At 36.1% G+C, this 136,041-nt stretch overlaps 1 protein-coding gene and 1 pseudogene across 1 annotated transcript; one reads left to right on the top strand and one right to left on the bottom strand.

The window, feature by feature from the left end:
- Positions 1 to 45,986: 45,986 nt before the first annotated feature.
- Positions 45,987 to 107,080, bottom strand: SLCO4C1 (solute carrier organic anion transporter family member 4C1). Its single transcript, XM_067730089.1, has 13 exons — positions 106,735 to 107,080; positions 103,394 to 103,657; positions 72,755 to 72,937; positions 66,841 to 66,937; positions 64,964 to 65,085; positions 63,682 to 63,794; positions 61,490 to 61,634; positions 60,881 to 61,076; positions 55,288 to 55,441; positions 51,436 to 51,626; positions 50,093 to 50,157; positions 48,545 to 48,682; positions 45,987 to 46,592 (listed from the first exon to the last, which is right to left on the bottom strand). Exons 1-13 carry the CDS (start codon positions 107,078 to 107,080, stop codon positions 46,483 to 46,485), a joined length of 2,124 nt encoding a protein of 707 aa, XP_067586190.1. The 3' UTR covers positions 45,987 to 46,482.
- Positions 107,081 to 118,425: 11,345 nt separating this feature from the next.
- Positions 118,426 to 119,513, top strand: LOC137221530 (AN1-type zinc finger protein 1 pseudogene; annotated as a pseudogene).
- Positions 119,514 to 136,041: the final 16,528 nt, after the last annotated feature.

A 136,041-nucleotide genomic window follows, 5' to 3' on the forward strand; every position in this document is an offset into this window, starting at 1 on the left:
TTACCAAAACAGGAAAGATATGGACACTAACTTGAATAAGGCTCAGAATAACATGAGTATATACATCTACATTTGCCCTGAACAACAACGAGCAGGAAGCTGCTGGTGTTCTGGCTCCATCTGGGGCCTTGTTACTGATGACTAACACTCTTCAAGTCACAAGATACACAGATCTGAAAAAACAGTTTGTAAACTCTCAGCTACCCAAGAAAATTCTCAAAGTACATGAAAGTCTAGTTTTAATCCGGGTGTCTTGCTTGTCTTCTCATGTTGCCTTTCCCTCAGCAGAAGCCTGAATTGGGTGGGTGAGAAAAGCACTAAGTATAGGATGAAGAATAGAGTTAAAACTGTAAGACACTGATGAAAGAAACTGATGACACAAACGGAAAGATACACTGTGCTCATAGATTGGAAGAATTAATATCGTTAAAATGACCATACTACCCAAAGTAACCTACAGCTTCAACGCAATCCCTACTTAAATACCAATGGCATTGTTCACAGAACTAAAACAAATAATTTTAAAATTTGTATGGAAACACAAAAGACCCCAAATAGCCAAACCAATCTTAAGAAGAACAAAGCTGGAGGTATCACGCTCCCTGATTTCAAACTGTGCTACAGAGCTACAGTCATCAAAAAGTATGGTACTGGCACAGAAACAGACACATGAATCAATAGAACAGAATAGAGAACCCAGAGGTGAATCCACCTTTACTTGGGTAATTAATCTATGACAAAGAAGGCAAGAATATTCAATGGAGAAAAGGCAATCTCTTCAATAAACGGTGACAGGAAAGCTGGACAGCTACATGCAAAACAATCAAAATGGACTACTTTCTCACACCATATACAAAAATACATTCAAAATGAATTAAAGACTTAAATATAAGACTTGAAATTATAAAACTTCTAGAAGAAAACATAGGCAGTATGCTCTTTGACATCTTAATAATTTTTTTTTTTTGGATATGTCTCCTCAGGCAAGGGAAACAAAGCAAAAATAAAAAAACGGAACTACATCAAACTAAAAAGCTTTTGTAGTGTGAAGGAAACTATCAACAAAACAAGAAGGCCACCCACTGAATGAGAGAAGACATTTGCCAATGATATATCCAATAACGGTTAATATCCAAAATATACAAAGGACTCATAAAACTCAACATCAAACAACCCAATTAAAAAACAGACAGAGGAACTGAAGAGACATTTTTCCAAAGAAGACAGATGGCCAGCAGGCACATGAAAAGATGTTCAACATCACTAATCATCAGGGAAATGGAAATCAAAACCACAAGGTATCTCCTTACACCAGTCAGAATGGCTATTATCAGAAAGACAAGAAATAACAAGTGTTGGAGAAGGATGTGGAGAAAAGGGAACCCTCATGTACCACTGGTGGGAATGTCAATTGGTGCAGCCAGTATGGAAAACAATACAGAAGTTCCTCAAATAACTGAAGGTAAAACTACCATACAATCCAGTAATTTCACTCCTGGGTATTTATCCAAAGAAAATGAAAACACTAATTAGAAAAGATATGTGCACCCTGATGTCCATTGCAGCATTATTTACAATAGCCAAAATATGGAAGCAACATAAGTGCCTGTTAATAGATGAATAAAGATGTTGTGTATATATACAATGAAATAATTCTCAGCCATAAAAAAGAATGAAATATTGTATTTGTGACAACATGGATGGATCTAGAGGATATTATGCTTAGTGAAATCAGTCAGACAAAGACAAATACTGTATGATTTCATTTACATGTGGAATCTAAAAAACAAAAATAATGAACAAACATAACAAAACAGAAACGAAGTCATAAATACAGAGGACAAACAGATGGCTGCCAGAGGGGAGGGAAGTAGGGGGAGGAGAGAAATAGGTAAGGGAGATTAAGAGGTACAAACTTCTAGTTGAAATAAAAAAGTGTCACAGGTACAAAATGTATAGTGTGGAGAATATAGTCAATAATTATGTAATATCTTTGCATGGAGACATCGCTAAATAGACTTATTGCTCTTTTTGAAACGTATAGAAATATCAAATCACTATATTGTGTAACAGGAGCTAACGTATGTTGCAGGTCAATTATACTTCAAAAACAAGCAAACGAATGCCTAGAAAAAGACATCAGCTTTATGGTTACCAAAGACAGTGAGTGGGGGAGGAGGAATTGGATGAAGGCAGTAAAAAGGTACAAACTTCTGGTTATAGGATAAGTATACTAGGGATGTAAAGTACAACATGATAAATATAATTAACACTCCTGTATGTTACATATGAGAGTTGTTAAGAATAAATCTTGAGTTCTCATCACAAGGAAAAAATTTTTTTCTTCTACATCTTTAATTTTTATATATATGAGATGATGGATGTTCACTACATGTACTGTGGTAATCATTTCATGATATATTTAAGTCTAATAATTATGCTGTACACCTTAAACTTATACAGTGATGTATGTCAATTACATCTCAATAAAACTGAAAGAAAAAAAAAAGAATAAAGCCAAGACTGGGCAGGATGACAACCTAAGCAAGTTGGAGAAATTTGACTTTGACCACAGATAACCACTAAAATGACATGCAAAGGCAGGTATGATTGAAGGTTAAGAGTGAATTTACCTACCCCAGCAGGAAACTACAGAAACCTATCTTGCTATGATTCTCAACTCCTGACTGAAACAACAGTCTGCTTCTCACCTCTCCCCTCTCCCCCACCCAAGCTCAAAAGGCCATCCCAGTTTTGCAAATTCCACATAGACTAGGCAACCACTTTTTCAAATTTTACTCAAGACATATTATATTTAAATATGAACCATTCAACCAAATAATTCAGGGAAGTCAGAAAAAAAATATAAGCTCTAAATTGTTTTATGCTATGTCTAAATGCATAGACTAAAATAAGTCAAAATTGTATTCCACGATTATGAAAAAAACAGAAAAATTCTCATCCCCACCTAATATTAGAAACTATTCCTTTTCCAATTAGATTTTTCTGATCTTTTTAATAATACATTTCCCCTTGTTATTGATAATCGACCTCACAATCATAGTCATTTGTAGTTTAGGAGACATAGAGTCACTGAAATTGATTAAAACTACATGTTTCTTTTCATTCTATGGCAGTATCCCTCCTCATCGCTGCTTTGTCTAAGATTTTCTTCGTAAAAATCACAATTTCACTTCCCACCTGCAAAAGTGTACTTAACTGAGCTCTAAAGACACAAATTTGTTTTTGCTTTTTATTGTGTTTCATTAAAAAATTAGAGATTTTATATAAATTTCCATCAAAAAATCTTCATTGCAGTTTAGTTTCTTTAATTATTAGTGATGGAAAGTGGTGCCTTCACACTATTATCAAAAATATATTTTGATTAATGCTGGCCATCTGGAATGATCTTGGAAAATATTAAAGTAAGGAATAGGATTCCTTTAATCAGCTCCATCATCTTTCCCCATGTGTTTACGAGAGTTTCTCAATTTTTCTGGTTCATATTTTACTTCAATATTTCCTAATCATTTATTGAACTTTTCTTTGAGGCCTAGTATGTAACATTTGGCATTTAGGGAAAATATTCCATGAATACATGAAATTTGTATTGATTACACCACATAAAATACAACATACAACTAGTGGTTCTGCTTATTTACTGAATTATTTATATCAAATTAATTACATAAAGATTATTTTGGTGCTTATTATATGGCAGTTTCTCATTTAAATTTTATCTACATGACCAGTCACAGATTCAATTTTTTTAGTCTCCAAATACAATTATATACCTGTATAAATTCTTTGTTTCCTTATAGAAATTTTCATCTTCTATATTTTTATTTTATATTATTCCACATTAGTACTTCTGTTTGTTATTACATAATGATTATTGTTATTGTACTTTATTATTTCTTTAATTTTAGTCCAATTGAATTCAGTTCACTATATCTTTCATTGGTATTTAATGTTTTTGTCAAGATCTCTGGCTTGCAAATGTCATGCTGTTGAAATACACTGGTTTTAAACAGTCAAATCTGAGATTCTCTACCATCAAGGAAAAAAGTCTGGACCACTTATACTCTCATTACTATAATAATTACATTAAAATTGATTCCAGTTTTCCCATTTGATGCTTTTCCCTTCCATGTTGACACTTTAAAAATTTTGTTCTCATTGTATGCACTAGAATATATATTTGTTTTTACTTTTCACAAATATTCTAGATTTCTTTACTAGTGATAATTTCAAAACACATAATTCACAAATATTTTAATAAGTTGTATATTTGTGAAAATCTAATAAGAAAAATGACTTTAAATTTACTTTTATAAAGGGCCACTATAAAGAAATGTCTTGACTAAACGTGAAGATGGTGGAGTAGAAGGATGTGCTCTCACTCCCTCTTGCGAGAGCACTGGAATCACAACTAACTGCTGAACAATCATCGACAGGAAGACATTGGAACTGACCAAAAAAGAAACCCCACATCCAAAGACAAAGGAGAAGCCACAGTGAGACGGTAAGAGGGGCACAATCACAATAAAATCAAATCCCATAACTGCTGGGTGGGTGACTCACAAACTGGAGAACACTTATACCACAGAAGTCCACCCACTGGAGTGAAGGTTCTGAGCCCCACGTCAGGCTTCCCAACCTGGGGGTCTGGCAACGGGAGGGGGAATTCCCAGAGAATCAGACTTTGAAGGCTAGCGGGATATGATTGCAGGACTTCGACAGGACTGGGGGAAACAGAGACTCCGCTCTTGAAGGGCACACACAAAGTAGTGTGCATATTGGGACACAGGGAAAGGAGCAGTGACCCTGTAGGAGACTAAACCAGACCTACCTGCTAGTGTTGGAGGGTCTCCTGCAGAGGTGGGGGGTAGCTGTGTCTCACCATGAGGACAAGGACACTGGCAGCAGAAGTTCTGGGAAGTACTCCTTGGCGTGATGCCTCCCAGAGTCTGCCATTAGCCCCAACAAAGAGCCCGGACAGGATCCAGTGTTGGGTTGCCTCAGGCTAAACAACCAATAGGGAGGAAACCCAGCCCCAACCAACAGAAGACAAGTGGATTAAAGTCTTACTGAGCTCTGCCCACCAGAGCAACATTCAGCTCTACCCACCACCAGTCCCCTCCCATCAGGAAATAAGCCTGTTAGATAGCCACATCCACCAGAGGGCAGACAGCAGAAGCAAGAAGAACTACAATACTGCAGCCTGTGGAACAAAAACCACAATCACAGAAAGACAGACAAGATGAAAACGCACAGAGGTATGTACCAGATGTAGGAACAAGATAAAACACCAGGAAAAAAACTAAATGAAGTACAGATAGGCAATCTTCCAGAAAAAGAATTCAGAATAAAGATAGTGAAGATGATCCAGGACCGCAGAAAAAGAATGGAGAGAAAGATCAAGAACATGCAAGAAATGTTTAACAAAGACCTAGAAGAATTAAAGAACAAACAAACAGAGATGAACAATACAAAAACTGAAACGAAAAATACACTACAAGGAATCAATAGCAGAGTAACTGAGGCAGAAGAATGGATAAGTGACCTGGAGGACAGAATGGTGCAATTCACTTCTGCGGAACAGAATAAAGAAAAAAGAATGAAAAGAAATGAAGACAGCCTAAGAGACATCTGGGACAACATTAAACGCAACAACATTCGCATTTTAGGGGTCCAAGAAGGAGGAGAGAGAGAGAGAAAGGACCCGAGAAAATAGTTGAATAGATTATAGTCAAAAATTTCCCTAACATGGGAAAGGAAACAGTCACCCAAGTCCAGGAAGCACAGAGAGTCCCATACAGGATAAATCCAAGGAGAAACATGCCAAGACACATAGTAATCAAATGGGCAAAAATTAAAGACAAAGAAAAATTATTGAAAGCAGCAAGGGAAAAATGACAAATAACATAGAAGGGAACTCCCATAAGGTTAACAGCTGATTTCTCAGCAGAAACTCTACAAGCCAGAAGGGAGTGGCATGACATATTTAAAGGGATGAAAGGGAAGAACCTACAACCAAGATTACTCTACCCAAGGATCTCATTCAGATTCGATGGAGAAATCAAAAGCTTTACAGACAAGCAAAAGCTAAGAGAATTCAGCACCACCAAGCCAGCTCTACAACAAATGCTAAAGGAACTGCTCTAAGTGGGAAACACAAGAGAAGAAAAGGACCTATAAAAACAAACCCAAAACAATTAAGAAAATGGTAATAGGAACATACATATCAAAAATTACCTTAAACGTGAATGGATTAAATGCTCCAACTAAAAGACACAGGCTCGGTGAATGGATACAAAAACAAGACCCATCTATATGCTGTCTACAAGAGACCCACTTCAGACCTAGGGACACATATAGACTGAAAGTGAGGGGATAGAAAAAGATATTCCATGCAAATGGAAATCAAAAGAAAGCTGGAGTAGCTATACTCATACCAGATAAAATAGATGTGAAAATAAAGAATGCTACAAGAGACAAGGAAGGACACTACATAATGATCAAGGGATCAATCCAAGAAGAAGATATAATAATTATAAATATTTATGCACCCAACATAGGAACACCTCAATACATAAGGCAACTACTAACAGCTATAAAAGAGGAAATCGACAGTAACACAATAATAATGGGGGACTTTAAAACCTCACTTACACCAATGGACAGATCATCCAAACAGAAAATTAATAGGGAAACACAAGCTTTAAATGACACAATAGACCAGATAGATTTAATTGATATTTATAGGAAATTCCATCCAAAAACAGCAGATTATACTTTCTTCTCAAGTGCGCATGGAATATTCTCCAGGATAGATCACATCTTGGGTCACAAATAAAGCCTCAGTAAATTTAAGAAAGTTGAAATCATATGAAGCATCTTTTCTGACCACAATGCTATGAGATTAGAAATCAATGACAGGGAAAAAAACGTAAAAACAGAAACACATGGAGGCTAAACAATACGTTAAATAACCAAGAGATCACTGAAGAAATCAAACAGGAAATCAAAAAATACCTAGACACAAATGACAGTGAAAACATGGTGATCCAAAACCTATGAGATGCAGCAAAAGCAGTTCTAGTAGGAAGTTTATAGCAATACAATCCTACCTCAAGAAACAACAAAAATCTCAAATAAACAATCTAAACTTACACCTAAAGGAACTAGAGAAAGATAAACAAACACAACCCAAAGTTAGCAGAAGGAAAGAAATAAAGATCAGAGCAAAATAAATGAAATAGAAACAAAGAAAACAATAGCAAAGATCAATAAAACTAAAAGCTGGTTCTTTGAGAAGATAAACAAAATTAATAAACCATTAGCCAGACTCATCAGGAAAAAGAGGGAGAAGACTCAAATCAATAAAAGTAGAAATTAAAAAGGAGAAGTTACAACAGACACCACAGAAATACAAAGCATCCTAAGAGACTACTACAAGCAACTCTATGCCAATAAAATGGACAACCTGGAAGAAATGGACAAATTCTTAGAAAGGTATAACCTTCCATGACTGAACCAGGAAGAAACAGAAAATATGAACAGACCAATCACAAGTAATGAAATTGAAACTGTGATTAAAAATCTTCCAACAAACAAAAGTCCAGGACCAGATGGCTTCACAGGTGAATTCTATCAAACATTTAGAGAAGAGCTAACACCCATCTTTCTCAAACTCTTCCAAAAACTTGCAGAGGAAGGAAAACTCACAAACTCATGCTATGAGGCCACCATCACCCTGATACCAAAACCAGACAAAGATACTACAAAGAAAATTACAGGCCAATATCACTGATAAATATAGATGCACAAATCCTCAACAAAATATTAACAAACTGAATCCAACAACACATTAAAAGGACCATACACCATGATCAAGTGGGGTTTATTCCAGGAATGCAAGGATTCTTCAATATATGCAAATCAATCAACATGACACACCATGTTAATAAACTGAAGAATAAAAAGCAAATGATCATCTCAATAGATGCAGAAAAACCTTTTGACAAAATTCAACATCCATTTACGACCAAAACTCTCCAGAAAGTGAGCACAGAGGGAAACTACCTCAACATAATAAAGGCCATATACAACAAACCCACAGCCAACATCATTCACAATGGTGAAAAACTGAAAGCATTTCCTCCAAGATTAGGAACAAGACAAGGATGCCCACTCTCATGACTATTATTCAACATAGTATTGGAAGTCCTAGCTGCGGCAATCAGAGAAGAAAAAGAAATAAAAGGAATACAAATTTGAAAAGAAGAAGTAAAACTGTCACTGTTTGCAGATGACATGACACTATAGATAGAGAATCCTAAAGATGCCACCAGAAAACTACTAGAGCTAATCAATGAATCTGGTAAAGTTGCAGGATACAACATTAATGCACAGAAATCTCTTGCATTCCTATACACTAATGATGAAAAATCTGCAAGAGAAATTAAGAAAACACTTCCATTTACCGTTGCAACAAAAAGAATAAAATACCTAGGAATAAACCTACCTAAGGAGACAAAAGACCTGTATGCAGAAAACTATAAGACACTGATGAAAGAAATTAAAGATGATATCAACAGATGGAGAGATATACCATGTTCTTGGATTGGAAGAATCAACATTGTGAAAATGACTCTATTACCCAAAGCAATCGACAGATTCAATGCAATCCCTATCAAACTACCACTGGCATTTTTCACAGAACTAGAACAAAAAATTTCACAATTTGTATGGAAACACAAAAGACCCTGAATAGCCAAAGCAGTCTTGAGAGAAAAAAGCGGAGTGGAGGAATCAGACTCCCTGACTTCAGACTATAGTACAAAGGTACAGTAATTAAGACAATATGGTACTGGCACAAAACAGAAACGTAGATCAATGGAACAGGATAGGAAGCCCAGAGATAAACCCACACACCTACGGTCAACTGCTCTATGACAAAGGAGGCAAGGATATACAATGGAGAAATGACAGTCTCTTCAATAAGTGGTGCTGGGAAAACTGGACAGCTACATGTAAAGGAGTGAAATTAGAACACTCCCTAACACCATACACAAAAATAAACTCAAAATGGATTAGAGACCTAAATGTAAGACTGGACGCTATAAAGCTGTTAGAGGAAAACATAGGAAGAACACTCTTTGACATAAATCACAGCAAGATCTTTTTTGATCCACCACCTAGAATAATGGAAATTTAAAAAAAAAAAAACAATGAAACTTAAAAGCTTTTGCAAAGCAAAGGAAACTACAAACAAGACAAAAAGCAAGCCTCAGAATGGGAGAAAATATTTGCAAACTAATCAAGGGACAAAGGATTAATCTCCAAAATATATAAACAGCTCATGCAGCTCAATATTAAAAAAGCAAACAACCCAATCCAAGAATGGGCAGAAGACCTAAATAGACATTTCTCCAAAGAAGACATACAGATGGCCAAGAAGCACATGAAAAGCTGCTCAACATCACTAATTATTAGAGAAATGCAAATCAAAACTACAATGAGGTGTCACCTCACACCAGTTAGAATGGGCATCATTCTCTTGCACTGTTGCACTGTTGGTGGGAATGTAAATGGATACAGCCACTATGGAGAACAGTATGGAGGTTCCTTAAAAAACTAAAAATAGAATTACCATATGACCCAGCAATCCCACTACTGGGCATATACCCAGAGAAAACCATAATTCAAAAAGACACATGCACCCCAATGTTCATTGCAGCACTATTTACAATAGCCAGGACCTGGAAGCAACCTAAATGCCCATTGACAGGTGAATGGATAAAGAAGATGTGGTATATATATACAATGGAATATTACTCAGCCATAAAAAGGAACGAAATTGGGTCATTTGTAGAGACATGGATGGATCTAGAGACTGTCATACAGAGTGAAGTAAGTCAGAAAGAGAAAAACAAATATTATATATTAACGCATATATGTGGATCCTAGAAAAATGGTACAGATGAACCGGTTTGCAGGGCAGAAATTGAGACACAGAACAAACATATGGACACCAAGAGGGGAAGCGGCGAGGGGCAGTGGTAGTGGTGGGATGAACTGGGAGATTGGGATTGACATATATACACTAATATGTATAAAATGGATACCTAATAAGAACCTGCTGTATAAAAAAATAAAATAAAATTCAAAAATTCAAAAAAACAACTGTTTTGTCACATATTATAAAAAAATGTCATCAGAAATATAGTGTTGAATTCAGGCTGACTAAATTTAAGACTGTGTGATATGCATTGTCATTGATCTTTACCCTTAGAAAACAATTCCATTTCAATAGCAAAAAACATGTGCATTAGCATTACAAAGAACTCTACCTCCCCCTTGTGTTTATCATGTTTTTTGATGGGTAAGTTTATTTACTTAGTCATGATGCTGGACACAGATCTATGGCTTCATCGTGATTCCCCATGTATACTTATTTCTCTTTCACAACAATGGTTGCCACATCCTTGTTACTTCTATTTCTATCTTGATTAGGCAGCTGTTGCTAAATTATCTTAATTCTCACTGTCATCTTACACAAAGGAAATCAACAGTGCTCTGAACTTTACTTCAAGCAGTTTATATCATTTACAGTCTTATGATGTAGATGGCTACCTTTTCCACAAGTGCAAATAATCTTTCCACTGCTAAAATCGAAAACAAATGAGACCAGCCTCGAAAATTCCCTGAGCAGACAAAACGAGTTTAGTCATATAAACAGCTTAATTTAGCTTATTTTGCAAGAGTACCTTGAACTGAGTCATTACTTGTTTGTCCCTCTGGAAATCATAAGCAAAACTTTAAACAGTTTCCCAAGATTGATATGAGGTAACCACTAACCAATTCCCTGTCATTTAAGATTCTATTATCATAACCAATCACTGTGAATAATCAAAGTCACAGCCTTCTCACTGTGCTGTTTTATAACAATATACCCTTCAGCCTCATTCCATTTTTTAGCTTGCTCCTGATTCACAAACTGCCTTTCGGTGTGTGCAAAATAAGCTTTGATTAATTACTACTTCGTTGATTCGCTGGTTTTACTGTTGTTTTTTCTGAACTTTTGACACCACCTCCTCCAAAATTCATGCTTTAAAAATATCGTTGTAGGACTTCCACCTCTAACTACAGAGGATTAAGTTGTATCAGGTCAACCTTCCTATGAGTAAAACATTTCTGACAACATCAAAGACCTACAATTGCGGGCAAGATGGCGTTCTAAGATATTTGTGGCAGACCGATGTCAAAAAGGCCCCCAGTTTTCCACTCTTCCCGTGTGCACCCACTCCCTTTGCATTTGGACTTTGCAGACCCTCCCATTAAAGGTGGAATCGTGTCCCACACCCTTGGGTACAGAGGTGGATTTGGGACTTGCTTTTGGCCAAGAGAATGCAACTGAAGACGTGCTGTGCCAGTTCCAAGGCTGATCCTCCAGAAGCTTTTGAAATTTTCTCATGGGTGCCCACCACTGCCACGTTAACGTCTTTAATGAATGACACACACGTAAGATGAGACACGCGGAGAACAGCCAAAGCGCCCAGGCTCTCAGCCAACCAACCTTCAGAAGCACAACTGTCTAGTTACTTGTAACTGTTTAAGATAAACGAGGAAACCCAGCTCAAAGAAAAGAAGTCCTCGGCAGAGTCCAGCCTAAACTGCAAGCCTACAGAATCATCGTTAAATAAATGTTTGGTATTTTAAGCTGCTAATTTGTGGTGTGGCTTGTTTCACAGCAGTTGCTACTAGTGTGATCCTGGAAGAAAGGAAATTACAAAAACGGAGGTCTAGTGAAACTATCCTTCAACCAGAAAGGAGAAATAAAGATATTCTCAGACAAAGGAAAATTAAAAGAATTTATCACTAGAAGACCGACCACTGAAGAACGGCGAGGCCTCCCAGGCGCCCAGGAGCGACCCTGAGCCCCGCGCCCCGCGCTCCCGCCCCAGCGCCGCCACCCGCCTCGCCCATCTCCCACCTGTCCTTGCGCCTCTCCGCCTCTCCGGGGCCAACGGCGTGGTCGCAGTCGCTGTCCCGCTGCAACGTGGCCTCGTCTTTCGGCCTGGCCCGGCCTGCCGCCGGCGTCCATCAGGCTGGATCTGAGCTCTCCATGCCGTGCGCCGACGGGAACAAGACCATCCACCGCAACAAGGAACAGCTGCGGGGCCTCCGCCTCCCTTCGCCCGGAGAAGCTGCACCACCTGGAGATGCTGAACGTTAAAAGTTGCCTCTGAGAAAACCTCCCAGAAAAGGGGAAAGTTTTGAAGACGTATGTACTTAGTACATCTTAGTATGTACTAAGAAAACCGAGAAATCAAATATAGAAGAAAGCACCATTTCAAGTCAAAAAAAAAAAAAAAATAGAATTCTCTTGCTTAAAACAAGTTAATGCTTGAGATGGAATGATAGGCATTTGACTTGTTAAACAGCCTGTTCCTGAACCAAAACACCTGTCACCACTATGTCTTAAAAGTTTCAAAGTTAGCATTGAATACTTACTTTCTCTAGTAAGAAAACCACACCTTAGATTGGAGCAAACTGCAGTTCTCGGGCAATCAGAGAAGTTACCTAAGGATTCAGCTCTCTCCTCTAAAGCTCAGCTTCCTATCAATAGATGATTCAGGTACAGGGGAAGTGCGAACTAAGGTGCTTAATCTGTGCTGATCATCATTTGCTGTGAATTAAAATTAAAATCTATATTCATGCACTAGACCCAACCCTTACTCAGCTGTATAATCTCACAACCGAGGATAAACCAATCATCCACGACTGACGCTGTTACTGACCAGGGTTCTTGGCCTCCTTAATCAATAGAAATTGACCGAGGCTGGGCAAGAAATTCAGGCAAAGCTTTATTGGGGCCCCTGCTGCAGCAGGGGGGAGCAGAATAAGAAACAGTTTCCCTTGCTGCCTGGCTCCCCTGGGGAGTGGGGGAGCTTATTCCTTATATGGGGTGAGGGTTGGGGTGTGTCTATCAGCCGGAAGGGTGGCTTAGGTGGTCTGCCCACCCCTTAAGTGGTGTTGTGTGCAGGGGGCATGCGCAGTACCCACAGGGGGCATGTCACTTTCAGTCAGTCAACATCACCAGAAAATATAAAAAAGAAATCTTTCTTTTTAATATCCTGTAATAAACCATAATGGAAAAGAATATAAAAAAGAATATATATGTGTATATGTATAACTGAATCACTTTTCTGTACACCAGAAACTAACACAACGTTGTAAATCAACTATACTTCAATACAAAATAAGAAATCTTTCTCTTTTCTAAGAGTCTAGCCCAACAGTTTTCTCATTGCTACAAAGTTGGTGGAGTGTCTCTTTTCTGCTGGAGAGGAAGAGATACACATGCTCCTACTTGCATGCTAGGAAGTAGATTCTGGACAGCTGACTTTTCCTCTGCCCAGCTGTGTAGCAGCTGCAGTGCCCAGTGTTCCAAGTATGCCAAGTTGACGCAGGATTAATTCTGTCAGAGTCACTTCTACCTGAACTAAAGAGTTGCCATGTCTCTGTTGCACATCTCTATTAAAAGCTCTGTGGTGATAAGGTCGTGATGCTTTTATTGAACTTTCTTACCCTAGCACATGCTTCAATAGTTCAAGGAACTTGAAAGATACTTTTCACTTCTTCCTTTCCCTTACTCCATTCCCATCTTTACTCCCCACACTTATGTAAAACATTAGTATAATAAGAATTAAAAGTCACAAGAATCCCCCCCACACACAAAAGAATGGCTATAACAGTTCTTCAAAGACAAAGCAAATGATAAAAGAAAGAATCTTGGAGCATCAGGAAAGAAAGAATAGTGGAAAGTGCAGAAAAATGGGTAAGTGCAATAGACTATCTTTCTTCTCATGAGTTTTCTAAATCATATGTGATAACTAAGATACAAATTTTAGCACCAACTGATACTCAGGACAGTGATGCTTAAAAATTGAAAGAGTAAGCATCCTCAGTGGAAGTACGTTTTCCACCCTTCACTTGAAATGGTAGAGCCTTGATACTGGTAAACTCTGATAAGTCAGACATGCATACTGTAACACTCAGCATAACCCCTAAGAAAACTATACAAACTATACACTCAAAAACACTATAAATTAATCAAGATGGAATCCTAAAAAATGTTCAGTTAACTCACAAGAAGGAATGAAAAGAGTAATAGAAGAATGGGAAAAGGAAAACAAATAAATAAATGGCAAACTTAAACCCTAACATATCAATAATTATCTTAAGTGTAAATGACTTAAATACACCATTTAAAAGATAGAGATTAGCAGAGTGCATTAAAAATAAAACAAAGAGAAATGTGACAAATAACATTAAGGTAACATCAACTGTAATGTTATCTTGATAAGATGTGAAGTAAATGTCACATTACTTCAGTGGTATTTCTCCCCCAAACCCATAACCCCAGTCTTATCTTGATTTAAAAAAAATAAACATACCCCAACTGAGAGACATTCTACAAAATATTTGGCCACTAATTCTCAAACCTGTCAAAGTCATCAAAGGAAGGAAATTCTGAAAAATTCTGAGAAAATATCACAATCAAGAGGATCCTGCCAACAAACACATGAAAGAATGCTCAACATCATTAATCATTAGAGAAATGCAAATCAAAACTACAATGAGATATCATCTCACACCAGTCAGAATGGCCATCATCAAAAAATCTACAAACAATAAATGCTGGAGAGGGTGTGGAGAAAAGGGAACCCTCTTGCAGTGTTGGTGGGAATGTAAATTGATACAGCCACTATGGAGAACAGTATGAAGTTTCTTTAAAAAACTAAAAATAAAAAAAAAAATTAAAAAAAAAATTAAAAAAAAAAAAAACTAAAAATAGAACTACCATAAAACCCAGCAATCCCACTACTGGGCATATACCCTGAGAAAACCATAATTCAAAAAGAGTCATGTACTGCGATATTCATTGCAACTCTACTTACAATAGCCAGGACATGGAAGCAACCTAAGTGTCCATCGACAGATGAATGGATAAAGAAGATGTGGCACATATATACAATGGCATATTACTCAGCCATAAAAAGAAATGAAATTGAGTTATTTGTAGTGAGGTGGAAGGACCTAGAGTCTGTCATAAACAGTGAAGTAAGTCAGACAGAAAAACAAATACTGTATGTTAACACATATATATGGAATCTAAAAAAAAAAAAAAGGTCATGAAGAACCTAGGGGCAAGACAGGAATAAAGAGGCAGACCTACTAGAGAATGGACTTGAGGACACGGGGAGGGGGAAGGGTAAGCTGGGACAAAGTGAGAGACTGGTAGTGTATATATGGACATATATACACTACCAAATGTAAAATAGATAGCTAGTGGGAAGTAGTCGTATAGCACAGGGAGATCAGCTTGGTGCTTTGTGACCAGCTAAAAGGGTGGGATAGGTAGGGTGGGAGGGAGATGAAAGGGGGAGGAGATATGGGGATATATGTATATGTATAACTGGTTCACTTTGCTATAAAGCAGAAACTAACACACATTGTAAAGCAATTATACTCCAATAAAAATGTTAAAAAAAAAAAAAAAGAGGATCCTCAGGAAACATGACTACTGGATGATCCTGGTAAAGAAAACAACATTAGGAGAAAACTGAGGAATTCTGAGTAAAATATAGATTTTAGTAAATAATAATGTCACAATATTAGTTCATTAATTTTGACAAATGTACCTTAATAGTTTCAAATACTAATAGGAAAGAGTGAATGGAGGCTCTATGGGAGCCCTCTGGTTTACTTGTAAATTTTTTGTGCAAAATACTGTAAATCTAAAACTGTCCTGAAATTTAAAAATTTTAATAATTGAATGATCAAATGATAATCTATTGAAATGACTGTATTATACGCTTCCTCCTTCATATCCTAGATGTGACTGTTTTATAGCAGTCCTAAACTAAGCAGTGCTCATGTGTCACAGCAGAATGTTGTAATGCAAACTTCATTGTAAGCTTCAGCCTGATATTTAGAAAGGAACACTCTGCCAAAAATCTTACTGCAATATGTTTCACAGTACATTTGTACATCATATGTCATTGTCAATATGTCAATAAAGCCAAATACCATACAACTCCCAGACTCCCTTCTATGAGGCAACACATGTACAGTTATCGAAACTGAGTTCATATTAACCACCAGATAAGTATGTGTCTACTAGCTTCTCAAAGAACCCACTAATAGGTGGAATGAAGTCAATTAAGTGATGCCTGGCCTCAACCCCTTTGAATGGTTTTGTTGATTTTACAGTTGGGTTAAATTTGAGCGGGATAATTGATTTATATGTTGTCATGTCATATGTATCAGATCTGCAGACCATTTCTTCCTCTTTCTTTGTGGTTTTAAAACCAACAGCACAAAGTGCACTTGGGGCTTTGCTTTTCATAGCTAAGAGAGGTATAAGACTGAGCTGAAGGGGTGGAGTTCATGGCTCATTTCACTACACATTATGAAACACTTATAGGATAATAACCATTTTCAATTACACCCAGTCAAGCAGCAATATTCAAAAATGATTTTAGTAAAATCTCATTCTTATTCTTCCAAATAAGCAATGCTTTTAATCTAAAGTCATATTTTTCAAAATAGAATCAAAACTTCCAGGGACATCTAAGTTTTTGCCAAGGTACAGAGCTCTGAGGCAGGCCTATATCTTTTTTAATTTATTTATTCACTTATTTATTTTATTTTTGGCTGCATTGGGTCTTCATTGCTGCATGCAGTCTTTCTCTAGTTGCGGCGAGCGGGGGCTACTCTTCGTTGCAGTGGGCGGGCTTCTCATTGAGGGAGCTTCTCTTGTTGTGGAGCACAGGCTCTAGGCACATGGGCTTCAGTAGTTGTAGCATGCAGGCTCAGTAGTTGTGGCGCACGGGCTTAGTTGCTCCATGGCATGTGGGATCTTCCTGGACCAAGGCTCGAACTCATGTTTCCTGCATTGGCAGGCGGATTCTTAACCACTGTGCCACCAGGGAAGCCCGGGGCCTATATCTTGAATCTGTCAACAATTCCTATTTTTTCTCTCTCCATCATTTCTTTCTTTGCTGCCATAGCGATCCTTATTGCTTTATCAGTTCATTGGTGTTGCCATACTGTCTTTTCTCTCTTTCTTCCTCCTTGCTCTTCTCTCTTCCTCCCCCTACCCCTCAAACACACCCACAGGCATCCTTTACTTTCTCTCCTTCTAAACTATAGCACATAAAGAAACCAAAGCTGAACTTCAAGAAGAAGTTTGTTCCGCTTACACAGGGTGACCTTAGGGGCAAAGGAAGCTACTCATAAACACATAATGACACTTGTGCAGCAGCAGGAGTTCTTATCGTGCAGATGGTCTGTGGAGGACAGATATGAGCAAGGCACCTTACCCTGCAGTTCACACACAGCCAGGAGTTGGGCAAGGAGCATAAACCAGGTTAAATGGAATCACTCCCCGGTGAATTTTCTGTTGCTGTTGATGGAAAAAAGCTTCTTCCTCTCAGGACCTGTACTAAAAGGACACAACCCCAGGCATGCTTGAGGCCAGGCCTCTCATCCAAGGAAGAAGCCTGAGGGCGTGAAGGTGGCACTCTGAGAAAAGAAGTGATGAGATGCAAAGAGAGAACCTTTGTTACATACATTTCTTAATTTGTGTCTATGAAGACAAAAGAGCTTTGACCTTGCACAGTTCTGGGCAGGAATAACCTGAGACCATGAAAACCTGCAAAAGACAACATGAGAGGCTCCATGGGAGCTAAAGAATTAAAAATACAGATCATGAGGACCCAAAATAAAACAACTAAAGAAAAAGATCACTAAAGGAAAATGAACATTACTGTTCCATTTTAGGGATGATTTAATGATTGAAAACCTTTCATGGTCTTTACCACTATGCTAAGCTCTAAATAATAAAATCTGAATTCACCAAATAGGGTTATTTATATTTTTCTAAAGACTTCTGCACTTCCATTATAAATTATGATTGAATTACTTTAACAGTGAAATTTTCTTGTGTGTTGAATGATATAAAGCAAAATATTAAAGTGAAATAAAATAATGTATAAGTAAGTACTTACTGGACAAATGAAGAGTACAGTACTTTACTACACAGAGGATGATTATAAGCAGCTTCTTAATTGGAAATAATATTAAGATATGAGGTTAAAGTAGTTACTTTTTATAGTACATACGGTAATAGCCACAGGGATGAGCTATTACAATAATGAAATTTCCTCCTCTTTAGTTTTTAGAGCAAAATATGTACTCATTTTTCACAATGTTGGAGATACTGTTTTGTTACCTGCAATTCAGTTCTCAACAGATACTTTGTTTTTCAGTTTTATTTCTTTCATGCTGCTTGCCTCCCACTTTCTAGTCTAAGGAAGTCAAGGAGAAATATATGAGAAGTGAAATAGTTTTAAATGAGTCACATCATTTAAGATTATAGGAGGAAAGAAAGTCAAGAAAGAAAGTCAGAGTTGTTAGCTCGTTGCTCTCAGAGTAGACCATATACCTGGAAGGGATTGAGAGTCTTCAGGACATTCTCAGAAGTTCTCCTTCATTGATTTCCCCACCTCTGCCTGGGGCCAGACATCAGGATGATTCACCTCAACAACCCAAAACCTCATCAGAGATCTAACAAAGAGGGCTTTGGGTTTCTCATTATCTTGACTCATTTCCAGCAGAGAGACGGATCATCCAGAATAAACTGACAAGTGTAAAATTATGAGAATGTAAGTAGATTGGATCAGAACCATTACTGTCATCAGAGTGAGGGGGTAGCCTAGTATATCAGAGCTTTTCATAAAATGCAGGTGTTACACACTGGGTGTAATTGTGTGAAGCTATTCTTTATAGTGGGAAAGTTATCCTAAAAAAGTAGAAATTTATTCATTAAATGCATAGATTGATGGCCCACAATTCACACAAACTTTAAAGTGATAGCCCACTGTTGCATCTTACTTGTTATATTTAGGTCTAGAGGTCTTATCTTCCCCAATGTAATATAGATGAAGTAGTATTTCTTCCCTTCAACTCTACAACTTAAATCACTTAGAACACAGAAAAATATTATTGCATGGAATTGTGGTCTGAAATCCTACTAGGGTTTGTGGTAATATCCAAAAGTTTTCAATCTATAGTCACCAAGTCATAAAAACAATCTTGTTTGGTGGGTTCTCATATGTATAACATCAGAAGTTAATAAATGTCATCACAGGGCTTCCCTGGTGGCGCAGTGGTTGAGGGTCCACCTGCCGATGCAGGGGACATGGGTTCGTGCCCCGGTCCAGGAAGATCCCACATGCCGCGGAGCGCCTGGGCCCGTGAGCCATGGCCGCTGAGTCTGCACGTCCGGACCTTGTGCTCCGCAACGGGAGAGGCCACAACAGTGAGAGGCCCGCGTACCACTAAAAAAAAAAAAAAAAGTCATCACAAATGACTGTCCCTTCCAAGTTTATTTTCCTGCTTTCACCTCACTCTTTACTCCTCAGCTAGCAGATTTACTTGAAGTTTTTGTAGTGAATTAACCAAATTGAGCTGAAATACTGCTCCAGGTGAGAAGCTCTGTTGTGTGGGCCAGGGTGGCAGTAATGGAAGACTTGAGAGTTAATCAACTTCAAGGTATATTTTTGAAGATTAAGAGGACAGTATTGCTCGTGGTTTGGACATGGTTTGTTTGTGATGTGGAAGGTGTCATTTACTGAGACTGAGTGACTATCAAGTTTGTGGGAAAAAAGGGGTTTAGGATAATGAAGTTTGATACAGAGGCCTATTAAACATTCAAGTACAGAAGTCAAGAAGGCATTTATAGTTATTGAAGCTTGAGTTCAGCAACACAATGAGTGCCTGAAATATAAAGTGGGGAATTACAGGTATAGAGATGGTATTTGAATGTATGAGATGAGATCAGGTCATCCAGGACCTGAGTGTAAATTTAAAAAATAAAAAAGTGCAAGAATGAGTACCAGGTGCTCCAATATTTAATGATTCAGGAGAGGAAGAAATCAGAAAAGGAGTCTGAAAAGGAGCTACTAGTGGGTAAGAAGAAAAGTGTGCAGGGTTCTGAAGAATGTTGCAGCCCAGAAGTCAAGGAAAGAAAATATTTCAAAAAGGTGACATAGATCAACAGTGTTAAATGTTATTAAGAGGTCTAGTAAGAGAATGCTGTGGATGGTGCACTGGGCTTCAAAGACGGAGATCACAGAGCACTTACATAAGAGCAATTTCAGTGGAAAAATGGAAGTGAAACTCTGATTGGAGGGGACTGAGGAGGGAATAGGAAGTGAGTAAAGGGAGAGAATGAGAATATATAATGTCTTAGGGGGGACTTTTGCTATAAATGGATGAAGCAAAAGTAGCTAGAGGGCCATGTAGATTTAGGAGGATTATTTTTAATGGGAAATAATATATTACATATATATATACATATATATATATGCATACGTATAATTACTGTATAATATATAGCTAATATTTACCCACTAGAGAAGAAGAAATCAAAAATGCTGAGGAGTTATGGGATAATTACAGAAGGTTCTTGATGTTAGAGTGCATAGTAGCCACTGGTCACATCACGGGCAGACTTAGTTAGGAGCTCGGACTAGTCAACCAAAGTAACAAGAGAGAAAGCAGAGTAAATACATAGTGACACAAATAGGTGTGCAGATTTGCAGGTGGAAGATAAGACAGTTTTCTTTGGATTGCTCAGATTTTTTTCAGGGAAATAAGAGATTAAATTAGCTGAGATTAGGAATGGGGAGAGTGAGTAGAGGTTTGGAGTGAGATGAGAATAGGGGAAACAGTTTTCTTGGAAGTAAGAGACAGCATGGATACCCTACCTATGAATATGGTTGAGGAATCCATGCTCCTGCCCACATCTTGCCCATCACATGACCAATGGATACCATCTACTCTAATATCAAGAACCTCTACCAATTATACCACAGTTCCTCAACATCTTCAACTTCTCTTTCCCTACTAGGTAATAGTTTTGTTTGTTTTGTCTTGTTTTGTTTTTTTGTAGTACGCGGGCCTCTCACTGTTGTGGCCTCTCCCATTGCGGAGCACAGGCTCCAGACGCGCAGGCTCAGCGGCCACGGCTCACGGGCCCAGCCGGTCCGCGGCACGTGGGATCTTCCTGGACCGGGGCACGAACCCGTGTCCCCTGCATCGGCAGGCGGACTCTCAACCACTGTGCCACCAGGGAAGCCCCACAGTATTATTCTTAACATGTCTTTCTGATTTATTTTTCGCTTATCTAGATCATTCATAATCATAATGTTTTACTTAATTTGAGAAAAAGAGAAATAATTCATGTCAATATTAGCATTACTAGGAAAAACAATGTAACGCTCGACTCTTCAAATGCCTATGTACTGTCATTTATTTATACAAATAGGAAAAGTGAGCCGCGTGAAACAAGTACAATATTTGTTGAATACCTCCTGATTTACACTCTCCTGTTTGTAAGCCTATTTCTCCCTCCCAAGGCCAACCTGCCAGTAGGATTTCAAGAAAGGAAACAGAATTAAATACGATTACAGAAAGAAGAGACTGATTTAAGAGAATACCTAGAAGACAAGATGAGAATGGGAAGTGCCCCCAAGTCCCCTGAGTCCCTTGAGATAAAAACAGGAGACATGAAGGTGGTAAGAAAGGTCAACCTATGCCCTCATTTTTCCTTTCTGGAAAATTCCTGCTGGGAATGGTAGATCCTGAGAGTAGGAGAGGGGGAGAGGATGGTGACATGTTTACCCAGGATACTCAGAGAAAGGCTGCAAGGCTGTAGGGCATGAGTCAACAAATCTTTTCTGTAAAGGTCCAGATATTAAATAGTTTAAGCTTTGTGGCCTATATCATCTCTGCTGCAATTACTCAACTCTGCCCTTGTAACATGCAGGTAGCCATGGACAGCACATAAATGAATAAGTGTCGTGGACCAATATAAGTTTCTTTACAGTATCAGGTGGCAGGTGGATTAGACCTAAGGCTGTAGTCTGGATATATCTGCTCGAGGGAAGCTTTGCATGTGGCCAAGTTCAACCTGGCATGTCTGGAATCCTATGTCAGTATTGGCAGAGAGAAGCAGTTAGAGAGATAGCCTAAGGTAGCCCCCTTCTGGATCGCCTCCAGCTGGGGTGCTGTGGAGGGACGTCAGTTTTGTTACACCCTGGTAAAGAGATAGACACAGGGTACCATCAGAAGCATGTGGGACTGGGATCAAAAGAATGCTATGTGTAGGGACTTCATGGGACCGTGCACTCCAATAGGAAGTTTCAGCACAATGCCGTGTTAAATTAATTAAACAAGGAGGCCATTAGACTGAGGTGGCTCTAATGCCCTGGCCGCCTATGTAAGCAAACCAAAATTTAAGCCTATAAATGCCTCAAGGTTACAAAATTGAAACTTAAGGACAACCAATCACAAAGAGACAATGGGCTTTAAGCTACAGATAATCAATAATTTCCTTTCTTTGTGTCCACCTTTACTCCATAAGAATCTTTCCCCAAGCTCCTGTCAGTAGAGCACTCCTAACCACTTCTAGTTTGGATCTGCCCAGCTGGAATCAATTTTTGCTCAAATAAACTCTGAAAAATTGTATTATGCCTCAGTTTATCTTTTAACAGTCCAAACATTCATGGATCCACCACAGCGATCACTAACTCAAGGAATATATAGGACTAGTCACTCCACAGCAGAGACCAGAGAAAATCAAGAGAAGAATCACTTGTTTCCACAGACCTTGTCTCCTGACATCACCATAAGGTCACATAAGCCCCACATCGCATGTACCAGAAGGCATCTTGGCAAACAGCTGGGGATGACAAAAATATTTTTTTTTAATGTCGAATCATCTCTAAGAGAATGTTACCAAATTATGTAGAGAAACTGTTAAATTGCTGAATTTGAATGAGTTTACTGTATTGTAAATTAATAATAGTAAGGGAGGAGAGGGAGGACGTGAGACTTGTGTTCTACCCTACAGTCAAGGCATTGCAAGGAAAGCCAGACAAATTATAGGAAGAAAAGAGACACTTTAAGTTGAGCAGATCATTATCAAAAATAAATATTCCACCCTATTATACAATTTCACACAGGGTATTTCTTATTCCTTGAAAATTTATTTTGTGAAAAAAGGATGTTAGTCCAATGCCTAATCCTCACAATTCTGCATCCTGCCTACGTATCAACATAGAAAAATAATCCCTATGCAACTTTTCATCTTTAGATCAAAGACTGATACAAGGCTTATATGGATACAGGGCTTTTTTCCCTCTAATAGGAGTAGAAAAATTGAACAAACAATGTGAGCCACAGAAGAAGAAAAAATATTCAAATAGCTCGATTTATTTACACGCTTAGGAATTTACTTTCTCTTAATACTAGCTTCTCCATTCTAAATTTCAAATGATAAAATGCAAACTTAGGAATACTAGGGAAGATCAAAAGGATTTTTAAAGTACATGACTCTAATCAAAGCTAGATGATACATTAAACTGAAAGCCAAAGTTTGATTTGGTGAAAGTAGCTTTTCCATTTCTCAGCAGGCTTGGCCTTGCTTTTATGACACTGACGTACTGCCTGCTGCACTAAGAAGGCACTTGGCCTTTGCTTTAGATTAAGCGAGTCTGGTCCTCACTCCTGATGGCTCTCCCATGTCATCTTTGTACCATCGTGATGTTATGGAAGAAAATACAAAGTCGGTTCATATCATTCTAAAGGCAATCTTTCTTTAATTATTCATCGATGGGCCAGTTTCTAAAATATAGCTGAAGATAGAAATTAAGATCCATTTTCCCAGATGACTTGTAAAATATCAATGACAGAGATAAGCAACAAGAAACTGGAAGTATGGCAATGCTTTAGAGCTAGAATTTTGTTTTATTTTTCCATTATTTCTAAAGTTTCTCTATTAAGATGTACCTTTAAAGGCTTAGTCAATGATGTCAAGAACTTCCCAGAAACCCCATGTCCTGTAATTTTATGACTATAATAAACTTTTTGCAAAGACCCCTGCTATTTATTTACTTATTGATTTTTTTTTTTTTTTTTTTTGGCCACAGAAGAGACGACTCATTCCTGAAAGCAGAGATTCTGACTTGATTTTTCTAAGCCATCAGAATATTATGAAAAATAAAAGTAACAGATCCCTGGATCCCTAAACTTACAGGTAACTAACAGTATATGAAAGAACAGGACTAAATATTCAAAACAAAAAATAAATACCGTATTATTATGGTAATTATTATTACAAGCAAAAATTTATACTATATTGTTATGATAATACCACATTTAGTTATAAAAATCCATATCTCTTCTCATAATTTCAGCCTAATTGAAGGGTGAGTGGCATGCAAGAATCTAGGTTCTGATCTATGGCTACTCTTAACAAATGCTTTAAATCTCACCATTAAATCAAGAATGATGACTGCATTTAAGAATTCCTTTTAGGGACTTCCCTGGTGGCACAAGTGGTTAAGAACCCACCTGCCAATGCAGAGGACACAGGTTTGATCCCTGGTCCGGGAAGATCCCACATGCAGCAGAGCAACTAAGCCCATGCACCACAACTACTGAGCCTGTGCTCTACAGCCTGCAAGCCACAACTACTGAACCTGTGTGCTGCAACTACTGAAGCCTGCGCGCCTAGACCCCGTGCTTCACAACAAGAGAAGGCACCGCAACGAGAAGCCCGTGCACTGCAACGAAGAGTAGCCCCTGCTCGCCGCAACTAGAGAAAGTCTGCATGCAGCAACGAAGACCCAATGCAGCCAAAAATAAAAAATTAAAATAAAAAAAAAGAATTCCTTTTATTTAAGGGCATAGCTAATTAAAAATAAAAGAGTACCCTTAATCAAGATCTCCATTTCCTCATATTTATTCCTCTTAACTACATAATTCCACAGAGTATAATGTGTCTAATCATGAGAAAAGAAAGACAAATCATCAGACCTTTCTTTTCCAGTTTTAAATTTGGAATTTTCAAGCAATTTTGTTTTCAGGGATAAGGAAAAACAGATGCTTCTCCAATTTCAAGACTGTAGCCAGATCTTTAGTATTTTCTTGCTAAGAGAGTTTTGCAGGGTAGGAAGACAAAATCTTGTTGAAGCCAAGACTTTCCTCTTTCCTTTGAAAAATGTTAGTCTCATAAAGAGACTATTTTAGTGTGATGAGGTAGGGAGAGAAAAAGCCAGATCTTCCAGAGGGTTACAACCCTCAATATTGGGAAGTAGTATAATGAGAAGGAAAAAGAAGTCAAAGTAATGGAATTTTCTTCTCTCTGAGAAGACAACAGTCCTACAGAGTACCTCTAAGAATGTTCAACACTTTCCAGCCCTTCACATTTGTCATATGAAGCAATAAAAGCCAAGAGAATGGATTGAGAGGGTAGGGAAAAGGTCACTTGGAGATTAGGGGAAGATGAAAAGGCTTCTAGCAGAGAAAGCATCATTCCTATTTCCATTCTAAATTCCCTGTGTGTGGCAATGGCTGGGTTAGTTATCTTTGATGTAATACAACTTCATTTTGGATTAATTTTGTGAAGAGAAGTGAAAGTCATAAAAGGTAAATAGTGATTACAATCGATGTACCTCATATTGCTATTTCTTTCAGTTTATCAGGAAAAAAAATGTCAAATGTTGTGAAATAACCTAAATGATTTCCTATGGTCTTCTACTTACCCAGGGTCTCTGTTAGTATGCAGTAAATTTTACGATGGATGCTACTAGTTCTAAGTATTGAAACTCATTTCCTGAACTATGCTTAGTTACAGAGCTGTTCAGAACAATTATTTACTAGATTTAAGGCTGCCCCATAAAAGATACCTTTCATGTGTGTTGTGTGCAGGGAAGAGAAAGTGAGGTCTTCATGTTACTGTGCCGACACAGCTCTAAAGTGTATTCATTCATTCATTTTATAGTGGTTAGTTTGAATAATAGTCATTTAACCTTCTCAAATCTCTGTTTCTTCATTTATTAAACCCATCTCAGGGGCTTCCCTGGTGGCGCAGTGGTTGAGAGTCCGCCTGCCGATGCAGGGGACACGGGTTCGTGCCCCGGTCCGGGAAGATCCCACATGCCGCGAAGCCTTTAGGCCCGTGAGCCATGGCGGCTGAGCCTGTGCGTCCGGAGCCTGTGCTCCGCAACGGGAGAGGCCACAAGAGTGAGAGGCCCGCGTACCGCAAAAAAAACCAAACATCTCAAAAGGTTCTGTGGACCAAAGGAGTTAATATACGTGAAGACACTTGGATTAGTTTCAGGAACGTACAGGTTTTGAATTTTTCTAAACTTTACTGATTCATTAAGTAGCAACTATGAGACAAGTGATTTGAATGCACGCAAAGAAATATATGACGCGTTCCCTGCCCTAAATTTCTGAGGCACATTCATGACTGGGTCAGTCACAGAACTTAAAACATGACCAATAACCTTGGCACATACTAGCATTCTGTCCCTGACAATGATTTATGAGGGGTCCCTTACATACTTCCTGCCTTGGCCATGGGGAGACTTTCCACCAGGAGCCCAGAACTGTTTCAGCACTGACTGGCCAGCAACAGCAGTGTTCTTTCAGTACAGGAAGACTCAAAGTCACCTGGGCTAGAAGACTATGTAAGGCACCTGCATCAAGTTCCACCATGCTTCCCTTCTCTCAGCGCAGGGTGTTCCATCATCATTCTAGTCATGACCTTGCTTTATTGCTTAGGGAAAGATTACTAACAGATCATGGATAAGCTGTATAGAAAATAGCAAGCTCATAATAAATATGCCGTGGAACAAAATCACTGGCAGACAATGCCCTGGTATAGGAAGTAGGTGGATAGGGGACCCATTCACTAGATCTCTGTGACAAGAAATGTAATTTTTATGATTTAAGGCAGGGATTTTCACACCTTGTTTAAAAGAATGAACAGTATGATCAAAGAAATGCATGTTTTATGCTAGCACTATGAGCACACTTTGACATTTCTTTTCATTTCCTGACAAATGTTTTGCAAATTTCTCTCTAATATTTCCATAAATCAGTAGCTGAGTATATAAAATTGTGATTACATAGTCTCTGCAAAATCGGAGAAAAACTTCTTTAGGTGACTAACTTCAGGATTTTCAAAAGTCTGTATATTTTACACATTTTAGTTTAAATTATAAGCAATCAACTTCCTGGCACTTCCATCCTGCTCCATACCTGGGTCAAACTTGCTTCCATGACCAGAGAATTCCCTCAGGATGCCAGCAAGTAAGACAACGGACTGTGTGTAAGCTCCTCGGGGTAGGCTGAGGGAGGTGGCTGGGCACTGACAGTATCCTGGTACAGTAAGGATGGTAAAGAGTCCAAAGTATTTAGGATGGTTTGAATTTGTGTGACTTGAGGCAAGTAATAGAATAAGTATAGTCAGAAAAAGAGCAGTGTGTAGACTCTAAACCCAGTTTTGGTAGCACTGGGTTTGTGATGCTAATGAAACAATTGAAAACGTGTGTCTGGGACTTGAGAACTGATTTGGGTCAGTATTATACAGCATAAACAAGAAGACAGGCTGCGGGGGAACTCCCTGGCGGTCCAGTGGTTAGAACTCCACATTTTCACTGCCGAGGGCCCAGGTTCAATCCCTGCTCGGGGAACTAAAATCCCATAAGCTGCGTGGTGCAGCCAGGAAAAAAAAAAAGGCTAGGAACAGGAGAAAAATTGGCATCTAGGAGACAAAACGAGCTGCCCCTTAAAAAAGAACAAGCTTAAAGGTTGAGGAGGAACCAGATATTAATGAATTGGGTTTTATTGGCATAAAACTATTGGCATAAAACATAATAGTATTATGCCAGTTTTGCTATATTAGAATTTTTTATCCAAGATAATTTGTTTCTAATATTAATTTGGAGATGTAACAAAAGTTTATGGAATATTTGGTTTTGCAATATTAAGTTTCATCCATCACTGATGCGTAGGATTGGCTATAAGAGGAAATGTTCAGACTAATTTTTACGAAAGTAGACATTGTTTCCTGAGACTTGAGTTTTCAGATTGCTGAAGAAATATTTCTTCAACTTTCAGAAGAAATACCCTCTGGAAAGCCTGAGAACAAATGTGAAAAAGTTATGTCAAAACTAGGTTTTGTTTTAGTTAATTCCAAGTGATTGAAAATAATTATTTTGTTGAAAGCTAGTTTGTAAACTTAGTTATTGTATTCATTATCACATACCCCATAGTAACAGTCATTTGGTCCAAATGACTTTCCCTTGCCTTTGTTTAATAAAAATGCTGTTCCAATTGTTCCTTCTTCAAAAATAACCTGTAATAACATTGCCACTGCAAAGTTGGCCACTGTTGGGATTGCAAGGGTTGCTCTCCTGATCAGGATCAAACTTCAAGTCCAGATGCCTCGCATTTCTGTGACTAGAGAAAATATGATGCAATCAAAGCATGTCAGAAATGTACCAGCAGGAGGAAAGAGAAAAAAGACTATGAGGTCCTTTTGGAGAGATTCTTTAGGCATATTATCTCACATGATAGTATCTTAGAAGCATAATGAACAGTTTTCTTTTTATTAGTTTAATGATACATCTTCTGATATCTAGACATTACGTGAATTCAGTGATGATTTTAGTAGATTCTCATTTTCTCACCTTAGAGCTTAAGGCTGCTTATCAGTAATGAAGAATAATGATTACTTTGATTTTCAATTTTAATGTTACTTACACACTTTTTTAATTAACAAAGTTGTGGAGCACATAACTTTAATGCACACATTGAGCTAAAATTTATCGCATGTGAAAAAAATCACAAAACTTGCCTTTCTCACCAACTCCTGATTATTTTCCTGCCATAAGCTGTGAGTATTCAATCAAATAAATTTCAGGTTGTGCTTCTGAGCATAAAAATGAAGTATTCTATTTCCATGTATTTCTATTACTGTGGTCAAGAAATTTTTTAAAACTAAGGATTTGAATTCTATGAGGGAAAGAAAAAAAGTGTGTGTGTGTACGTGTGTGTGTGTGTGTGCGTGCAAAAGTTTGGAGGTCTATTTAACCATTCCATAGCAAATGCATTTAAAACTCAGTAGCATAAATGCTAGAAAGCACTGAATTTGTATCTATACAAGATGGAAAAAACTTGGCAAAGAGTCAAAAGCCTTTTTGCATTCCCTTGACTGACTAAATTCTTCCCTTTTTAGCTGATTATTCTGGCATCCCATGCAGACATAATGTATCTATTCCAAATTTTTAGACAAATAACAAATTTCAGAAAATCTTCAAACTGTGTGTTTTACCTTGAGATCCATCAGTCTCTGTGCATCCTTTTCATAAACACATAGGAGAAGCAGAATGAGAGGACAGAGTATGAAAGTTCTAGCAAAGTTCAGGCAATTGTACTGAAGGAAAATTTTAGACATTCCACTGAAAAACCCACAAAACTCTTTGTAGGTCAACTTTTTTGCAAAAACAATCTGTTTTCCTGTATGAATCAAGAGGTTTTTAACTTTAATCTTTGTATACATAATATATACACAGAGTTTGAAAGGTCAAATAGTGCTGAAAGCTAAATGAAAACAAGAGTTTTTGTGAAATGTCAGAGAAAGACAGAAACTGTATGATTTCAGTTATATGTGGAATCTAAAAAACAAAACAAATGAACAAACATAACAAAACAGAAACAGAGTCATAGATACAGAGAACAAACAGGAGGCTGCCAGAGGGGAGGAAGCTGGGAGGAGGAGAGAAATAGATGAGGGAGATTAAGAGGTACAAACTTCCAGTGACAAAATAAATGAGTCATGGGTAGGAAATGTACAGTTGGGGAATACAGTCAGTAGCTATGTAATATCTTTATATGGTGACAGATGATAACTAGACTTATCATGGTGATCATTTTGAAATGTACAGAAATACCAAACCACTGTGTGTAACAGGAACGAACACAGTGTTGTAGGGCAATTATACTTCAAAAACAAACAGGCAAACAAACTCAGAAAAAGAGATCAGATTTGTGGTTACCAAAGGCATGGGGTTAGGGGAGAGGGAATTGGAGGAAGGTGGTCAAAAGGTACAAACTTCCAGTTGTAAGATACATAAGTACTGGGGATGTAATGTACAACACGATAAATATAATTAACACAACTGTTACATTTGAATGTTGTTAAGAGAGTGAATTCTAAGAGTTCTTAACACGCAAACTTTTTTCCTATTTCTTTATTTCTGTTTCTATATGAGATGATGGATGTTCGCTAAACTTTTTGTGATAATCACTTCATGATGTATGTAAGCAAAATCATTATGGGGCTCCACCTGTGTTATGTTTTTGAAAATGCTCTGTGGTCAGTTCTTGGCAAACACTGTCCTGCAAGGCAGAGTATCTTTCATGCTTTTTAAAAATTAGTATGTTCTTCCGTGATTACTACTGGATGATTTTTAATGCCACTATTTAGTCTTTGTTCCAATATAATCTTGTCCCCTTAAGGTTCTGCTCAAAATTTGTTATTCCTTAGGAATTTTTCTAAGATTTCAATCTCAGGTCTATGAAGTTGGATGACATGGTTTCAAAAATATTGGCAAAGAAAGCTTTTAATTTTCTTTTGATTTCTTTCATTTTTATGTTCTAAAATCACTTTATGTCCTACATAAAGTACCACATCTACCAGATGTGGTACTTTAAGTACCACATAAGTACCACATCTACCAGAAAGGCTGTATTGCATACCACAATTGTTTATCTCTTGGTAACTGATAGACTCATCAAATTTACCTCCTATGTCTGATGCAACTTCTACTGCATTCAAACCCATTTAAAGATATTGGCCTGTCATATTATTTTTCATAATATGGAAAGAAAGAGTAAATTAATCATGATAGTCATACATTAGAAATCTATGAGGTTGTTTAAAAACTAGGTTAGATCTATCTAGAGAGGCACTGATGTTGCCCATGATATAGTAAATGAAAGGGGGGAAAAATAGTGCAAGATTCGTTTTACAGTTTTATAAAATTAAATAGACAAATAAATAAGAAAACCCTTGTGAATGTGTGTGTGTGTGTGTGTGTGTGTGTGTGTGTGTGTGTGCCTACATGTAGGAAAAAATTAGAAAGCCTATGCCCTATTACACTAATTAATTAGGGGAGTTAGAATGTGAGGGGTGGGAAAATCGAGAAAAGAATGGTGAAGGGATGGAAAGATTATTTGATTTGTGTCCATAGCCATATAAAAACGTTATAATTTAAACCAGAACAGAAAATATCAATAAAGTATAGTCTCCTGAAAGAAAAGTTCCAGGACCTTACTTGAATGTGATTTCTAATGTCTTACAAATTTTAACATGCAGGAAGATTTTTTTTTCTCATAATTTAAGCATATTTCTTCTTTGTTAGTCTTTTTTTTTTTTTCCTGGCTGGGTTAGAGCTTTATTTATTTATTTATTTAACATCTTTATTGGAGTATAATTGCTTTACAATGGTGTGTTAGTTTCTGCTGTATAACAAAGTGAATCAGTTATACATATACATATATTCCTGTATCTCCTCCCTCTTGCGTCTCCCTCCCACCCTCCCTATCCCATTCCTCTAGGTGGTCACAAAGCACCGAGCTGATGTCCCTGTGCCATGTGGCTGCTTCCCACTAGCTATCTATTTTACATTTGGTAGTGTATATATGTCCATGCCACTCTCTCACTTCATTCCAACCTACCCTTCCCTCTCCATATCCTCAAGTCCATTCTCTACATCTGTGTCTTTATTCCTGTCCTGCCCCTAGGTTCTTCAGAACCATTTTTTTTTTAAGATTCCACATATATGTGTTAGCATACGGTATTTGTTTTTCTCTTTCTGACTTACTTCACTCTGTATGACAGACTGTAGGTCCATCCACCTCACTACAAATAACTCAATTTCATTTCTTTTTATGGCTGAGTAATATTCCATTATATATATGTGCCACATCTTCTTTATCCATTCATCTGTTGATGGACACTTAGGTTGTTTCCATGTCCTGGCTATTGTAAATAGAACTGCAATGAACATTGCGGTACATGTGTTAGTCATTTTTTTAAAAAAAACCCTTCTTTCATGAAGTTGTGGAAAGTGTGATGAGATACTGAAATTTGGGTGCTGAATTAGACTCTCAGGCAAACTATATACAATGAGTTTTTTAAAATAATGTAAAAGAATAGCTGTCATACCCATTCTAGATACTAACCTTGTCCTTTTCCTGGCAACACACATAATCCTTGTTAGATTCTTCTTTGTCTCTAAAATCAGTTTTTAAAAAGGAGTGTGATATCTGCCTTCTAACTTGTAGAAGGTTGTGGTAATGTTATGGGATACAAATGATCTCTTCAACATATAAAAAAGTGAAAATGTCTATAAGTATAAATCTATGATAATCGTAACTTCTTTGTAATATTTGAACCAGGTAAAAACATGGAAGACTACAAACTTTGCATCTAGGATCATATTCTGAAACTAAGCCCAAGATCTTAGAGAAATATAATTAAAAATCTCCTCCCTACAGGAGAAGACAGAAGGAAGCTACAAGTAAAAGTTTTCTAAAGATTAAATGCTCTTAGAAAAGGGAGGGAAAAGAAGTCTCTTTCCTTATTCCCACAGGGAGAATTAAGCATCTAATTTTTAATTTTTATTTGCTCTTTACATCCCAGTATGCCACAGCAAACTCATAAAGGCCCAGTGGGATATTTAAAGTTTTTAAGAAAACAGCACTACTCAGTATCTGTTGTACTCTGTACAAGCTGCCAGCTTGAGAAATTCAAAGTCTTAATATTTGATTGTACTATATTCCTTTAGATGATGTTATTTGCAAAGATGGGTTTTCAGCAATCACTATGATAATAAAAGCAAGTACCTGTGAATATCAGTGTAGGAAAGGAAACAAGGATAACAGTGTCCAATCCAATTCCAAGCTTTGAGAAGGTATGCAGTGTCCAACAGGTGCACACATTAGTAATTGTGATTACTGAAGAATGAAATAAAGATATAATTGTTCTTTAAATTTATGTGTGTTGTGTTTTTCAAATAAGTATTAAACTTTTAGGAAATAAATAGTTATTAAATTTTGGACCTATCTTCCTATCTAGTTAATAAACACAGTTGTTAGCTGTTTCTTTGGGTCTAGATGTGCCATGAAAAAAATTACTGAGATGCTAAGTTTGTTGTGAACTAAGAAAGTTTGGGAACCTCTGGATCAGTACCTAATCTCTGCAAAATTACTGTGTAACACAGGAGTACAGTAAACTCACCTCAGTCTATGCCTCTTTTCCTCATAACTTAAATGATAGAAAGGAAGATATTTGCTCCCTCCCACTCTCTGAGAGTTAAGTCCATATTCATTAAAATGGGAATAATTCTAAGACAATCTTAATTTTTTTATCTAGGACAGATCAGAGATGGCACCAAATTTAAGTTTTATTTCCCCTCACTAATGACAGGATCCACTGCTATCTTTTTTTCTTTTCCTTTTTTTAAATGAATTCTTTATATATATATATATATATATATATATATATATATATCCTTTTTTTTTTTTTTTTTTTTTGGCCACACTGTGCATGTAGCATAGGCATACAGGATCTTAGTTCCCTGACCAGGGATGGAACCTGTGCCCCCTGCAGTGGAAGCACAGAGTCCTAACCACTGGACCATCAGGGAAGTCCCACTGCTATCTTGTCATAGGAATAATAAAGCATATTATTCACATTTATATATGCATGAGAATGAATTAATGAAAAAATTACTTTCCACCAAAATGGAGACATCCACCCGACAGAGGGCCAGACTTCTTGGGCCTAACAATTCACTGAAAATTGAGAAAAAGCCCTGACAACGCATTATTTCATCAATTAAACAGTTATTAATGTGTAAATCCAGCAGTGTTTTGATTGGTGAAGAGGATATAACATTGGAAAAGTCTGTCTTCACCTGGATAAGCATAGCCTAGTGCTTTAAGGTTTCACGTGTACATTTTGTAAACTTGCAATGTAATTAATTATCTAAGTATTAAAGAAAAAAAAGGAAAAGGAAAGAAACAGAGAAAGACCAAAAAAAAAAAAAAAAAAAAGACTAACCTGTATATCACTGATGTGTCTGTGTTCTCTTATAATACTGGATTCATGAACTATTGCCAACCAAGGTCATTCACTTCAACTGGAATGAAACACGATAGCAATGTAATTTTCGTAATCTCCTATGTGACTTTCCTTCCATGTGTTACATTTTCATCCCTCGTTTCTTTTGTCTCATTTCATGTCTTCTATTATAAGGGGCTTTAATATGCTTACTCCCCAGTCTCTTACTGGCCCCCATTCAAACCACTTACTGTAAGTAATTAGCTTAGTGTGTCTGAGCCTGTGTTATCTATGCCTGCTCTGTTCACAGCAGTCTTTTATGTGTATTCTTCTTATATCAGAATTTTAAAGAGTCAAAATAAGCCACAGTGTCCTCAGCAGACATGGGTCCTATTTTTTTCAGTTCCTAGCAACTAACTGCTCTGTTACACTCTTTGAGTAAAAACACAAATCCATCGACAGATGTATTGTTTAATTAAAAACTAAAAGGTTAAGTCAGACTAAAATGTATGAAGGGCTACTATATTACAGAGTCCCTAAGTCCAAAATGAAATACTAAGCAACTATAAAAATATGCTATATAAAATGTGCTCAGAGAGGATTTAAGGAAGATTGAAATGAAGTCAAAGAATCTGTATCCTTTTGACAAATACATCCTCAGCATTTCCCTCAGCTTGACTGATCTTAAAAAAGCTTCTTCCTGACTCTAGACCCTGACTTCCCTTTTCTTAGAATATTTACTTTTAGAAAACTGATGAGCGTAAATTTTCTCTGCCCCTTTGAGATGTAAACTTTTTAAAAAGGTTCTTGCCTATTTTACAACCTAGGGGTGTCTTTTTCGAGGATTTAGGAGCCTTTCCTTTGAAATGCATTATCAAGGAAGATAACATCCCTATTCATCCCTCCCTCACCCATTTCTGTGTAAGGATAGGAGATTAACTTCAGTGGGCTCCTTGCTCTGAGTTGTAAAACTATCTCACTCATGAAGAGAAAGTTTATTTTTCCTTGGGTTAAATAAAGCCCATTGGCAAACACAGGTGGCCTATATCTTCCCCTCACCCCACCTCTTACAAACCACACCACCTTTTCTTTCTGCAGAGCTGAGTTCAGACTGAATTTGGTGTTTGTCTGTCTCTCCCCTATTGCAACAATCTTGAATAAAGTCTTCCTTTCCTGTTTAACTTTGCTAGAGCAATTTTTGCTTTGATACCCTAATGCCTGATAAAATTATTAAAAAAATATTCAAAATCATTGATTTTATTTCATAGTTTTTTCCCACCTCTGGCCAATCAGCTGAGTACTGTGGAGCTGGGAAATAAGAATTTAAGAGAATAAGCATTTCCACTGACAGTTTATATCATCAAGTAATTCATATTTCAGATTATTAACTTATCATACATTCATAAAACAATGTTTGAAAATAAAAATTAAGCCAAGAAATTAAATTTAGTGTATTATCGTTCTTGATTGTTTAAAATTCAATTGTCTCTTGACAATACATATAGATAATGAAGAAATAAAAATTTACTCTAGATGTAGACATGGCATTTTGTTTATTCTACTTTCACATAGTATGACCCAATACATATTTATTGAAGAAATTTAAAACTGTGTTTGTATGTTATTTTTTTTCCCTTGAAATTATAGTCATATGCACTATTTGTTGCTAGTTTATAATCAGTTGTAGAGATAGGGATTGTTTATGGATTTAGAAAAGGATGCTGACAGGTTTACAATGCAAAGGCAGGTGTCTGGGATTCAGCTGGATCCAGTCATCAATCAAAATAGAGAAAAGGAGAGAGGTAAGAAAAGAGGGAGGGGCAGGGCAGATGGTGAGTTCAGCTGCTGACAAATTGAGTTTATGATGCCTGTGATTTAGCCCGAGAGCTGTCCACTAAAACCCTAAATATTTAATGGCTGATCAGGGCTGGACTTGGGCATTTGGAAAGCAGGAGGGAGAAAGATAATGTCCTACAGAAGGGGAAACTCTGAACTCTTTAGATGTGAAAGAAATGGAACAGAGAGAGATTAATATATTCCACAGAACAGAGGAAAATTGAGCAATGTCCTAAGAAGATCAGGGGGCCTTCAGAATAGAATGAAGGGACTAGGTTGGTAGATAACTGTTAAAAACGACCTCTTTTCCACTGAAATGGAATGAAAAATAAACGTTGATTTGTAAACAGGGTGTAACGAGACCCTGAGACCCTGAGAATAGTCCTATTTAATAGTCTCTGTCTTCTCTGAAAAGCAAAAACACTATCACCTGTGGAAAATGAGGTTAGGATGCATAATCAGGGCTTTGAAATGTATGTTCCTTTATGGAGACAGCTCTAACTGAACCAGTTGGGGCACAGAGCAGTGCAAATCATTTGTGATCAGGCATTGCTTTGTAACGTTACATCAATCCATCACCTTCTGAATCACTAACACAGCTGTCACTGCCCTGCATGACTTGTTGTGTCGCTCCCATTGTGTGTTCTGGTAACAATTTGTAACACCATATTACACTCCCATATATTTATTAACTGTAAGCACTGGCTTGCGAATGGGGGGTGAGAGGGGAGGGGATCTATTTCCATTGTTATCTGTGTTATGCTTGACATCAATCTCCTCTACAAAAAATGCCTGGTAATAACATTGAACTGTATTTTAATATAATTGATTAAATACAGTTCTATTTACTAAAGTCCACAAGCCCCTAAGGAATACAGACAGATGGCCTCTCTCTCAATCTCTTTCTCTTTCTCATTCCACCCCAACCCCCAATTTTTAGGGTTCCTGGCATTAAGTAAACTGTCAATAAATGTTTCTGGAAGCTGAATGTTCTGACTTTTTGTTTAAACATTTAATTGCTTTACTTTTTTTTTTTTTTTTTTGTACTTGGGCCTCTCACTGTTGTGGCCTCTCCCGTTGCGGAGCACAGGCTCCGGACGCGCATGCTCAGCGGCCATGGCTCACGGGCCCAGCCGCTCCGCGGCATGTAGGATCTTCGCGGACCGACGCACGAACCCGTGTCCCCTGCATCGGCAGGCGGACTCTCTACTACGGCGCCACCAGGGAAGCCCTAATTGCTTTACTTTTGAGGAGAGTAACTTTAGTCACAAAACTGCATACTAAAGCCCCTATTGGCTTAAAAAGAAAACCTTAAGAGGCAGTTTTGTAAGAAAACTACATATAACATAATGCATTTCTTGGCTAGCCAAAAAGCGTTTGAGCATTATAAACACAACTGGTATCTCCTTTTAATAGCAAGTATAAAGTATGAGAGCATATTATTTATGTTCTCATCTCAGACTTGTTCTTTTTAACTCGATTTTAAGAAGGTCTTACAGATACTGATGGGATGAAATGCCAGCCTAACAGTAAAAGAATGTTAATAATTTCAGGATGTACAGAATTCATGCTTACCCATGGAAAGACAATCTGAACAAAATTTTGAAATTTATTATTTTGGGGTTTTTTTCCTATGCTTTTTAAGGATGAAATTCTTTTTATGAAAGATAATTTAAATAGCTTTTTGGTATTTTAAAATAAAATATAGAATAATATGAAAAATTCACTCTTGGTCAATATCTGGAGACAAAACCCATGAAATCAGAAATATGTGCCGTCGTATTTCTAACCGGGTAAAGTCAGCATAGTGAAAACCGTTCTGCTGCATTTGCCAAATAATTCTCGTTAGTTACTGAATAGTGTCACTTCTAACTGGAAATATTTCCAATGATCTGCATGAGAAAAGAATTCTGGCAAAATTACTAAAAGGATAGGAAATGAATAAATGAAAATGTAATTTTTACCAAAGAGCCAGAAAGAATCCTCCATCAAGAAAACGTTCACCTCTTGCACTGTTGGTGGGAATGTGAGTTGGTACAGCCACTATGGAAACAGTATGGAGGTTCCTTAAAAAACTACAAATAAAACTACCATACGACCCAGCAATCCCACTACTGGGCATATACCCTGAGAAAACCATAATTCCAAAAGAGTCATGTACCAAAATGTTCATTGCAGCTCTATTTACAATAGCCAGGACATGGAAGCAACCTAAGTGTCCATCGACAGATGAATGGATAAAGAAGATGTGGCACATATGTACAATGGAATATTACTCAGCCATAAAAAGAAACAAAATTGAGTTATTTGTAGTGAGGTGGATGGACCTAGAGTCTGTCATACAGAGTAAGTCAGAAAGAGAAAAACAAATACCATATGCTAACACATGTATATGGAATCTAAAAAAAAAAAAAAAAAGGTTATGAAGAACCTAGGGGCAGGATGGGAATAAAGACGCAGACCTACTAGAGAATGGACTTGAGAACACAGGGAGGGGGAAGGGTAAGCTGCGACAAAGTGAGAGTGTGGCATGGACATATATACACTACCAAATGTAAAATAGCTAGCTAGTGGGAAACAGCTGCACAGCACAGGGAGATGAGGTAGGTGCTTTGTGACCACCTAGAGGGGTGGGATAGGGAGGGTGAGAGGAGGGAGATGCAAGAGGGAAGAGATATGGGGATATATGTATATGTATAGCTGATTCACTTTGTTATAAAGCAGAAACTAACACACCATTGTAAAGCAATTATATTCCAATAAAGATGTTAAAAAAAGAAAATTAAGAAAAGGTTCAAAAAGCAAACCACCTTTACTGTGGTAGCCAGGCCAACACTACCACCTGCTGGTAAAAATATAAATTGCAAGCCTGGAAAGGCTATGAAAGGATTTTAACACTTTTTCTGGAGGCCAGCTTATTTTCATGTCTAAGTGCCTTAAATTTGCTTACCGACTATAACTTCATAAAATATAATTTTAGAATTATTATTCTATTATTATATTGGGTAATCACCTAACTAAAATATGTGTTTGAGGTTTTTTGTTTGTTTGTTTGTTTAAATCTAAGTTAACCTCAGCATGTTCCATTGAAAAAGAAAAAGCCTGAGCTTTGGAGCCAAAGATACCTGGATTCAAGTTCTAGCTCTGACACTTATTAGCTTTGTGGCCCTGAAAACTTAATTTCCCTGGGCTTTAGTTGTCTCACATGTGAAACAATTTATAGGACTGTAGTGAGTATAAAATGTGTAACATGTCCAGCTCATTTCCTCATACCCAAGAGATAAACAAAACTGATATTTTCAATAAGCAAGAGCAGCCTCACTTTCACTAGAATTTACCTGACCTTTGCTATATTTTTTAAAAGTGTTTTCATGAGTAGTGTTACCCAACAGGTTTGCTGCTTATAATTTTCAGAACGTCAAATTCCTTGTCAAAGACCTATGGTAATTATCATTACACCACTTACTTATAGAAAGAAAGCCAACAATAACCTGATTTAGTCTAACCAAGGCAAAAGCAGGATGTATATAAAGCAAGGGAAAGAGAGAGGAGAAGGAAAAAAATTCAGATACATTTGAATCAGTGATGTATTTTTCCTTTCCGTGGGCAAGCTTCTGCTTTGCTGACAAGTAGCAAAGACCAGCCAGTGTCCTGTCATTGGGAAACCAGATGGATCAGTTTTTTCCATATTCTTTAAAGGATCTCAGGAATATTGCTGAGGAGCATGTGCCAGGATGTCTTTGTTTTATGTCTGTCAGTGTCTTGCGCCTCTCCACTTAGTTATGTCAGATCTGCTCTGTTTTACTTTATTTATCAGAATTTCTCATGTCCCATCACCACATGATGCCATGCACTCAACCCCACTATTCTTGGATCCCTCCATGAAACAGGCTGTAGTAAATGTTCGGTCCACATTATTACTGAAGTACCTCGCTAATACAAGAAAAGGAATTCATCAAGTGCTGTCTCTAATTTTTTATTTCTGAAAGGAATAGCCCTGGGAAAAATTTAGAACAGGTAATTTCTCTCCATTGCTTTCCAACTTACTGGTACCCTTTCTTCCTCAACTCACTTTACTGCATCCCAGAGAACACATGCTTCTGTGTGTTTTTGGTTTTTGCGGTACGTGGGCCTCTCACTGTTGTGGCCTCTCCCGTTGTGGAGCACAGGCTCCGGACACGCAGGCTCAGCGGCCATGGCTCACGGGCCCAGCCGCTTGGCGTCATGTGGGATCCTCCCGGACCGGGGCACGAACCCACGTCCCCTACATCAGCAGGCAGACTCTCAACCACTGCGCCACCAGGGAAGTCCCTGCTTCTGTGTTTTGAGAAGAAAGCCCCAGCAGCAAAATTACCCAATTATTTCTTCTCTCTCCTTTACTTTCAAACCAAACTTGTATTTTCTTAGAGACCAAAATTAGAAATAAGAAAACATAATTAAATCACTGACCACAAAATGCGATTCATGCCCTTCCCCCATCTTCCTCAATGTGTTAGTTCATATTCAGAAGTTTCCAGCCCTGATTTCACTTTAACAATCACCTAGGAAATTTTTAACGAATTTAATGGGTCCTGGATGGGGCTTGAACATTGTGTTAATGTTCCACAGGTGACTTCAATTATAGTCATCTTAGCCAACAACTCAATCCAAACACTAGTTAATGAATTTCAAAAAGTTAAGAAATAAATATTTTCACAGGTTAGAGAGGAAGAAATATACTAAACCCATAATGTTTATTTCCTTTGAATAAGTAAAAGGATACAAAAATAGTACAGTAATTCAAAAAGGTGAAACTCATGAAAAACATTTTAATCCCATTGTTACTTTCAAGTACATTCTGCAGGATCTGCTAGCTCTACCCCTTGAAAACATTCTTGGATAGATTCCATAGCTATGTGGCCATTTTTAGGTATCAGAAAGGTTCCATTTCTCTCTGGCCCCCGAATTAGAACTGACTTGTGGAAAAGAGTCCTAATAAGAGCAGTAGGTTAAATTCCCCACTACAGACGGGCCCCAACTTACGATGGTTCCACTTACCATTTTTTCAAGTTTAGGACTGAGGTAGGAGATAGATGGGCCCCTGGGCTGGACAGCTGGTGTCTGTCAGGTGGAGTAAAACTGAAGCTCTGTTCTCACCCAGACACTCCAAGACAAAGCTAGTGGCAGAAGCTGAGCTCTGCTCAAGTAAAGAGATAAGATGACCACTCCTGAGGTCAAGGAAACTTCCCTGTCTGCACATGCGCAGGAAGGCTCCCTGGGGGTCAAAAAGGGAGGGGCCGCCACCCCATAATAAGTGTGGATATGCACCCACAGGCCTCTGCGGTGGGATCCATCTTAGCAAAAATTTGCGCATGCACGTTGGGGAGGATCCTAGAACAGGTCACACGTGGGAAAAAAACAAACAATTGGCCAAAGTAAACAAAGACCCGGAAGGACTGTCCTATGTAAGTGATTTAAATCACCTCTTTCCTGCGCTCCTCATTTAGGACGCCCACGCTCCTCTCCGCGTGTGTATCTCTGCCAAGTTTCTGACTTACTGAGCTCCTCCTCAGTAGAGAGGACCCCCACACGCTTTCTCTCCGGGTGTGTATCTCTGCCTAGCTTCAGTCCTAAACTGTTTCTCTGTGTGCTCTCCCATACATTGTGCTGTATCTATAATAATAAACTTTGTACCTGTTTTTACAGTTTTTGCCTCCTTGAAACATTCTTGCTTTCAAATAGGGGAAAGAGCCAGGGCCACTTTGCTTCTAGCCTCCAGCCCCTGGTGGTCTAGTGACTAGGATTCCTGGTTTTCATCCAGGCTACCCAGGTTCAATTCCTGGGCAGGGAACTAAGATCTCTTTTCAGGACCACTCACTGCCGTCTCTCTGAGATCAGGATGGTGGGAAAGTGATACTAATTCAGTAGAAATTGTACTTCGACTTTTGAATTTTGATCTTTTCCCAGGCCAGCGATATGTTGTAGATACTCTGCTGCCACGTGGGCAGCAGCCGCCACAGCTCCCAGTCACGTGGTCACTGAGGTAAACGATACAACCATTTTGTACTCATACAACCATTCTGTTTTCACTTTGTGGAATTCAGAATTCAATAAAATCAACACTTTATTATAAAATAGGCTTCGTGTACAGGATGTTGCCCAACTGTAGGCTAAGATGTGTTCTGAGTGCCTTTAAGATAGGCTAAGTCATGATGTTTGATAGATAGGTGTATTAAACATATTTTTGACTTACAATACTTTCAACTTACAGTGGGTTTATCAGGACATAACCCTGTTGTAAGTCAAGGGAGATCTTGACTTTTCATCTTCTGTATTCTTGTGCACTGAGGAAGGGGTGGAAGGAATAGAGGAAGAGAGGCGAAAACCTGACACCACCAGGACCTACATAATTTTCTCTTGACTAGCCCTGGCTGACCTCCATGCCCTCCATTATGGCAAGTCTATAAAAGCTGGTTTAACAATGGGGTGCAATTGTGGGTCAATACTGACATCTGAAATTATCAATTCCCAGGCAGGCTGACGCTCCCTTGAGTTGATTTCTTACAGACCTACCCACCTTACTTTCTTCCTATAGTAGGCCCTCATAGCAGGCAGCTCTTTTGGGCAGAGTCCCATCAGGGCTGCTCGAGAATGTCACATTTCATGGCATCTCATGATCTCATGGCACATGGGAAATTCTCATTTTCAGATGTTATGAGTGCATCTAACCCTCTGAGGCTTCCTCTCTTTGCATTGTGATCCCTCAGCTTAAGCCAGGAACCCAGTTCTGTGTTCCTGTCCTGCCTTAACATGTTGGGGTACATACTCCATTCTGACGGGAGGGACTGAACTCAGCAAACATCCAAGTAAGGAGGAGATACCAGCCTCCTTTCTTAGAAATACCCTCATCACTAGCGTGATTCTCTTAGGCTTTCTCATTTGACTTCGAAACACCCAGCAATAGTTGTTTTTTTAACATTGTTTCTAATATCATTTCTTCTTTGCAAATCAACTCTTTGGGGGCATAATTTACATATAGCAAAATGTACCATTTTAATGTGCATAGTTCAACAATTCAAAAATAAAACTACCATCATAGTAAATAGTTCTGCCACGCCCTTTTGCAGATGTGGTATTAACTGATTTCCTGGTTTAGGTCATTGTTCTATGGATATGTAAAATGTCAATATTAGGGGAAGCTGAGTAAAGCTTATAGGGGAATTGTATTATTTTTACAACTTTTTAAGAGTCTAAAATACTACAAAATAAAATTTTAAAAATAGACAAGTTAAATCTAAAAAGAAAAAACTAGAATGTCAATTCTTGATCATCTTTATAAGCTATATTCATTTTAGTTAAAATTCTAAATGTTTTGATCCAATTTACCAGATCTGTTTTTGATTTCTTAGTTATTTTTCATCACTCACATGTAACATATGTTAATGTTTATTGTTTGGGGTACATACAAAAAAGGCTAAAGGAACCTGAATGTGCTATAGTGAGGGGAAAAGAATATTACATCTCAAATTAATGTCCAATTTGATTTCTTTAAAGATATTGTACTGAGAATTTTGATAACCCAAGATGAATTAAATATAACCTTTCCAAGACACATTACTTTTGGTGTAAGATACTTCACAATAAACCATCTGTAACACATATCCTACTCATATAAATCCTATATATTCATCTGTCTTACATGGAAAATGTTATATGAAAGAATTTTAGACTATATTTCATAATGAATGGCTTATATTGAATTAAATACATCGATTGAGATAGGAGAAATCACTGGATTAATTAAATTACATTCACCGACTTCAAAAGTACACTGATTTTCCCTCTCCCAACCATCAAATGTATGTGTATACATAAACAGAGACAAATCATATTTCAAAATCTGTGACATTTAATAAGGTTAAACACTTAAAACAAACTAATACAAACATTTTGATATTTTAAAAATATATATATACATTTTACTAATTATTTATAATAAAGAAAATCTTGAAAAAAATAAGAGCCAAAATTTTGCTTGTATTTTCTGTCACTTTACATAGCTAAACAATTATATACTGTTATTTCCATGTATAAGAGCTTTACATTTGTATTTCCTACAATTAAGAAAATCCAAATGTTAAATTTTAAGACATATATCCAATTATGTACAAAAATCACCATAGTCAACTTACAGATTCAAACTTACTTAAAAATCATTATAAACTGTGAAAAATACATATTATGAAAAATTATGTTCTAAAAGTAGCATAATACCAACTCATATAATCTAGGTAAATCCAAAAGTATAAACAATGTTTATAAATTACAGTAGTGTCTATACTGCCCTATCATAAGAGGAGGTATTCTTTGTAAATATGTATGTTATAAATAAAAGTCTGACTTCTTTCAAGTGCCAAAATTATTTTCACTTTAATCATTTTCATTTAAAGCTTTGTAAAAATGTTTATCATCTTTAAAATTGAGTATGCTGAATACAGTGAAACCCTTGGTAACTGAAAATCATTATGAATGCCAATTATTTAGTGACTTATTCATCGAACTATATCTATGAGTGGGGTGATTTTTTTTCTCTTCTCTAAATTAAGTGGCTTTAGACTACTATGTTTTATAATTATTGTTTCCTCTCTTTCTGTTGTTTCACATCTCTAATAATGAGTTCCTGAGGATTTGCCATTATTTTACAGCTAGAAAATGTTTCAATTCCCTGCTTTCACGTATAGGATATAGAAAGCCTAAAATCTCCTTTTAGCCTTGGCTCGAAGAGGAATTTAAAATGTGTCCGTCTGGGTGGGAGGGAGACTGCTTCTGAATTGAGGTATCACGTGTTTGCTCCCCTGCCTACCTTGAACTGTCTCTTTGGTTGTTATGAATTTCCTGCTTCTCAAATACCTGGGTTTTTGACCACCCATCTGGCTTCAACCTCTGGTGTTTATATGTTCCTGGTTTAAGTAGGTCTGTCCCTCTGATTCCTGACCCACTGCTCCTGTAATTCTCTAATATTCAAGTGTGCTTGCTTGCCTAACTCTAATGCATTCCTTCTTGCATTTCAATTTATAAATGCTACTCATTTCTTGAATCATCACTGGCCACTAATTACCACCAAACATAATCTCCTAAACTCTGTGAAGTACTAATGCTTCTGATCCTGGTCTCCTATCAGGCCTTTACTCTGTTTGTTATTCTGATCACAGTGTATATAAAACACTACTTGTAAAAAGCTAACCTAGGAAAAAGCTGATAATGAATCTTATTAAATTAGTAGCCGTATTTTATGAAATTTCAAATGGGTATGAACTTCAGCACTTCTTTTAATCAGTAAAATTCTTGACCAGGTAGCAGTTATTTTTACTGATGTTCACTGATCTATCTCCTCCACATTCTGAGTAGACAAAGTTGGCCTAAGTCTGATCTGAAAAAATGGAATTATAATGTTATCATATATGTGAAATACTTAATCTTTAAATAAGTGGATCAGTTAAAGAGTAGAGTTCAATGTTTTAATCAAACAACAATAATACATGCCTACTATGAGCAAAGCACTACTGAAGTGCTATAAGGAATGTACTAGGTGATCAGTTTTTAAAATGAGAAAAGTTAAAGGTGATCAGTTTTGAAAATGAGAAAAGTTAAAGTACTGAGTATACAAACATTGATCAGTAGTTCATTAAGAAATCTTTTCAAAGAATATCAATAAAATGCATGTAAGCCATTTAAAAAAAAGCGATCTTTTCCTGTCTAATTGGCACTTTTCTTTACTGAAGCTGGCACATTCCTCTGGAAGACATGTAATTGAATAAAACTATCATAGAGTAATAAGAGGTAAGTGTTAAAAATCAGCAATATCAACAAATCACTTTCTGGAATTCTTGAGTTAAAGTGAAGATATGTGCATACAATGCTAATATTTCTGAATTCACTATGTACTGGGACACAAAGAAGGTAATTAACCAATATTCTAATAGTTCAGTAACTTTCTGTAATAAATCCAGGACAGATTAGTATATGTATATTTAAAATCAAATAATATTATTTAGATGGTTTTAAATTCATGGTCTTTCAATAACAGTTCTTGAAACTTCGAACATAAACTTGATGAATTTAAATTTTTACACCATAAATTTTCTAAAAAAGCCCAAACTATTGGCAATGATAATTAAGATAAGACAAGTTGTAAGAGGGATAGAAACATCACTTTGTTTTTAAAATGTAAACTTTTAACTAATCATTGGTTTTATGTTTCTAGTATAGTTTATTAGTTGGGGATTTCGTACCTAGATGTATCTCTGTGTGTATATGTGTGTGTGTGTGTGTGTGTGTTTTGAGGCTTCTGATGGGCCTTGAAGGCACAGGTCTGTTTCTTATATTAAAACAAAACCAAATTAAGAGTCCATACATATACAGAAAACACATTTAATTATAAAATATCAATTTTTAAAATATGATTATCCATATTGTATAGTTAATGCTGCAGTGACAATGTGTATTCTTACAGATGGAGGCCAATTTTCAATCTTCTTTTTTGCTGTTTTACCCATCATTCCCTGCTTTGCTGAGATCACATTCTAATGAAACCGTAGTCACACTGAATTCTGATTTTGATATGGCACATCCGTGCCTAATGGTGGCGGTTTATACAAAAAGACTGCAAGCCCATTGAAGAAAATGGTGATAATTTTACAAGTAACACCTAAATATAGAAACAAATATTAATCATGCATTTGGGCCTTTAATTATTACAAAAATTAATTCTCATTGAAAAATTCTTCATGAGTAGAAACTCACTACTGAAAGAGAAGTATATAAGCAATTAGTTTTATGTTTTAAATTTTTAAAACTTTAGTGAGAAGGTTGATATTCTTCAATAGAACATCTGTCCATAATTCAATGAACTAGTCCTTATTTTCTTTCTAAACAATGAAAATGTACAATAATTCTTCTATTTTTGGTTACAATAATACATTCTTAACCAAGGAAAAATAGCTTATGACATCCTTGAACCTGAATAATAAGTTGCAACATTTTCATGTCCATGATGAAAAGTAATTCTAAAAATAAAAAAGGCTTTGGAGTTCTTAAAAGAAAGCCTCTATGGGAATATATAACATTCAATACTCTTCACAGGCTTCAATTTGTCTTCAAAGAACTCTGATTTTAAGCTCAGTTATTTGAAGAAAAACTAGTTCTGGTCACAGTACAAGCATCAAAGTGCCAGCCAAATAAATTAAATGACCTCACAATATGGTTTTTGCAGTAGCTAATTTGTGTTAATCATTAATATTTTACTCAAACTGTGTATTTGAAAAACAGGCATACTCACTGCGCTAAGCATTTCTAGATTTATAAGAAGAACAATTACATAGGTACTACAGTTACAATGTTCTTGGAATATTTAAAGGTATGTATGTTTTGGGGAAAAAAATTCTCATATTCACTACAGAGTAGGTAAAGGAACAATTCATTATCTATATTTTTTGGTCAAAAAGTACAAACATAACCAATTAAATAAATTTTTAAGCATAAAAATACACTGAATAAAAAATGTTTTTTAACTGGTAAAAGTGATGGGAAGATTAATTTTGCCTATTCTAGTCAATATTTATCTTCTCATTATTTTGCTAGATTTATATATTTATTTCTTCAGTGGATAATTTATTATTCTGTCATTATAAATTCAGACAGCATACTATGGATTTAAACACATGTAGGAGAAACAAGCTATCTTGATACATGTGTGAAAATAATCACACCACAATCACACATTATTTTAAATACACACATACACACACACACACAGTTGACTCTTGAATAACTCAGGGGTTAGGGGCACCGGCAACCCATACAGTCAAAAATCCTCATATAACTTTACAGACTGCCCTTTATTTGCGGTTCCACATGGCGGATTCAACCAACTTGAAGACTGTGCAGAACTGTAGTACATATTTATTGAAAAAAATCTGCTTATAAATTGACCTGAGCAGTTCAAACCCATGTTGTTCAAGGGTCAACTCTGTATGTGTGTGTATTTATACCTAGAATTTCTCTATTTTTAAATACTCTAATTTCTTAGGTTGTTTTTTTAAATTTTAAATTTTATCATACTCTTTCAAACTAGATGCATTGATCTATTTCCTTATTCTTAATTTTCATTGATTGCTTAACCAAGACTATGGAAGACAGACTACCAAAGGCAAAAAGGGTTAAACGTCATGGCTAACCTTGTAAACCATAAAAAGGTTTCTTACAACGTGCCTTAGAGCCAGAAAATACTTCCCTACCGCAGCTCTGTGTGCTTTCCAAAGCCCAGGTGCCTAAATGACAATCGTTTCAGTTTCTTAGAATTCTCTTTTAGCTTTTTGTTATACTTTCCAAAAAAAGTTTGAAAGAAGTTGTTAAAAGAAAATTATATGATATGTGATATGATGAAAGCTAAATGTTACTCTCTTCTATTTTAGACTGAGCCTTGCAGACTCCAGTTAAGACCTTTTATAATATGCTATGATAAATGATCTTGGCTTCAGGACCATAGGATAATCCAAAAGCATGGACTGAATATTTCAAAACCTAAGTAAGTAACAATAAGATTTTTTTTCTCTTGACATAATCCATTTACTCTAAAGATATCAATAAGTCACCACTTACTTATGGCCACTAGCATATAGGCCATCTTGATGTTATTATAAATCCAGCAAGCTCCTTTAATTCCACATTCGTTGATATCCCAGAGAATACATGTGCTGTCTATTGTGATGCCAAATATAATAGGCCCAGGTATTGTGCCTAGAAGAATTACATGTGAAGATTATATATAAGTGATTATATATATATATATACACATAAGTGAATATTATAGTTTATAATTACAATTTTATATATGATTATGTATATATTTTATATAAATATAGGTATTAATCTGCCCATATGCAAATCAATCCGTTCATGTACAAGTAATAGGAATATAAAGAAACGCAGATAAAACATTCTAAAATAATTATACATATTATATATTTCTAATCAATTCAAGAAATTATTTTAATAAACGTCTCTGTCATGTATTGGGTTAATATTTAGTTAAGTAAATATTCTAATTCACTGCTTTTCTAATTTAATAAATGTCTTTGAAATTAGCTATTATACTTTAAAAAAATAAAAATAAATTATTGATGCACAGAATAAGTCTCCTAAACTACAGCATATATATTATGCGTGTGTGTGCGGGTGTGTGTGCATGTGCATGTAAACTAATGTGGGTGTGTATATATATTTATATATATATATACATACATTCGGTGACATAGATATGCATGGGAATGTACATATGTACATGCACACAAACGTTCACACTAACATGCCTAGTTCACCATTAATTGTGCAACTATGGGCAAATCCCTGAATCTCTCAGGTCCTTAATTTACTCATCTAAAAAACTGAAAACTTGGTCTAGGGGATCTCTTAATATTTCCTGCTTTTGATTTTTATTTTTATAAATAATCTTAATATTATTCATAATGTTATTCATTAATATTATTCATAATATTATTCATAAAATTATACACACATATAATTACGCGTAAGACATGTTTCTGCCTTATTATTCTTCCTACATCTGGAACCTTAAAAATTTTCTGGCATAAATTATTTCTTCCATCAATTCTTAACTAGATACAATATTCACAGCACAGTTTTTATTGAAACATATAAATTCATCATTTTTCAATGCTAATGTAACATAATTATGTCCTAAATGGAGTTAAATACAGAGAGGAAAAGGAATTACAATAGTTAAAATAAGATTTTATCATAATTTATGTTGGTGATGGGTTTTATATGAATAGAAAAAAAATTATGTCTTTTACTTGCTCTATTAGAAATGTGCTGATGATAATATGTTATATTTTAAATAAATATAATATACTCTTTAGGGTTATATTTGCTACAGAATTGGAAACAACAGTTAACCAATCAGGTAGGTGAAAAGTAAAGTCATTATTTTCCTATGTGATATATAAATAATACTACATCTTGAATAGTGAAAAACAGCTCTCTTCAATGACAATTGCAGAAACTAATTGCAGTTCCACTGCAGTTAAACTAATTGTTTTCTTGGCACATACTGTAAGTGAATAAATCAATAACAGTAATGAATAAAAATAACCAACAGTTACCAATGCATTAAGAAAAATGGCATACCTAATAATCGAAGCAACACACACTGTATTCCCAATGCTAGAGACCGCTGCTTTTGATCAACACACCTGGATATATTAAATGCATATAAGACAAAAAATGGTTGTATAGTGTATTTACTCTTTGAGCAAATTCATTTTTGTAACAGCTTAGCATTTCTAGATTAAAGCAAATACTACACACATGAAATAAACAAATTATTTATAACAGCTTATATACAGTTCAACCTTTCTGGAATTATAAGAGAAGAAAAATGTTATCTCAACTAAAATACTGCAAATAATACCAAAAAGGAGTCAAATGAGTTTTAACAAATGTATTGAATATGTATGAATTTTAGCAAATGTAAAGAAGAAAGGACATTCATTAACAAGACTTCTATTTGACTATCCCATAAGTTACAAGTCATATGGCTTAAGTTGCAAGCAAATAATTCTTATTCTCTTATTAACTTTGAGATAGAAATCATACCTGTGAGTTACGGTTACAAATTTGAGGTAGTATAAAACAATTTCTGATGCTCAATTTGATTCAACAATATTTCTTTAAGTAATAACTCTCAGAGATGAATGAGACATGATGTTGGCACACAAGAGAGTTAGATGGGAGATAGAAGAGAACAAGTAGTCTTTAAAAAAATATATATGTAGGTAAAAAGTGACATAGATGTAATAGGTGTTATGTTAACAGACTACTTAATGTTTTTAGACAAAATCTCTGAAGCTTCTGTTTGTCAAAAAGTATGTGAAAAAGCAGTGAGCATCAAGGAACAAAAATTGAAGACGGAAAAACCTAGTTTGTTAGGAAAGATATCGAAAGGCTGATGAGCTTACGGAAGGGCAAATAGGAAATATTTTTACAAAGTGGTGTGGAAGGAAGAAGAGCCAATGAAAGCACAAAACACTGAAGAGCCAGGGGACAGCCAGCATATTTTACTGTTTACAGGAAGGTTTAATATCACAGCACCTACTGTATAAGACAGAATGCACATCATTCTGATTCTGACACATGTGGAATGCACTGCCATTTCCATCATACTCAAATGCAAATGATTATAACTCCAGCTTACAACCGAAGCCTCATGAAAGAAGCAGAGAAACTAGCATCGAGTACACGCCAAGTAGGCAATGTTAAGACACTTTCACAACCATGATCTTGTTAAAGCCTCAAACATCTTGGGTTCAATGAGGTAGTATTCCCAATGCCACAGAACTAATGATCTTGTAAGGGCTGAATTAGTATTGGAACCAACAGTCAATATAAACCCCAAATAAATCCCTAAGTCCATTTTTTTTTCATTCAACATGTTGGCTTAGGGATGGCAAATTTCACAATATAACACATACCTTAGGATAGACACAGTTATAGGAGTACCAGCCATGAAGGTAAAAACAATTGCAGCAAAGAAAATGCCAAGGAATACAGGCAAGTTTTTACATTGACTCGAACACTTCCCAGCTTGAGCTTCAAAACTAAAACTTGATGGAGTAGGTGTTGCTTCTGTTTTTCTTTCAATACATGAACAGTTATAATATACCTGGAAATATTAGACATAAACATACTAAAAGTGCTTATCTTCAAAACATATTTTATCATTGCAAATTATATGACTTTTAGACATGGCAAACACACAGTCTTAATTCATACACATCAAATAGTGATAAGAAACAGTAATAACCCTTAAGAAATCAAGCAAGTGAAAACAAGGGGCCAAGGTTACAAAGCAGAATAATCTGTATTTGACTTTTGTGTCCATTATTTTAACTTGTAACCTGTTATTGATTCATGTCTTATAAAACAAATTGACAAGAATATAACAATTAGATGATCTCACACATTCTAGGCTGCTTTCAATAGATCACAATTGTTCAAATAGTTTTCCTAATTTTCTTCTTTTCCATTATTAGGACACAAAGAAAAGCATGCATAGTGACAATCTCACTATTTATGCTAGTTTGAAAGAACTAACACTCTAATTTTAACAATTGCCACAGTAAATTAACTAATACATTACAAGAGTTTGAGGAAAAAAAAACTACTTTCAACTAAACCTTTTTACTATAATTTTCTGAACTTTTTGAATTGTTTTACCAAAAGCAAACTGGATCCTTCTTAAGATGGCATATTTATGATAATCAAAAACTAGAAGTTATTATGTTATCCTGAAGGCTATTTTTATTAACATATTAACTATTTAATATATATACACACATATATATGCACATATATGTATACATATAAATAATATGAAATGTTGGAAAGTAACATGTTTAAAAATCACAAGTATTACTTTTGCAGGAAAAGAGTTCAGGTATTTGAAAAGTTAGGCATAATCATTTTTAAAGGCTTTTTACATCTCAAGCCCACCCTTACTACAAATCTTTTTATATGTTTAAGGCCTCAATAAAGTCAGAGCAGTGCTAGAGAAGTCAAAGTGAAGTGGTGCTTTTACTGTCCCAAAGGCCAGAGACCACTGGTACTGATCCAGGAAAATCAAATATGCAGGTGACATTCCTAAAATGAAATATTACATACTCAGCAATCCGATATGTCAAATAATGAAATAAAGTAGCCTTTAAAATTTTTAAGAAGGAAAACTGAAAACAGTATTTTGTATCTTAATGAAGCTTTACAACTCTCTTACATAAAAAAGTATATATTTGCCTATAATATAGCTAGCTGCTAGTCAACATCTGTTTTTGTAGTTCAGATCACTGGTAGGAAATATATTCTATTTCTGTGAACAAATGTGCATAGATATTTATTACATTATTATCAATGCATTTTGCCTATCTGATATATTTCATAAAAAGATCCTGTGAAAAAATGAGTTGTTACATGGACTAGTTGGACATAAAAAAGCCAGGTCAAAAAGAAAATTTGGAAGTCAAAATAACTTGCTTTTCTGAAACAATCCCTAGAAGACAATTTATTGTTTAAATTGGTGATGATAATATTTGGTGACAAATATAAATATCGAATTAACCATGTCAAAATAACCAATACCATTTCAAGTGTGCTCTGGGTATTAGATTTTTTATTTATTTACTTATTTATTCATTTATTTTGGTTTCCTTGTGCAGGACGGTATTTGTGTCTATACATTTTGCTATGTGAGTAAAACCCTTCCATTAATTTAATTCCTTGTCATAATCTTCTAATTAGAGTTAGTCAATAGCACTTATTGATTGATGATATTTTATATACAAGAAAATGCTACCTACTTATCTGCCTCTCAAAGGAATAGTTTACCTTCACCTATGATATGTATTATGCTCACTTGTGGAATCTGATTCCTTATAACTGACACAAACACCTAATTTTCTCAACCTGTTTTGAAACTAAAGCAACCCCAGATGTCCACTGGTTTGAAGGCATGGTAATCTTTCATTAAATTTTCACAGGAACTTTATGGTAGTTATTTAGTTAGTTTTACTCCAAGGATTAAAACTGCATGTCAACCAAGTCTATTAAGTCTGCTATGATTCACCACATTTTTTCTGGCATATTTTTCAATGTTCTTAGACAACTATTTTTAAGTCTATAAGCTAGGTAATATGAAAAAAAATGTATACTGTTTCTCACATTCTGGTTTACCCCTAGCAGAAAGATGAAATCCTACATCTCTGTTGAGATAAATGTTCGACGTATTTATTACACACAAAATCATTAAAGATATGTACACATATGTACAGACATATATTTATGTGCATATATATGAACATATAAATGTGTATAACCACACACACACATACAGACATCTGTGTTAGTTCTAAAATAAATCTGAAGTACTGTTACAGATTATTTCAATTAATGATTTCTATTTATTTATGTAAAAATCTTTTCTTGCAATCTTAAAGTTATCTTTATATAGGAAAAGGAATGCCATTTCACTAATACATATTTCAAATATCCAAGATTGTGCTGTTTTGTCATATAATTCTTACATACCTTATTCATTGTAGTCTCTTATATCATATTATATATTTCCCTCAGGTCTTTTTAAAGTTATCACATTATCTATTAATGCATAACATTACCTATTATATACTACTAGTAATGTGAATATTATTTCTTCCCAGGCTATTAAATTTAACGAAGATAAAATCTTTAGAGTGTAGATGTAATACAACAAAATTCTATTGGATTTTCTTAAACCATTTAATTGTATTAAAAAGAAATCATATTTAGGTAAACTGATATGCATTCTTTTTTTTAATTTTATTTATTTTTTGGCTGTGTTGGGTCTTCATTGCTGCACGCAGGCTTTCTCTAGTTGCAGCGAGCGGGGGCTACTCTTCATTGCGGTGCACATGCTTCTCATTGCGGTGGCTTCTCATATGTGGAGCACGGGCCCTAGAGTGCGCAGGCTTCAGTATTTGCAGTGCGTGGGCTCAGTAGTTGTGGCATGCGGGCTCTAGAGCACATGGGCTTCAGTAGTTGTGACACACAGGCTTAGTTGCTCCGCGGCATGTGGGATCTTCCCGGACCACGGATAGAACCCGTGTCCCCTGCATTGGCAGGCGGATTCTTAACCACTGCACCACTAGGGAAGTCCTGATATGCATTCTAATCCACAGCTAAAAGTAAACTTGCATTTGAGAACAGATTAGTGATCTGTATATATTTTTAATGTGTCCATGGTGTATCAATTAAAAGCAACAAATATTTATGTGTTTTTATTATATACACTGTACTCAGTAAGAATAAGAGAAGTTCCCTGACTTCCAGCGACATAAAGTATAGTTGAGAAAAAATAAAACAATGTAAAAAGGTAAATAATATTTCACTTCTATAACAGAAGTGATGTTATAAAGATGTAATGTGAAGAACTGCTAAATTGATTTTTCAACAGTAATTGAATGTGAGGTATAAAGGAAGAAGAATCTTTTTCATATGGAGTGGTCAGGGGCCTTTTTTTTTTTTTTAATTAAGGTAAGAACACAACAAATTTTAAGTGTACGATGCATTATTGTTCACACAGGTACAATGTTGTATAGCAGATCTCTCGAACTTACTCATTTTACTTGACTGAAACTTTATGCCTGGCTTCTGAATGGAGGAGGTGGGCCAGGAAGGAAAGACTAGGCACAGCATAACACCACTAGAGGGATAAGGAAGGGCATCAGAAATACACAAACATACTGCCTCATTGAGGTAAAAGAAGTAAGGTAAAGTAAGGTAAAGACACAAGTTACCTTTGGATGTCTTTTGGAAACAGAATTTGTACAACCTGCATAGCAGGGAGAAAAATATTGGATTCCATTTCCTCCACAGATAGGATAATAATATGATCGCAGGCAGTTACAATTGGCATTACAAGGAGCGATCAAGTTTCCCAGTTCTCCTGTCCTGTCAACAAGAAATAAAAGATGGGTAAATTATCTGTTATAACTTTTAATGAACAGTTCAGAAGCATTGTTATATCTTGCCATTCAATCATTTATTCACTTACTCAACACTTCATTTAATTACTGAACAAATAAAACAAACAGAATGTCTGCCTTTTCACATACAGCTTAATTAACTTCTTGTGGAAGAGACAGGCAGTAGAAACAATAGCTATATAATATAATGTCTGTCAATGATTTAAAAAACATAGGCAGAGTAAGCAAATAAAGCAGTTTCTCATTTGGTACCAGATAATTCTTTTTTTTTCTTTCTTTCTTTTTTTGGTGCGGGGTGAGGGAGGGCTGGTTCTGTGGGTTGTAGTACATTTAGCAGCATCCCTGGCCTCTACCCACTGGATGCCAGTAGCATCCCCTTAGTTGTGACAACCAAAATGTATCCACACACTGCCTAATTTCCCTGGGATGTGAGTGAAATTTTAAACCTGGAAGGATGAATACAATTGTAATCTTCAGCATACTCACTTTATCAATGGGAAAACTAAGTCCCAGAGAAATTAATTTACTTTTCTTTCTTTTCCAAATATAATACTCCTGGTTCCCAGGCTTGGTGTTGTTCCATGCTGCCTCTTAATAGGAGGAACATCTTTTAAAATATAAAGGGTTACCCTAGGCAAAGATACTTCTCCAATCCCTTATTTATTTGTTCATTAAACCAATATATATTGAGCAAGTGCTAGGCCCTATGCTAGGTATTGGGACTACAAAGCTGATAAGACAGTCACCATTCTCAAAGATTTCACAGTCTAGGAGTAGAGTGGACACAAATTTATACACTAATATGGTTATAGACTGTGGTTATAGATATCAACAGAGTGTATTTTATACATCTGCACTGAGGAATGACACTTAAAACAAGCCAAAGTTTAGATAAGTGGGTCTGAAGGAGCATGTGTCTGAGATCAGTCTTAGAGAATGAGTAAGAGTTAGCTGAGTAAATGGGGAAGGCGAAGGGTACTTCAGAGAAGCTGATAAAAGTCAAAAGGTGAGAAATAACATTCTATATGGAGAAATATGAATGATGTCTGAGGCAGAGAGTGATAGGAAATGTAGTTGAAAAAGAGTCATGGACCAGATTGTTGAAAGCCTCATGGGCCTTGTTAAAAAACAATGGGCTTTAACTTATTTTGAAAAAGTAATCAAGTATTTTAGACTGAAAAGTGGCAATGTGAAAAGTACATTTTAAAGAAATAACCCTATGTGGAGTTTGAATTTGGAGGAAGGGGACCAGTTACAATACCCTAGGCAATAAATTATGATAATGTGTAGGAGAACTAAAATAGAATTTTGATTAAAAAAAAAAACAGATTTGAGAAATATTTTGGATGTAGAATCAGTAAGATTTGGTGTTTGGTTGACTGAAGATAGGAACAGGATGGAAAAGTCAAGAGTGACTCCTAGTGTCTAACTTGGCATTTTGGTGGAGAAGAACTAGTTCTGGGGAAGAGGTGATGGGTATGGTTTTATACATATTGAGATTAAGAGTCTCAAATTTGGTGAAGAAATCTTGCCTGGAGCCAGGTATCTTAATATCCATTTGCATATAGATGTAGCTGAAACTCTGAGAATGATAAGATCAACCATATAAAGAGTTGAAGAGTACAGAGAGGTCTTGGGAGTTCATTTATTTCATGAATACGTAGTGAGCTCCAATCATGTGCTAGACTCAAAGTGGTGGAAATATATCTAAAATAAATAAAGAAGTAGAGACAAAGATAGAGGAAGGAAGGGAGGGAGGAAGGAGGGCAGGGAGGGAGGGAGGGAGAGACGGAGGCGGGGAGAGGGAAAGAAAGGAAGGGAGGAAGGGAAGAGGGAGGGAGGGAGGAATAAAATTCCCTGCAGCCATGAAGCCAAGTTTCTTGCACTGGGGATCAAAAACAGTAAATGAGTGATTTATCTAAGTATCAGAAGATAACTGCTATGTTGCAAAATGATGATACCTAAGGAGTAAGTGGAGAACAAGAAGCTCATGAAGGAAACAGATTAAAGAGAAGAATATAAAACAAATGGGGAACAAATCAGTAGGGAGTTTGAAGGAAAGGGTGATCAAAGAGTAAATTTTAAGTAATTCATCTCTCTGCTTAGAGTCTCTCTGTCTTCAAATCTATTCCACAGGCTGCTGCTAGATGTCTTTATCAAGCATGATTCCATTCATGAAAGCAATCAGGATAGTCTCTGCCCACATCTAGTTTACAATATAGATGTAGAAATAAGGTGACAGAAAAACTATCCCTGCAACTCTAGAAATAGCCTCTACACAATAATTTTTAAATTAAATTTTTCCAATATATAATCCCCATATTATTGATAAATGATTACTAAGAACATGAAAATTTAAGACAGTCTGAGGCAAACTACAGTAGAAACAAAGAAATATAGAATATATTCTTTATTATCAAGGGTTTAATCACCTTAGCCTACACATTTTCTAAAGGTTTATTTCATAAAGTAAAGGGGAAACTATTACCAGGAAAATAGCCAGTGCCTGTGAAGTTTATTAAATTTTCTTAATATATACATATTTTTAATATATAAAAATCTTAAATTTTTAAAAATTGAATATTAAAAATATTTAAAATATATCATTTTGATTATACACAAAAAATATATAATTTTAAAAATACACATAAATGTGTGTTTATGCATATATATATGTATATATGAGAAACATGTTTATTACGAATAGCTGAATTTAAACATTAATGTCTTATTTGAATCCAAATTATTATTCTATAATTATGTTTCTACAATAAGCAAAGATTTCCCTAAATCTACTGCAACTCCTTGATAGACATGCCTCTTTAAGGCGCTGTTTCAGATAAGCAATGAAATTCTAGCTATAGGCCAGATAGGGAAAAAATACTGTGTGTACTTACTACAAACCCTGCATCTTCACAACCTCTCTTTCTCCCACTTCACTAAGAAGGTATTTCTTGAGCTTCTTTTTTTTTTTTTTTAAATTAAGGGTACTTTAATTAATTTATGTATTTTTGGCTGTGTTGGGTCTTCGTTTCTGTGCAAGGGCTTTCTCTAGTTGTGGCAAGCGGGGGCCAGTCTTCATTGTGGTGCGCGGGCCTCTCACTGTCGTGGCCTCTCTTGTTGCGGAGCACAGGCTCCAGATGCGCAGGCTCAGTAGTTGTGGCTCACGGGCCTAGTTGCTCCGTGGCGTGTGGGATCTTCCCAGACCAGGGCTCGAACCCATGTCCCCCTGCATTAGCAGGCAGATTCTCAACCACTGCGCCACCAGGGAAGCCCTCTTGAGCTTCTTAGTCTGTTCTTTCATTGTACTTTTTCTTATACACGTGTTTCTTGCATAAGGTTATTATGACTAAGCTGTCCATGATGTAGATATTTTAATATGCAGGGCACACAGCTAAATTAAGAATCTGGGACCACAGAGAAAAATGATCTGACAGGGCTTCCCTGGTGGCGCAGTGGTTGAGAGTCCGCCTGCCAACGCAGGGCACACGGGTTCTTGCCCCGGTCTGGGAAGATCCCACATGCCGCGGAGCGGCTGGGCCCGTAAGCCATGGCCGCTGGGCCTGCGCGTCCGGAGCCTGTGCTCCGCAACAGGAGAGGCCTCAACAGTGAGAGGCCCACGTACCACTAAAAAAAAAAAAAAAAAAAAAAAAAAAAAAGAATGATCTGACAATTTCACACCTCCACTGTGACTTCAAGCCTTATCTCTTTATTAATAGAATCTACACACACACGCACACACATCCCGTGTGTGTGAATGTGCGTGTGTATACTCACTTTCAGTTTTTTTCACCACTGAGAATGTGTATGTAATTAAGCTCTGTCTCTATGTCCCAGACCTTGATACCTCTCGATGACCAGCCCCCACATGCACCTCAAACTGACACCACCTCACTTGCTTTCCCTTCTGATTAGGCTAAGGCCACTCATCTGGTAGTGACTCTTGCTTAAGGTAGAAAATATCAGATGGATTCACATCCACATCATCTCTGCATCAAGGTGATAGAGTAGTATTAAACTATCCAGAAGTTTCTGTACTTCTAAAAGGAACATACAAAAAAAGTGGTTTCTTGGGGTACATTTGGGTAAAGTTTATAGGTGTCAGTCAGTTTCTGTACAACTTACCTCTATCTATCTTTCGACCTTTCCAGGTATCTTTCTACTATTTCCAGACACATGACCTAAGCGCCTGGTACCTTCACTTTCTAGCATTTATGCTTTGGCTTAACATATTCCTTTGCCATTCCCTCTCTCCCAAATCTTTCTCTCTCAAGCTTTTTGTATACTTAGAGGATATTTTAGCTCTATTTCTCTATTATGCCATGAAGCCATTCCTAAATCTAATTAAAGAAACTGAAAAGCTCTTTTTAATTCCATAGCCTTTTATATCTCTCACCACCTAATTCATTGTTCATTCACTGTTTTGTTTCCCAATCTATCCTGCTACCCTGGAACCTCCTTTAGAGTAGGAATTTTGCCATAAAAGTCTGCCAGAGGAAGCAGTCGATGAATTGTTGAACAAATGTAATGGAGCTGGACTAAACATTGCTTTCGAACATTTTTCATTAATATAAAAGAATGACAGACATGAACAGTAGCTACAAATCACGATAATTGTTACTGGCAAACTTTTCAAACCAAACTTTTTCCTTTATTTAGGTTATCTGAATGCCATATTAATACAAAATTAGAGAGTCCTTGACCTGGAGCACCACCCCCTTCAACAGTCTCAAACACATATATTCAAACAATTAAAGCAGCACCGTGGGCCATAAAACACACTGCTGGGCAATGTCCTACAGCCTGATCCTCTGTTGTGGCTTAGGATTTCACAGCAAAACAAACAAGGCAAGGAAAGATAAAATGGTCAAACCAGGTATAGGTAGAAATATGTTTACAGGTCATAACAACAAGAAGTTATTTATTTCTCTATAATAAACATGAACTTCTAAAGTAAACACAACAGTGATTAGTATCACCTAGTTTTAGCTTCATTTTAATTTCTCTACTAGCCTATTTTCAATCCATCTAATAGGAGAATTTCACCATAGGGAGTTTTAAAATTTAAATCAATAGGAACATATAATATGAAATTCTCCCTAGGATGTTGAATCCGTTACGGACAAAGATTCTGTAATATTAATCTTTGTATCCCCGAGAATAGTACTCAGTACAGAATAGTTGTTTCTTAAATTCTTTCTGAAAAAATATCCAACTGTTAATATGATATCAATTATTGAAACTAAAAGTAAAAACTACATATTCTTACATAGGAAAAGCAGCCTTCCAATTTTTTTTAAAAAGCCAATTTCTTATCATTTTATTTAAGAAAGCATATACTTGGAAATACACACATAGTTTATTACTCTGATATTAATATCAAAAAGCAGTGAAATATATTTACCCATTATATGATTCAGATACACCTGCAAATGGCTCATTTTCACAGTTGGCATAAACAAATACGAAAGTCAGTGTAAGTGCAGTTATAGACATGAGCAAAGCAAACTTCATTATGTTTTTACACGTCATTTTGAATTTCGAAACAAGGATACCACCTAAAATCTGACCAAGAGCAGCTCCCGGAATTAAAACAGTCCCTAATGAGAAAGAAGACACAGTGAGAAAACATACACGTATACTCAGTAATTTATACCAACAATTGGAAAACATCAAAACAAGTAGTACTATGGTTTTAACATATGAAAGCACTCATGTGACTTAGAAACAACATGAGTAAATGAGTTAACAGTTCTATTAAGAGATTAATAAAATTAATGTTTTGAATATTAAGATTAATATATATTCGCTTTACCTCGGTATATAGCATTTGTATCTCTCAAATTCATACAATAGATTGTCTAATGTCAGAAAATTGGAAACGTTTATCAAAATCAGTGTAAAGTTTAAACTTCAAGGAGTGGGCTATCCAAAATTTTATGCTATTTTGATAAATATCTAATGTGGTAAAGTAAGATTATTAGATTAAGCTAGAACAAAGAAAATGTTTTACCTGCAAGGGTAGCTGCAGAGCTGGAAGACAATCCAAACTGATTTTCTATAAATTTAGGTAAAAATGTAGCAAATCCAGTAGTAACTAAGGCTTCTGAGCAAGTTGATAGAACTAAACACATAAAGACAGTATTCCTCATCAAATTCTAAAGAAAAAATACAGTTCACCAAATGAATAACTATGATTATACTGCAAAATGCAGCATTAGAATGGTAGGTACCATGATGAAATAGCACATTTTAAATACACACAATATAATTATTTGTAAAATTTCAGCATTTTCTTTAGCACAAAAGTATAAATACTGATCACTAATAGTTTTATACATACAATGTTGAGAAAATTTATACATGGAGCACCTAGAAAATTGACAGATGATTAATCAGCAGGGTGAATGTGCCTTGATCATATGCAAGGGACCAGGAAAGGAGGTAGAAGCTGGCTTGGAAAGTTCTCTTCCCCAGTCTTACTATATATCTCCATACAATAAATCTACCCCATATTCGATTTTTTTAAATTGTGTTCTGAATCCCTATGTCCAGTAAATGAAGAATTGACTGTGAGCAAAGATGAGAGTGGTCTCTAAGTATCAAACTTTTGGTATTGCTCCACAAGTATTGCTCTCAGTAGTTAAGAACCTTAGGTATAGAGTTAAGCAATTTTCAATAAGGGTCTATATTGCTGGAGTTCTCAGAACCTTATTAATCTACCAGAGGGGAGTGTAGAGATTCAGTTATTTCACAATATTTAACCATAAAGTGAAAAACCACCAAGTATAGTTCTAGAATATTCAATGCAAAAAAATTTAATAAAACTGAGCAACACACACACACAAAGGAGTCACAAAAAGGCAAGATAAGAGATTTAGAAGTCAGAGCCAGATGATCGAACATAAGAATAACAATAGTGACAAAAGGAAAAAAAGTACCTGAATGAAGAAATGCAATAATTTTTAAAAATAATGAGCAGAAAATATTTAAGTTTTCAGATTGAAAAAGATAATGGACTCCAAGCAAGGATTAATGAAAAATGATACATATTTAGGAATAAACTAGTGAATTTCCTGAAATCAAAGAGAAATGAAAATATTTACAAATTTGCAGATAGAAATAACTAAGAATCACATTAACTTGAAACTTCTCAACTGCAACATATTTAACTAGAAAAGAGCCAAACAACATCTACAGACTACTAGAATTAAAGGAGTATGATCTGAAAGTATCCATCCAGTCAGAAATATCATTCTGACATTCAAGGATACTTAGATGGCATCCTATCTGAGAAAAACCAGCAATAAAATGCTGTATCTATAGAGATCTGAATCAGAATCAAGATCTCAAAGCATGAGAACATAAGGATAAAAAAAGCATTGGTGAGTAATGACTCTTGATACATATAAGAATTTATAGAATAAATAGAAATATATGAAATAGAAGAGAACTACTATAAAAGAAAATAACAGTAATTAGAATTAAAAATTATAAACAATCTCAGCAAAACACAAGAATGTGCCTGTATGGAAGAGGAGGAAGGAGAGTTAAAAAGTAGGATGAATGGAGTAAAAACATGTTAAGGCTTTTATTTGAGAAGGGAAAAAAATAATAAAAAGTAAATAAGTTCAAATCTTGAAAAGGTAAAATTATAAATTCCCTTATGTACAAAACTTTTATGATGCTAAATAGAAAGAATACTTCTCTGCCGAGTTCAATGAAACAGACCATAACACTTTTGTTTCTTTAACCTCAAATTCAAAACAAGTAACCACTAACCGCCACTTCTTTCACAAGGGAAAAATATTGGTTTGGCATTCTCAAAAACATTTACAATTCAATGATAATTGATCCATCCATTATACAAGGGAAATGGCATGGGATAATGGACTACATGCTAACGCGGAACCACTGAATATTGATATTGCCAATAAGATAACTCATGTTCTTCCAACCGATCTACTCTGGAATAGTTTTCATTTACTCAAAGCACAATACAATTAAATCTGAAGAGGTTTTTATAAGAGCTAGAACTATAGTAAATAAGCCAGCAAGAGTGCATTATGATAATATTTGTGTGTATGGATATACTGTTTACATATATTTGTAATATATACATATATCTACATATGTATGTGTGTATAGTTGTGTGTGTGTGTGTGTGTGTGTGTGTGTGTGTGTGTGTGTACAGTGTTATTTTACCTTTAGAGCAGCTGGAAAATCTTTAAAACTTTGTCCAAAATTCCCATCTGTATGTTGTAAAGAATTACTCTGATGAATCTGGGAAGTTTTTCCATCTTGAATTTCTGCTGTACCTAAAAATATAGTAAATTTACCCACTCTATCTTCTTGCTTTCTAATGATTCTTTCTCATCCTTTATGCATTAAACAAAGAATGTTTAAAGCGCTTCTCTTCTACTCTAATTCTAACATGTTTTTTAGATGAAATAATATTTATTACCTATTAGCATGTCTAATTTTTAATAATAGTACCGTGAATAAATCTGAGAAAACAGTCAATACATAGACTCATAAGTTGGATGGCCCAAGGTAGAAAGAAATCAATGAGTCCATCTACTTCTACTCTGCCTACTTTTCTTCTACCCATTTCCAGAAGTTAATCATCTATCCTGTTACATCTATTCTGTTACATATAACAGAAACAACTAAATGCCTTCAGCCTGGAGAAAAATACTTCTATAGATATGTATATGAACCACATGATTATAAAGAAACAAAATCTCACAGACAAAGGAATAGATATTCTTTTCTATTAATCTTTTCTTTTAGGACAGATTTTTAGTATTGAAATTTGGTGAAAATAAGTATACAAGGGCTTCCCTGGTGGCGCAGTGGTTAAGAGTCTGCCTGCCGATGCAGAGGACACGGGTTCGTGCCCCAGTCCGGGAAGATCCCACATGCCGCAGAGCGGCTGGGCCCGTGAGCCATGGCCACTGAGCCTGCACGTCTGGAGCCTGTGCTCCGCGACGGGAGAGGCCACAACAGTGAGAGGCCCACATACCGAAAAAAAAAAAAAAAAAAGTATACAAAAGCATGACTTTGGTGACAATTGAAACAAAAGTACTTGTACTATCATTAATAAATAATTAACATCAATAATTTAAAGCCGATTGGCTCTTGAAGTTACTAACTAAATACAAACTAATAGTTTAAAAGATATTATATCTCACATAAACATAAAGCAAGATTCCAGAAAACACATAAGATATAAATTTAATAAAGAGGTGAATATGTACAGTTTTATTGGGTATTAAATGAAAATAAAGAAAAACCATGAATATTAAGATTGTTACCCAATATTTCCTAAAATAAAGACAGATATTCAAAAGTTTGCATAGGCAGACAACTGAGATTCTATTAAAAAAAATAGTGAATTTTCTAGGGTTCTTAGTAATAATGTAGAAAGCAACAATTGGCCTAGAATTGGAATAAAACTCCCTGGTTTTAAAGAAAATATTTTTACCTGGTAAGTGCTTTGGAAAGCAAGAAAAAGGTATTATCAAAGACCAGGCAAAGAGCCAAGACATGAGAAATCCAATCCACCATGCCCCCAGCCATCGTGGATCATCCTCAGTGATATCAATGCTATATGACAGAAAAACAGGAGGTAAAAGTCAACTCTACCTTGTTAATTAAAACTCAGTCACGATAATTATATAATTTATCATTCAAATGCATATATAGAGAAATATTATTATATTATCCAAAATTTCTAGTGGAGCCATTTTGAAGAATCACAATGGATAGCAGGCATAAGTGAGAGCTCTAAGAATAATGATTTACAAAGTATTCCACATGGCAAATACAACACAGAAGTTTTAAATATTTAATAGTAAATATATGTATGTTGACTATTTGAAAGCATGCATGGAATTTCTGAACATTCTTTATCTAACTTTGGCTACATTTTTCTTCTCTGAATATTATAATATATAGTATATATATAGAATACTAAATACATCTCACAGCGAATCACTGATTTTTGTTAAACGCCCATACACTATGCCCCAATTGTGGCATTCATTTGAATGTGAAATTCTTCTTAAAGTGATAATATATTAACAGTTTGTTATAATGGTTGTCATATTTTTATATCAACAGGCTCTTCCTCAAAATACATCATTTCTACAACTCATTTCACTCCACTGAAATTAAAACCCAGCTTTCTGCTCAAGGGCTTCCTCTGTACACCTTTTTATACAGTCTGGAAAAGATTAACCTAGGGCTACAAACATCAGTATCTTTGTGTTGTACCACCTTCTGAAATTTTTTATTAACCTATAGTCTCTAAAAGATTAACCTAGGGCTTCCCCAGTGGCGCAGTGGTTCAGAGTCCACCTGCCGATGCAGGGGACACGGGTTCATGCCCCGGTCCAGGAAGATCCCACATGCCGCAGAGCGGCTGGGCCCCTGAGCCATGGCCGCTGGGCCTGCGCGGCCGGAGCCTGTGCTCCGCAGCGGGAGAGGCCACAACAGTGAGAGGCCCACGTACCGAAAAAAAAAAAAACAAAACAAAACAGATTAACCTAGTCTCTAAAAGATTAACCTGGGACTAACAAATCACATACTGTGACCACATTTTCTTATTCATTGCTCACAGTCATGCAAAGGACTGTGAAGTTACAGTAAAATGAGAAAATATGGCCTCAGCAAAGGCCACTAACTTCTCTATTCAGGAAAAGGAGATGGTAACTCAGTGGGTAAGAAGGGGATTTTGGAGTCAAAAAGATCTACTTCATTTCATGCCTTGGCCACTTACCAAGTTCTGTGTATCAACTACCTTATAAGATTATTAAGAGGATTAAATAAAATGGCATGTAAAATTACATTATACACAAAACCTATGTTGTCTAGAACACAGTATGGGATAAACAAACATTACCTATTATTATCCTCCAGTGTTACAGTTGTTAAAGCTGAACAATTGTGATCTCTATATTATCAGAGCTACTATAGCACTTAGTCTGAGAATCATAAACTCTCGAGACTCCTCAGGCTATCTACCTACAGCTAAATCTACTGAAAGCACAACTAACTTTAATTAAACTATTATTTTTGAACAATGCACAGGGAACTGGTTATGTATTTTGAAAATTTTCACCATCTAACTATTAAGCATCCTTATTTGTAAATAAATACTCTATACCAAGAGATGGTGTGGCATTAATTCGTGAAGCAATGCAGCCAAAATAGTACATAAAAATTGTGTGTATTCAGTTTTGTTTCCTGAAAAATCCCTCATGATATTCTGAAGAAATATTATAAAAATATTCCACCTATGGTACTAACGTGATTCAAATAATATAAATCTAAATAAAAGAAAAATAGATATTGCCTTGCCTTTGTCCCAAATCAGCATCAATGTACACGGTTAGCAACTGTCCTCCCAACACATAGCCAACAGCAGGGCCTAAAATTGACATGGAATAGCCAATTCCTAGAAAAAGAACAAAGACAATGAAAATGGTCATCTGTGGGACTTTGTTTTGAATGTCTGACAAGTGAAGAAAGAGAAATATTTTACTATAGAAAAACAAAATGATTAGAATTATATGAAAATTACACATATTTGTCAAGGAGCTTAAAATACATAATTCAATGTCAAATTTTTTAGACTACAATAGTGATGGCAACAAATCCAATAATTATAAATTTATGAAAGTTATATCACATTAACTCACAGCAGGGGTAGTTCATCTACTATTACCCTTTGTGAACAGTGATAGTAATTACTGGCTACAATTCTTACAGAAGAAAACAAAGTGAAATGAGAAGGCTTTTATATTCTATACACATTCCAAAAGCATTCTATGGCAGCTGATTTAAAACCTGGATCTGGTTCATTAGTCTGTTTCTTAAAAGTAAACCATTAAACTCCTTCTCTTAGTGAATCTCCCATTTTAACCTGCAACAGAATTAAACTGACCTTATTTCTCTGATATTTAAAACTTTGCCATATATAACTTTTTACTTTTTGTTAAAAAATTATGCATACATCAGTATCTTCATATACTACCACCTTCTGAATTTTTTCATTAATTACTGAGATTCTCGTTCTCATACACAAAAGAAAAGGAATATACCATACACAAAGTGAAGCATACATCAATGGTAAAAATGACTTATGTACTAGATCAAGGCTCCAAAGTAGAGGTCATTCAAGATGATCTGAAAACATATAAGAACTTTTATTTATCTATCAACTACCCTAATTTATATTATAACTATATATATATATATATATATATATATATTTTTTTTTTTTTTGTGGGACACGGGCCTCTCACTGTTGTGGCCTCTCCCGTTGCGGAGCACAGGCTCCGGATCCGCAGGCTCAGCAGCCATGGCTCACAGGCCCAGCCGCTCCGCGGCATGTGGATCCTCCCGGACTGGGGCACGAACCCGTGTCCCCTGCATTGGCAGGCGGACTCTCAACCACTGCGCCACCAGGGAAGCCCATAACTGTATTTTTGAATGTAAAAAATGTATTGGTAGAAAATTTTAAGTATATAATTTATAAATAAGTATATATATATATATATATATATATATATATATATATATATATATATGACTCATGCTCAAAAAATTTTATAGCTAAAAGTACATGATTAAAAATGCTGGAAATCTGGAAATCAATGATTCCCAAATTATCTTTGGTGATAGATCCTTTTATAAATTATTTCCAAAAGGGTTTAGACTGATACATTTGTAAGAATACCTTATAAGTTTTGTGGAAGTATAAAATTGCTATAGGGCTTCCCTGGTGGCACAGTGGTTAAGAATCTGCCTGCCAGTGCAGGGGACACGTGTTCAGGCCCTGGGCTGGGAAGATCCCACATGCTGTGGAGCAACTGGGCCCGTGCGCCACAACTGCTGAGCTTGCGCTCTAGAGCCTGCGGGCCACAACTACTGAAGCCCGTGTGCCTAGAGCCCATGCTCTGCAACAAGAGAGGCCACCACAATGAGAAGCCTGTGCACCACAATGAGGAGTGGCCCCCACTTGCCGCAACTAGAGAAAGCCCACGAGCAGCAACGAAGACCCAACACAGCCTAAATAAATAAATAGATCTATTTTAAAAAATTGCTATAAAAGTTTCTAAAAGTTTATTTTCATTTTTTGACTTTCTTCATGTTGGCATGGATCTATGTAATTCACACTGAATAGCACTATCTATATCACCTGCTTTCTCAGTCCTCAGCAATTACTCCTTGGTTAACAATAAAGAATGCTTTGCATATGTTCACAAATATGTTCATAAAAGAAATATATCAAGAAAGCAAAGAATTTAAAGTTTTCAATTGATGAAAGGTGAATTTGCTATGACCCCAAAATTAAAAATTCTGGTAATGGTGGATAACCTATGGTAGACTAGCATTTCCAACCAAATTGCCCACTAAGAAAAACTTTTAAAAACTGTAAAAATTATTTTTAAATATAAGGCAGATAAAAATAGTGAAGGACCACTGTGTTAAGATTCTTAAGAAGAGAGAGATTTAACAAAAATTGGGACTGATTTTTTTTCCTGGGTATGTTGGCTAATTCTATAAGAGGCACTGGGAGGGTAAACTGTCTTTTGCTAGTCTCTAGGAAGTAGGGAAACAAAAGTTGCAGTTTAGGGAGTAGAGCTTATAAACTTTCCCTGTCCTACATTTTAAGTTGGCACCTACGAGGCTATACTCTAAAAGCAAGGATGAGTTAGAAGTAGACTGGCTCACAGAGTAAGTGCAGTTTAGCACTTACTCAGTCCCTGAAATTAGATAAAGGGCATCCCAGACTGTAGTGTTCCCATGTACGACAGAGGTGGGAAAGTTATTAAAAGACACACAGAGTGATTCTGAAAAAAAATTCTAGAACTATAAAATGCATTTGTCACAATAAAAATGAAATGGATCCACAGCAGATTACTTAGAACTGAACTGAGTATTACTAAACTGGAAAATATATTATTAAATCAGTAAATATTTATCAACAAGCACAGAAAAAATACAGGATAGAAAATACAGAAAAGACAGTAAAGGAGAAAGAATACATTAAAAAAAAACAAAACCCACAAAGGCCTACCATACATGTAATTGGAGTAACTGGAGTCCCAGGAGAGGAGACAATAGGGCAGAAGTTATATTAATAATCATAGGAAATATTCCAAAACCAATGAAAAGTATCAAGCAATATATTCATTAAGTCATATAAGTTCAAAACAGATGAAATAAATGTAATCTTTCACCTATACACTCATAGTAAATAAAACAAATGAAAATCAAATACCAGAAAAGAATCTTAAAAATGGTAAACATACATAAGAAACAGTGGAAGTGAATACAGTAGAATAGCACTTTTAAAGTACTGAAAGAAAATTAATGGCCAACTAATTATCTATTCCCAGTGAAAACTAGATGAAAAACTAAGAGAATTCATCACATGCAGACTGTTGCAATAAATTAACTCAAGACTGTTCTTCATGTTAAAGGAAAATGATCCCAGACTGAAACTCAGAGTAGCAAAGTAAAGAAGAGCAATAAAAAAAGGTAAACATGTTTATAAAAGTGGATCAATATTTTTAAATAAAACAATAATACTTATTTCAGGAATTTAAATATAGAAGGGATTACAGTACACAGAAATAATTGAATAAATGTTGGGAAAGGAATAAATTTAAAGGGTTTTAAGACCTATGTGATGATTAGGAATGTGGTAAAAGTATCAATTAACATTAGAATTTCATAAAATCAAGTCTGCATATAAGGTAATTAGCAGATGAACAGTAAAAGAGCATATACCTAGGAAGTTAATGGAGGGGAGAAATGAAATAGTAAATATTAAATTATCAAAAAGAAAGAAAAAAAGGGCAAGAAATAAGAGTGTAGAGCAGATAGGAAGCACATATTTAGATGAAAAATTTAAACACAAAATAACATTAAATGAATTTAAAAGTTCAATTAAAGGACAAAAATTGTAAACCCCAAAAAAGCATTTAAAGAGGAAAAGGTGGTGAGGCTAGAGATGCTGTGTAACCACTTTTTTCCTTCATTCTAATAGGTAGCAAATTTTGACTGTTTTCATTTTGCCCATTTTTGCCTTGTTACATAAAATTGTTTCACATAGAGGAAGGCATGCTACCAGTAATATATACTATTTTAAAAGAAATAAAGAAGGGAGGAAGATTTTGGAAATGGGGAAATGTATACAAATATAAAAAGCATACGAAAGGATTTCAATCAACAAAACCTAATTACCCAATGAAAAGTATCAGTTAACTGAAATTGAAAAAAACTAAAATGAGTTTCCCAGTTTTGTTACTTTTTGTTTTTTTCCTTTACTCTCAAAAATTACCATTCAATGAATTCCTACAGTAGAAGAAAAAGGTAAGGTAGCAGGCCTTGTGGCTGCTATCTTTAGAAAGACCTGCTTGCAACTTTGGCTTTTGTCTGGCACCTGGGATCTTAAATGTCCAGAGGGATGCCACAGTTCCCTAACTAATAAAGGTGGCTCATTGTGCTCAAACTGTTCGTATAAACAATGCGGTTTTGTTGAACACTTGTATTCCTTCTGAGAGTCTAGAAATTTTCTATGTGCAAGGCAGAGGGTTCCTACATGATCAACTACCAATAAAATCCTTGGGCGTTGAATCTCTAATGAACTTAGCTGGTAGAAAACATTTCATACATGTTGTCACAACTCCTGGCTGGAGGAATTAATTTCAATCTGTAGGGGGCTCCATGAGGAGGGAGTGGACTCTTATAAGCTTGCAGCTGGTTGTCTCTACTTCACCTCATGTACCTTTTCCCTCTGCTGATTTTGCTTTGTATCTTTCTGCTGTGATAAATCATAGCCCTGAGAACTGTCAAGTCCTAGAGAACTTCAAATCTGGGATGGTCTCGTGGGCCTTCACCCCACCTTCGCATGCTTAAATAATCTTTGAATAACTTCGTATTTTGTGTGTTACTAAAATATAAAGATTGAAGTTGTTTTATGAGAAGTACTGATTAGAAGAGGACCTCAGAAAGAAAATCTGTGAACTGGAAGAGTGAAAAGCATCACTAGTAGCTAATTGAAATAAAAGCACTGTTAAATTAGTAAATGGAGAAGTTGTACAGATCAGCCAGAATGTGTAATGAGAGCATCAGATCTTGTGGAGAGACCAAAGCAAAGCAAGTAGAGAAAACAGTAGAAGTGTAGTGCTTTCCATATTAAAGATGAGCCTAAGAGATTAGTACCCTCTATCAGGGCTGCATTGAACACACTTGGCTTCCAGTGACTACAGCAATAGGTCTTTGTTATAGACTAAGAGTTTGTGTCACCCCAAAATTCATATGTTGAAACCTAATTCCCAATGCAATTGTATTTGGAGGTGGGGCCTTTGGGAAGTGATTAGGTCATAAGAGTGGAGCCCTCAAAAAGGGACTAGTGTGCCCTTAAAAGAAGGCCCCAGAGAGCTCCCTTGTCCCTTCTGCCATGGCTAAAAGTCAGCTGTCTATGAACCAAGAAATGGGCCCTTACCAGATACTAAATCTATGGGCACCCTGATCTTGTATTTCTCAGCCTCCAGGATTGTAACAAATAAATTTCTCTTGCTTGGAAGCCAAATAGTCTATGGTATTCTGTTATAGTAGTCCAAATGGACTAAGTCCCCTACATTAGAATAATAGACTGATAAAGTGAAAATTCATGTGCAAATAGATTACACATTAATTTGGATGTAGGGCCATGCATGGTCTAGTTAACTCTACCTTCCAGGAACTTCAGGGATGGAATTTAAGAGAAACTTGTACTGCTAAGTATTAGTTCACAAAGGAAAAAATTGAGTCATACATAAAAGGCATTAATCTGAAATAGAGAACTCCACAGGAGTTTCTGAGTACCATTGTGTGGTTTCTTTTGTTGACTCTAGTCAAGTCCACGTAGGATGAAGTAAGTCAGTAGAACAGCAGAGCTCTATCCCCACACCTGTGTAAATTAGCCTGGGGTACATTCCAGCAATCTAGACAGTCTACTGCTTGGATGGCACTTCCAGGAAGGCTGGCATGCCCCCCACAGGAAACAGAGCAGGATGTCAATAAAAATCATAACCGCATTCAACTAAAGGACATGATACATCAGCATATAAACAAAAAAAGTAATATTGCATTTACCAAATGTAAATACCTATGAAATCATAACTTCTTAATAAGTGTATGTTATGTTTTACTTATAAATTAAACAAGCAATAAGATAAAATGACACCGAGACATTAACATTACAGAGCAAACTTACCTATATAGAGAGAAGATTTGTGGGTGGGCACAGAATCATCAATAAAGGCTGTTCCTAGGGTATAAAGAGGAGTTCCTCCTGTTCCCAGCAATAGTTGTCCCAAAATAAAGACATACAAGTAGTAGAAAAGTGAAGAACTTGAAGCAGTACAGGTGGTTTTATTCTTTGCTGTTAAGCATGTATCTTTAGGGGAAAAAAATTGTGAATTTATCAAAATTTTAGCTAATAATTTAAACATCTTACAAATTATACTTGCCTAACATAACCTTCCTTATTTCTTCCAATCACTTCACTTTGATTATACTTAAAATATTTAAAAATACATACATTATTAAAAACAATTTATGAAACATTACATCAAAATTTAGAAAATACAGAACAAAACTGAGAAACATTACTTAAGAACCAAAATTAACAAATTGTGTAAACACAAGTGAATTAAGTGGTGCCAGGGAAGGACAGTTTTCAAATTGAAGGGAAAAAAAACACTACACTTGATATTTTTACAAGTCATAAATACAGTATGACCACCGTATTGATTTTTTCTTTAAAAAGATTTTTTTTTTGTTACCACTATATTGATTTTATCAATCAGCATCTTAAACACATTTGAAAAGTGTACTTAGACTATAGGATATTTTGGCCAAAACAGTAATTCTCAATATTCACTACATGAGACTCCCATGGTGGCACAGTGGTTAAGAATCTGCCTGCCAATGCAGGGGACACAGGTTCGAGCCCTGATCTAGGAAGATCCCACATGCCGCTGAGCAACAAAGCCCGTGCACCACAACTACCGAGCCTGCACTCTAGAGCCCGTGAGCCACAATTACTGAGCCCACGTGCCATAACTACTGAAGCCCGTGAGCCTAGAGCCCATGATCTGCAACAAGAGAAGCCACTGCAATGAGAAGCCTGTGCACCGCAACCAAGAATAGCCAACGCTCGCTGCAACTAGAGAAAGCCCGCGCACAGCAACAAAGACCCAACGCAGACAAAAATTAATTAATTTTTTAAAATATTCACTACAAAGCAGTAATATTTAGAAGTTATGTCCTTCTTTTTTACAGGTCAAACTATTTTATTACATTTATATTTTGAAGCAATCTTTGGGTCCATAGGATGTTTTTTTGAATATTTTAAAAGGAAAAATTGTTATCTATTTTTTTCTTTTTTTCCTTTTATTGAAGTAGATTTACAATGTTGTGTTAGTTTCTGGTGTTTAGCAAAGTGACTCAGTTATACACATATATATATATATATATATATTCTTTTTCATATTCTTTTCCATTATGGTTTATTACAGGATATTGAATGTATTTAGCTCCCTGTGCTATACAGTAGGACCTTTTTGTTTATCTATTTTTATATAGATTGTATCTGCTAATCCCAAACTCTTAATTTATCTCTCCCCCACCCGCTTTCCCTAAGGGGGGTAACCCTAGGTTTGTTTTCTATGTCTGTGAGTCTGTTTTATAAATAAGTTCATTTGTATTGCATTTTAGATTCCACATATAAATGATATCATACGGTACTCATCTTTCTCTCTCTGGCTTACTGCACTTACTATGGTAATCTCTAGGTCCATCCATGTTACTGCAAATGGCAGTATTTCATTATTTTTTATGGCTGAGTAGTATTCCATTTTATGTATTGAGTCTTCTTTATCCATTCATCCATCAATGTACATTTATGTTGCTTCCACGTCTTGGCTATTGTAAATGGTGCTGCTATTAACACTGGGGTACATGTATCTTTTCAAATTAGAGTTTTCTCTGAATATATGCCCATGAATGGGACTGCTAGATCATGTGGCAACTCTGTTTTTAGTTTTTTAAGGAAACTTCTTACTGTTTCCACAGTGGCTGCACCAATTTACATTCCCACCAACAGTGTAAGAGGGTTCCCTTTTCACCACACCCTCTCCAGCACTTGATATTTGTAGATTTTTTAATGATGGCCATTTTAACCAGTGTGAGGTGATACCTCATTGTAGTTTTGATTTGCATTTCTCTAATAATTAGTGATATTGAGCATCTTTTCATAAACCTATTGGCCATGTGTATGTCTTCTTTGGAGAAATGTGTATTTAGGTCTTCTGCCCATTTTCTGATTGGGTTGTTTTTTTTGTTATTGAGTTGTATGAGCTGTTCATATATTTTGGAAATTAAGCCCTTGTTGGTCACATCATTTGCAAATATTTTCTCCCAGTCTGTAGGTTGTCTTTTCGTCTTGTTTACGGTTTCCTTTGCTGTGCAAAAGCTTATACGTTTGATTAGGTCCCATTTGTTTATTTCTGCTTTTATTTCTGTTGCCTTGGGAGACTGACCTAAGAAAACATTGCAACAATTTATGTTAGGGAATGTTTTGTCTATGTTCTCTTCTAGGAGTTTTATGGTGTCATGTTTCGTATTTAAGTCTTTAAGCCATTCTGAGTTTATTTTTGTGTATGGTGTGAGGGAGTGTTCTACCTTCATTTATTTATATGTGGCTGTCCAGCTTTCCCAACACCACTTGCCAAAGAGACTGTCTTTTTCCCATTGTATATTCTTGCCTCCTTTGTCAAAGATTAATTGACTTTAGGTGTGTGGGTTTTTTCCTGGGGTCTCCTTTCTGTTCCACTGATCCATGTCTGTTTTTGTGCCAATACAACACTGTTTTCATTACTGTCGCTTTGTAGTATTGTCTGAAGTCTGCGAGGGTTATGCCTCCAGCTTTGTTCTTTTTCCTCAGAATTGCTTTGACAATTCTGGGTCTTTCATGGTTCTGTATAAATTTTAGTATTATTTGTTCTAGCTCTGTGAAAAATGTCATGGGTAATTTGATAGGGATTGCATTAAATCTATAGACTGCTTTGTGTAATATGGCCACTTTAACAATATTAATTCTTCCAGTCCAAGAGCATGGGATATCTTTCCATTTCTTTAAATTATCTTCAGTTTTCTTTATCAGTGTTTCATAGTTCTCAGCATATAAGTCTTTCACCTCCTTTGTTAGGTTTATTCCTAAGTATTATATATTTTTAATGCAATTTTAAAAGGGATTGTCTTTTTACTTTCCCTTTCTGATATTTTATTGTTAGTGTAAAGAAATGCAACAGATTTCTGTATGTTAAACTTGTATCCTGCTACCTTGCTGAATTCTTTTACCAGTTCTAGTGGTTTTTGTGTGGAGTCTTTAGGGTTTTCTATATATCATATCATGTCATCTGCATATAATGATAATTTTACCTCTTCCTTTCCAATTTAGATACCTGAGAAATAGTTATCTTTAGGATTTGATTAAAATCTTTTTAAAAAATCACATTCAGTGGCTTCCCTGGTGGCGCAGTGGTTGAGAGTCCACCTGCCAATGCAGGGGACACAGGTTTGTGCCCCGGTCCGCGAAGATCCCACATGCCGCGGAGCGGCTAGGCCTGTGAGCCATGGCTGCTGAGCCTGCGCGTCCGGAGCCTGTGCTCCACAACAGGAGAGGGCACAACAGTGAGAGGCCCGTGTACCGCAAAAAAAAAAAAAATCACATTCAAAGCCTGGGTATTAAAGTAAATCCATATTTCCTAAACTCATCATATAATATTAATGAACTAAGAGATTTGTTAAAAATATATTTCCAACCCTTTCCCTTTGAATCTGGTGTAGTATCCAGGAATTTTCATTTTAACAATGGCCTCAGCTAATTCTATTTTCATTTCCTTGATATCAGATCAAGATTTATTATTTCCTGATTGATGAGACATAGGCCCCTAAAGCACCAATCCTGAATATTCTTTAACTGGTTCACTGTCATCAAATTTTCAGATGCAAATTCTATGCATAAAAATATATATTTTAAATTTTGTATTTAAAATATACTCTATAATACTGTATATATTCATGTTATAAGAGGTTGATGGATATTTTGGCAGATAATTTATTTATATTTATAACTGGGCTAGGTCTGCATTATCTGTGATATTTCCCTGGTCATGTCAAACATTTGAATTATAATTCTTGGTTTCAATATTCACTTTCCTGGAGGTAGTAGATTAGACTAACAATCTCTTATTATTTGCTTTGTTATTTGCAAATTGTTCATTTTGCAAAACTGAACATACGTACATGCATTATTGGTTTACTATTTTCTCCTATTTCCTTTTTATAATAGGTAAATTGCCTTTAGGAAAATATCTTTCTGTAGTAATCTGGTAGACTTTTTGATTATAAGAGTATTCTGTGGGGTTTTGGTGTTTTTTTGTTTCTCCCAGAGGAAGTAATCAATGGGTTTCAACCTACTTGTTTAAATAAATTTTAAATAAAACAGAAGAATACCAAGAAAAAATCCAAGCTCTCCCTTACCTCTGCCTGCCTCTATTTATGCTCTCCCATGTCACTTAGATGAAGGCAATAACCCCTGTTAACAGTTCCTTCGATCATTTTTCAGACATTTTCTCACACATTCACATGTTTTATATCCATTTACATTTTTACATATGTATGATCATACGAAACATACTATCCTTATTTTCAACAACTTCCAGTTTTCACTTCTTATGTCCTAGAAATCCTTGATGTTGGAACTTAAAGCTGTATTTAAATTTCTTTGTTGGCACTGTTATAATATTCCACAGCATAAATGTGATTTATTTACCAAGTCCACAACTTCTATTTTTTTTTTTAAGTTTGCTTGTATGCTTTCTTTTTAACATCTTTATTGGAGTATAATTGTTTTACAGTGTTGTGTTAGTTTCTGCTGTATAACAAAGTGAATCAGCTATATGCATACATATATCCCCATATCCCCTCCCTCTTGCATCTCCCTCCCAACTTCTATTTAATAATAATATAACATATATTATTAATATTATATTATACATACATTCAGGTCAAAACAATGTTGTGATGAATATTTTTAAAATTTATCTTGGCATATTTGTGCAAGCCTATCGTACGACAGGTTCCAAAAAGTGGAACTGCCGGGTCAACGTGTATAAATATTTATATTTGATTTGCCAAGTTGCCATAACAAAGAGTTATAAATATATGCATTCCCATTAGCAATGCAGCAACACTTTTGAAAAAATCTTCAGTGAACTTAAGCATTTTTCTGTATATTTATTGGCCACCTGCATGTTTTTCTGTGAACTAACTTCTCAAATTTACTTCAGAGCTTCTGAGTTTGATATCTGACTTATAAAAGTCTTCCCTTTCTCCATGATTACATATAAAGTTATTTATGTTGGGTTTTATCCTAGCATTTTTACTACTTTATTTTTTAATTCATATGTAATATATTTTAGTGTGAAAAGACAGGGATTATAGCATTGTGTTGGATTAACCAAAGAGTACATATTTTGTTACATTTCCTATGTATGGGTTTATTTCTGGATAATCAGTTTCATGTCACTGATCTTTGCAGTCCCTCTCCACAGATCTGTTTTAAGTACTTCAGCTGTCTAAGGTTTGTGGGTATCAATATTTTAGCCCGGCTATATCCCATTTTACAGTACTACATGAAAGGCTGTAACAGTTAACAGATCTAATTTTATCATTTTTCCCAAATAAACAAGGCCTAAGATCTACTTATTAAAACTACTGTATCCAATATATTACTCTCTCTGCATTACTTCTGAATAATTTCCTTCTTTTACTTTTCCTAGAATTGATAAAAATTGATAATGAGATGTCAAGCCACAGAAAGGCATGGATGTATCTTAAATGTTTATTGCTAAGTGAAAGAATCCAGTCCACAAAGGATACATACTTTATAATTCCAAATATATGACAATCTGGAAAAGTAAAACCATAGAAATAGTTGCCAAGGGAAGAGGGGAGGGAGGGTTGAACAGATGAACCACCACAGGATTTTTTTTAGGGTAGTGAAACTCTTCTATATGATGGTTTGATTGTGGATATACGACACTAGTCATATATTTGACTAGTATTTGCCAAAATACATTGAACTTTATAGTACAAAGAGTGAACTCTACACAAACTTTTAAAAATCATTTGAGGCCAAAAGTTTCCAGGAGGAAAGGCAGAATGTGACAAAAGGATCTAACTGTAATACAAATATATGAAACAACCTCACTAAGGAGAGTGGGGGTAAGGGTGCTGACCTAAGTAACTTTGGAATGAGTGGAGTCTGCAAGACTAAAGGCAAAAGTAACTATATATAATCACTGTATTCTAGATGATAAAGTTATTTCCCATTCCGTAATTAAAGAAACCAGGGCCCACTGGAGAAATAGCTGATTTTAGGACTGGAGCAGGAAATATATAGGATGAGCCTGCAGCACCTCAGAGTGCAAGAAAATAAGGAAAACAAACAAAAATATCTGCAATGATGGAGGTATGTCAAAGGTACACAGGAGCCAACCAAAAAAACTCCAGGTAGACAAAGCTGGAAGAATTTGAGCAACGAAATAAAGTTGCATTGGATTATAATCTAATGTAAAATATAAATCCATGCAGCCACACTGAAAAAAAATAATTGAATAAATAAATAAATGTGGGAGAAGAGACAAATGTCTAATGCAGAATAACTCCGAGTAATTTATGTAGATACTGCATCCTCAAAGAGATGGCACATAACACTCCATTTCTGAAATGTTGGGTGCACATAGTGACTTTCTTCCAAATCATATAGTATAGAAAGGAGGAAAAGAGTTACTTCACAATGGATTAACCTGAAAAATACTACCTGAGTCAGGTGATCAAGGTTTTCATCAAGAGTGATAAGTGATGTTGATAGCATGTACCTTCATATGATGTGATGAAAATGGCATTTTGCCTGTGTGGTCCTCCCCCTGAAAATCCTATAAAGCCAGTCTAATCACAGGAAAAACATCAGACAAATCCCAGCTGAGGGACATTTTACAAAATATCTGACCAGCACTCCTCAAAACTTCTATGGTCATCAAAAAAAAAGAGAAAACTCTGAGAAATTATCACAGCCACAAAGAGCCAAAGGGACATGACAACTAAATGTAATAAGGTATACTGGATCAGATCCTAAAATAGAAAAAGGAAACTAGGTAAAACTAAGTAGATCTACATAAAGTTTGGACTTCAGTTAACAAGTAGAAAATTTAATAAATGACGTACCAATATTAATTCATTAATCATAAGAAATGTAGCATACAAAGTAAGATGTTAATAATAGGGGAAAATGGTTGTGGTATATATGGAAACTATACTATCTTCACAATTTTTCTGTAAATCTAAAACTGTTCTAAAAAGGCAAGTTTATTAATATTTTTTAAAGTATAGAATAAAACAGCCAAGTACAGATAAAGGCTTAAACTTTCATAAAAATTAAAAATAAATAAATAAATAATATAAATACACAGCAGCAATTTTTATTAAGCAGATACTACCAGAAATGCAAAAATAGACATAAAAAGTTAAAACAGCAGACTAATTTTCATCTTTCCCAGTCCAAAACAGCAAATTGTTAAAAATAAGCAACAATAGAGCAGGCCTAAACAGTATAATTAGTACCACTGAATTTAGGGAAACATGTCAAATTCTACTCTCTTATAAAATTGTGTCTTCCATTTTTAGGTACCATGGACAATTCTAAAAAAACCTGACCAAATATTATGCAACAAAAATATCGGTATACAATCCAAAGAGTAAATAACAATAATACTCTATGACCAAAATGGAAAAAAAAAAAAGCTAGATACTTTTAAGACAACAGAAAATGAAAAGGCCCTTCTATATGGAATTCAAAAAAATTAAAAAACTCTATTAAACTATTCTTTGATCAAAAAATTATAATTACAAAATTTCTCAGAAATGATACTAGAAACAAACCACATCGAAATTTATATGCTATAACTAAAGTGGTTCTTATAAGAAAACCATCTCATTGAAACAAAAAAAGACCCCCCAAAAAAGAAGTCAAAATAAAAAACATATAAAAATAAATTGCACATTAATGAGTTGCCCCTAGCACTAACACCACTGGCACTAGATGAGTTTATCATAGAATAGCAATGGAGAAGATAACACGCAAAAGAATATCTAGGAAAAAGAAATACTGAAAAAAGCAAGCAATTAAGAGGCATCTCTAATAAAAAGCAATAAAGAATTAACAAAGGGGGGACTTCCCTGGTGGTGCAGTGGTTTAGAATCCGCCTGCCAATGCAGGAGACCCGGGTTTGAGCCCTGGTCCAGGAAGATCCCACATGCCACAGAGCAACTAAGCCCATGTGCCACAACTACTGAGCCTGCGCTCTAGAGCCCATGAGCCACAACTACTGAAGCCCACACGCCTAGAGCCCGTGCTCCACAACAAGAGAAGCCACCACAATGAGAATCCTGCGCATCGCAAGGGAAGAGTAGCCCCCGCTCGCCACAACTAGAGAAAGCCCGTGTGCAGCAACGAAGACCCAATGAAGCCAAAAATAAATAACAAAATTAATTTATTTAAAAAAAAGAAAGAATTAACAAAGGAATAGAAATCTGATTAATAAAATGTAATAATAAAATTCACACAAAAATAAATCCTTTGAAATAATCAGTAAAATAAACCACTAGCTAACATAAGGAGGAGGAATTACATATATACAAATAATACATGAAAAAAGGAAATAAACTAAGAAGAGAAGAAATTTTTTAAAAATCACAAGAGACTACTTAGAACAAATTACTAGCATATTAATTTGAAAATCTAAAATGGTTAATTACCAAGCCCAGATAGTTTCAGAGATGAATTTTACCAAAACTTTATATATTAAATAATAATCATGACAATAATAATAAATGATAAACTTAACACTACTTAATCTATTCCAGAACATAGAAACAAGATAAAAATTACCAAAATATTTTTACTGATTACAAATTGATAATAACATGTGAAAAAGATTAACAACACCGAAGAAAACCATAGACCAATCTCATACCTGAATATCAACGCAAAAAAATCATAAACAAAATATTAGCAACAAAATCCAACAACATATATGAAAAATACAGCATGTCTTTTTAAAGAAGCACATTAGGAAGTCTATTAAAATTTAACATATTAGATCTAATTAGAAAAATCAAATGATCAGTTTCATAGATTTCAAGTAGAAAACTGACAAACTGACAAATGTCAACATAAAATAGGAATAGACATTTCTTTAACATGATCAAACATATAAGTGTGTATACATACACATGTATGTATATGCACACATACAGACTGCTAAAATCAGGAGTAAGACAAGGATGTGCCCTAACTCTGCAACTTTTCATGTTGTATTGGAAGGAAAGAGAAAGGAACTAGAGGCCTATGAATTGGAAATCAAGAGGTGAAACAATTTCTATTTGCAGAAATTATAATTGTCTTTTTGGAACACTTAATTGGTTCCAGAACCAATGGAAAAACTACTAAAAACAATAAAGGAATTTAGTAAAGTAGTAAAACATAAAATTAATTTTGAAAGAGATAAAAAAAGAATATACAAAAAAATAAGTTAGCTTCACATGCATAAGTTAGATGACATGATGGTAGAAATACCAATGTATAGTAAGAAAGACCAACTAAATACACTTAGAAATAAATGTGAACATCCTATATGATGAATACTTGTCTACCTAGCATCATTGAGAAGCAAGCAAGGTGGGACAGAACAAGGAACAGTATGTCATAGACGCATGGTGCCAGAGAAAAATTCTAAATCTGAACAGCAATCTTTCTATGTGGGGAAGAAATAAAAGCTAAATAATTTATTCAGAAGGAACATCTGTCTCAACCAGAGAAAATCCCCACTTGTCCAGACAGAGTTCCAGTCCCTCTCCTGCATGCATACTATGTTATGCAGGACTCTAAAATGGTCCCCAAGATTTCCCATCCTAATTCCTGGGACTGTGAATATGACAACATCACACCTAATTCTGTTACAGTGGCAAAAGGGATTCTGCAGAGTAAGTTCACCTTACTAATTAACTAACTTAAGTTACTAATCGGTTGATTTTGAATTAGTCAGAAAGGAGATTATCTGGCTGTGCTCAACAATCTAATCACATGAGCACTTTAAAAGCAGAAAGATTTCTGTGGCTAGCAGAAGCAATGAGAGAAATTTAAAGCAAAGGGGCTCTGTGAACCTTTGCTGCCTTTGAAGATGGAATGTGGGGAGCTTCTAGGAGCTGACAGCAACCCCCACTGACAATCGTCAAGGAAATGAGGATCTCGGTTCAACAATTACAAGAAACTGATATTTCACAACAGTTTAATAAGCTTGGAAAAGAATTCTCTAGAGCCTCAAATGAGAATGCAGCCAGCTGACACCCTGAGTTTGAGACTCTAAGCAGAGAACCCAGAGCTGTGCCAGACTCTTGAACTATGGAGTGTGTAAGATAACATATTTGTGCTTTTTCAAGTTGGTAAGTTTGCGTAATATGCTATGCAGCAAAAGAAAGTTAATACAAACATCTTACAAAAAGCTGGCCAAGGAATAATTCACTTCATTCAAAGGTAAATAATAACCGAAGAAGAAAAGCAAATGCATAGCAGAACAATTACCATATTGCCATCCTTTAAAGTGATAGGAACAATTGCTTCTTAAAATCAAAAGGTGAAAACAGGGATTTAATAAACTCATGAATGTGGTGAGATAAGGGATTTTAAAAAAAGGAAAAAAAATGGGCTGAAAGAACTCTGGAAAAACATTCCCAAACAGAAATAAAAGTCACATTGCAATGGACAAGAGAGACTAGAGACTGTGAGAATTACAAGGACACACAGAAAAGGTTTGAGAAATACAAACAAAATTAAATGAACAAAACCTAAGACTTAAAAGATTAGAGAGAAAATTATAGAAATGATATTCAGACAAAGAAAATAAACATGCATAATCAATCAGAATAGAATATATATATATATATTCAAAGGTAAAACTTAATAAATGAAGACTGATCTATAATTTTAAAAGGCATAGAAAAACCCTGGAAATTTTGATGCAGAACTTTCAACACTAAAAGTCACTGAATTTTAAAGATGAAGAAAGACTTCTTTGAACAGTCAGGAAAAAAGATAGTCACTTAGGCAGAGGAAAAAAAAACAAAACGCTTAGCTGGCATCAGACTTTTTAAAAGCAACATTAATCCCATAAAGGCAGTAAAGGAATGGCAAAAAAAAATCAGTGAAAGATAATATGACTCAGAAATTTTACACTCAGCCACACTCTTATCCAAATATAAAGGCAAAAGACAAATATTTAACATATTTAAAATCTCATGGAATTAACTTTCCTTTAAAATCAAAAAACAAACCAAAAAAACACTTACTAGAGGGTACATTTCAGCTTACCACGAAATAGTCATTCAGAGATGCATCATGGGGACCTAAAGAAGACTATTCATCCTAAGTAATATTAAGTAATTTATTAAATTGTGTCTGCTACAATACAGCTTTACAAGATAGATAGATTTACCCCCTATGTGAATTCTGAGGTATTATTGCTTAAGGAAACTATCTGAACCTCGAATTTCAACTTCTAACGTGAAATCAAAAAATTTCTGACAAAATACTTAACGCTAAATTAAAGGCATGTGATTTGACAATACACCACAAGAGGGAGCTTCTATGTTGTTTATGAACACAGAGGAGTGTTGCCAATAAAATTAAGGCTTGGAATTTTACTTAATGAACAAACCAGTGTCTAGTCCTGCCCAGTAACATGTGCAGGAACTAAAGGCAAAAAGGCAAAATGGCAAAAGAAAATCCATATACCAGAATAGTTAGAAGTTAAATATCAAGCTCAGTGCAGCCCTCACCCTCACCTAGAGGTCCACAGCCTGCTCCCCGCCAAGCATTTACCTTCAACACCTATAAGTTTAAAGAGACCACCTTTTCCTCTGGCCCATCTTGCTGCCAGGGGCAGGGAAGGATGTTGCAGTCTTGAGATGGTATTCCACTCCCCTAGCCACACTTTTCTGACAGTATTTCCAGGAGGTGCCCGTGCCTCCTGAGAAGCACTGTTTTCTGGGGAACCCGGTCTGCCTAATTACCTGCATCAGGTACTTTGAGGTGGCTAACTTTAATGAAAAGCAACCTCTCTTTCTCTCTTCCCAGGAAGTGACTGTAATTTTCTCCCCCTGGCTCCACTTCCCATATTCAACCCCCAGCCCTGAAAAGGGAGAAGGAGCTGCTGCTTTTCTTTAAACTTGACCATCCCCAAGTCTACGTAGCAGCTTCTGGACTGGAGATGGTAGCTCATCCCTACCTCCCTCTCCTATAACCTCTGTTCACTTATCCTATGTACCAATCTTGCAAAAATCTTTCTCACAAAACTTTAAGAGAAGAACAAATTATCTTTGAGTTTCAGTGTCTGTGATATGGGTCCCTCTAAGCACAGGGCTCAGGGCAAGACCCTTCTTGTCCGGACCTAAGGGCAGGCAGCTGGTGGCAGCTTTGAGAAAGAGGGGGAAAAAATACTCTTCTTGAAGGTGGGGAGCAACACTCAGAAGTCCAGACTTCCCTTGCCTGAGACAACTGATACAGGAACAGGAGATAGGCCAGGTGGCAGCAGGGAATTCTTGGGCTGCTTTGGTTCATAAAAATAGATAGAGTGGGTGGGAAGAGGCAGCACAAGGAATCTCACAGACAATTTAGGACTCTATATTTATGGGTACTAAAAAGTTGAGAGAGCCTTTGCCTGTGCAGCTAACCCACCTGGGATGCTGACCTGATCACTCACCTCCCATGGGAACCTAACTCAACCAATAAAGTGATTTTTCAAAAAAAAAAACCTATCATGGCATCCATACAAAGATGTTGTAAGAAAAAAGACCAACATACTTTCATTAAAATTAAGATTAGGACACAGACCACAGAAATATTTTCATGGAGCAGGTGAAAAATGTGAACACATCATAATGGCAAAGCAGAAATGAAATAACTTAGAAAAGAAGTGGTGAGAGGAAGAGGATATGAAGCTTGCACTGGTAGAACTCAGAGAAAAAAGTAAAAGGGAAAAACTAAAATCTCATAGAAACGAAGATAAAATTGAAAGGGGTACAAGGGTGAACAAATTGAGAAAACACAGTAACAGGCACGTAATACAGAAATTAGAAAAGTGAGTAAAATGAATGATAAAGAAAAAAAGCAGAGGAAATGCTAAGGATATAAGGTGGCCAAAGATCATACATACACATAACTGAAGTATCTGAGGAAAAAAAAAAAACTAACATCGTGGAACAAAATACTCAGATATGTAGTTTAAGAAAATGTCCCTAAAATGTTAATATGCATGTAAATCTATATACTTCAATCTGCATAACTGGGTGCCAGGGAAACATGACATCAACAGTCATCACCAAGATAGACCTTAAACTGGACTTTGAGGAGACTCCAAATTTCATAGACATATGGACTCTTGAGAATATTCTTGGTAGAAAATATGAGCAGTATATTATATATCCAGTGTGACAAGCACTTCTAAATGATTTCAGAATACACAGGTGAAAAAGGCTGCTGAGAACTTAAATGATATAAGAATGGATAAGAAATTCCCTAAAAGGCAATGATCAAATTACGAATGTAAAAAAGAGAAACAGTGAAGTCACAAAAATGAATAACACCTTGTGCCAAATAACATATTAATCTTTAACTACAATTAAATCTATCCTATTTTACTCACATTGTATTGTTCCAGAGGAAAAAAACTATAAGCTTTCACATACACTTCCTAGCCTAATCTTTACAACTTTCTGCAATCATTTTACCAGTGAAGAAACTGAAGCCCCAAATCACATGCTATGCATAGTCAGATTTTGCAACACAGCCTAATAATCTGATTCCTATTCTTCTGATCCTCCAATATATACTCCATGATCTTTGAGCTATAATTTAATGAGCTGAACCATTATCTAAAGAGGTACAAAGGAAGATTTCCCCAAGTATAATTTATAGAACCCTAGGCTTCTGAGAATTTCCATAAACAAAAGGATGCTTTGGTCAAATTAGTTTGGGAAACACTCTATTATAGCACTTCTCCTCTTAGATTAATAAGCATGCATTTATATGTAATATGATAAAGTTTTATACATTATTTATTGTATATTCAAGTTGCTTTTTTTCTCCATTGATGTCTAACAGCTCACAGAACTAGTGTTCCATAAAACACACTTTGAAAAATACTGGTTTGAAGTATGACAAAGGTGTCAAGTAAAACAAAACATTCCTAGATTATTAAAAAATTTAAATGTAACCCCTGTATAGACAGACATAAATCTTAACGGGTTAGTGTTATCAATGATTGCTTAATGATTCATAGTGCCAAGATTCTGCTTCCCACCTTTTCTATTACTACCCATCTCCTTTGGAGTGAACATATACTGTCACAGATGTAGAAACTGTGAGGATGGCTCCAAATCTCAATTTTGAACGTCCAATGTCTTATGTTCTAGCGTTATATTTCTAATGCCAAATTTCTACCTCAAAATCTAAAACAAAATTCACAATCTTCACCATAAAACCAATTTCTCTACCTGATTTTCCCATATGTGTTCATAACATCCATTTTCTAGTCATCAAGTTTAAAACACAAAAAGCATTCAATAATATATTCCTTGTCTATAATGACCATATCATATGCTTTTCCTACTGATATCATACCCATTGTTCAAGTCTAGCTAAAACTCCACTTCCTATTAAAAGCTCTCACCTGAGTTGTCCAAAGGAAACCCTTTCTTCATTTACTAGTATCTTTTTTCATTCAGTGACAATAAGCCTGTATGACTCACTAGGTTCTTGATTACCATACCTTATTTTTACCTTATCCTCATTTATGTTAATAGCAATCATAATAGTAGTAATACTTATGGGGTGCTTATCTTATACAAGGTCCTTCACTGGCATACATTATCTTCTCTAATCCCCAGAAAAACTCCTATGAAAGAGATACTATTATTTTCCTCATTAACGATGAGTAAAGTCAGGATTGGATTAACTTCAAAATCTCTAACATTTAAGAGCCTATGTATTTTAAGAGATTCATCTCATGGTTAACGGTGACAAAGTAAAATTAATCCGTTACTTAAATAATTTGGGATGTAAATTCAAAATATTTCTGTAAGAGCTTCTGACTATCAAGATAGACAAAAACTTTTGATATAAGATCTAACAGTCAACCTCCTTATGGTCTCTAAAATACAAACTCCTGACCTACCAGGCTATTAACCCATTAAAAGATATTAAAACCAGAATCCAACATCATGAATATAATAGGAATGACCACAAATGCATAAAAAAATTTTAACATTAGAAAATTCTATGTATAAGCATATACCAAGAAATTTGAAAATCTCTTAAAATAAAAATATTGACTATAAATGATATAAAATTTGAATGAAGATATGATTCTGGAATAAATTGAAATGGGAATCAAAAGTGTACCTCAAAATCAACATATCCAAAATGGTTTTTCTGGAGAACTTATATCAAAGCTCCATCAAAAAAATCAATCCTTGTGTGTTATTTAAATTGTTCCAATATAGAGAAGAAAATAAAAAGTTTCCCAATTTGTTATGAAGTATTAGCACAATTTCACTTCAAAACAGCAGTCATGGGCTTCCCTGGTGGCGCAGTGGTTGAGACTCCGCCTGCCGATGCAGAGGACACAGATTCGTGCCCCAGTCCGGGAAGATCCCACATGCCGCGGAGCGGCTGGGCCCGCGAGCCATGGCCGCTGAGCCTGCGCGTCCGGAGCCTGTGCTCCGCAACGGAAGAGACAGCAACAGTGAGAGGCCCGCGTACCGCAAAAAAAATAAAAATAGTAAAAATAAAAACAAACAAAAACAGCAGTCATTTGTAAGGAAGAACTTACTTAAATCAAAATATTTGTTAAAATACTCAAGTTAGAATATGTGTATGGATATTTTTACGTATTAGTTAAGGTTGCAGTAGGACACAGACAAAAGAGATAACTGAAGCAAATTTAAAAGTTTTGTATGGATGTGGATTGTTTTATGGGTGGATTTTTTACAAAGGCAGAGTTAAGGGAACAAACAGTGGGTGCTACTTAGGCAGTTACCGAAACCCTGCAGCAACGTGGCCTTAGGTTGAGACACACAGCAACTCCCACACTAGGTCTTGTGGGGAGCACACCAGGGAAATAAGCACAAGAACCTCCTTCTTCCCCACATGCAAACTCCCACTGGCTGAACCCAGCTAGAAGCCGGAAGGCAAAAGTGCACGGCAATATAGTCCGTGAGGCTTATTCTAATAAAGCAGTAAGACAACTGACAAGCTTGATAATGCTCCTGTCTGTAATCACTTCTTTTTCTATCATCCAGATCATGTTTCCTTTACCTCCTGCCTATCCCTTAGCTGGTGAGGGATTTTACAAAGTTCTTACAAGTCTTCAGCTGTTCTGTCTCTATTGGATTGCCACAGTTTTCCTTTCAACAAGTACTATTGGGTTGGGGATATTAAGAGGCACAGGAGTGAATTCCCTCAGTCCAAAATACGCTCCTCCTTGCCTCTGTTAGAAACAACCCAATTTCCCCTTCGTAACGAGGATCCATCACTTCTGTCAGTTCAGTGACCATCTTCTCTTCCTGTTGATTATTGTATGAAGACCAAGGCAGGAAACAAAAATTCTGTAGGTGGATTTTTAGGTACAGTAGCAAGAGGCTCCAATCCATTGCCACGCCCTAGTTCACTACCCTGTGTATGCTGGCTATGGAGGACCCAGCAACACAGAATGGTTTCTGCCTTATTTAATGCATATACCATATTCTGTAGAGAAGGAAATCTTATTCTGCAAGTTATAACACAACAGACACTATTCTACCGAGTCAGCGGCTTCTGGGTGTTGAGGTACATAGTAATAAGACACACAAGTGAATTTCATGAGCAGAAGTTTCTTACCATAATTCTGCTGCAAATGAATTTCTTCATCAGAAGTGATGCTGTATAGGTTATAATAATGAATAAGGCATTTTGTAAGTCAAACAACATTGAGTGTTGGTAGAAGTATTGCAGGCAGTGAAAATAAATTCATATTCAGAATATTTACTTGTCTTGGGAGGACAAATTGCAACCAGGATATATATTTTTTCATTGTCCTGGGGTATAGTGGTTGCCCTAGGGAATGTTACCAAATCACTGCTCTCAGGACTAACCCCTGCAATTGGTAAACTGAGCAACCAATCTGCAGTACAGGTAGTTAGACCAGCCATTATGAGGGAAAGGGCATTTTTGGAACCCATGTTTAGCTTCCTTTTATGCTATATGGCCATTTTTTTATATGGGACAATTCCACAAGCACCACAGTGGCTGGGGAAAAACACCGATTGACACTCACTGTACAGACCATCTTTTCTTCCTGATTGAGAGCCTCTTCTACAAAGGATGCCCTCAAGTGAGTATTAACATGTGGGAAAAATAGCTTTACATTCTAGGCCCATGCCCAGAAGCATACTACAGATCTCTTGGCTGGAACTCCTCGTACCTTGTAAACAACTTTCATTTTTGTTTTCTTCCAAGCTTCTGACTGGCCAGCTTATCTATTAGTGTTGTGCATCAATCAATATAAATCTGTACCTCAGGCCTTCCCTTCTGTCAAGAGAATTTCCACTGACCATTGCCTTTTAGGGACATGCCTGACTGGGGTTTTTCTTCAAAATGTTCATCTTTGGTGGGTGCCAGCAAAAACCCACTGTGAGCCAGGCTACACCTCTTCCTCCTCTAACTCTGTGAGATCCTTTTAATAAGGACATCTCGGTTTTTGTAGTAAGACCATGCTAACTTCTGCCTATAATAACCTTTCTCTATTGAAAAAGAAGGAAGTGAAAGTCAATAAAAACAAGCAGGATAGTAGTATGAGATACCTGCCTATATAGTTATTTGTGCCTTCCAAATCTGCCTGCATCTACCAACAATGAGATGTCTAATTTTCACATGTCTAATTTTATGATTTGTTACAGTAGATAACATACACTTCATGATGGGGAGTCCAGGTTGAACGGTGTTCATAATCCTGTTTACCAGCATTAAGGAGCAAACCAATAGCTGCTTTTCAAAAGGAGAACAGTTAGGCAGAAAAGCTTGGTCTTACTACAGAAACCCAGGGGTCCTCACTGGGATTTCCCTATTGGAGACTTGCCCGAGGCCTCCTACATCTTCCCTGTCTGCCATAAACACTGTCATAAACACTGTCCATACCTGCTGTAAGAACTTTATCTTGTTCCAGAACTCAGAAAGCCTTTGAGCAGCAAAGGTTAATTAAAACAGCCTGTGGAGTAGATAAAACCAAGGCTATGGCCCCACTCCCTGTTAATGCCATTGAATGGATTAAGGTGGCCCCAAGCAAATACTTTTAATTGGAAAATATGGCTCAAGGAAAAGTACCTAAGGGTATGACTCTCCCATTAGTCTGATAAGCTTAATTAAGTTCAGAGAGACAGGAGATTAAGACAAGATATAATGCAAAACTAAGTGTGTGGTTATTGGCACATATATCTGAATCAATTAGTTTTTGAAACATCTGCACTATCAGATGAACCATTAGCCTCTTCTAGGAGAGATTATGACAGAATGAGTGTTAAAATGTCCCTTAGTTCCCAAATTTCTACAGGCAAGAAACAGGCTGATACAGTTTCTAAGCATCTAAGTAATATATTCTCCATTTGCCCTCTTTAAATATAGCCAAGGATAATTTAAAGAAAAGACCAACAGAGAACAATGAACTATGAAGCCCCTCCCAAGAAGCAGAAGGAGAGTTTACTCAAGGAACAAGCATGACAGCTTCCCAGTGGGATTTCAGGATTTCTCTGAATCAGTGACTCCTGTGTATTTTCCCCTTTCCAACCGGTAATGATTATTGTGACAAATACATTAGTTATACATTTCTGTTTTTAAAAGGAGTAAACAGAGAATGTTATTTGGAAATATAAAGAGAGTCAAATCAACTCAAAATGTATCACAGGTTTAAATGGAAAATGATAAACTTCTTGAAGAAAAGAAATAGAAACTCTTTGGGATCTAGGACTAGGTAAAGAATTCTTAGACTCGACAACAAAAGGAAAAAAGTGATAAACTGAACCTCACTCAAATTAAAATCATTTGCTCTGTGAAAAACCCTGTTACGAGGTTGAAAAGGACCAGCTACAGACGAGATGAAAATATCTTCAAACCATCTATCTGACAAAGATCTAGTACTTAGAATACATAAGTAACTTTCAAAACTCAACAGTAAAAGGTAAACAATATAGTTAGAACATGGGCAAAAAACATGAAAAGATATTACATGAAGGACAAACAGATGGCAAATGAGCACAAGCAAAGATTCTCAACACCATTAGCCATTAGGGAAATGCAGATTAAAAGCATAATAAGATTTTACTACAACCTATCAAAATGGCTAAAACAAAAAATAATGACAGCACCAAATGCTGGCAAGGGTGCAGATAAACTGGATCATTCATACATTGCTGACGGGAATATAAATTGGCACACTCTGGAAAACAGTAGTTTCTCAATAAACTAAGTAGAGAACTATCATATGACCCATTGGTTCTACTCCTAGGCATCCATCCCAGAGAACTAAAAAGTATGTTCGCACAAAAATCTGTACACAAATGTTCATAACTTTATTTGTAATAACCAAAAAACTGGGATCAACCCAAATGTCCTTTAGCAGGTGAATGGTTGAACAAACTATGGTAAACCCATACCATGGAATACTTACTAGTTAGCAATAAAAAGGAATGAGCAACTGATAAATTCAACCCTGATGAGTCTTCACAGAATTATTCTGAATGAAAAAGCCAACTCCAAAATGTTAAATACTGTATAACTCCCAAAATATAGTAAAATCTTGAAACAGAAAAATGTTATCATGAGATGACTTATAATGGAAAACTTTTAAAATGTAAATATTTATGAGAATCATTAAAATATAAAATGGAATGCTATGCAAGAATAAGAATGCTCACATGCTGCAAACTATGAAAAATATTATACTAACTCTACAAGAAATAGGCACAATAAAAATATTAAGACAATCTCAAAGTTGTTCTCCTTGAGAAAAGAATAATAATGAATTGGGTTTTTTTCTCTTTGTACTTCTTAGCATTACCCAAATTGTCTGCAATGACCAGTAGAACTTTTCTAATCAGAAAAATAAAATGTATTAATAAAAATCACAACAAAGGAGGGTTGATTAAACATATTATCTATAAAATGAAATAAAATAAAAACAAATATTCTGCAGTTTTGTCTTTTTTAATATTTACAATATCCAATATATACTCTAAGTTAAAAAAAAGTAGATATCCATAAGTTCAAAATCTTGTTTCTTTAAAAATGTGCATTTGAACGTATATGTGAAAATGTGATGTAAAGATGTATGAATATGTATAAAGGTTAGTAAGAGGGTGTGAGAATGTGTGTGCATGAGTGTGTGTTAATGACTATGTAATGTAAAAGTGTAATTATGCATAACTATTTGTGAATACATGTGTGAATGTGTGTATATATTAAAAAGGCTGAACAATACTGACAGTGTTATCTAGGCTCTGTTATAAACAAATTTTATTTCCTTACTTTTTTATTCCATATATTCCATTTTTTTCCCTTCTATTCCATTTTTGTTTGTATTTTTCTATCTTCTGATTGGCTTGCAAAGGGACATATCATGTTTAAAATTAGGAAAAAAAATTAAAAATATTTAGAAAGAGTCAACTTGGCTATCTAAAAGGCAATATTTAATATGTCATATTAAATGACATATTAGCTCCATATTAATCTGAGCTACAGCAAATAAATTTATTTTCTTATCTCATAAAAAGAATACAATCTTGGAAACATAGCTAATTAAAACCTTTTCTAATATATTACTTTGAAAGTGTTTAGCCAGACTTTTGGGATATGTCAATATCAAGTGGCACCTAAAAAAAAGTATGTATCATATTGAAAGATTTTTAGTTGTTCATATTATCTTGTAACTATCATTGACAATAAGTAAACAAACCAAGAAAGGCAGTTTTTTTACATTAATATAGCTGTTACTTAATTATCATGAACATCATTTTTATTCATTGCTACTATTTAATGAGCACTTACTCACACCAGGCACCGCCTTATCACTATTTGTGTATAATTTCCTATGAAGTAGCAGTTACTATCCCCATCATGATTTACAGTTGAAGAAACTTGTCCAGGGTCACAAAGCTCTATCATACAGTGCTTGAGCAAAAATTTTAACTGTTTTGTCTGATCTTAATATCCCTGCTATATTGCTGCATACTTTCACTCAATGTGATGTGCTAACAGCATTAAAATAAAAGAGAAAAAATACATTAAAACACACGTTGGTTATTTGTGCATTTTTAAGAACAGTGACTAAGAAAAAAGAATTTCCTCATTTCTTTCTTACCACAAACCACATTTTTACCAACCTTTCTGATGTAAGCAAAAAGCATTACTTAATCATTACCTCCCATACATTATACCTGGTTAGACACAACTTTGCCTATGGTCCGCTTGAATGTCCTACCAGAGCATTTCTTTTTATTTCATACGTGAAGACAAATAAGGGTAATCACTACTAACAGTCTATGAAAAAATAACTCTGACATTTTATCACCACTTTAGAAGTACAGTAGATACATAGTGAAATCAATATTTTATCAAGTAATTAAGAGGAAAACCAAAAATAGAATATCACTGCATTTTGCTTCTATTTCTGAATATGCTTCTCATTTTAGCTTCCTTTTTCATACTGCAAATTTTTCAGATCCAAAATCTTACCCGTAAAGATCACCTATGGCAAATAATTTTTGCCTCTGATAACTTACAATTCTTCCCAAGTCAGTGGCCAAAAGAAAATTCTTTATGGAATATGTTTATTCCATAAAGCCAAGTTTATGGAAAATGTGAACAGAGAATCCCAGATCGCCTTTATCTGCCATTACCTACTCTTACTGCCTTCTACAGAAGGACAATTCATCAGACTCCTAATATGCCTCCGTTGAAGGGATCCAATCGTTCATTTATATATTTGACAACTCAACAAACATTTCTCAGGTACCTACTATCTATCACACGCTGTTCTAGGTGCTGGCCATAAGGAAGTTTCTAAATTCAACAAGGGCTTCCAAATCACATACTTAGACATAAGACAGCATAGAGCAGATTTTTCCAAAGCCTGTTCACTGAAACACTAATCTGGAGGAGAAAATGTAAAGTGAGTAGCTGAAGCAGGGTAAAAGGGACAAGCATATCAATGGAGTTCCTGGTCAATAAGTTCAGAACGATACATTTCATATTCCCTAACTAAAGAGGCACACAATGCATTCACTTTTACAGTGATGCAATGGAGACGCCTCTTTAACTTTCACCTTTTCCCAAACTCATTGAACTACGGAACCCGTGTTTAACATACTCTTTTTTTTTTATTAGTAATTTATATTGGAGTATAGTTGCTTTACAATGTTGTGTTAGCCTCCACTGCACAACAAAATGAATCAGCCGTACACATACAGATATCCCCTCCCTTTTGTACTTCCCTTCCATTTAGGTCACCACAGTGCATTAGGTAGAGTTTCCTGTACTATACAGTATGTTCCCATCATTTGTCTACTTTATACATAGCATCAATAATGTATATGTGTCAATCCCAGTCTCCCAATTCCTCCCTCCCCACTCCTTTCCCCCTTGGTATCCAGACATTTGTTCTGTATGTCTATGTCTCTATTTCTGCTTTGCAAATAAGATGATCTATACCATTTTTTCTAGATTCCACACATATGCATTATCATACGATATTTGCTTTTCTCTTTCTGACTTACTTCACTCTGTATGACACTCTCTAGGTCCACCCATGTCTCTACAAATGACCCAAGTTCATTCCTTTCTATGGCTGAGTAATATTCCATTGTATATCTTAATACCTTCAGAAACTCTGCTCGGCAAATCATATTTTGAGAAATGTTGGGATGTTACTTTCTCTTGTTCAAAGCCACTCATTTTAAAATTTATACCTATCTGCAAATTATAACTGCGGGCAGAACAGAGTTTGTGCTAACATCTCATTGACACATGCTTTCGTACTTATTTTTCTCAGTGAGTTTCCTCTATTTCAAAAGTTAGGTCATTTGAATTTCAACAAAACTGGCTACATTAAGGTATGTAGTATTTCATGATGGTTGTGAAACTCCTATTTTAAAGGAAAATATAAAGCAATAATCCTGAAATGTAAAGAAACCTTTTTCTCTATGCCCACAATTGACTTTACAAAATAAGTAAACACTAAACTGGACACATATTTCCCAGATGCCAAGCAAAATTAAAGCATCCTGTGTTGAACTGGTGGTTGAAAAACTCTAAGATTCTTGGCCCTATGTATTCTCCAATCTAGGCAAGCATTCCATATTAAAAAAAAAAACAAACAAAAAAACCTTAAGAATACAAGACAAAGACAAAACAGTAACTAAAAATTAAGTCTGACTTTGAGTCCCACTCTAATCATTTTCCTAGTTCAACATTTTTAGGTAGTCAGCCTGTGTAACCATAGTCTTTTAATGCAGAATTCTCCTTGAAATACCATTTCTAAAATATTAGAAATTTAGTGATGAAGCAAAAGGGAAGTGTTGAGAGTTACATTCTTTTGAGAGAAAGGGATGGAAAAGAGAAACAAGAAAATAATATAACTTAGGAAAATTTATCCAATATTGGTCAATAAAAAAAAAGAGCTTTACTGGATTTAGTAATTACTTCTCTACAATTCCTAAGTATTGCTATTTACTAATGGCCCCTGTCACAAAGTTTCAAAGAGAAAAAAATATTATTTTGTTTACCAACATTAAATTAACTCATCCAAAGGAAATTAAAAAGTGCTTGAATGAAAACAAAATGTTATGTGGTAAAGATTTATTTATTTATTACATTTTTAAAAATATTTAAAAGTTATATTAAAATATGATGTGTTATGTTAATGGTCTATTAAAATATATCAAAAGTGAGTGGCAAATATGATTTACTTGAAAATGTTTTATGACATTATTCTATCTTCAGGTTAACACATACCAAAATTAGCCCTTAGAAGCATTTTTCTCCGTTAAATTTAATTCTTCCTTTTTCGTGTTTGTCCGATAACAAGCAAAACTTCTCTTTGATAAATGTTATCTCCATTCAAAGATAGATAATCACCTCTAAACCTTATGTGTCCATTAAAACTTCCCTTAAGAAAATACTTTCCCAAACCTACTTAAATTTATTTTTTATAGAACAATAGAAAATTCAAGCTGATTCCAAACACATTTTTCTACCTTTTTGCTAACTCTTAACCTCCTTCTGTGTAATTCTCACACCTGTGGAAATTATACAAGCTTATCATATTTCATATTTTGTTTTCTTCTACTTACAAACTATATTACATTACTTTAATATCCTCTTACAGAGATTATTTCATCCAAACTGAGCCTGAGTTCGGTTTACCTCAAGTTCAAAAAAACAACAGCAACGAAAAAAGCACACAAGGGAATATGTTAATTCTCTCAATGTCAGTTTCAAATTAAATTACATGTATAATTTCAATTAATAGTATTATTTCTTAATGTTATACTCTTTAGGTTATTTATGTAATGTTACCTAAGAAGATTATACATTTCCTTGCTTCTAATTTATTTACACAAAGCTTTCAACTAATTTGTTTTCCTTTTCTCACTTAAATCTCCAGTTTTCCTCTATATTCTCCTCAGAGTTGGATAAATAACTCAGATTTTTGGTTACAGAATCCCATATTTGCAAAAGTGGGTTAATTCACGTGAGCAGACAAGTATATAAAATAATGTAAAAATTTCAAAATAGCAACCAGGCATTTTCATATATTGACTGTGGGAGAGTAACTGGTATATCCCTTCCTAAAAGTCAGTGTGACATTATCTATCAAAAATTAGAATGAGGAAGCCCTTCAAACCAGTATTTTCATTTCAAGGAATGAAGACTAAAGAAAAACTTGCACATTTACATAAACATACATGTCCAAAAATACACATCGCAACATTGGATATATAGTATGCAGTTCATACTTAAGTCCAAACCTGAATTCTTGATTTCCACTCCCAATTCTGTTCTAACCCAGTCTTCCACATTAGAGTAAATGGCTCCAGTTGGTCAAACCAAATATGAAGGAGTCACCCCTTCTTCACAATCAATCCACTAGAAAGACCCATCTCTTTTTCCTTTAAAATACATTGAAACCCAAAGTGGACAGAAGGAAAGAAATCATAAAGATCAGGGCAGAAATAAATGAAATAGAAACAAAGAAAACAATAGCAAAGATCAGTAAAACGAAAAGCTGGTTCTTTGAGAAGATAAACAAAATTGATAAACCATTAGCCAGACTCATGAAGAAAAAGAGGGCGAGAACTCAAATCAATAAAATTAGAAATGAAAAAGGAGAAGTTACAACAGACACCGCAGAAATACAAAGCATCCTAAGAGACTACTACAAGCAACTCTATGCCAAGAAAATGGACAACCTGGAAGAAATGGACAAATTCTTAGAAAGGTATAACCTTCCAAGACTGAACCAGGAAGAAATAGAAAATATGAACACACCCATCAAAAGTAATGAAATTGAAACTGTGATTAAAAATCTTCCAACAAACAAAAGTCCAGGACCAGATGGTTTCACAGGCGAATTCTATCGAACATTTAGAGGAGAGCTAACACCCATCTTTCTCAAACTCTTCCAAAAACTTGCAGAGGAAGGAAAACTCACAAACTCATGCTATGAGGCCACCATCACCCTGATACCAAAACCAGAAAAAGATACTACAAAAAAAGAAAATTACAGACCAATATCACTGATGAATATAGACGCAAAAATCCTCAACAAAATACTAGCAAACAGAATACAACAACACATTAAAAGGATTATACACCATGATCAAGTGGGATTTATCCCAGGGACGAAAGGATTCTTCAATATACGCAAATCAATCAATGTGATACACCATATTAACAAATTGAAGAATAAAAACCATATGATCATCTCAATAGATGCAGAAAAAGCTTCTGAAAAAATTCAACACCCATTTATGATAAAAACTCTCCAGAAAGTGGGCATAGAGGGAACCCACTTCAACATAATAATGGCCATATACGACAAACCCACAGCCAACATCATTCTCAATGGTGAAAAAGAGAAAGCATTTCCTCTAAGATCAGGAACAAGACAAGGATGTCCACTCTCACCCCTATTATTCAACATAGATTAAGAAAACACTCCCATTTACCACTGCAACAAAAAGAATAAATACCTAGGAATAAACCTACCTTGGGAGACAAAAGACCTGTATGCAGAAAACTATAAGACACTGATGAAAGAAATTAAAGATGATACCAACAGATGGAGAGATATACCATGTTCTTGGATTGGAAGAATCAATATTGTGAAAAAGACTATAATACCCAAAGCAATCTACAGATTCAGTGCAATCCCTATCAAATTACCAATGGCATTTTTTACAGAACTAGAACAAACAATCTTAAAATTTGTATGGAGACACAAAAGATGCCAAATAGCCAAAGCAGTCTTGAGGGAAAAAAATGGAGCTGGAGGCATCAGGCTCCCTGACTTCAGACTATACTACAAAGCTATAGTAATCAAGAGAGTATGGTACTGGCACAAAAACAGACATAGAGATCAATGGAACAGGATAGAAAGTCCAGAGATAAAGCCACGCACCTATGGTCAACTAATCTATGACAAAGGAGGCAAGGATATATAATGGAGAAAAGACAGCCTCTTCAATAAGTGGTGCTGGGAAAACTGGACAGCTACATGTAAAAGTATGAGATTAGAACACTCCCTAACACCATACACAAAAATAAGCTTAAAATGGATTAGAGACCTAAATGTAAGACCAGACACTATAAAACTCTTACAGGAAAACATAGGAAGAACACTCTTTGACATAAATCACAGCAAGGTATTTTTTGATCCACCTCCTAGAGTAATGGAAATAAAAACAAAAATAAACAAATGGGACCTAATGAAATTTCAAAGCTTTTGCACAGTAAAGGAAACCATTAACAAGACGAAAAGACAACCCTCAGAATGGGAGAAAATATTTGCAAACGAATCATCGGACAAAGGATTAATCTCCAAAATATATAAACAGCTCATGCAGTTCAATATTAAAAAAGCAAACAACCCAATCGAAGAATGGACAGAAGACCTAAATAGACATTTCTCCAAAGAAGACATACAGATGACCAAGAAGCACATGAAAAGCTGCTCAACAACACTAATTATTAGCAAAATGAAAATCAAAACTACAATGAGGTGTCACCTCACACCAGTTAGAATGGGCATGATCAGAAAATCTACAAACAACAAATGCTGGAGAGGGTGTGGAGAAAAGGGAACCCTCTTGCACTGTTGGTGGGAATGTAAACTGAGACAGCCCCTATGGAGAACAGTATGGAGGTTCCTTAAAGAACTACAGATAGAACTACCATACAACCCAGCAATCCCACTACTGGGCATATACCTAGAGAAAACCATAATTCAAGAAGACACAGGCACTCCAATGTTCATTGCAGTACTATTTACAATAGCCAGGTCATGGAAGCAACCTAAATGCCCATCGATAGATGAATGGATAAAGAAGATGTGGTACATATATACAATGGAATATTACTCAGCCATAAAAAGGAACGAAATTGGGTCATTTGTAGAGACGTAGATGGATCTAGAGACTGTTGTACAGAGTGAAGTAGTCAGAAGGAGAAAATCAAATATCGTATATTAACGCATATATGTGGAAGCTAGAAAATGGTACAGATGAACCGGTTTGCAGGGCAGAAATTGAGACACAGATATAGAGAACAAACGTATGGCCACCGAGGGGGGTGGTGGTGTGGTGGTGTGCTGAATTGGGAGATTGGGATTGATATGTATACACTGATGTGTATTGTATAAAATGGATGACTAATAAGAAAAACAATAAATAAATAAACATTAAAAAATAAAAAATAAAATACACTGAAAATCAATCACTCCTCTAGATCTCTACTGCTACCAACCCCATCCCAACCACCCTTATTGCTCACCTGAACTAAAATAAAAACCTCCTGGGTGATTTCCTCCCATCTACTCTTGTCCCTCAGAACAACAGAAGCCAAATGATCAATTAAAAACATAAATAAGATCATGTACCTCCCTGTGTAAAACTCTCTCATGAATTCCCATTGCACTTGAAGGAAAATCCAAATGCCTCACACTGGGGTCTACCTGACTCTCAAATTCATCTCATGCCACATTCTCCCTCGCTTTGATCATGCTGGCCAAAACTGACAATTCCTAAAACCAGCCAAGCTGTTTCCTGCTCCAAAGTCCGTGATCATTTTTTCTCCTGCCTGGATATCATCTTCCTTGGCTGGGTCCTCATTAACCAGTTTCAATCACAATAGACTTTCCTTGCCCACAAATTTTCCCTTTTGTACACTATTACTTCACACTATTTGTTCTGTTATACACTCACCTCAATCTTCAGTTATCTTGTTTGTTTATTTTGTATTTCCTCCCACTAGTATATAAAATCCTGAGGGCATGAAACAGTTTCACTGCTATTATTTCAGCATCATGTATAGTCCATATCAATAAATATTCCTCATAGGAATGGCAGAATAATGTAAGGGCAACCTGAGTTTTTGCTTTTATTTGCCACAGATAAACTATTATTTAAATTATGAGTCTTAGAGTAAAACTTTTACAGATCAGCCAATTCCTCTACCTAATCTACCTCAACTAAAATAATGAAAAATATCAATATGAATTTGGTGAAAACTTGCACAATATACAATAATGTACTAAAAGTTTATAACCTGGCTTCAGCAACCTTCTTGGCTTCATCTCTGGCCACAAACACACCTTAATTTGTGGCCATTTCTCTTTAGTAAATATAAATTATTCAGACTGGCTGCAACTCAACACATGTATGGCAAGAGAAGAAGCTAAGAAGACGGCTGAGGACAAATCAGGCTTTTGTACTGGACTAGGTGTTTATGTTTTAGTTTAGAGAGTCAAAGAGTTTTTTAACAAAGTCTGTATACTTTAAGAACAAACAGGGCATCTGATCAACTGGAAAAATGAGGGATTAGGGCTTCCCTGGTGGCGCAGTGGTTGAGAGTCCGCCTGCCAATGCAGGGGACACGGGTTCGTGCCCCGGTCCGGGAAGATCCCACATGCCGCGGAGCGGCTGCGCCCATGAGCCATGGCCACAGAGCCTGCAGGCTCCGCAACGGGAGAGGCCACAACAGTGAGAGGCCCGCGTACCGCAAAAAAAAAAAAAAAAAATGAGGTATTAGATTCAGTACAAAGAAAGATCAACACCTAAATACTATAGACACAATAATATTTTTGCTATCATAGAATCAGTTTCATATTTCTTATGTGACAGACTAAAATTAGCTTTTTCCTTTCCTCTTTGAAATTAGGATTTCAAAGGTATTATACTAAAGTCTACATGTGTTTTTCCCAAATCTACCCCCAGAGAAAGTATGTAAAGTTGGCCTGATAAAATCCTGTGGAATCTTAGTTAGTATACTAGAATCTAGTAACTGTTCTTTCTACTGATAACACATTCACCTTATCCAATTCATTCCAAACTCTATCACATTTTAAAAACATCCTCTCTTGGTCCATATGCTTGCATATTCTATTTTTATTTCCAAAATGAAGTCTGCTTTCTAAATAAGTGCACCCCTAAAACGCTGCAAGATATATACTTTGTTATTGAAAATATTTTCCCATTTGTTGTCATTCTATAATTGGGAAATAGATTTTGGGAAATGTTAACACTTAATATGAATTTTCAAAATTAATACAAATATAACAATCTTAACTTTTTAAAAATAATGCCTATTGTGCAGGAGGCCCCAGTTCTCCCTTCTTCTTACTATAAGCCTTTTCTTCACTTACCTAACCTATCAAAACTTCAGATTTTGTAGCCTTCTGATTTTATTTCAATACTTGCTATTAAAAGTCTCAGGAAGGACAAAAAACGTTAAGGTCTACTTTCATTAGCACATTTCTTGGGCTCTACCATAATTGTTTTTCCATTAAAAAGGATTATTTGGAGGAAAAAAAGGGAAGAAATATAAATAATCAAACTTCCTTTCTGAGCCTTTAAATAATGTACTGACCAGAGCAACACTTTAGGTAACTCATGAAGTTCTGTGTCTCTAAACTAGAGTCAAAAGTAAAGCTAGTTTCAGTTCTCAGGAAAAGCCCCACTCCTACAAGTTTTACCTCTTTCTCAAATCAGGAGTCAACATGTCCAGGGTGCAGAGCTATAGGCACAGCAAATAAAACCATAAAGGGAAAAACTAGATCTTAGAACCCCAGTGAAGTCACACCACCTGCAAACCAAAACAAGTCATGTCTTTTCTGAGGAAGATTGTGTATAATATGGGGAATGAGTATTAGAGGATTAAAAACTTGGAGAACCACTGAAGGGATGAATAATGCGCAATCTGTCTCAGGAATCTCCTAACACAATTCACATCATAACAAAGCAGTAAGCAGTGGAAGAGACTAGCCCTTACCCTATTTACCCATACAAGTGAGCTGCAATATAGAGTTGCAGTATAACATAGTTTCATACTACTTCTTAAAATAAGCAAAACACAACAGAAACTTACCTTCAAAAAGGGACCCAAATTGGTATTTTCCACTAAAAAATTTTGGCAATGAATATACAAGTGCTCCCAATCCTATCATAAAGGATGCAAATGCAAGCCATCTTGGTTTGTGTCCTCTTTCACCAATGAATGATACAAATAAAGACAACAAACAGAATGCGATATCATAGCTTGATGATATCAAGCCTGTCAGGGAACTCTTCAATTCATAGCGCTTCTCAATAGTGGAAATGCTAATATTTACTAGGCCATTTACCACCATACCTAAAAGAGAGAAGAGGAAATTTAAGTGCATTATTACAACTTTACCATATAGATTATGATTATTAATGACATACTAAAATTTGATTGTTTGTTTCTTTTGATATTTTTAAATGTACCAATTTTAAAAATCTCAAAGTTTCAAAGCTAAGCAAGCCAAACATATTTCCTTTACAAACCAGCTCGCTTTTAAATTATACACTTGTGAATTTTCAGATGTTAAATAAAATTGATGCTTATCACATACTGAATTATAACTAACTTCATTTTTCTTTAAATGACATAAAGACCGGTAAAGTCTCATGAGGCTGGTTTGCTAGAGAGTTCCAGGTGTAGCATAGTCCCATGGACCTCGCTTGGAAGAGTACAAAATGTAGAGGTGATTGAGAGTTCAAATACTAAAACTGCTCAAATTACTCAATCTTTAAACATATTTATAACATGAGATCCTTGACTTAGTCTTAAGAAAGGTGAAATTGAGTTCTCAAACCTCTATTTTCTTCTAGCACTCTTTAAAGTTATCATTTAAAAGTTCCTGGAGCAAAAATAACAAACTGAAAGTCTTATTTTCACCACTGGCATTCTAAATAAAAGGCAAAGTAACAGAAAAAAGCAAAATAAAAAAACATTATACTTCATCTGCTCATTATAACCATGATGAAGGAGTACAAGATAAACAAGGAAAAGCTGAAAATCCAATTTGACTGACAACGAAAATGTCCTGTTTGGATATAGATTAAATATACAGAAGTTTAAATATTACTATAAAGTGAAAATAAAAAGCATCTGATCAAATTACAAAGTTTTTAACTGATTATTCCTTTTACTTAAGAGGCTGCCATGAATTGTTTTCATTAATTAATTAACAGAAAGAGTATATCCAAGTCATGACCTCTATAATCTCTTCAAATTTTGCTTTATCAAGACTGTAACTAGGAATGTATTTCAAGAAAATTTATATAAGCTTTAAAAGTCCTAACATGATTTTTACTTTTATGCCAGTTTAATAAATCTATAAGCCAATTTATAATTCTTAATGTTTTAAGAAAAAATTTCTAAGGTACCTAGGAATGACACATTTATAAGGAGATAAGGTTGTCTGAGAATTTGAAAATTTCCCATCTAAAATCAACTTTCCGACACCCTTGCCATACTGATTAAAAGTCAGTCATTAGAACTCACTGTTTTTATGGTAAAAAATTTTCTAAGAAAGCAAATTTGCAAACTCTTGTGGAAATATAGCACTTTAAGCCTATGATCCCAATGTGAATTCTATGCTACACAAGTTCCAAGAATTTTGCTTTTAAAAAAAAGAAATTTCATGAAACATTGCATACTATGTCTATTGTAAATGCATGAAGCAATGAGGTACATTAGGAAATTAAGTGCTAAGAGAAATCCTGTTTATCTTTGAGAAGTGCTGGGTTAAGTAAACTCACTTGACAAGTTTTGGGTCTTTTTACCAATTAATCATCTATTACTATATCATGGAAATGGTCTTCCCAAGGACCTTGTTTGAAAAACAGAATAATAATCTTTTCACTCATTCAGACTTAAACCCAAATAAGAACTTACTGGGTCACTTTCATCACAGATTATGCTTCTGAAATTGGAGATTTCTAGGTAGAGTAGCTCCAGGCTAAACTTGACACATTTCTCTAAGAATTTCAATTATATTCAATAATAATTTTAAACAATATTTTATATTAAATGTAAAATGATATATTCTGGAATAATATTGAAATTTCAAAATACGTTTAAGGTAATACACAAGACAAGGAATTTTTTACTTGTGCCCAATTTCTTTGAACTTTGCATTCCCTTGACACTAAGATGCTTCACAATCACTGATTTTGGACAACTGAGATCAAGATGTTGAGAGGCGGCCAACTTTGGTGGGGAGAAGAAAGGTGGAAAAGGAAGTAACTCTTTAGCACAAAACTGTCCCTAGTAGAAGAGCTTCAGACTCACAATCAACAAATATTTACTCAGCACCTAACCTGTGCAAGGGTCACTGAGTTGCTTTAAGACAGTGGAGCAGGAATAAGAACAGGAAGAATATATTTAGATATAGTCTTCTGTTAATCTTAAAAAAGAGCAATTTCAACCCACCTCCTCCCCCCATTTTTTTTTGGATTAGATTTCTTTCAGTCAGTCCTTGATTGCCTCTTTACAAAATATTTTTAAACTATGACTCAAGTGACCAAAAAATATCTACATACTATCAAATTCTAGCTAACCATCAGCATGTCCTTGAAGATGCTGCACTTTAATGCCCCCCTCCTTAATTTGTCGCCTTAGTGTAACTTCCCATTTCTTTCATTCCCTGTATGCTTTCTTTCAGGAGAGTCATAGTCCCTCTGCCCTTCTACACACTCCTCCAAATCAGGCTTAGATTGCAGACTCCTGAGGGTATAAACCTGGACTTTATCAGTAACTCCCAAGAGAATATAAAAGAGATCCTTGAACAAACAACCTTACCAGTTAACAACGCCTGAAGCCTTTGCGGATTTACTCACTGGGCTCCACGTGTGCATCCAATACACTCAAACTATACTCACAAAACACGAATGCCTAGATCTAACCGATACCATATATTTTCAGCAAGTTTCTCCTTCGAGAACCACCCTACCTCAACTGCAAAGTTATTAATTCTTCTCTTCCAGAAACAACGTAAAAAAAAAATCCTTTTAATAAGGGGATTTAGCAAAATGTATGTTTTTGTAACGTACAGTGGATCTCCCCCGCCCCACCCCCCAGCAAAAGGTTCCCGAAGAAAGGCTCCACTCATCTTCTTTGTAGGAATCGAATCTTCTAGACTGAGGTAGAACACTAAAGAGAAAAAGCTTGCATGGCCAGTTTTAAATGTTTCCATAAAAAAGAAGCTAAAATGTAGATGCCTGAACCTCATTGGTTGACGTCGGCGCGAGCGCTTCCAAGTCCCAAGCCTGGGGCCACCTAGCTCGGCGCGTCGACCCCTCGGGCTCGCGGCGCATCTGCCGTCTCCTCCCCGCCGGCCCTCCGCGCCACCCTCGCCCCGCGCAGGCCCACCGCCCTCTCGAGCCGGCTCTGGACCTTACCTTGCGTGAGGGCCAAAAGGCAGTAGTGAAACAGAAAGCCCTGGGGCGTGTTGCAGCACTGGAGACACTGGGGTTGGAAGTTGCCCCACCCGCAGGGCCCCTCCTCATACTCTGACAGTGACTCTGGCCCGCACCGCTCCTGGGAGCCAGGAGGAGTTACTGAAGAAAGAGGTGGCTCCGGGGACTTCTGGGGCTCCTGAGGCTCCTGCGGCTGCGAGCCCTCTCTCAGCGGATTGGTGGACAAGACAGAGACCTCGACGGAACAGGGCAATGGACACAAACGGCGCGGGCTGTCTGGACTGGAGGCGACGAAAGCCGGGTTCCTGATGCCTTTGCAGCCCTTCATGATCAGGGTGGGTTCTCCCGACTCCGGTGCGTCGGGAGCCGCAAAAAGCTAGGTCCCGCTCTGGCTCCTCCTCCGGGCAGGTGGCAGCGCCCCCGTGCGGGAAGAGTTCCCGCCTACCGGGCGTCCGTCAGCAAGGGCTCTCGCCGCCGCCGGGACACTCCTCCGCCAACTCGCGGCCGCCTGTGGCGCAGAACGCGGGCGTCTGGCCCCGCGGTTGTGCAGTTGGCGCTCCGCCGCTCCTCACCTGTCGCGTGGGCGTGCGGCCCCGCGGCCGCCACGGGAAGGGAAGAGGGCCCTCAGCCCACCTCGCTGCTTCCCAGAGCCCAGGGACTGAGAGCCAAATAAAGGCTGTGAGAGTCTCCTGGCCCTAAAGTTCCCCCTGGGTGCTGCCGGGAAGGCTGTAAACACAGTTGCATCAGGAGATCGTTCAAGAAAGTATCTGGCGGTTTTCTTCCCTTGCTGCTTACCAAACCAGGCTAGGTCTGGACTCCAAGAATGAAGCAGCCGCAGGTACAATACTTTGGATTCCATGAGCCACGTGGTAAGACTTTCACCTGTAACCCTCCCTAGAAACGAAATCCCCACCCGCCCTTCAACACCGCAGCCATTAGCATCACGACAGAACCCCTTGTTTTAGCTTTCACTTCCCCCAAACTGAAGGAATAGGAACTCAGAAACTTTAAAGCCGTATATATAATATTCTTTCTGCTGTACATTGCCTATCTTAAGATTAACAATAGTGATAGTCATGTAAATAATTTCTACCTGTGGAATAAATAAGAAAAACACTTTGAAGAACTGAAACCATTATGCTAATTGTAGTTACAATTCATTCATTCATCCTTTCATTCATTCATCAAAGCATATTTATTTCCTGAGTGCCGAACACTGTTCTAAGTTCTGGGGGTACAATAGTGCACAAAAACTGACAAACACTCCTACCCTTATGGTACTTTCATTCTAATGGGAGACAGAAAATAAGTAATAAATATGTAGTACATCTCTACAAATGCTATGGAGAAAAGTAAAGCAAGGACAGGCTGGAAAGTGTGCGTGTGTGTTAGGGGAAGGGGGAGAATTTGATGCAATATCTTAAAGAGGGTGGTCAGGGAAGGCCTCGCTGAGAAGGTGATATTTGAGCAAAGAACTGAAGAAAGTTAAGGGAGGGAGCCTGGTATATTGGGGAAGTAGTGTGACTGCGGTGGAATGAGATGGTTGGAGAGCAGTGGGAGTTGAAGGCAGGTAAAGGGGTGCAGGTGGGGTGAGGGAGAAGTGATTGGGGCCAGACCCTGTAGGCTATTATAAGGACTTTAGCTTTTATTGTGATTAAAATAGGAAGGTTTGGAGCTAAGGAGTGACATGATCATGGTATGATTAGATTTTCAAAGGACTCATTCTCTGTCCCCTTCTAAAGATACACTAATACATCCCAAAGTAATATATTTTAAACAGAGACATTTTAAAAACTATATATTACAGTCTTGGAACGTTTATCTTTCCCTAAATGAACTATTTATTCCAATAAGGAACATAATAAAAACCACAAATATTTTCTTTTTGCTATGTAATCAGGACTACATACACAAAGCTGTTATGCTTCATAAGACTGCAGATTGTTAAGGAACCTACTTCCTCAAATCTAATTGTTGGCTGTAAAACTTCTCAAAGAATATGTCTGAACTACCTTTAGCAAAGTTAATAGAGGTCTCAGATATTACTGGATACTATACTGGTATATGATATTTTCAGCACGTTAGTACTATTATTCATTTATAAGGGTCCTTTCATCGAAAGTTAGAGTACTTCACTAAATACTAATTAATCATGCTATCAAGTTCTAGAGATAGTTTTCTAGTCTTCCTATCTGCATTTAACACCTGGCTGGTTGCCTAGCCAAGAAGCTACTTCTAGATTCAGTGCTAATACCTCTCAAATAGCAATGATTTGGTAGCATATGATGGTCATATCCAAGTGTAGCCTTAAACCCAGAGAAGAGAGTATGGTGATGGAAAGTTTACCTCTCATCCTGAAACAAGATGTTTTTATTTATAACTGTAGACAGTAGGCTCACTTAAAGTGGCCTAGAGGAATGTTTTCCAAACACTACTACCTTTTAATGAAATAAAGTAGAATTCAGAAGAAAAAAAATACACAGTGCATGACATAGTACATTTTCACAAGTACTATTTTGTGAAAATTTTGTTTCACTTATATACACCTATTTTACTGAGTTGAGGATTAAGATATAAAACATTTATCTTATTTTGAACAGACATACATTCTGTTTTTTATTCCCTCACAGTCAAAAAAGGTCTAGACTGGCCTAGAACCTAAGGAAAGAGCAGAAGTAGGAGCTAACATTTTTTTAATGTCTGCTATATATCCCATTATTAATCCTTACAAGAGCAGTATCTATTAACATCTTCATTTTACATATTAAAGAAACTACATTCCAGAGAGGATTAGGAACTCTTCCAATGTCATATAGCTAATAAATAGCCAACCTTATTAAGGATTTGAACTTAGTTCTCTCAGTTAGGTATCTTCCCTGGACTTTGCATTTTCTCTCTTATAATTGTTACAGCCTGTCTTTGTGGTTAGGATTATTGCATAGCAATTCTGAGAGATCAAAACTCCTATTTATCTCGTATTGATGAGATTTAGAAGACTAAGGCTGCTCTGAATTCCCCAGGTTTGGCAGATATTCAAATTAGGCTTGGTATGTAATCCTCCTAGGCCTTCTACCGAAAAAAGTTTCGACAAAAATAAACTTACAGTGGTGTTTAAATGTGTAAATAGATATGATCACCATTTTATCTATGAAACATGAATTAATTTAACCAATCAGCAAAGTTTGCTTTGTTGAGATGTAAATACATTCATGGTTTAAGACTATTTTGCAGCTTTGAATGAACAAATTCAAACTATCAAAATCAAAGTAGCATAATCTTTATGCACTTAAATCCATAGTGTCTAAGGAGAAATCTCCACTGTTGCAGTGAGGAAGAGTAGAATTTTGTTGAAAGATTAGCAAAAGCGCTATTGCTTCGTGCTGAGTACTTCTTGGTCTTCATGAAATAGTTATCAACACTACTTTCCTGTTCCCTTAAGTTCAGGTTTACAACAAAGAAAACAAAACAACTTCATGGATTTTGTCTGTGATAATTCTGTGGAAAATTGTCATTTAAAAATTCTTTGTTCAACCTAACGTAAATCTAATGAGCATAGTCAAAATACCATCTTAAGTTTCAGGAAGTAATTAATAAATTGCTATTCTTTTAGCAAATTTCATTTGCTATATTTTTAAACTGTGGAGAATGGGAGAAAGAATAGTATCCAGATTTTAAAGTAGAATTCCACCAATGTACACAGAAGCAGATGTCCCTGCCTATGGGTTTCATTTTCTGGGATGTGCAGCAGGTCTTCCCTATCAGGAACTGGATGAACCTAGGTAAAGTGGCTTAATGACAGAAGCTTCCAAGACTATCCCACCAACTCCCCTTGCTCTGATTCCATGCTGAAAAGCATTCTAAGGATTATATTTTTGCCTTCCAAGTAGGTATGCCTATAGGGTGAAAATGTACTTATATGCCTATTTGAGTATTTTATCATATTCTTTTCTGTTTGCTTTTAATTCCTTATTAGTTCCCTTCCAGTTTCAGACTGCTGTGAAATCTTTAGCAGTATAACACTATGAGGCTCATAGAATATTAAAATTGGAGGGATCCTGAGGAAGGCTGAATGGAAAGATGGTCAAACGCAGATATTTTCAAGATAATTTAAAATTTCAGCATTCATATACACAATATTATATATAAAATGGATAACTAATAAGGACCTACTGTATAGTCCAGGAACCCTTCTCAATACTCTGTAATGACCTATATGGGAAAAGAGTATATATATATATATATATATATATATGTATAACTGTACAGCAGAACCTAACACAACATTATAAATCAACTATACTCCAATAAAAATTTTTTTAAAAGAAAAAAACAAAGCAAGACAAAACAGAAGGAAGCAACACCAGAAAAAAAAATTTTTTAAATCCCAACATTAGGAGAGGACTGGGGTTGGCGGCGTGAACACAGCCTGCAGGGGGTTAGTGCACTAAGGCTGGCCGGGAGGGAGTCCGGGGAAAAGTCTGGACCTGCCGAAGAGGCAAGAGACTTTTTCTTCCCTCTTTGTTTCCTGGTGCGCGAGGACCAAGAGGGGACTAAGACATTTAGAGAGGAGCTAACACCCATCCTTCTCAAACTCTTCCAAAATATAGCAGAGGGAGGAACACTCCCAAACTCATTCAATGAGGCCATCATCACCCTGATACCAAAACCAGACAAAGATGTCACAAAGAAAGAAAACTACAGGCCAATATCACTGATGAACATAGATGCAAAAATCCTCAACAAAATACTAGCAAACAGAATCCAACAACACATTAAAAGGATCATACACCATGATCAAGTGGGGTTTATCCCAGGAATGCAAGGATTCTTCAATATATGCAAATCAATCAACATGATACACCATATTAAGAAACTGAAGGAGAAAAACCATATGATCACCTCAGTAGATGCAGAGAAAGCTTTCAACAAAATTCAACACCCATTTATGATAAAAACCCTGCAGAAGGTAGGCATAGAGGGAACTTTCCTCAACATAATAAAGGCCATATATGACAGACACACAGCCAACATCATCCTCAATGGTGAAAAACTGAAAGCATTTCCTCTAAGATCAGGAACAAGACAAGGTTGCCCACTCTCACCACTCTTATTCAACATAGTTTTGGAAGTTTTAGCCACAGCAATCAGAGAAGAAAAGGAAATAAAAGGAATCCAAATCAGAAAAGAAGAAGTAAACCTGTCACTGTTTGCAGATGACATGATACTATACATAGAGAATCCTAAAGATGCTACCAGAAAACTACTAGAGCTAATCAATGAATTTGTTAAGTAGCAGGATACAAAATTAATGCACAGAAATCTCTGGCATTCCTATACACTAATGATGAAAAATCTGAAAGTGAAATCAAGAAAACTCTCCTATTTACCATTGCAACAAAAAGAACAAAATATCTAGGAATAAACCTACCTAAGGAGACAAAAGACCTGTATGCATAAAATTATAAGACACTGATGAAAGAAATTAAAGATGATACAAATAGATGGAGAGATATACCATGTTCTTGGATTGGAAGAATCAACATTGTGAAAATGACTATACTACCCAAGGCAATCTACAGATTCAATGCAATCCCTATCAGACTACCACTGGCATTTTTCACAGAACTAGAACAAAAAATTTCACAATTTGTATGGAAACACAAAAGACCCCGAATAGGCAAAGCAATCTTGAGAACGAAAAACGGAGCTGGAGGAGTCAGGCTCCCTGACTTCAGACTATACTACAAAGATACAATAATCAAGACAGTATGGTACTGGCATAAAAACAGAAATATAGATCAATGGAACAGGTCAGAAAGCCCAGAGATAAACCCACGCACATATGGTCACCTTATCTTTGATAAAGGGGGCAGGTATGTACAGTGGAGAAAGGACATCCTCTTCAATGAGTGGTGCTGGGAAAACTGGACAGGTACATGTAAAAGTATGAGATTAGAACACTCCCTAACACCATACACACAAATAATCTCAAGATAGATTAAGGACCTAAATGTAAAGCCAGAAACTATCAAACTCTTAGAGGAAAACATAGGCAGAACACTCTATGACATAAATCACAGCAAGATCGTTTTTGACCCACCTCCTAGAGAAATGGAAATAAAAACAAAAATAAACAAATGGGACCTAATGAAACTTCAAAGCTTTTGCACAGCAAAGGAAACCATAAAGAAGACCAAAAGAGAACCCTCAGAATGGGAGAAAATATTTGCAAATGAAGCAAGTGACAAGGGATTAATCTCCAATATTTACAAGCAGCTCATGCAGCTCTATAACAAAAAAACAAACAACCCAATCCAAAAATGGGCAGAAGACCTGAATAGACATTTCTCCAAAGAAGATATACAGATTGCCAACAAACACATGAAAGAATGCTCAACATCATTAATCATTAGAGAAATGCAAATCAAAACTACAATGAGATATCATCTCACACCGGTCAGAATGGCCATCATCAAAAAGTCTAGAAACAATAAATGCTGGAGAGGGTGTCCAGAAAAGGGAACACTCTTGAACTGCTGGTGGGAATGTGAATTGGTACAGCCACTATGGAGAACAGTATGGAGGTTCGTTAAAAAACTACAAATAGAACTACCATATGACCAACCAATCCCACTACTGGACATATACCCTGAGAAAACCATAATTCTAAAAGAGTTATGTACCAAAATGTTCATTTCAGCTCTATTTACAATAGCCTGGAGATGGAAACAACCTAAGTGTCCATCATCAGATGAATGGATAAAGAAGATGTGGCACATATATACAATGGAATATTACTCAGCCATAAAAAGAAACGAAATTGAGTTATTTGTAGTGAGGTGGATGGACCTAGAGTCTGTCATACAGAGTGCAGTAAGTCAGAAAGAGAAAGACAAATACCATATGCTAACACAAATATATGGAATCTATAAAAAAGAAAATGTCATGAAGAACCTAGGGGTAAGACAGGAATAAAGACACAGACCTACTAGAGAATGGACTTGAGGATATGGGGAGGGGGAAGGGTAAGCTGTGACAAAGCAAGAGAGAGGAATGGACATATATACACTAACAAACGTAAAATAGATAGCTAGTGGGAAGCAGTCACATAGCACAAGGAGATCAGCTCAGTGCTCTGTGATAACCTAGATGGGTGGGATAGAGAGGGTGGGAGGGAGGGAGATGCAAGAGGGAAGAGATATGGGAACATATGTATATGTATAACTATTCACTTTGTTATGAAGCAGAAACTAACACACCATTGTAAAGCAATTATACTCCAATAAAGATGTAAAAAAAAAAAAAAGGCACGGATGGTAGGTGCTACTAATGAGAACAAAGCAAGAACCGAGGCATTGAAAAACAAAAAATCCCAACATTAAACATTTATTAACACCACTAGATCTTATATTAACTAAATAAATGCGGAAAAGCAATGAAGCAATCTAAGTGATCTTCCTAGTATTCTTCACTTTAAATGCTCTAGAAAATGTATAATTAAAAATCACAAATTATAGGGACTTCCCCGGTGGCACAGTGGATAAGATTCTGCTCCCAGTGCAGGGGGCCCGGGTTTGATCCCTGGTCAGGGAACTAGATCCCACATGCATGCGTCAACTAAGAGTTCGCATGCCACAGCTACGGAGTCCGCCTGCTGCAACTAAGCAGCCCACGTGATGCAACTAAGGAGCTGGCAAGCCACAACTAAGGAGCTTCCCTGCAGCAACCAAGACCTGGCACAACCAAACAAAAATAAATAAATAAATACTTTAAAAAAACACAAATTATATCTTAAGAAAAAATTTAATGCTGACTAGATTTTTTTTTTTTTTTTCGCGGTACGCAGGCCTCTCACTGTTGTGGCCTCTCCCGTTGCAGACCACAGGCTCTGGATGCACAGGCTCAGCAGCCATGGCTCATGGGCCCAGTTGCTCCACGGCATGTGGGATCTTCCCGGATCGGGGCACGAACCCGTGTCCCCTGCATCGGCAGGCGGACTCTCAACCACTGCGCCACCAGGGAAGCCCCTAGATTTTTTTAATACTGCTTTGAATTGCAGTTTCACAGAAAAAATATATTTATATTTAGGAGAAATGCACCTACATTTTTCTTTTAGTAATACTAAGCATAAATCATTAAGAGATACATCCATAAACATGACTGATCATAATTTTTAAAAAGAAAATATGTAAACATTTAATACAATAATCCCATAAGAAAGCAAACTCAGTAGGAAGTGAAAAATGAATGACTAGTATAATATTTACTATATAGTACCAAGTTAAGCTTTTCACTAAGTGATTGTTATTATAATTCACTCAAAACACTATGAACTTTATAAAAGCATACTTATGATCAAATATCACAACAGTAGATATAGTGAAGAAAGCATAATTGGATTTATATATCAAGAAATGCTTTAAACTAGAAGAAATTAACCTACTGTAAATTAGTAATTAGGATATTATTTCTAAAACATATTTCTTTTCTACTTGAGGTCTGATTTTGATGCCTGGAAACAGTCTTCAACATGCTATGATTCTATAGGATATACACAATCACAATGTCATAATCATAACAAAATGCCACCTTCCTGAAAAGAGAAATAGCCATCCTGCCACTCTTGATAGTCCCATCACATCCACAATTTAACCACTATCCACTTCTTAACAAAGGAAAGGAGATAATGAAGGTTACTAAAATTTAGATTTATAAAACTATACAAGACCGATTTCATTTGTTCCAGCAGTCTGCTTCTAGCAAGATTAATGTCAAATACACCCAAAAACTCAATGCAGTCAGAAGCAGAAAATAGGCCAATAACAGATAAAGCGATAGCAGTGAGTGAGGAATTTTCATAAATTCTTTCACAATAATCTTTTCACAATTTCCTGGGAGTTGGGAGAAGTCTGGTGTGAGGCTGAGGGAGCTAGCAGGCTGCTATTAATTAGCAAAATAATTTACTTGTAAATAAGAGCTTTAATGAACAAAGCTCAAGTCTACTGACATAGGTAAAACAAAACAAAACGTTTACATTTCTACTTTACAACTTGTGAAAGCTCTCAGCGTATGCTCCTATAGGACAAAGACAAATGTTTTATACTCTACAAGAGAGATATGAAAATAGAGAATTGCTTAAGTGAGTATCAGAGAAAATTCACAGAATCAACTGTCTATTCTTTGATGAAGAGGTACAAGGATCTCCATACTCCAGCTTATCAGGGGAGATGAAAATTTGCTAGACTAGAAAAAGAAAATAATACTGAAGAACTATAAGAAGTAAAAACTTCTGAGGCAATGGTGAAATAAAGACAATTTTTTTTTAATATGAAAAATGGAATACAAAAAACTGGCATTAAAAGAACAGTCAGTGAAGGGACTTTCACTTCCAGGCAGGATGGAGTAACAGAGACTGGATTTAACCTCAACTTGAAACACCCAAGAGAAAAAGAAAAAAATATATGAAGGAAAAAAAAAAAAGGTTTTTAAGACACTGGATACCAGGTAATGAAGGACAATCATCTCAGAGAGATGGGAAACAAACTAGGTGAGCAGTTTATTGCCTTGAGAGAGTTTTCAACTGATGGTGTGGGTAGGGTGGGGCAGGATGTGAGATCCATAGAAAACCCATCAGACTCTCTTGGGTTGAGGAGACAAAGCTGAAGGTACAAGACAACTAGAATGTGCAGGACAGAGTACTGGAGAGGAGAAAGCTGGACAGAGTTGATATGCAGAGGGTTCCCTCTAGTATTCAGCAGAATACTGAGAGCACATGTATGGGAAGAAACTATCCTAGTCCAGGGAAAGAACCATCTGAAGGGATTAGAGGGACAGTGGCCAGTAAGACAACATGAAGGTGAAATAAAGAAGTTTTCAGACATTAAAAAAAAAAAAAGAAAGAATTCATCACCCAGAGCACCTGCACACATGTTATAGAAGTCCTTCAGGATAAAGGAAAATGATAACAAGTGAAAATAATGATTTATGCAAAACAATAAAGAACACCAGAAATGAGGAGATGGAGTTCAAGACCCACGGAGAAATATGTGTGATTTTTAAAAAATTATTTCAATCTCTTTAAAAGATAATTCACTGTTTAAACAAAAATAAAGAAGTATTGTGGAATTCATAAGTTGTGTAGAGGCAAAATGTATGCCAGCAATAATGCAAAGACCAGGTAAAGAGAAATGGAAGTATGCTATTGTAAATGTCTTATATGTGAAGTGATATCACGTCAGAGGTAGAATATGATAATGACTTACACCATGAGCCCTAGAGCAGCCTCCAAAATAGAAACAACAATAAAAAAGCCAAGAAAAAAAATAAAGTGGAATCATAGAAAATATTCAATTGATCTAAAAGAAGGCAGGAAAAGAGATCAAAGGGAACAAAAATAGATAAGAGAAAAAGAAAACAAGTAACAAGGTGATGATTTACAGCTAACTATATTAATAATCTCACTAAATATAAATAGGATAAACATTGCAATTAAAAGGAAAAGATGATCAGATCTGATACAAAAAGCAAAAACCAATTAAATACTGCCTACAAGAAACACACTTTAAATATAAACGCTAATAGGCTAAAAGAAGAAGATTGAAAATGATATATTATGCCCATACTAATCAAAGGATAGCTGGAATGGATACATGAATAACAGTGCAAATAGATTTCACAGTGAAGAATATTATCTGAGATAAAGAAGGTTATTTCTTAGTGATAATGGGGTAAATTCATCAACAGCACTTAAAAATCTCACATAATTAATCACAAATATAGAGTATCAAAATGCCTGAAACAAAAACTGATAGAACTGCAAGGAAAAATACACAAATCCACAGTTATGCTCAGAATAATTAATATGCTCTCAATTACGCCCTCAATAATTAATAGAACAAATAGAAAATCAAGAGTATTGCAGACTCAAACAACACTATAAACAAACTTGACCTAATTAAAATTTATAGAACCTCTTGCCAATAACAGTAGGCTACACATTCTTTCAAAGTTCACATGGAACATTTATCACGATAGACCAGATCCTGAGCCATGAAAAAAGTTTCAATAATTTTTAAAAGATTCAAGTCATACAAAATATGTTCTCTGGGGCTTCCCTTGTGGCGCAGTGGTTGAGAGTCCGCCTGCCGATGCAGGGGATGCGGGTTCGTGCCCCGGTCCGGGAAGATCACACATGCCGCGGAGCGGCTGGGCCTGTGAGCCATGGCCGCTGAGCCTGCGCGTCCGGAGCCTGTGCTCCGCAACGGGAGAGGCCGCAACAGTGAGAGGCCCGCGTACAGCAAAAAAAAAAAAAAAAAAAAAAAAAAAAAAAAATGTTCTCTGATCACAATGGAATTAAATCAGAAATCAATAACAAAGATATCTGGAAAATTTCCAAATGTGTGAAAACCAAATAACACAGCTCAAATAACCCATAGGTCAAAAACAAAATCAAAAGGAAAATAAGAAAGTATTTTGAACTGAATGAAAAACAAAACATCAGAATTTGTAGGATGCTACTAAAGCAGTGCTTATAACATGCCTGTATTAAAAAGAAGAAAGGTCTCGAATCAGTGACTTCAAGTTTTTTTTATTTTTATATAAAAAAAACTTTATTTTTCAGTTTCTTTCTTTCTACCATAAGAAACTGAAAAATAAAGAACAAGTTAGCTCGCGGCGCTGGGAGATGGCGGAGTTGGACATTGGGCGGCACTGCCGGGTGGAACAGTGCCGGCAGCGAGATTTTCTTCCATTTGTATGTGATGGTTGTTCAGGAATATTTTGCCTTGAACACAGGAGCAGGGAGTCACATAGCTATCCTGAGGTTACTGTAATTGAGAGACTGAAGTCAGATACACATACATCTTACCCATGCTCATTCAAGGACTGTGCTGAAAGAGAGCTTGTGCCAGTTATGTGTCCTTATTGTGAGAAGAATTTTTGCCTGAGACATCGTCATCAGTCAGATCATAAATGTGAAGAACTGGAAATCCCTAAGTCTCGTATGGCTGCCACTCAGAAACTTGTTAAAGACATTATTGATTCCAAGAGAGGAGAGACAGCAAGTAAACGACGGAAAGGTGCAAAAAATAGTGAAACAGCTGCAAAGTTAGCATTGATGAAATTAAAGATGCATGCTAATGGAGGTAAATCATTGCCACAGACGGAAAGAATTTACTTTCAGGTTTTCTTACCTAAGGGGAGCAAAGAGAAGAGTAAGCCAATGTTCTTTCGCCAGCAGTGGAGCATTGGAAGGGTCATAGACTTTGCAGCTTCTTTAGCCAGTCTTAAAAATGACAATAACAAATTAACACCTAAGAAATTGAGATTATGTCATAGTACTTCAGGAGAAGCCTTACCCTTGGATCATATTTTGGAAACCTGGATTGCTAAGGAGGATTGTCCTTTATACAACGGTGGAAGTATTATCTTGGAATATCTGAATGATGAAGAACAGTTTTTAAACAATGTTGATTCTTACTTGGAATAGTCATTCAGGGAGTCAAGCTAGAAATCACGAGGAAAATTCATTGTTAATCAAATTCTTTTACTACAAATACTATGTATTTTTTATTTTTAAAACTTGCTTTTTATTTCATATTATGTCATAATTTACATTATCAGTCTTCTATTAAATTGGATTTGAATTTTTGTGTTTTCAGGTTTAACTATGAACTGACATTTAGCAAATTCTCTTATCTAATTAACTTTTATTAGGTTATGCTATAATAACAACAACAAAGATATATTTCTCATTTGGTTAATGTCGGCTTTGATTGGCTGTGACTCTGCTCCATGTTGTCTTTACTCCAGAATCTAATGTGAAGGAATGACCCTTTTTGGGGACATTGCCATTCTTATGGCAGAAGAAAGAGATGGCTCTTAGAAGATAACATGTATCACTTTTGCTTTACGCAAGACACATGACCAAGCCTACCATCATGGAGCCTTAGTATCCACCTACATCATGATGTATAAATTGATGTGTATACATGAACCATAGAAACTTAGAGGTCATCTCACTCACTCTTCAAAGTTTGTGGATGAGGAGTCTCAGGCCTAGGAAGGGAAAATTATTTTCTTGTTGTCACCTAAGTGCTTTGGGGCATATCTCTGATTAAAAAACTCCCTCCAGTAGGATTCACCATTTTATCTGTATCATATAGTACAGATAAGAAGAAAGATGGGATAGCTAAACTACATTACAAGTCCTTTATATATATACCAAAGCAAAACACATGCCAAAAGTAACTACATTTTACCAACACATTAAAATTAATGCTCCTGACTGATGTATTCTATCTATACTCAGCAAAGTACTACTATAGAGAAGAAATAGAAGTTATTTCTGTTTGTTATTTGTCCCTTTCCTACTTTGCGATAGACAGGGATAGTGGCTTTAGGTTTAATTAAAGGAATAAACTCACAGTGTTTATTTCATCTCTAATTCTTTCTTCATATTATTTTCATGCAGTGAATGGAGATAACTTCTGACTTCTATCAGCTGCTTATACATTCATTTATTAACCTAGTATTCAAGTACCTACTAAATGTAAGGATTTGATTCTAACTGCAGTGGTGGATACAATGAAGAGATGTATACGTACTTAAAACTATAATACAAAGCAGCGTGGCAAGTGCCAAAGAATATATAGTAAGTATAGCTATGTTCTAATAGCTCTTTTATCAGAAACCATAAGACCAGAAGTAGAAATAATATTTAAATATATTCCCAGATACCAGACAGTTTTAATACAAATACCTTAGCATCTGCATAATTACTTGCACAGGGTAGATGACCAACACATGTCTCATGAATTGAACTGAAGCTACATATACCGGAAAAAATACCAATGTGGGTTGAAAAGAAGGGAAGTAAGGCGAACAGAGATTGAGCTACACTTGAGACTAAAGAAGAGGTCCTGTCAATGATTAGAAAAGAGACAAAGCAGCATGGAGGGAAGGACTTATGTCATCTGGTCCCAGATAGTGGAGCAAACTAGTCTGTAAGAGACACAGGTGCCAGCATTCTTGGAGGCTCTATGGACGGGAGATCCGGCCTGAGAAGTCTCCTAAAGAGAACAAGATTGTGGGCACGAGAGGAAGTACCCCCAGTGTCTCGTTTCCAAATTACTCTGAAATCAGATATCTTTCTCAGGCTTTCTTTTAGGGCTTTCAGTTGAGTCCGCTTAATATAATTCTAGGGTTGGCTGTCCCCACCCCTCCTTAGAATCTTTCTACCTGCTCACAGGCGACTAGAATTACAAGCAGAAAACCCACAAGTAGAAAAATGTTTTAAATTCAGATAAATATCTAACTACAGTATGATACAAATGAGCTTAAGCTTCATATAATCAGCCAGTAAATACACATGAATAATAAATTACTAGATTTTTCCCAGATTTGTCAGATTTTATTCCAGGCAGTTTTCAGATAAGAAGCCTTGGAGAACCTGAAGAAGGTAAAGGCTACAGATGGAAGGATCTGAGGAAAGTAAAATTTACATTCCTCACCTCTTTGACCTGGGCGACAAAAATTGTGAATTAAGATATTTGGTCACATAACTGTAAAGATAGCTTTGGTTTCATAAAGTTCTTGTCTTATGTTTATTTTTTGTCTTTTTAAACCAGGGAAGTTCTCTGGGAACTTAACTGAAATATCACAGAAGCATTAGTTCCAGTCCCTTTTTCAACATTGGTATAGTGTATTTTGTTTTTCTCAGTGTGGTACATGGAAATAAAATTGATGGACTATAAAGTCTATTGTATTTGAAAGATTAACCTACATAAGCCAAAATTTCAAAAACCTGTAAAAATATGCAATAAAAATTGCTTTGACAATTTTTGAGGAGCAAACATTTTATGATCTAAAATACTTAATGTGTAACTGTCATTGTTGCATCTGACACAGATTGTGTCATGATTACAGGAAGGATCTGCTGAAATGATTATATGATCAGAGACTACTAGATCTGTAGGCTCAGTAGTAGATAACTGTAGTGGGGTTTCTTTGTTGTTCTTTTTTTTTTTTTTTTTTTTTCTTTTTCTGCTTAGCATCAGAAGCCCCTCCTTTTGTTTGGGAAACAGAAAGCATTTGTGAATCTGTGGGTTGAAGTTCAAAAAGCCTGACTCTTTTCCTTATTCCTTCCTTATTCCAAGACAGGCATATGACCTAAGTTGGGTCAATTGAATATCCTTGCCATAGCTGTGAGTAAGGAGTCGTGTTACTAGGAAGGAATAAAAGATTAGAATTAGTCAGTGGGCTTCGATTGCCTCATTGTGTCAGGGTCCAAGTGTCCAGCAGCAGTGGTCCCTTAACCAGGCTGTACCTTTCGCCATGGATCTGGCTATGTGCTCTCCCTAGGTTGCCAAGCTATCTGGTAACCATCCAGGAATTTTTTTTTCTACCTAAGGACACCACAAACCGTTTCAGTTTTTGCCTAACTGATACCATCACTGTTTAGAGTCATGGGAAAACCCTAACTAGCCTAAGGATGCTGCAAGGCCAATGTATGGGCTCTGCAGTTTCCTAAGTAATGATGAAGAGCCACCAAGGCTAAGCTCCAGGAGGGACGAGTCACCTAGCTTGATTACTGTGGTATACTCAGCTCCTAGCTCAGGGCCCTAGAACACATATTCAGTAAATTTTTACTTGATTCTGACCTGAATGAATAAAATAGTAACACCCACCTCTAGGCCTCCTCAACATCTATTTAAAATTTTTGGATCCTGTCTGCTTTTAGTGTAGATTTTCCTTAGGAAGGAACAGAACTCAAAAAAAGATGACACTAAGGTTTTAAAATCAAATAAGTAGGAGGCTGTTTTTCCAGTGGCAGAAATGAAGTCAGGAGTAAAGATTAGGTTTCTGCTGTGATAAACTGAACCTGTTAAATGCTATGACTGACATTTCGTAACTGTAGGTTAAACCGTTATGTCACTCATTAGATAGCTCTGTATTTGTTTGAAAAGTACAAGAGTCCCTCCTACTGGACTTTGATCTAGCAGAAACAACTGTTACCTAACAACCTCAGCCCATCACTGGAACACCTGTATGAAGAACGTTCTTTAGTTTATTTAAATGGTTTTGCATATGTAATTTATTTAAGGCTTCAAAATGATTAGAAAACTTTTTATGGTCCTGCTTTTGTCGTCTGTGACTCTTGGGGAGGCAAGGAAATCGTTTCTCAGTTTTCTGAACACAGAAAAGACTGAAATACTATTTTTCACAAAGACTGAAGAAACTGTCGTTGTAAGGTCAAGTTACAGAGGTCAACAGCCAAACTCCAGCTACCTCTTTGTACAACTAGAAGATCCTAAAATGCTCCAAGTGGTGAATATGACTAAGACTTTATCAGATGTTACCAACTTTACCATAAACCTGGTGACAGATGAAGACGGGGAGACAAATCTGACCATTCAATTGTGGGATTCTGAAGGTAGGCAAGAAAGACTCATTGAAGAAATAAAGAATGTCAAAGTCAGAGTGCTCAAACAAAGACAAGACAGTATTTTCCAGACATCAAACCTTATTGATAGAAATATCCTTATGCTTTTTCCGCCAATGCTACTGTTAAATAAATGTGCATTTTGTTGTAAAAAAAAAAAAAAAAAGAACAAGTTAAATGCAAAGTCAATACAGGAACTAATAAAGACCAGAAAGGAAATCAATGAAATAGATAACAGGAAAACAATAGAGAAATTAATAAGACCAAAACTTATTTTTTTTTAGACGATAAAGAAAATTGATAAATCTCTAGCCAAACTGACCAGAAGGTACAAAGCACCAATATCTGGAACAAGAGAGGTGATATTACAGATTCTACAGATATTAAAAGGATACAGTTATAAAAAACCTTACGCCTAAAACTTTGACATTTGGATGAAATGAACAAAATACCTATAAGACAAATTACAAAAGAACTCTTAAGAGGTAATAAATAGATACTCTAAACAAGCCTAGGTCTATTAAAGAAATTGAATTTGTAGTTAAAAATCTTCCCACAAAGCAAACCTCAGGCCCATTGACTTCCATAGTGAATTCTCCTGAGCATTTAAGGGAGAACTAATACCAATTCTACATAAACCCTTTCAGAAAATCAAAGATAAGGGAATACATCCCAACTTATTCTATGATGTCAGCATCACTCATCATTTATCTAAATTTCACCATACCATCTACCAAAAATTATCTTATATTCATGTGGATATGATAAATATGGGGTAAATGACAGTACAGTTAGTACTCTTAGTATTGTTGAGGTAGTACAGTCCTTTTTTTTTTTTTTTTTTTTTTTTTTGTGGTACACGGGCCTCTCACTGCTGTGGCCTCTTCCATTAAGGAGCACAGGCTCCAGACGCTCAAGCCCAGCGGGCATGGCTCACGGGCCCAGCTGCTCCGCGGCACGTGGGATCTTCCTGGTCCAGGGCATGAACCCGTGCCCCCTGCATCGGCAGGTGGATTCTCAACCACTGCGCCACCAGGGAAGCCCTTAGTACAGTCCTTTTTGATTGACTGACTATGGCAAAACAGTGATTGAATAACAGACTAATGTCAACCACAGAGAATTTTAATAGAAGCTGAGAACATGTAGGCTATCAAACAATTCAATGAGCGTAGAGCAATAAATAACAGTTTCTTTCTGGCTCATGGAAGGTTCAGTGTGAATTTTCCTCTTCAGAAGGCTCTCCTGGAATGTCTCCTTCAAATGATGGACTCAGGGATCCACTTTTTGTTCTCTCTGAGGTCTTTTTTTGCAACAAGTCAATTGGAGAAAGAGTACACCTTTGCACTGCATGTTTCTAGCCAGCACTGAAACAGATCATAGGGCACTTCTGCCTATATCCCACTGATCAAAACTCAGTCCTATGCCTAGATGCAACAGGAGCTCAGTATGTAGTTGTGCTGTATGCCCAGGAGGAAAATAAAGCAATTTGGTGCATGTTGCATTATATCTGCCATAAATATTATGAATACTTTGTATAACAGCATCAGGATCCACAAACTAAAACCATGATCCATATCTAACAAGATGACATAGGTTTAAAAAATTCTATAAATCCACTTAAATCAAAATTGTAAAATAGGGCTTCCCTGGTGGCGCAGTGGTTGAGAGTCCGCCTGCCGATACGGGGGACGCGGGTTCGTGCCCCGGTCCGGGAGGATCCCGCATGCCGCGGAGCGGCTGGGCCCGTGAGCCACGGCCGCTGAGCCTGCAGGTCCGGAGCCTGTGCTCCGCAACAGGAGGGGCCACAGCAGTGAGAGGCCCTCATACAGCAAAAAAAAAAATTGCAAAATAAAGATTTGACTAAACATCAGCTAGTTAAAATATGGATCAAATATGTATTAATTTGAGACATTAATTGAAGTATGAAATCCAGGTTAAGATTTTCTCTCTGCACCATTCAGACTATCCTGAAATATTGTATTCAACCCTAATTGATGCACGAAGAGAACAACTGACTAATGGGAGTAGGCCCAAGGATAATATTGGGTTGGCCAAAAAGTTCATTTGGGGTTTTCCGGAAGATGTTTCAGAAAACCTAAATGAACTTTTTGGCCAACCCAATATAACTAAGGTGGAAAATTGAAAATTTTCACATGATAATTAGTTGAAAGAACTATGAAAGTTTATCCTGAAGGAAAGATACAGGGATAACAAATAGCTGTCATAAAATATTTGAGTGAGGGGATCATTTGAAACAGAGATCACACTTATTCTTTATGGTTCTTGAGATTAGTACAAGGACCTTTCAAGTAGAAGGATAATATGAACTCAAAATAAAGAAAATCCTGTGTAAATAATTGGAGCAATTGTTCTCAAAATGTGATCCGGAGCCCCAGCACAATCTGAGACCTTTTCAGAGGGTCTGCTAGTTCACAACTATATTTAAATAATACTAGGATGTTATTTGCCGTTTAGATCCCCATTTTCATGCAAGTGAACACTGAAGTTTTCCAGAGGCTACTTGACGTGTCATATCACAAAAAAGAAGCCATAAGAACCCCTTATTAAGCTAGACATTAAAGAGATTAAACCATTTCATTCTTCTCACTATAATTTTTTTTAATATAATTATTTTTTTCAATTTTATTGAGGTATGATTGACAAATAAAAATGGTATAGGGGCTTCCCTGGTGGCACAGTGGTTGAGAGTCCGCCTGCCGATGCAGGGGACACGGGTTCGTGCCCCGGTCCGGGAAGATCCCACATGCCGCAGAGCGGCTGGGCCCATGAGCCATGGCCACTGAGCCTGCACGTCCGGAGCCTGTGCTCTGCAACGGGAGAGGCCACAACAGTGAGAGGCCCGCGTACCGCAAAAAAAAAAAGAAAAAAGTATATATTTAAGGTGTACAACATACTTTATATATATATATATGTATATATATATATATATATATGCATTGTGAAATGATTACCACAATCAAGCTAACAAACCCATCATCTTATACAGTTAGTGTGTGTGTGTGTGTGTGTGTGTGTGTGTGTTGTGAGAACACTGTAGATCTATTCTCTTAGCAAATTTCAAGTATACAATGCATTATTATTAGCTGTAGTCACTATGGCTGTACATTAGGTCTCCAGAATTTATTCATCTTATAACTGAAAGTTTGTACTCTTTGGCCAGCATCTCCTCTTTTCCCCCACCTCTTCCAGTCCCTGGTCCCATACTACTCTCTGTCTCCATGAATTAAACTTTTTAAAAAATTCCAGGGGTTTCCCTGGTGACACAGTGGTTGGGAGTCCGCCTGCCGATGCAGGGGACACGGGTTTGTGCCCCGGTCTGGGAAGATCCCACATGCTGCGGAGCGGCTGGGCCCGTGAGCCATGGCCGCTGAGCCTGCGCGTGCTCCGTAACAGGAGAGGCCACAACAGTGAGAGGCCCACGTACCGCAAAAAAAAAAAAAAAAATTCCACATATAAGTGAGATCATGTAGTAGAAGTTTTTCTGTGCCTAGCTCAAAATTATTAAAATTTTAAAACATTTATGCTAATATCTAATGGGCTTATTGTTGCTATTTTAAATGAACTAATTATTTAAATGCCTCATTTTAATTCCTAATATCACTATCAATAGATATACCCCATATAAACAAAAAGCTCTTTGTGATGTTTAGTTAGTTCTAACAGTATAAATGGGTCCTGAGACAAAGAAGTTTAAGACCCATTGAATTAGAGCTATATAAAATGGGATAGATTGCCTCAGTAGGTACTGAATTCTCTTTCACTGAAGGAGCCAGCTGGTCAGTTATTAGGGGTATTGTGGGAGGCATTTATACTACAGATTTGGATTAGCCAACCACTGAACCCCTTTCCAAATCTGAAATTGAATGATGCTAAAACTCAGTAATCCAGTAATTTCATAAAATACTGATCAGAATATAAACTTAAGTAAAATTTGTTTCATCTAACATCTATTTAGTGTCAGAGCCATACTTAGAATTCTGTCGTCTTTCTACTAAACCACTTTTATTTCTTCCCCTTATCCTGTTCCCATACCTAGCAACCTTATGTTTACTTCCAGGCCTTGGCCAGGCAAATAAATGGATTGTGTTCTATTCTAACTAGAACCATTCATGAGCTCACCAGATAAGATGTTTGTTGGTTGTGACCACCTTCCTTTCTTAGCACTCCTTGACTGAATAGACAATAGATTTCTTGGACTTCTGGTGTGCTGTTTACCATGACTCTTGTTTTCTATTTGTGTCAAAGGCATTCAAAGTACATGTTAGCAAAGAAAGAAAGATTCAGTTGTGAGATGTGGGTGGGAAGAAAACAAGAAAGAAGCCAGATGAAATACTACATAGTTTTGAGGTCATCCATGGAGTGGGATGAGTCATAAAACAGTAAAGCACATATAATTGTACACCAACAAATACTTTACCAAATAATGAACCTGAATAGAAAAGGTATATTGAATGAATGCCATGCAACACTTTCTAAAGCAAGTGTAAAAAATCAGTAAGAATGGCATGCTATGAGCATGGAGACACTGTAGGCACAAGTGTTAATTAGGTACTACCATGTATGTGCCATAATATTCAAGCACCGTTGTTCGTGTCAAAGTTTTGGATCAGTTACACATTCCTTTAAAATGTCCATGGTTCAGAAACTTGTACCTATATTTCCTTGCCAAAACAAAACAAAAAAAATGTCAAGAGTAAAGGCAAAAATCCTAAGGTGAAATTCAAACAGTAAAATAAAATTGCCCACAGGATACTTGCAATAACACCAGACTGATCTGAAAAATAGTTTCCTACCAGTCAGTAGATACCATTTTATGACTGTCCCAAACTTAAACACTAGAGATAATTTCAATAGTCTCCAAACATTTTGTACTTATTATCTGAATATTTAAAGAGAAAATAACCTAATTATAATGATTCCTTGTCCTTATATAGTAGGTACAGAAATGTTGTCTTCTTTGAATACTAGAAAAGTAAAGGCCAGCATACCATTTTAGATGTTTTGAAGACAATAGATTCAATCAGAGAGAGCTGGCATTGTTATAATTTTCACCACACATATACAGAACTTCCTTACACTATTCTTGCAAGTTTTCTATAATTTGTAGAAATATAAATTTAGAATAAATTTAGAATAAAAGCTTAAAAATAAGATTTTATCATTACCTTTCATAAAACACTACAATCCTTTCCATCATACTTAGAATAAAATAACATCCTTCCCACAGCCTACAAGGTCCTATATAATTTAGCCCCTGTTTACCTCACCGACATTATAACACTTTACCCCTTGCTCAGTATACTTTAGTTATAAGGTTCTCCTATTTCCTTCACATGACAAACTCTTCTCTGCCTCACTGTCCTTGAACTTGCTAATCTCTCTGCCTACAATATTACTTTTCAGGATCTTGTAAAGCTGATATTTTCTGAACATTCAATCTCAGCATAAGTATCATATCAAGTAGGCTTTCTCTGTCTTGATTGAAACAATCATCACACACACACACACACACACACACACAATCACCTTGTCCTGATAGCTTTCCTTATATCATTCATCAAAATTCACAAGTATTGGGCTTCCCTGGTGGCGCAGTGGTTAAGAATCTGCCTGCCAATGCAGGGGACACAGGGTTGAGCCCTGGTCCGGGAAGATCCCACATGCCGTGGAGCAACTAAGCCCGTGCTCCACAAGTACTGAGGCTGCGCTGTAGAGCCTGCAAGCCACAACTACTGAGCCCTCGTGCCACAACTACTGAAGCCTGTGTGCCTAGAGCCCGTGCTCCGCATCAAGAGAAGCCACCGCAATGAGAAGCCTGCGCACCGCAATGAAGAGTAGCCCCCGCTCGCAGCACGCGTGCAGAAAGCCTGCATGCAGCAACAAAGACCCAACTCAGCCATAAATAAATAAATAAATAAATAAATTTATTTTTCAAAAATTCACAAATATTTTCTTTACCTGTTTATTATTATTTCTCCCCTAAACCAAATAGTTTTGTATTTCCATTTCTAACATTATAAGCATTCAATAAACATTTGTCAAATGAATCAATTTGAAAGAGAGCCACAAAATAATTATCATAATTATCATTATGATAGCTACCATTTATACAGTAACATGCTAAGTCCTTTATGTGCATTACTGTATCCTTACCTTACCTACTATATCCTTACCTTACTTACAACTGTATCCTTACCTTTTTTATTATTATTACTTTTTTAAAGTTTTATTTTATATTGGAGTATACTTGATAAACAATGATGTGTTAGTTACAGGTATACAGCAAAGTGATTCAGTTATACCCCTACAAGTATACATTCTTTTTCAAATTCTTTTCCCATTTAAGTTATTACAGAATATTGAGCCAAGTTCCTTGTGCTATACAGTAGGTCCTTGTTGGTTATCTATTTTGAATATAGTAGTGTGTACTTGTCAATTCCAAACTTCCAATTTATCCCTCCCCTCCCCATGCCCTTTCCCCCTGGTAACCATAAGTTTGTTCTTTAAGTCTGTGAGTGTTTCTGTTTTGTAAATAAGTTCATTTGTATCATTTTTTTTTAGATTTCACATATAAGCAATATCATATATTTGTCTTTCTCTGTCTGATTTACTTCACTTAATATGATAATCTCCAGGTCCATCCATGTTGCTGCAAATGGCATTATTTCATTCTTAATGGCTGAGTAATATTCCATTGTGTATATATATACACCACATCTTCTTTATACATTCATCTGTTGATGGACATTTACTTACCTTACCTTTCATAGTATGATGAGCAACTTCTGAAATGACTCCCAATGAACTTTTCCTCCTGATACTTATTCCATTATATCATCTCCTTCCTTGTGTGTACTGGCTGGACTTAGCGACTTGTCTCTAACAAATAGAATATGTCAAAAGTGGTGGTGGTTCCAGATTGATAAAAAAAAAATAGTAACTTCATTGAAGTGAAGCCTGATGCATACAACCTTGACCAATTTATCAAAGTTAATAACACTGCCAATATATACTGACATCATGTACCCATGATATGATACAATGGAAAGGGAAAATCACTTTTGTGTTATCCTTCTAATAATGTAAAACCTCAACAAAATCATGAGAAAATACCAACAAATCCAAATTGAGGGGCAGTCCTACAAAATAACAAAATAATTAGAAGTTCTTCCAAAAAAATGTCAAGATCATGAAACACAAGGAAATACTGAGGAATGATTACAGATCAAAGAGACTAAGGAGACATGACAACCCTGAATAGGATCCTGAGTGGAAAAATTGTTGAAATCTGAATAAAGTTGTAGATTAGGTTTTTTTTTTTTAAGTGATGAGCTGTCAATTCCGAGACTACGCTATAGACCACTGCAACTTCCATCTGGCTTGCACTTACTCTTGGGCTCTTCCTGCTTGCGGCTCTGATGAAGTGAGTTTCATGATATGAGCCACATGGAGAGGCCCACATGCCAAAAAACTTCTGTTCAAAAAGCTGGTGGAGTCACTGAGGCCCTTGGTCCAACATACCTTGAGAAGCTGAATCCTACCAACAACAGTATGATTATCATATGACTGAACTTGGAAGAAGGTTCTTCTCTATGTAAGACTTGAGATGACTGCAGCCACAGCTGACACATTGACCCAGCCCTGTGAAACCCTGAGCCACAGATCCCAGGTGAACTGCCCCCAGATTCCTGACCCACAGAAACTGGATGATAAATGTTTTAAGCCATTAAATTTTAGATTAACTTATTACACAGTAATAGATAACTAAAACCCATGGTTCTATACAATTATTATTCCTGTTTTTGCAAAAAGAAAAGTTGCTTAAAGAAGTTAGGTAACGCCCAAATTTACACAATTAAGCGACAAAACTGGAATTCAAACCCTGCTCTATCAGAGATGAAGACTATGATCTTAATCACTACATTATAATGTGCTCACAAGGTCCCTTACAGTAGCAGTTATATTTCTGTTAATGAAATTGGTCCAAAACAAAATAAAGTTTTAAAAATCATCTGAGCCTATTGCCAAATAAATTTAAGAAAAAAATAGGCTTTAACATCTAACAATGTCAAAGTAAAACAATGAGTTTTTGAGAGTGATTACTCACCATAATACAAATGGATAATATTAAGTAATCCGGGGCTTCCCTGGTGGCACAGTGGTTGAGAGTCCGCCTGCCGATGCAGGGGACACGGGTTTGTGTCCCGGTCCGGGAGGATCCCACATGCCGCAGAGCGGCTGCGTCCGTGGGCCACGGCCGCTGAGTCTGCGTCGTCCGGAGCTTGTGCTCCGCAATGGGAGAGGCCACAACGGTGAGAGGCCTGCGTAGTGCAAAAAAAAAAAAAGAAAATTAAGTAATCCCATTTAATTAGTGAATTCTCACAGCTACTTGGAGGTACTTTTGGCAATTAACATTTAGTGAGCCCAGCAATGATAGACAAAATCAGACATTCTGTAAGATTCTGCAGTGAGTTTGAGGGATTTCAGGGCTGAACAAGGGAAAAGATATGACCATGAAGTGGCTGTTGTACATATGAGCATTATTTCAGCAACACTTTGACAGGTTTGCATGTGGGGGAAGTCCCTCATGGCATGATAGTATTTGGAGCCTAAAGCACTATCTAGAAGGGGATGGAGGGACAAGTGAACTCCCAGGGGAGAGGGGGCTTACATGTTTAGGGGATGTCATTCAGGAGACCAGTAGGGAATCTGGTTCAGAGAGTTCCAAAGGGCAGCAGCAGCTCTGCTTTTGTAGCTATAGGGTTTATTTTATCCATGGCCAGCAGATGTTGGGCATAGCTTCACAAGATACACAAAGCAATCAGACTCAAAATGACTAAATTCTGTTTATTTGGGCTATGTTGAAAACAAAGTGTAAAAATTTTACTTTGGCACCAGTGACCTTTTGAGCTAACAGGACACAGTCTGCTGTGACGAAATAAACAGCCTAGGGGACATCTTTGGTTCATTTATAAAACAGATTTACACTAAAGTTCTTCTGTAATTAACTAGGTCAAATAGGAACAACTTGCCTTTAAAAATCTCTCAGCTAAAGTAAAACCATAACTTTTAGTTCTCAGGTAACTCTGCACTGCCACAGAAGTATTATTCAGGCATATGAGAGGCTCAAAATTCTTTGAGAAAAATCCTGGCTCCTCTCCAGGCATTACTGTAGACTCTTGTCCCAGGCACCTCCATGAGGAGGTGGGATTACGGATTACCTCTGAGCAAAAATAAAACAACTTCTTTAATTTGTATAACTGCATCTTATTCTGCTATTGACCATAATCCGTAAGGAACATATGACTCTTTTCAATAAGGTACACAGTCTTCATTCCAGTCACTGGCCAGAGAGCACAACTTAGAATTGGAAATCTTGTGTGCTAAAAGTATAGATGAGATGTTACAGTCTAAGGGCAATGTTAGCCATGAAGTCTTCTAAATTCTGCAAGTTCTGTCTTTAAGACAGAACTCTAGAAATTAGAGAAACTTAGTTCCTGACAGAAATATTTTTACTAAGTTATATTTAGTATCTGTATTTTTTTTTTAGGATAAACCATGTCAAACAGCAGTAACAAATTACCATTCCAACTGTGGTGGCTTAAAGTAATAAAAAAAAATTTATTTCTAGCTCCACTACATGTTCAAAGAGGATTTGAGAGTGTTTCCTGCGCTTTACATAGGCTTTCAGGGGCCCAGCTTGACTGAGGAGGTGCCATCTTGTAGTTGTACCATCTAAACCATATGGACATGGCAGTAGAAAAGAATCTGATCTGAAAGTGACCCATTTCACTTCTGCTTACATTTCACTGGCCAGAACAACTAACATCTAACTTTAAGGGGACTGGAAAATGTAAGTGAGGGTAGGGAATAGAATATTTGATGAATATTATCTCTGTGACAGTATCATTCCTATACATTTGTGAGGACAAGTATGATAGATACACTTGTTTGCTATAGGTGTTTTAACAAATTACCACAAACTAGTGACTTAAAACAATGAAAATGTATTACCTTAGTCTTTGAAGGTCAGAAATCCAAATGGGTCTCACTGGACTACAATCAAAGTGCTGGCATTCCTTGGCTCATGGTCCCCTTCCTTCTTCTATCTTCGAAGCAAGAAATGGACAGTTGTATTTTTCTCACATCACACCATTCTGACACTGACTCTTTTGCTTCCCTCTTCCACATTTCAGGGTTCTCATGATCACATTTAACCTGGATAATCCAGGATAATCTCTCTATTTTAAGGTCAGCTGATTAGAACTTTAATTCCATCTGCAACCTTCTCCTTTGCCACATACTCTAACATACTGACAGGCCCCAGAGACAAGACATGGACATTTTTGAGGGGCTGTCATTCTGCCTATCAAAGTAGGATATGAAAAACATATGTGCAGCTTTGGCATGCTGCTTATTATGTTAAGCAATGACTTTTATATAAAATTTACATTTAAGGCACTACCCTGGCAGTCCAGTGGTTAAGACTCCGAGCTTTCACTGCATGGGGCATGAGTTCTATCCCTGGTCGGGGAACTAGAATACTGCATGCCAGGTGGCGCGGCCAAAAAAAAAAACAATTTACATTTAAAAAACTGTAAAAACTCCCTTTCATCAATTCATAGGAACAAAGTAAAACAACATGTTTTCCTTTTAGTCTTAGAGACAAGAAGAAAAATGAATTCAGTAATATATTGCTATATGCATTTCAGTATCACTTTCTGAAGCAAGTGAATCCTGTTTTCCTAGGTAGTCTTATAATTTATTTCTCCTTAAAATAAGTGCTCCCTGTTGCTTCCAATGATTTTAGAACAAAAAGTTTTATGTACATTAATCAAAAATAGAATAATAATGTCAGTATTGCTGAATGAAAGAAAAATTATAGAATATTGGATGCAAAGTGAAAGGAAAAATACATTTTGAACATTTTCTACAGAATGAACTTGTTCTTATATTTTATTTTCAGCCATATAGAGAGCAAGGTATGCATGTACTCAGAAGAGAGAATATTCCAAAGAATGAAGAAAAATCCCTTCCCTCAAGGGGCATAACATTTATTTGGAGTGATAAAATCATACACCTAAAGGGATAACTAGTTACACCTAGCATGAAATAAGCAGAAAAGTGTCTTTAGTTAAATGCTATGAGAGTTATATTAGAAGGAAAAGAAGGAAAAATGGGTAATTATCTGGAAAAAAAGTCTGATGGGACAAGAGTAAGTTTTCTTTATCTTATAATAGACTTTATTTTTTACAGCTGTGTTTTAGGTTTATAGCAAAATACATAAATAAATAAATAACAGGATGTACAGAGATTTCCCATATAAACTCTGTCCTCTGTCCTCCACATGCAGAGGCTCCTCTGTTATCAACATTCCCCATCAGAGTTGTAGATTTGGGGTTTTGGGTTTGTTTTTGTAGGTCCTTTTCTTCTCTTGTGTTTCCCACTTAGAGAAGTTCCTTTAGCATTTGTTGTAGAGCTGGTTTGGTGGTGCTGAATTCTCTTAGCTTAGTCTATCCTAAGATAGATTACTTGCTAGGCTACAAAACAAGTCTCAACAAATTTAAGAGAACGGAAATATATCAAGCATTTTTTCCAACCACAATGGTATGAAACTAGAAATAAGTTACAGGAAGAAAAATGGAAACACAAACATGTGGAGGCTAAAGAGCATGCTACTATAAAGGAATAGGTCGATGAAGAAATCAAAGAGGAAATTAGAAAATACTTTGAGAAAAATAAAAATGGAAACACAGCTTTCCAAAATCTATGGTATACAGCAAAAGCAGTTCTAAGAGGGAAGTTTATAGCGATACAGTCCTACCTCAAGAAACAAGAAAAATTTCAAATAAATAACCTAACCTATCATCTAAAGGAATTATAAAAAGAAGAGCAAACAAAGCCCAAAGTCAGCAGAAAGAAGGACTTAATAAAGATCAGAAAGAAAATAAGTAAAATTGAGAATAAACAATAGAAAAGATCGGTGAAACCAAGAGCCAGTTTTTGAAAAGATAAACAAAATGGATAGCCTTTCAGCTAGGTTCATTAAGAAAAAAAGAAACTGGGTCCAAATAAACAAAATAAGAAATGAAGGAAGAGAATTAACAACCAATATCACAGAGATTCAAAAAATCACAAGAGAATACTACTAGAAGTTACATGCAAATACATTGGACAACCTAGAAGACATGGAAACATTTCTAGAAATATACAAACTTCCAAGACCAAATCATGAAGAAATAGACAACCTGAACTGACCAAACATAAGTAGTGAAATTGAATTTTTAATTAAAAAAACTCCCAGTAAGCAATAGTTCAGGACTGGATGGCTTTACAGGGACATTCTACCAGACATATAAAGAAGAGCTAATATCCATCCTTCTCAAACTATTCCAAAAAATTGAAGAGGAGGGAATACTCCCAAATTCATTCTACAAGGCCATCATTACCCTGATACCAAAACCAGACAAAGACACTGGAAAAAAAAAAGAAGAAGAAGAAAATTAAAGGCCAATATCTCTGATGAATACAGATGCAAAAATCCTCAACAAAATATTAGCAAATTGGATTCAACAATATATAAACAGGATAATACACCATGATCAAGTGTGATTCATTCCAGGGATGCTAGGATAGTTCAATATCTGCAAATCAAAATTAAATAAAGGATGAAATCACATGATCATATCAATAGACACAAGATAAGCATTTGACAAAATTCAACATCCATTCATGATATAAACTCTCATAAAAGTTGGTATAGAGGGAACATATCTCAACATTATAAAGGCCATTTATGACAAACCCACTACTAACATCAGACTTAC

The sequence above is a fragment of the Pseudorca crassidens genome, chromosome 3 (assembly GCF_039906515.1).
Source record: "Pseudorca crassidens isolate mPseCra1 chromosome 3, mPseCra1.hap1, whole genome shotgun sequence".
Classification (NCBI taxonomy): domain Eukaryota; kingdom Metazoa; phylum Chordata; class Mammalia; order Artiodactyla; family Delphinidae; genus Pseudorca; species Pseudorca crassidens.

Bases quoted from the DNA above. Each gene is read 5' to 3' on its own strand.
- SLCO4C1 (XM_067730089.1), bottom strand. From the start codon at position 107,080: ATGAAGGGCTGCAAAGGCATCAGGAACCCGGCTTTCGTCGCCTCCAGT. The intron at 65,086-66,840 runs GCAAGGCAATAT...TCTGTCATATAG, and splicing joins GATGCTGATTTGGGACAAAG to CATTGATATCACTGAGGATG. The intron at 48,683-50,092 runs GTATGCCATTTT...TAATTCTTCTAG, and splicing joins TGTGTTGCTTCGATTATTAG to GCACAATACCTGGGCCTATT.